General features: G+C 36.8%; 3 protein-coding genes and 1 pseudogene across 5 annotated transcripts; 2 read left to right on the plus strand and 2 right to left on the minus strand.

The window, feature by feature from the left end:
* Nucleotides 1-3,739: 3,739 nt before the first annotated feature.
* On the plus strand, nt 3,740-44,120 carry LOC145772429 (unconventional myosin-X-like). The gene is made up of 48 exons (XM_082584307.1): nt 3,740-3,766; nt 4,947-5,051; nt 6,526-6,684; nt 7,413-7,600; nt 9,451-9,537; nt 10,527-10,702; nt 11,000-11,013; nt 12,430-12,514; nt 12,940-13,043; nt 14,400-14,529; nt 15,382-15,414; nt 16,843-16,961; nt 17,506-17,652; nt 20,188-20,288; nt 20,593-20,752; nt 21,268-21,336; nt 21,820-21,902; nt 22,065-22,167; nt 23,848-23,928; nt 24,450-24,574; nt 25,495-25,603; nt 26,424-26,585; nt 26,802-26,999; nt 27,517-27,594; nt 27,884-27,976; nt 28,370-28,480; nt 29,096-29,305; nt 29,953-30,051; nt 30,152-30,241; nt 30,508-30,586; nt 31,384-31,493; nt 32,837-33,006; nt 34,137-34,340; nt 34,520-34,653; nt 34,961-35,091; nt 35,552-35,755; nt 36,174-36,341; nt 36,763-36,870; nt 37,338-37,457; nt 37,799-38,025; nt 38,353-38,566; nt 38,912-39,048; nt 40,016-40,154; nt 40,782-40,894; nt 41,212-41,356; nt 41,702-41,872; nt 42,255-42,430; nt 42,678-44,120. The coding sequence occupies exons 1-48, from the start codon at nt 3,740-3,742 to the stop codon at nt 42,832-42,834; spliced, it is 6,153 nt and encodes a 2,050-aa protein (XP_082440433.1). The 3' UTR covers nt 42,835-44,120.
* Nucleotides 44,121-44,892: 772 nt separating this feature from the next.
* On the plus strand, nt 44,893-68,079 carry LOC145772301 (uncharacterized). Of its 2 annotated transcripts, none has more exons than XM_082584167.1 (16): nt 44,893-45,023; nt 45,277-45,512; nt 46,525-46,685; nt 47,524-47,638; nt 52,518-52,641; nt 54,152-54,317; nt 54,842-54,998; nt 55,271-55,366; nt 56,018-56,208; nt 57,298-57,827; nt 58,716-58,791; nt 59,918-60,028; nt 60,314-60,440; nt 64,307-64,430; nt 64,556-64,603; nt 66,897-68,079. In XM_082584167.1, exons 2-16 carry the CDS (start codon nt 45,355-45,357, stop codon nt 67,101-67,103), a joined length of 2,391 nt encoding a protein of 796 aa, XP_082440293.1. In that variant the 5' UTR covers nt 44,893-45,023; nt 45,277-45,354; the 3' UTR covers nt 67,104-68,079. The 2 variants fall into 2 exon arrangements, with proteins under 2 accessions (XP_082440293.1, XP_082440294.1); XM_082584168.1 differs by lacking the exon at nt 57,298-57,827 and adding an exon at nt 57,906-58,420.
* A 2-nt stretch (nt 68,080-68,081) lies between these two features.
* LOC145772302 (prostaglandin E synthase 3-like) lies at nt 68,082-73,550 on the minus strand. Its single transcript, XM_082584170.1, has 7 exons — nt 73,499-73,550; nt 72,004-72,089; nt 71,311-71,497; nt 70,822-70,917; nt 70,271-70,372; nt 69,330-69,432; nt 68,082-68,755 (listed from the first exon to the last, which is right to left on the minus strand). The coding sequence occupies exons 2-7, from the start codon at nt 72,039-72,041 to the stop codon at nt 68,694-68,696; spliced, it is 588 nt and encodes a 195-aa protein (XP_082440296.1). The 5' UTR covers nt 72,042-72,089; nt 73,499-73,550; the 3' UTR covers nt 68,082-68,693.
* A 30,919-nt stretch (nt 73,551-104,469) lies between these two features.
* LOC145772324 (methionine-R-sulfoxide reductase B1-A-like) lies at nt 104,470-121,973 on the minus strand (annotated as a pseudogene). The gene is made up of 4 exons (XR_014289291.1): nt 121,870-121,973; nt 111,427-111,569; nt 110,653-110,770; nt 104,470-109,837 (listed from the first exon to the last, which is right to left on the minus strand). The product of XR_014289291.1 is annotated as a methionine-R-sulfoxide reductase B1-A-like (transcript).
* Nucleotides 121,974-124,126: the final 2,153 nt, after the last annotated feature.

The raw sequence follows: 124,126 nt of genomic DNA on the forward strand, positions 1-124,126 counted from the left end.
ATTTTTTAGTTAAACTTGTCAAAAAATATTGATAATATTCTTTTTTGGACTGATGCTTTTTTCTTTAAAATTGCTGGACTTGGGCACTTTTAGACACAAATGATGGACGTAAGCACTTTGGTGTAGAATTTGAGGCTGAATTTGAAGTAGGTCTGTGACTGGGTCCAGCTAATTCATCCGTGGGTAGGCCTAGTTGTTCTATAGGCCTAACAGAATTTGCCATCTCTTACTCCAGATAGCCTACTACTGTAAAGTAAGCTATTTAAATATATTTCGTCAAACCTCGTACTAATATGACATTGGAATAATCTGCAAAGCATTATTTTGGGTGAAATATCTTGAAAAAATTAGGCTGGTAACACATAATAACTGTTACTGGTAATTAATGGGGTAAAAAAAAAACAGGTAAAGTACAGAGACTTCCCCACCTTCATTGGCAATGTACAGTAGAATAATAATTGGGTTAGACCTACTAGACTACATAATAATAATTGGGTACACTCTCAAAACCTTCTTCCCTTCATTAGTAGTGTAGTATAGAAGTAAAGAAGACTGGTAGATAGGCTAGGACCTTTACAGAATAAGTTATAAAAATAATAGTCCAATCTAATAGGCTACTTAATCTTAGGTTAAGTGTAGCCTACTTCATTTCGTTATCTGCTGGCACCAACACTCCATCGAATAGCCTAATTATGTCCCATGAATATTGAAGTCTGCACTGCTAAACTTCTTGCAAACTGGACCTGTGGACTGCTGAATTTGATTCGAAAGCAGTAGGCCTATAAATACTACCGGTATTTGATCACTTATTTGCAAAATATCTACAATTAAAAGCTGATAAAAACACTACCGTTTTTAACACTAGGCCTACCAATGATCCTAATCCTTCACCTACCCTACCTAAACCAGAGGCAGTGTCCCAGTTTGAATAACCGGTAACCAGCTAATGACTTTATATCCTCTAAAATGGAACCCGATCAAAAAGCAAAATAAAAATCATGTCACGTGGTTAAATGACTCGACGCTATTGGTCAGAACGGACTTAGCTACTTTTAGAAGAAAAAATTACCTTTTCGCTCAAAACCTGTATTCGAAAATGATGACTTAGCAACCTTCATACCAAAATATTTTTGTGTCTGGTGACAAAGGATAATGAAAGCAATACGTTTTTGTACTTAACTCAATTAGAGTGAAAATGTGACTTAGTCACTTTTCGTTCTAAACGCTTCAATTGCAACAATAATAAATATTTTTCCGGTACGGTAACAATAATAATTAAATCACTGAATATATTTTCATTGTAACGCATTTGTCCTTTGAGATATGGAGCCCCGTAATCGTTAACATAGGCTGTAGCAAAGGTACCAGACACAGGATAGTTTCCTAGTAGCCTAACTGCTGTTAGTCAGTGTGTCAGGGTTTCATCTTACTCGATCCGAACGTATGGAGAGAGGGATTGAACTTGAGCGACAAGCATTTAAATGCAGAAAGGATTATTGCACTTAAAGGATCTAGTAGAAAACAAATTCCTCGTCATTCTACAGTTAACCTACGGTAGCCTATGTGTTTGGATGCATGAACGCTATTGTGCAGGTTATGGTCAAGCTTAGTAGTTGCAGCAAGTGCTGACAACATACCGTTTGGCAAATTTTTTAGACTGAATAATATTGGACTTCAAAGCTTTTATGAACTCAATGAATTAGCGACGGAAACATGAAGAGGCGTTACGCCAACTCAGAAACACAACCTGAAGACCAGGTGTTGATGAAACATGGATTATAAAAATGCCTTTTATGATAATTTAACAAAGCACAAAACGTAATTATTATCCATTGCGGAAAGTTACCGAGGCGATATAGGCCTATGCCATCAAAATGGTGATGTAACTTCATTGGCAGTTATCGCGTAGAACCGAGTACCGTAGGTTCCAGCTATGTTTATCATAGGACGGTGTCACTGTTATTTGAATCTACGATTTCCTGTCTTCTGTTAACCTGAATATGATGACACAGACACATACACAAACCGCTATAGTCTGCTTCGAAAGAAAACTTGTATACTAACATGTAGCCTACAACAGGATTTTAGTAGGCTGAAAGTCTGAGTTAAGCCTTGTATAGACGCTTATCTGGTTTTGTGCAAACAACTCAAAGCCTAACGAAACCACACAAATAAAACTCACACTACCTTTCGCACTACGTCATAAGCTAGATTTTCATTTAACTCTTTCTTGAATAATTAACATGTAGCCTACTGTAGGTCCACAAGGCTATAGGTAGACTACAGGCAGGGGCGCCGGAAGCGGGGGGGGGGGGCAGATGCCCCCCTGCCCTCAATTTTTCTGTGGATGGGGGGCAGAAGGGAAAATGGTGCCTTATTACGGTCATGTAAGCTACTACACATTTTGCAATATAAAAATTTCTGCTATTCTCATTTAGCCTAATTGTAGGCCTAGTCTTTCATTATTGCCTCAAAATAATATTCAAGACGCAAAAGTCTGTATCACAGTATGTTACATCATTATAACATAGCATGATGCCCTTTCGTGCCATTGTTCTTTGTATACCGGACACTTATTATATCATTACTCGATAAGGAGCTGATAGATGAGCATTATTGCATTATTGCTTTATCTTAAAACTTAAAAAAAAGGCCTTTCAGCAACAAAAGTGCCCTTTATTGATAATCCTGCACCCCCCCGTCAAAAATCGTTCCTGCGCCCCTGGCTACAGGCAATTCCAACCTAATAAAAAAAAAATTAAACAGTTTAACAGTTCAATAATTGCCTTTTCTTCATCCACATATTTTTTCCTCTTAGTGCGTATTTGGTAAATTGTTGCTTACCATACTAAGCAAGTAGCACAACGTTGTTTTATGATCTGTATTGTTTTTATTCTGTGACGTCATACATAAGTGATCTTTTTGCATCTGCATAAAAAAATTCACCTTGACAACGCAAAAACAAAGGTGAAAAAAGAAGTTGTCTTCCACATAAGATAGAACACAGGATGTACTGAAATCTACATAAAAACATTAAGCAGACCATACCAAAGAAGGGAATGTAGATGTAGTGTAGTTTCGTCAGCTTGCACAGCAGAGTAAACCAGCTTAATAAATCGAAGAGCAAATAGTAGGAAAATAACTTTTAAGGTCTATAGTTGCACCTTAGCTGGACTATTTAATTTAAACTTAAAAGAAAAATTAAAGTACCGTACAAGAGCTATAGGCTTAATGAACTTTTTTACTGCGACTTATATCGTTTTGTCATAAAAGATATGGGCTAGCGTGGTTGCCCCATTAGAAGAACCTGAAGAAAGGATGTGAAGTTATAGCCTACACATTAAAAAACTTTTGTTGCTAAATGAAAAATACAACCTAATCAACGCTTATATAACACATTTTCATTAGCCTACTTATATAGAGTTTTAAGTGAATCAAAACATGACATATTTTGGACACAGGCCTTCTGATATTTGTGAGAAGTGTAGGCTACGTTATCTTCTATTTTAGATTCATTGATTTTATTTTATATTTGACTCTTTCTTATACTAATACAAAAAACGTTTTTCTTGATAAATTTTAGGCCACAAAACGTGGCAAGTTGAACAAATGCGTTGCCCAATATTATATTGAATGACTGAAAGTGAAGTGGATTTTCATCGGGCTATAACGCATCGAACCTGGGAAAAGATTCAGCAAGTTTTCTTCTGGGAAATTGAAGAAATTTCCTAAAATCAGAATGGCTGAATCAAGCTTGACAACTGAGGTGAGGCAAACAGTTTGATAAGAAAGACGAAAACGGGCCAAGAGGAGTTTCATTTGCTCATCTCCTAAGATTTCATTTCCTTTTCAACAAATATGCAGCGAAAATCGTGGCTGTATATTTGGAAGCAATACATCATTGTATTTTCATGATTTGAAAATTACACAAATATTTTATAACCTAACGTTACGCCGTGAGGCTTCTTGAAAAACAAATTGTTCTTGATAATTATGGTAGGCCTATTTAATATCGATACGCAATGAGCAGACGGCCCGCTTTGACAAGAAAGAAATGCACTTTTGTAACTTATTTAGTTGTTATTGACAAGTTGCTTTTATTTTGTATTGCTTGCTATTTACGGTGAGTTTGATTAAACAAAAAACTGGTCAAGACAGTCGTTTGCGTTAGTTTCATCCTGAAATCTTATTTCACTAATTTAGATACAAAAGTTCTGTTTTAGCATGGTAGACTGTGAGTTCGCTGTGGTTGTAACGGTTTGCACTAGCTTTCAGAACACTAATTTACCATAGCACATGATCAGTAGCGTTGACATGGGGGTCTAGGACTCTAAGGGATAGGCTACTTTTGGACCCGGGCCCGAAATAACTTTAGGGGCCCGGAACCTTTCCAAGGGGTCAGGAAATTTTAAAAAAACACCTCGTATCCTTTGGATGTATTGCATTTTTCTTAAAAGTGCCTTGATTTGGGACCTGAGCATCTCAGTGGTACCTGGCCCAAACTAGCACATAACTAGGAAACTGTGTTCCGGAAGCTAGTGCGAACCGCTACTACCATAGATAACTGACAGCAAAAGGCTAACACAGGTCGTTTGTAGGAGTAGCCTATCTACATTTGTGAAGTAAGCAACGGTCATGCTGCTAAAAGTAATTCTTGTATCATATCTTATATCAAGCTACAGTAAAAAAGAGCCAGCTTTGCAAAAAGGTAACTTACATATCAACTAAGGTACAATACGACTATAACTAACTCACAGCAACGTCAACCTGCGTTGAATGATGAGACCTGAAAAAGTATAGGTCTCTTTGCAATGCAATGCAAGAAATATGTTTGTGTCAGTGGTCAGTGTGTGTTCTAACGTTCAACATAGGTGGGGTTCGGTGGATTGTTTTCAATTGCAGCAAGTTTACATTTGTGCATTATTTTTTATACTTCCTAATCACAGGGTGCGCGAGTGTGGCTGACAGACGGAAAGCCTGATGACTGGCAACCTGCTGTGGTTACGCAATGCGACGGAGTCGAGGTTGTGTTCAAGACGGATTACGGGGAGGTGAGGATTTGCTATTGTTTCTGTAAAATTTAAACAAAACTTTCGAGTTTTTGCGTATTAAGTTAATAGAAACACTTCTTAATGGTGTTCGACAACAATTGTACTTTTTCTCTTATCTCCTGCATCTCGTCATTACTCATTATAACCTTGAAGATAGGTCAACAGTAATAGCCTGGTAGCCTACAATTGTTATCCTACTATCATTTAATTTATGAATCTTTTGAATAGATAATCACTCGTCTTGTGTATTGAAGGAGCGATCTCTATCTGGCATCAGCATAGGAATGAGTAATTGAGCATTCACTACAAACATGGTTTAGCAAATATTGCGTTTCGCAAACCAAGCCAATGTAGCCTCACTCTTAGTCATTAAAACTATCCAATCAGTAAAATGCTTATTGGTAGCCGATTATAGCAAGAATTGACAGAGACAGACTTGTGTTTCGCCCATGAGGCTGGGCTTATCGGTGCCGCAACAAACATATCGGCAGCAGTGGCCGAGTGGTTAGCGCGTTGGGCTCGCAGTCGAGAACCTGCATGTTCGACTCCAGCCACCCGCACTTGCTGTTGTTTCTCTGGGCAAGAAACTTTACGATAATTGCCTCTACCCAGTGATCGATTTCGAGTAATGGGTAGTACCAAATTTAAGTCATAAGTAGAGTAGACAACCGGAAACAGACATTGCAGTCGGCTGCAGCGTGGGTCAGGTGTACGTCGGAAGGAGTACACCGATGCATAGCGCTCAAGTCCGCTTTCCCGCAATGCAGGATAAAGATAATAAAACAAACAAACAAAAACAAATCCACTCTTGCACAAATTACATGTTAAAAAATATACCACTCCCACGTAGATACGTTGAAATTTGCAAACTGACTTAAATTGTGGATGTGAACTAGAATGTTTGCTATAAGGATTCTCACATAATTATGTTCAAGCTAATATATTTACATTATAGTCTTTTTGCTCGCTTCTGAGTTAGTGGCGATCAAAAGTCTACAAGAAAAATCTAAGTGGTTTCGTCTTGTGTAAGTTAAGAGATGAGCCAAACAAAAAGTCATAAAATCCAATCCGACGAAAATTCACCATTGTGGTTTACGTGAGAAAGGCGCTGCACTGGACAAAAAAGAAATGAACAAAAAAGAACAAATACTGTAATTGTTATCAGTAACTTATTTTCTCGTAATAATGTATAGGCTACTCGGCTGCGCTTCTACTTGCGCTCTGCGCACATTATCCGCATTGTAGTGCTAATCTTTGCGATGGATAGGCTACAGCGCTACATAAAAACACATAGTATTATTACAGTAGCCTATTATGCTGTATCTGGTTGTCCATTATTGCTCACAACTGAATTTTACAAAATCGTTTTCAAATTATTTCTAATTATTTTTTATTTTTTTCTTGTCATCAAAGGTAACTTTAGATTTTTGCGTGATATTCTTTTCAAGTTTTTCATTCTTTTGTTTTGCTTCAGGAGCGGAGGATGTGGGTTTCGGAATTGGATGGGAGCAAGGTAAGGTTGATGAATGGGATCCTCCTGGAAGGAATAGAGGATATGGCGAAGATGTCAGAATTAAATCAAGCTTCGATTCTTTGCAACTTGCATACAAGATATCAGAGTAACGATATATACGTGAGTTAAATACGGAATGGCCCGTTTCGGTGAGTCCGATTCGTTGAGTCCGATTCGGTGAGTCCGATCTCTATTTAGTGATTTTTTTATTTGTTTTTTAAATTATCGGGTACCGTAGCCTAATTATCATTGCCGTTTTAGGGTTAGGGGTTAGGGTTAGAGGTTAGGAACTCACCGAATCGGACTCACTGAATCGGACTCACCGAATAGTAGCAGACCCAGTTAAATAATCCATTTTGTGTATCTTTATGACTCACAGTATTAGCCTACTCTGAAGTCTATAAACAAAAAAGAGATATGTTAATTCTTTTAGCGACTTTATTTTGAAATTGATTCTCTTCAAAAATTACAATTGTAACCTACTATACAGTAGTATAATGTAGTCAGGTAAGAAATGCTTAAAGTAGCGGTCAACCATTACCAAATTTTCCTGTAAAGATTTGACGTAAAGACAGAAATAAATTAAGGTAACGGAAAGGTATGGAAAATAGTAATCTTCGTCTCTCTATTCAAACATATCAATCAATGTTTTATCAAGGCACAGTAGCTGTTTGCTCACAGAGCGTTGAAACTGACATCATTTGGACCGTTAGTTGCAGTGTTTTACTGTTCACTGAAGCATCCAATGGTTGCAGATAACCTACTACTTCAGCTACCTTGGTTTACAGTATTTTGTGGCGCTTACATTGTAAAGTGTTATAAATTATTTATATTTGTGTGTACTTCAGACCTATATCGGTTCAATTCTCATCTCAGTGAATCCTTATAAGCGAATCCAGGACCTGTATTCCGATGACACACTTCAGAGCTACACAGGAAAAGATCTAGGCGAAAGACCTCCTCATGTTTTTGCGATTGCAAACGAGTGTTTCACATGCATGTGGAAGAGGGAAGAAAGTCAGTGTGTTCTTATAAGGTAAATGGTCACAAGCAGAGTTAGGTGAAGCTAAATTTTTTGTATTCAAACCCTACCACGACACTTATTTCTCGGTTGATGTAAGGACCATTTCCGACTTTGGTCTCGCTCAATTTGTTTCTATTCTAACTCAACAATCCTCATTGTATGATAGCGTAGTAGTCTTGGGTTTTTACGCTTTCTTGTTGCTGTAGACTCTACAGTAAATACTTTTTTATACTTACACAGTACCGGTACATTTAACGTTCTATTACTTTTGCGACGTTTATACTATAAAACTATTATAAGTAGGTAGGCTATTACTCAGGGATGATATTACTATTTTGTCAAACCTTTAATACGAGATAACTGTTAACCAAATTTAAGCGCAATTGAAACAGTGAAATGACATTATTGTCTTTGAATCCGAGGATGTCATGCTTCACTACGAATGTAGATACGGCTTTCTTCTGGGCGTTATCCCTGTAGACGTACGTTAAATTTACGTATTAAACATGCTTAGTTATGTAATTATAATTTTTAAGTCACTTTCTGGACTCATTTTATTAAAGTCATTCTGACTAAGCAGGGGCGCAACTAGGGGGGTGTTTAGTCGGCATGACAGCCTCCTTTAAGATTTGCATCTTCAACAAGAGGGACTACTAACTAGACTGAGACTTACGTACTACTTAACGTGTGTCAGTTCAAGCTACGTTCTATGCATACCAAACTTGTTTCACGCTCAAGTCGCATAAACCGCAACACCAAACATTAACAGACCGTCATTTATTCACGCAAACTTGTGTCAATGGTCGAGTAAAAACAAATGTAAATACATTGTACCTCTGTAAGGTTGGGATCAACGTAACGAAACCACAGGAATATAAAGAAGCTCACACAGTGGCCCAAAAAGAGAAGGAGTTGGGCCCACCTTCTTTGGGGCACTGTGTGAGCTTCTTTCAAATCATGTTTTAAATATGAAGACCGTGGATCTAACATCAATTAGGCCTATGTTATAAATATTATAATGCAACATAGGCCTAATTGACGTGCGATGAACGGTCTTCATATAAACATTATTTTCTTCTTGAATTTGTATCGATCGCTTTAAAATGGATGATTTCGTCCGGGTACAGATAAGGCAATCAAGGCCAGGTTAGAATAGCTAATCCTTTGTCTCGATTGGGATTACAAGAATGAGGGTGGAAAAACTAAAAGAATTTCTTTTCCTTTCTTTGAATTTGGTTTCTAAAATTTGGTAAATCGGCTAACTTAGGATGCAACCTTATTAACCCACAAAACGAAACTGCAGCTGGCTTTAGGCTAGTCTGATTTGCAATCTTCGAATGGTCGCAACTTCACACAATCTTAAAACAATTTTATAATTTTGGTATCAAAAAGACGGCAATTAAATATTCTTTGCAATCTTGTAAACTTGACGTGTATTCAGGCCCTAAGCTTGTGTAAACTACTTTTTAAAATGTGGGCCTGGAGAGCAAACAATTTGCTGCCTACTTTTAAAAGCGCGGAAAACTTTTTTTGAGACAGAGCGAAAAAGGTTGTTTCTTGGATCATTGCGCTGTCAATTTACACTATAGGCTAATATTCTAACAATCTAGCTGTGATATATCCGCTTCTACAAATAATTGTTAGTTTTTTCTCTTGTTGCCGACCCCCTTTGATTTTTTCTAGTTGCGCTGCTGTAGCTAAGCCTTATTCGTGCAGTTTTATTTTTACTTTTTTTGCATTTTATCTTTAAAAAAAAAAGGCAAACACTTCATCCAAACGCAGTAGTTTGATTGTTGCTAGAGACGATGTGATTATTATGATAATTCATATGATTTTGTCACTAAAATCGTGATGTTTTGTAGTGGAGAAAGTGGAGCAGGAAAAACGGAAGCTACAAAATTCATGCTTGGGTTTCTTTCAAAGGCCAGTCAGCAATCCAGTGGCGGAGAGTAAGTTTTTTTTAAACGTTTTTTTTTTTTGTTGCAAATATGGAATTTTTGTTTGGTTCGAAATTGGGGTGGAATTAGGCCCAGGGAAGACACCGGTGCCCCGATATGGATAGCTTACAACAAAAGGTGGTGTCAATAAGATATAACAAAAACACGGTGCCTATTTAAAGTGGTTAAATAAAAATGTTTAGCTGCATGACATAAATTAAGCTAAAAGTGGAGCACAAAATAAACGTGAGGTAGATGCTTACTGTAGATAGTCGTTAGTTGTGTAATCAGAAAAGTATCATAATCAGGAAAGTACCAATGAAATGTCAAAGCAAACAAATTATAAGGGTCATGTTTGTTATAAAAAATTTAAAGGAATAGCGTTCAAAAACTAATGATAAAATTCAATGAAATAGTGTTCAAAAACGTCACTTTAATTGCATATGAATAAGTTTATTGTGGCAGTAGCCCAGAATGAGAGTTTACCACACTGCTTGTGGTAAGCCTGGCTTTTACTCTAACATAAACAATACGCCATGCTAAACATAACATTATCTAAATACTGTATAAGATTGGGTCCTTTATTTTATGTCCTCAGCGTTTAAGATTATTTGAGAAATACTGGCTAAAGTCATTTTATATAACTGCACACGGCTACACAACGTATGCCAAGCATAGACAATAGCTTATATGACTTGCAATGATCGTGAAATACAAAAAGTTTATGTACCATAATACATTCATTTTATTTGTGGTCTTCAGCTATGGTATATTCATCTATCGATTTCCTGTTCTTGAATATAAGTCAGTTAGAAACGTTTAAATTAAGAATCGAGCATTCTTTTTGAAGACCTGATATCATCATTTGCTTTGTTGCAGTAAGTTTTCTTACTACCGGGATTTTGTGTTAGTTATTTATACGCTAAACTAAGGTGAGTGTTTCAAACTAACCCAGATTTTAAAAAATAATTTAGAAATTTGATATTTTTCATAAATCTTAGAACTGTGCAAGTTGACGGTCGGTCAATTGACCAATCCATATTAGAGAGTGGTCCCCTTCTGGAAGCCTTGGGGAACGCCAAAACCGTCTACAATAACAACTCAAGTAGATTTGGAAAATTCATCCAGCTACTTTTTTGTAAAACTGGTCAAATAAAGGGAGGAAGGATCACGGACTGTATCCTTATGTTGACAGCTTGAAGCAGAGGAGTAAAACTATATTCATCACCAAGGCCCTGTTACATACCACTCATCTAGCGTTATCGTATTTTTCATGAAACATTTCGCTTAAGAGATAAGTTTTTGAATAAATACCGTAAGATAGTTTTTTGTGTATAAAAAGATGATTGCAATTATAGTTTACAAAATTAAAAAAATTGTATTGTTGTAGCCTACGATTTTTCTTTTACTTTTTTTTCATTGAAGTGCTGAAATGTTTCCTTATCTTGAAGCTATATCTCATCCCATATACCAGATTTACTTGAAAAGGTAAGACTTAATTTAATATTTATTTACATTTGATGTTGATCAAACGCAACTTAACGAAATCTTGCTCATTACTTAAAACATATTTCCTTGATATCTGCCGCAGTGTTGTTGTTCCAATAGGATGATAGAACGTCTCAGGATGTTACTTATTCTGTTAGGAAGGAAACAGATGAGGTAGACAAACATCACGTGATTGGCTAGTTACTTCACTGCACCACACTAATATAATGGGAAATAAATGGATGTTACAAGAAGCAAGCTCTCAAACAGCTAAAACTAGTTCATAAGGGGTTCAATGTCGCCCCGTTCTCTCCCTAAAAAAGCCACTATAGCTTGTAATGACATCGTTCGTCGAACAGTTGTCTGTCTACCTCAGTAGAAGACGCTGATAGTGATTTTGCAGTGCTAAGTTTTAATCTCCACTTAATCAAATATTCTTAGATCTTCATCATCTTGTATACTATGAAGTGTTTAAATTTGAACTAGATTCTATCAGTGACTAGTAAGGAAAGGTCCACAGCGGTCGTTTTCAAAGATGTTCGTTAAACTAAAATTATCATGTCTTCTGGGTTTCATGACTCATTTCATTGCAGATTTTGTCCATATAATCTGTACCTGAATCAAATATAGTTATTACTTTCTAAACCCTTTGACAGCCTGTTTCAACCTAAAAGGAAGATTATCAGAAGGTCCTTATTCAAATATAATTCTATTTTGTTAGAATAATGACCTATTAATGATCCTCCTTTTAGGGTGAAACAGGCTGTCAAGGGTTTATACTTTATAGAGTAATAACTATATTTGATTTAAATCGCTCTGCTTAGCTTTTTGCTTGGCACTGAGCACTTCTTGTAATATTAATAGTATTTATTATTTAATTTATACTTGACGTGTTCTATTTTAAGTACTGAAACATAGAAATAAACAATATTACTGTGAGACTGAATCTTAAGTAAGATTCTTCCTAATCGTGACCACGTCATTAGCAAATGAGTCAGAAAATGTGGGAACGTAAATCATTTCCTCGATTGAAGACACTTATCGCTTGAATGGTCACAAGCATATTTTTGTAATAACTGCGTGGTTATATTCTAGTATCAGAATGAATAAAGACAACAGTTTGCTTGTAAATGTTTTACAATTACAACGTTTACGTACTTTCATGTGCTAATGATAAATACAGCAATTTCAAAACCGCTACATTTTGACTACGGTATTTTAAAGAACTCTCTTGCATGTAAATTATTATAATAGTAATACAGTACGCAATATACAGAATAAACTCTTTCCAATGTATTTTCAAAGAAGCTTTGAAGTCGAATAATCTTTGAAAATTTTTTTTTGCATGCTTACAACCATTAGCCTGTCTAAATTTTAAAACGCTTCCTCAAAGTTAACACCTCTCATTTCTTGTAGCATCGAGTTGTTAGACAGAACCCAGGTGAACGAAATTATCATATTTTCTATCAACTTATGGAAGGATTGTCAGCAATGGATAAAGGTTTGCTCTCTAATAACTCTTACATTAATAAAACGCACCATTTGTGTTTTTGTGGCATGTCTGTTTTGATGTCAACAGAATAGATTAATGCACTGTGAAGACTTGTTGGCTTTGTTGATGTCATAACAATTTGTTTTATGGGTTTGTTTATGTGAGAACGTCATTCGAGTTTTGAAGTGACAGGGAATTATTGTATTGCTTGTGAAAATTTACTTTATACAAGATACCTAACATTTCGTCAGACTACTCACGTTTACCTGTTGTGGCCTCGTTGAAGTGTTCGACTTTTCCAGCTTCCTTGTCTTCTCGTTCACTTGATCAAAACATTTAATTAATGGCGAGGCATGCATAAGAAACTTAAATAAAATAAGAAAACTCAAAGATAAATTAACCGAACATGAATGAGATATTTTGTTTCCTCACAGATAAACTATTCCTCACTGAAGCAAAAGATTTTCATTACTTGAACCAGTCGGGCTGCACTTTTGATCCAACCTTACATGACGCTGAAGACTGGGATGCCTTGGAGGTATATAAATCTTGCTCACTGATTCACCAGTCAGCTAATAGTTAGAGGCTTGAGTTTTTGCAGCCAGCAGTAAAGATCAACGTTAGCTTTGGTGTTCCATTGAGTCTGAGTAATTTGTATACAGCCTACTGTAGATGCGTTTCGTAGTTCGGTAGTCTGCTGAAGGCTGAAAATCTACAGAACACGGCATAGCATCAGCTGTGATATGAAGCAGCCATGTCTATTGTCTAGCCAACTGCTGCTTAAACAGAAGAGTGCAGTTCGATTCTCGGGCATGCTTTAGCTTTTTTAGAGTAGGTTTTAGTCGATGTCTTTATGCATTCATCATAAACGCGTTGTTTACATTAAATTGCTGCTGCACCTCAACTAAACTCACTGCAAACTCTTGAAATTTAAACTTAAAGATAACTATAAAGTTGAAATAATTTCAGTAATTAATTAGAGTAAATAATTAATCTTCTTTTGTTCAAATCTTAAAATATTTCTGAGTAAAAACAGAGAGAGACTGTTCACCAGGCATTTGGTAATAAAATTAGTTTGCGTTCTTCTGGTGAATATATGCTAGGTTTGTAGGTTACCTCGTGATGTTAAAGATGATAACTAGCTTTTGTATTTCCGACGTTTCGTCAGTCAGCACGACTGACTTTATCAAGGTGGCTACTTTACTCATTTTATCAGTATGTTTTTGTGTTGTGCCATCGTTGCTGAACAGGTTGTGTTAACCTGTTTTAGCCACTTTGATAAAGTCAGTCGTGCTGACTGACGAAACGTCGGAAATACAAAAGCTAGTTATCATCTTTAACATCACGAGGTAACCTAGCATATATTCACCAGAAGAACGCAAACTAATTTTATTATATTTCTGAGTTTTATTTGTTCAAACAAAACGTAATCTGCGTAGTTCTACAACGATTATGGTTCAATAGCATTGAAAACTATTAATATGAATTTAATTTAATATTTATTTTAATATTCGAAAACGCGTTCTGCAACACTGTTTTTTGCACTCTGCAATGCTTGATGCAGATTTATCTGTAGATTTCCATCACGCATTGAAGCGGTGATCTGATAATGAAATTTTCTACGGTTTGAGAAAAAGTTTTCTCTGCCTATAAAACGTTGAATGGTAGTTTAATTAATTATTTCTGAAAGTTCCTTGGTTTCATATTATATTAATAAACTACTGTAGAAAAACATCTCATAGGCCTACTTACATCTGTTACACCTTTAATCGCATGAAATTTGTGGATGAAAAAACTCGTCTTGTGCGAGTTATCTGGATAGCTTCTGTTATACAGTAAGTGGCATATAACGACCAATATCAGTATAAAACGTTTTTTAACATCATTTTTGTAGAAATCTCTTGCGACTATTGGCTTCAAAGAAGGTCAGCAAACGGACATGCGCAGTGTCTTGGCGGGCATTCTACAACTTGGAAATGTACAATTCGTAAACGCAGGAGGCGCCCAAGTGGTTGACACAGGAAGTAAGCTCCTTTTCATTATATACATCAAAATAAAAATTATTATAAACAAACATCATTGTTCAATCTTAAATCCAGCGAAAGGAGGAAAACAATCTTTACAGTATTTGTACAAAATCGCTTTGCAAAGAAAATATTTTATTTCTTTGTTGGTCTAAGTGAAGTCACGTCAATTTAGTTGTTTCCGCAACGCCATATATTGTGATGGAGTAGATAAAACTATCAAAACAATAGCTTGCATGTCGTAATAAAATGTTAAATCGTACTGTTGGCCTGTAGAAAGACAATCCACTAAACATTTTGTAAAGGCCTAATTTGAAAAAAATTCAGTTCGGGTCAACCAGCTCATGGATAGTGCAGTATTAGCAACGGCATTAGCCACAACTATCGCATCAAAGTACGCAACTGCACATACGTAGATATTAGGCTACGTCATATGCAACAACCTGCCTCCAATCGCTTATGGAGATGCCAACTGTAGGTAACTGCATGAACGTTTATGTATGTCCAGTAACCGATACTAAACCTTAAGGTTCGGAGTAGTTAAAAAAATGTTAGTCGATTGGTGAAAGCAAATGCATCTGGCATGGTTCGAGTTTACAGCAATAGGACCAGAACAGTTGTTTTTCCATCTATGTGACGTTCCACGTAAAAAAATAGACAGCAATTGTCGATAGAGGAGCTTCTGTGAGAGATATGATAATCCCTACTTCTTTAGTTACCCACCCCTGCATCTAATCATGCCCATTTCGTTTTTACCTTAAATAGGGGTCGAACTTAAACTGTGCAAAATGTTAATGCCTTGAAAAAGAAATATTGATAGTGTAACATGTTTTTTTTTTCTATAAATATTAGACCGACTCCTCATACCACCACGTTGTTTATCAGGTTTGTTTTGCTTGAAAAAGCACTTTGGTTGTAAGATTTGTAAAAAGTAAAACGTTTCTATGGCATTGATACAAAAGATTCAGCTAAAATCTAGTTGATCTTGGCTTAGTATCAATCATGAAAAGAAACGTTATTTTCACGACAACTATTTTATTGTTTTTATTTCGGTAATACTTTTGACATCAGAGGTGTGTACTAACTCAAAATACTAATCAACAATGACAAATGTTACCAATTTATTAACATTTTCATGCAAAACTTTAAATGAAACAATCTATAAACAATTGGTATAAAAAGTTTGCTGGTTTAACAAACACATCGAGTTTTTTCAATTGGTTGATTGAGTATTACCACCATTTCTTCACTTTCCCTGTGACATGTAAATACTAACTATCGATGTTTCGACCCAACTGGCGAAACAGCCGATGTCCATAGCTTAACTTTTTTCACATTCGACTTTAGATATGCATAGCATATCTACGATTTGTTGGTTTTAGCTTCTTGAGTTGTAAAGCTATAGGACTAGGGTACACTATTAACTATCTATTTCACCGATTTTCTTTTACTTTTAGTGTAGCTTTCTTGCATTAGCTACACCATAGGATTATGGGGCTTTTATAGCCTACATGTGAGAGGCGGTACTCACCATTTTTGTAGGCCCGTGTTAACATGAGATTTTCTACTTTTCTTTAGAATGTTTTGTGAATAGGGTCACAAAAAGTCACTTGTTACCTATCTACAGTATTTGCTGTCCGGTGTGTTACCACTACTCTGTCTAAGATCGTGACGCGACAATTTATGGAAAAACAATTTATCGAACGACAGTTAATCGAACGACAGTTTATTTTTATTTAACGACAATTCATCGAAACGACAGCTCATCGAACCGACTGTTTATCGAAACGACAGTTTATCGAACGACAAATCTCCCGAAACAAATTTTATCTAAAATTTTAATGCACATATGCAATGGAATACTCAAGGGTTAGGTTTAGGGATAGGTTTAGGGTTAGGTCTTTGATTAACTGTCGTTCGATTAATTGTCGTTCGGTGAACAGTTGTTTCGATAAACAGTCGTTTCGATTAATTGTTGTTCAATAAACTGTCGTTTCGATTGACTGTCGTTCCATAAACTGTCGTTCGATAAACTGTCGTAGTACCGTCTAAGATGATATAAAGCAGAACGCAGAGTTCAACAAACAAAACACATAGATATGCTTCAAACACTTATTAAATTGTTGGGATATGTCACCCGAATAGCGTAATATTTAGTTTTTAATTGCCTAATAACCTATAAATGCGTGGTTATGTTCTATTATGATAAATACTTTGTGAATATAATTTGTGTTTTTAAGCCAATAACATTAATATTTGTCAAGAATAATACTATTCAACACTGTGTAAGCCACTCTGATTCTTGACCTTTAGTTGTGGAACGAAGCTCACGACTTCTTGGACTTGATTGTGAAAGACTGGAAGCGGTGATGAAAGAAAAAACGATGAAATTGAGGGGGGAGTACATCACATCCCCTCAAAGCATTGAACAAGTAAGATTGGAAATTGCAGGGTTGCTATCTGGCTAAATCAACAAGTATTTTTATACAGTTTTAAGAAAGGGTTGGGTTTTGTACTATTGCGATAATTTGCATTTACAAAAAAGTAGACGAACTAACGTAGCTTGGTCAAGATAAGGCTGTGTACATCGTCCTTATTTTCAAACTACCTTTCTTACAACAGAATAGCTGCGGTATCTACAGTAGAACGCTTTTTCTGACTGTGTCTTGTACAAAGTCACTAATTGTTCGATGCTGTGACTAATTTGTTTTCAACACAATTCTTTAAATGTTAAACAGCTTTGCGTCGAACTGGCATTTTCTGATTACACTACTAAGTCTTGGCATTGGCAATGTGTTGTTTTTTCATTCTCCCGTGTGTTTCTTCTAAGCAAAACATTCTATCATCGTGATGAAGCCATGATATGACCAAACAAATATGCGGATATTTGATTGAACCATCTTTTTGTGGTGATAACAGAAAATGCCATTGATTTATGACACAATTATCTTGAAAATTTATTCTTATTTATTTCAGGCATGTGGATCCCGGGATTCAATTTCAATGGCTCTATATTCCCAGCTGTTCCGTTGGATCATCGCGAAAATAAATCAAAGGATCAAGGGTCCTGATAACTTTCATTTCATTGGAATTCTGGATATATTTGGTTTTGAAAATTTTGAGGTAAATGTTGTAAAATTTAAGCAAGTGTATGAAACTTTGTTTTTTGACACAAAGGAAAGGATTGCGTACTTTTGCAGTGCGCATTCCGGTTGAGTTCATTTCCACATCACTCAAGACGAAAATCGTAAATTTTTAAAAACAATAAATATTCATATTCAGTAGAGAGTTTGTCTTGTTGAAACATAGGCATACGAAGCCGAGCAACGTTATCAAGTTTAACATATTAAAGATTATTGTATATTTACAAAAAACACAAAACTACGCAACAATCAAATATCGAACGTTTTCGACATCACACGATGTCCTCTTCAGGAATAACATATATACAATTTTTACTACATCTGAATAAAATACAACGGTTATTATAACTATAAAAAGGAAAAAATAAAAACTGCATAGTACTTCTGACTAGCTCAAACTCAACGATATAGGCTCTGCGAGAATCAAAGGTAACTGCATCAAAAGGTGTTGAACAGATCACATGATGTGGTAGAAAGGCAAGGTGCGAAAAAATAATTTTAAAATACAGAAAGCAAGAAAGATGAGTGTCACAATCAATGTGCGAGGTCTCGCGACGGGCTGCTTTGTATCTTAATCGAGCGTGCTGTTTTGATTGTAAAATTTTTATGCTATAGGTTATCATCGGTTATTGTCTTCTAGTAACCTTTGATTGCGAGATCTCTATTATGTAATGTATTTCCAGAACATTCAGAACAAATCTGGAATGTTCTGTTGTTTTTGACAATTGCCGAGTGAAGTTTGTCATGACGTCATAAGGATGTTTATCAGTAGATCTGTGATTGCGAAATCTTTATTATGTAACGTGTTTTCTAGAACCTTCTACTCCTACGTGACAATCTAGAAACTTCTTAAACTTGCTTGTTTAAGTTTGGTGCAACGTGACAGGACAATGAGTCTTTATGATATAATATTACTTAATCTTTTCGAGGTTGCTGGACCGGCAACCTTCTATAAATAGTAGTGTGAATTGCCGGATTATTGTTATGAGTTGATTATGATTTGATTATGAGAGTTGTGTTATGAGTTGTGGGTTGGTAATAGGTGCAGAGACTATTGGTGATTGAGATTTGACGTAATTAAATACAAGTAAATGAGAATTGGTGCTGATATAAATTGTGTTCGAAATTAGAGTTATTTGAGAAGCCGTTCGTTAAAGTCCTTCAAGAATTTTCACTATCATTTCACCAGTAGAAATATTCGACATTTAATTGACTGCCTTTCGGTAATATCCCATTAAACTACGTCATTGAACCTTTCCAAGTCTCTTTCCTGGTAAGAGATAGAAAGAAACTGTGACAATGAGCCGCAAGCATACAATTGTCTGTTCAAAGGTGGATTGTTGCGTTTTATGTACAAGGCTTCTAAGATTTTAGTTTGGTACTCAGACCTGCCTCTGGACATGATCTCAAATTTTTTTATAGAAACGTTGTTTTTGCATACTGTACACGAGAAAATGTGATCTTTAATGGCACTTTTTTGTATGGAATTCAAATTCAAGTGTTCCCCAGCTCTAGTCGATAAATGTCTTGTTGACATACCGATGTATGTCAGGCTTGCATCACGCAAACAACTGAATTTATACACAACATTAGAACATAGAGCAAAGGGCGAAGGTGACTTAAGTTGGAAATATCTGCCTACTTTGAACGTTCTATGTACAGGGTAAATGTCACAATCGAATTTCTTTGTAACAATTTTAGCTAGATTTTTTCAAAATTTTACCGAATGTTTTCCCAAGAATGGTATATCAAAAAAGTTGCTAAAATCGTCTTCTTCGGGTATATCTTTCGGTTTTTTATCCAACAAAGTTTTCAATACTTTATCGAAAAAATATGACGGTATCCATTTAAATGTAGCATATTTTTCAACTTATTAGTTTCATTGTGGAACAATAAATCTGTCGAACAAACCAAACGGGCACGAGATAAAAGACATAGAAGTAATCCAGATTTCCATCTATTTGGGCAAAAAGCGTTGTAATTTAAAAGTAGCGTAGTAATTTAAAAAGCCGCAGAACGACCAACATGGCGCAGTCTTGTTTATAAAGGTGCAGAATCAGCTGAGAAACACCGTACGCTATCTGCTGTCAGAAAACGAGAACATCGCAAGGCCCGAGCCTTAAACAACCCAAACAACCCTGGCCCTAGCCAACCATCCTTCCAATGTCCATCCTGCAGCAGAAGTTTCACCGCATAGATAGGCCTCATCAGCCATCTCCGCACTCATGTAGCCTACACTGACCAAAGTCAACACTAAAAAAAAGAAAAAAGAAGCTTGATCTCAGTCTCATTGGCCTTCTTCGGAAACGAAGGGCGAACATCATCAGTAATTTAAAAGTAATAAATATTCAAATTCGTAGAGTTGAATTCTTTTCTATACTGTAGTTAATTACAAATTCATTATAAAATCTATTATAAAACCATTTCGATTCTCAGTTGGGCAAATTAATACAAAAATGGAAATTTCTAACGGAATCAATCCGATTCGATGATTCTCTCATGCTTTTGGTTTCAGGTGAACAGATTTGAACAATTTTGCATTAATTTCGCCAACGAAAAATTACAAGAATTCTTCAACCGGCATATTTTCAGCTTGGAACAGATTGAATATGACAGGTTAGTGAACATGTATTTCAATTGCATTATATAATCATCCATGGCGTAAGATCTGTTTGCAACACACCATGCATGTTGCACCACTGGTCTTCTTATATATTTAAAAAAAAACAATTATGTTTTTAAAGAAAATGAATTTGTTTATATTTGGGCTAGGCCTATGTGGAGGGAGAAAAAAATCATGGCTTATTGTTCCCAAAATACTCTGTTTTAATATGCACCACTATAGGCTATTGATGCAAATATTACAACAACAAAAAATCTCGTGCAATAGGTTGTTTTATTTTATCTTGATGCATTGTAGGGAGGGTATAGATTGGTGCGAAGTCGAATGGTCTGACAATAGCGAATGTTTGGATCTTGTCGAAAAGAACTTGGGCCTAATATCTTTGATAAACGAGGAAAGCAGATTTCCCAAAGGAACAGACAATTCGTTGCTGCAGAAGCTTCACAATCAGCACGCGGCAAGAAAATGAAGATTATTTTAAGACCAATATATTATTAGAATACAATTGACTTATATTGCAATCTCATAGATATTTTAATCGATGCAAAGGATTTCCGCTTTATCTATACGTGTTTTTCTATACGTGTATCTATACGTTTTATCTATACGTGTTTACGAATTTCCGCTTTATACTAATTTCCGTTTTATCTATAACGTTTTTATTAAACATTAGAGTTGATCAACTACTTAAAACTGGAGAGAGTTATTTTACGAAAGCAAGGTAACAAATCACCAGTGTGTACCTCACTAACTATGTTCTTACAGTCGCAATGTTGTTTTTATTTGAGAAAGAAATTACATCTTTCGTACATATTTTGGATTCAGAAAAGGTTTTCTTGCAGCCAACTTATTTTGCACAATAATTTGATTTGTCCTTATTTATTCGTTTTATTTTTTCACATAAATTCATTCATTGCTTCTACTTCTTAATGATGTGTGACGTGTGTTTTAACCAAAAGAACTTTTATCCAGAAAAATCCATTTTATGTGAAACCTCGTGTCACTGGCTCACAGTTTGGCATTAAGCACTACGCGGGTGAGGTGAGTATATGATAAAAGAATGGCAATATATCGAGGAATGAATATGGAAAAATGACTAAAAGATTTTGTTCACAACTTTTTATTATTTAAATTTCTATACCTTTACTTCACGTTAAAAACAATCAGAAAGCGTTTGTTCGACATCAATCCAGACCTGAATCTTATATTTTATAAACCGAGTGGTATTCTAGCGGACAAGAATTGCTTTCAAAACTAACTGTCAACAAGTTATTATTCCTCACGCAAGCTTTGCGTTTTGTGCTGGAGTAAGATGGTTGTTTCTTGTCAAAGGAGTTGTGTAGCCTATTGCAATGATAACTAGTTCTTGAAGCGCTCGCATTCCCCGAACAAACCATTGAAATCATCAAAATGATTGACACATCAGAGCTAAAAATAGTTGTCCATCTAGGCAACATTCATCACACCTCACCTGGGTTGTTTAGCACAGACTGTTTTCATAAAACTGTTTTACCATTTCTTTAGGTACTTTACAACATCAACGGTTTTCTGGAGAAGAATCGCGACACATTTGGAGATGATTTGCTTGGTTTATTGAAGGATTCAAGGTAAGTTGTTAAATTATGCGGAGTTTGTTACAATTGTAGACTGTGTAATTTTTGTAATCCTATGAACATAGGTACAATAACTTTGAGATAACTGATTCAAAGATCTTTCTTGAATTAAACTCTCTGCATTGTTTATTTATTTTATCGTCTCAAACTTTGCAGCTGTGATCTCATATATGACATGTTCGAAAAAATTCGCGGAAATTCGGAAGCTTCCGGAAAAGGTCGGAGCAAACAAGCACCGACTGCTAGTGGGCAGTTCAAGGTACTTTGAAAACATACAGTTGGCAAAACTTAATAAATTTACATACAAACATTACCCTTAGTATAGTTACTTTTCTACAGTAAGTGCTCGGATGGTTATGGTTTCTTTTTGTCTTATGCCAACAGGCTCAATCTTGCCGTGAAAATCAAACCATTGATTCGTGTTTCTTTGTATTTTGTCTAAATTAAATAGTCAGGAAATACCAACATGTTTGCTGGCTGCACAACAAACCTAATTGCGAAGAAAACAGAAGCATAAATAACATCAAATAATGAGTATTACACCTGCCTGTAAAGTGAAAACTATCTCATTCTATAGACCAGCGGTTCTTAAACTGGGGGGCGCGCCCCCCTTGGGGGGCGCGAAAGGTTCACAAGGGGGGCGCGAGAGATGTCAAACTATGTGACTAAACGCATGTGACTAAGTGGATTTATTGCCAGGATAAAGCAAAAAAGTCCCAATGCCATTGGATCTTACTGCGTGATTCACCGTGAGGCTCTGGCCTCTAGGACTCTACCAGCTGCAATGAAAGATAAGCTTACGGTAATCATACGAGCCGTCAACTTCGTCAAAACCAGTGCCGTCAGTACGAGACTGTTTACCAAGCTGTGCAAGGATATGGATTCGAACCATAAGACTCTCCTCTTTCATACATCTGTTCGTTGGTTATCGAAAGGTAATCAGTTAGCCCTCGTGTATGAAATGAGAGATGAACTGATGCTATTTTTGGAAGCTCATGGGAAGCAAGATCTCCTTCTGCCCATTTTCATCAGAGAAGTTTCAGTTGGAGTTGGCATACCTCGTGGACATTTTCGAGGCCCTCAATAACTTAAATCCGCTCTTGCAGGGCAGAAATACTAACCAGATTAATAGCTATGATTCCATTCGAGCATTTGTGGCAAAGCTGGGGTTGTGGCACCGCCGAATACAAATAGGAAATGCAGCTTCATTTACCAACCTAGATACTGCACTTGACAAAAAGCAACTTGAACTGGAAGGTGAGCTTAAGGCTGAAGTGGAGGCTCACCTTCAGCTTTTGAAACAAGAATTCGAACGCTATTTTTCAGACTTGGGTGGCACCGACCTTCCAGAATGGAAGATGACAAGAAATCCCTTTCGTGCTAACGAGGACATTCTTCCCGACGGTTTGCAAGAGGAATTCTTGGAAATAAAGTGTAACTCCACTGCAAAAGACGATTATGAAGCAATGCCACTAACTGATTTTTGGGTTAAATATTTGCACATATACAAGGGAGTGGGTAGCGTGGCGATACGCACACTTCTTTCGTTTTCGTCCTTCCGTTTTCGTCCTTATCTGTGCGAAAGTGGCTTTTCTACAATTTTAAACATAAAAACAAAACATCGAAACAAACTTATTGATTGTGAAGCCGATCTGAAGTGTGCATTATCAGCTACAAAGCCTCGAATTAAACTTTCGGTTTCCGAAAAACAATTACAGATCCCTCACATTGATGAAAGCTAAATATAAATTCCTGTAGTCATTACACTTTAATGTTTGCTAATTTTGTAGTTTGGTGGGGCGCAAGTTTGTATGGCACGTGAAAGGGGGCGCGGCTGAAAAAGTTTAAGAACCCCTGCTATAGACTAAGTTGTATTGATTTGCTATATTGCCGCAATTGTTTGATGTAATTGCAGTTTATAAAACTATATTTTTTGCAGAAATCTCTGCACTCTCTCATGGAGAGGCTATCTTCAGCGAATCCATTTTTTGTCCGATGCATTAAACCAAATATGAAAAAGGTGAGTAGCAAAGTAAACTGTTGGCGAATTCATTCAACCTAAGTGTCCTCTTGGTTGTAGAGAAATCAAGAGAATAATTTCCACCTTCACGCAATGTCTTGACAAGACGAAGCCTCATCCTCTCGATGGTTTTACTCTTATCATCTGGCCAGCACACAGTATAGGCGTTTCTATTTTGCTTTGAAATGGCTTATTTCTGTATAAATTTTCATTGCATCATTTATGCCAAAAAGACTGAATTAAACCTTCGGTTTGAAAAGATAAATATTTCAGATGGCAGGAAATTATAAAGTTGAAAATATGTGCAGTCCGTTGTATCTACACAAGAGGTCAAAAGTAATATTACTCACTTCCTAAATTTTGGTCATTCAGTACAGATTCTACTTTTTTGCAGGTCTTGCAGGTCTATTGATCAATTGGTCATTTTTGTTCTTCAGATCTTGTTAATACTTGTTTCGATATGTTTCGTTTCTTTGCCTACATTTTAAGAGTTATCATAATTAACTTAGCAACTTGCTTAGGTACCAGAAGATTTCAATGCCGGAGTCGTTCTTAACCAGCTTCGATACTCCGGAATGCTGGAGACAGTGAGAGTCAGAAAAGCTGGTTTCCCTGTTCGCAGAATCTATTCAGACTTCGTCAGCAGGTTTATAAAAAAAAAAGCTTTTGCTGTTCCAACTTTCCGTTTCGATTGGTTGTTATTTGTGGTTCATATGCGTTAGTTTTGTTGGTTGATCAGTCATTTTTTGGCTGCAGCTGGACGATCATCTTGACAAGAAAATAACTGCTCTTTTTGAGAGTAATTTGTAAGCAAGCCAATAATAACGACACAAGTAATACAGTGTTTTGTATACTTTTTTAGACGCTTGCTAACTAGGTTATGTAGCCTTCCAGAAACAAGTTTTTCTTATATTGTTTTTTTAAATTGCGCTGATCATCATCATCATTTTGTTCCTTCCTCGTATGGAGGGTTGGATACAATGCGCCATTGTTCTCGACCATGAGCTGTGCGTACTGCACATTCATAACTTAATTTTGTCCATTTTGTGATGTTTGTTGTCCAAATCATTCTTGGTCTGCCTTTACTTCTTTTACCGTTTATCTTCCCTTCTATTAATGATCTTTGTAATGAATTTTGCCTTATTGTGTGTCCGAAATACTTCAATTTTCTTCTTTTGACTGTTTGTAAGAGCATTTTGCTTGAATTGAATTTGGAGAGTACTTCATCGTTAGTGATCTTTTGTTTCCATGAAATTTTTAACATTTGCCTGTATGTCCAGATCTGTATGCTGATCTGATCACTTACACCTAAAGCAGATAACCTGAATGCAAATACCAACTTTTGTTTTTACTTTACATGATTGCGTATTGCTTGATTCCAAAAACTAGTTATGCTTGATCGTATTTTGTGGTTTTACAGCATTTGTCCATATGTCACAACTCAGCTTTTTCATATCAGTGTTAAGCAAAATGGTTCTATAAACAACATTCATACTTACAGTACAAGAAAGCCAAACAAAATATGAGGGAACCATTTGAATCATAACAACTCAGTTGTTTTCCCAGGTATCGTGTAATTGCGCTCACATCGAACCAAGACCCTGTAGAAGTGTCGCGTGCGATTCTGAGCAAAATAAACGCCGATGGCGTCCTCTGGAAGCTGGGAAAGACGAAGGTAGAGCCTGAAAGTGGGAACAGTTGCGCTTTATGTAATATGTGAGATCTTTATGTAATATGTGAGATCAAGCTGGTGAGTCGACAGGAGGCCGTATAAACACGTGACGAAATCGATCTAATGTAGCCTACTTCCTGATTGGAAAACTTGTAGAATTTTTATACACTGCGCTACTTAAATATTTTTGAATATTTAACAATTAGATCTCAGTCTTGTTTTGGTTAGCTTCAATGGTCATCATTTAAGGTCAGATGCGCAATAGCAAATGTTATATCTAGTTTTATGAAACTGATCGCGTTTACATATGCAACAACTTAGGATCAAACCTCGACAGATCGCCTGGTTTACAATAGTCTCCTTGTGGTATGGCAACATGTATTTCATGGGTTCATGGTTGTTCATGTCATTAGCAAGAATCTTGGAAAAGTTTTTGCAATATGGTGCCTACCAAGAGATACCCCTAAAACATGTTCTGCTACGAATCATCGTCGTTAGGTGTGAATATCCATCAAGCAGCTTGCATCCAAGTCAATAACTTGTCTGCAATGATTATACTCATGCCATTTATTACTGTAATTTGTGATATTGCAATCAGAAGAGGATATTTAATTTGTTTTTGATTTATTTATTTTATTACATTATTTATTTTGTTTGAAAAGGATATTTAATTTGTTTTTAAAAACACAATGCGCCGAAATAAACTCATTCATAAAAAAACAGTGACAAAATATTACTTAAATATTCCTAGCATTGTTGAAAGCCATTTGCAAAAGCAACTGAAAGTGAATGCTCTCACTTTCAACACCAGTATACTTTTCAGGCATTCCTGAAAGAGATGTTAGAACAAAAACTTGAGAAACTGAGAGTTGAAAAAGTAACTGAAGCAGCTGTCATCGTACAATCAGTTGTCAAAGCGTGCTGGAAACGAAAGTACTTCCTCAGGATCAAGTCTATTTCAATACACGCTCAGCGGTTTATTAGAGTAAGTAGAATACATGAAAGTGATCTAGTGGAAAATAATATAGGTTAGCAGTTTTTTACGATAAGTGTGTGGTATGTGTGTACTTTTTGTATATATAAAATTGTTTTCTTTGTCTTTTAACCCACAACGAATCTTAGGAATGAGTTAGGCTCTCATTAAAAATGATCTTCAAATAATTTTTTATTGATATGTTTTAATTCTTTCATTGTGGTCCAGGGATTTCTTGCTAGGACTCGATACCGACGGATTCGGAAAGCCATCATCACGTTTCAGCGGTTTGAGCGGGGAAGAAGAGCAAGAGCTATTTTTAACGATCTTTTGGGAGAAAAGCGTCGAAAAGAAAGGAAGAGGCGAGAAGCGATCATCACCATTCAGAAATACATTCGAGGATTTCTTGCTAGAAAAATGTTCAAGGTAAATTCTAAAGAAGAAAAAAATGTTGTATCAGACTTGGTATAGAAAATCGCAACATGTCGCGAATTTTGAAGATGGAACTACGCTTCATTCCTTCTTCCTTGTTACATCAAAAATAATTAAAATATTTTGTATTCCGAGATTTGATATTGCAACTGTTATCATCATAATATTTTGTTCTGAACTCAAACAATAAGGCTTAGCATTTCAAATTGCGCTTTATAATAATTTCTTGTATATTATTTCTAGGCGAGCATTTGCAAGTAGGCTAAATCTCCTTTTTAAAAGGTTTTATTTCATTTGATGCATCAATAAAGTAGCCTACTTTATCCGCAAAAATTTATATCTGCTGCATGTGAGGCATAATTGGCTGAGTAATAAATTTGTTAGTTTATTGCAAATGCTGTGCACCATAAGCTACTTACAAAACCACAATAAATGATTTTTGTTGATTTCCGTATCCTTTTTATAATTGAAAGTATCTTGAGGTATGTTTTGTTTCCCAACTTTCTTGAAGGTTTTACTGGAGAAACATCGTCAGTTGAAGGCTCTGAAAGAACAAATGGAAAGGGAAAGGAAGCAGAGAGAAGAGCAGGTAGAGTAGACATCTCATGATAAAGATAGCCTACTTATCATGATAGAAGCTTTTTCGTATATTTTTATGTAAAATACGACAAACATCCTCATGTAGACTTAACACTATGCAAACACAAGCTAAACTAGTTATAGCGCAATGACTTGAATCAGCAAATTACTGTCGGTCCACGTGGAAATAGTTAAAGCGCTCGTTAATGTGGCTAATTGGTCGATTTTTTTATCGGACAATAATTTGGAGGTGAATCCAACGCTAACTGTCATGAAAGGTTATTGGTGGTTGTTGGCAGGCCCGACTTGAACGTGAGCGCAAAGCTCGAGAAAAAAAAGAACTGGAAAAGGCGAGACAGGAAGCGGAAATAGAAAGAAAAGAAAGGGAAAGGGTGAGACTTGTTAACCTACTTCAGTTTTTCAGGAATGCAATGTTACTCCTGATGGGTCTCTTCTAAACAAGGCAATCATCTACAGACATGAACACTAGCTCAGTGTAGAAGAAGTTTCTTGCTCTGTTAAGGTTCTTAAGCACAAACATATTGCTGTTTCGTTGTTATCACTCCCGTGTAGTGTGAGTCGCAATATACGCAACCATTTGCTTATAACCACCAGCCACAGGGTGGCGCACAAAAAGCCATTTCTGATGTCCGCTATCATGAATGACGTCAAAGGAATGTTCAAAATATTTTGTTAGTTGTATATCCATGTACGAGTATTCCAGGCCAATCAGTTAGTGATCTTATAGTGTTGACCTTGCCTCTCACTTTGGCATGTTTTTACAGCTGGCTCGTGAGGTTGCTCAATCTGAACCAATTACTTCTCTTCATCAAAGCACCCCAGAAGAATTTCCTTCCAAAATCCGCGAATCGACATCCTCCTCAATAGCATCTCAGGTTAGTCTTTTCTCTTAGAAATTTAAACTCCAAACATATACTGTATACTATACTGTAGCTTGATATGACAAACGTTGCATTCTAGCCTGGTTTCTAAGAATTACATTTCTTATACGCAGGACCTTATAATAAATTTCTTACCCAAACTTACATTAGGAAAGTAAGCATCTTCATGTGGTTGTTCTCACAAGCATCAGTTTTGAACAGTAAGTTAGCTGCAGCTGTCGCTACAAAATAGCACAAAAAAGGACAAATGGTTTCTATATCATGTTATGACAGGCTTCCTTGCGTTTTTAAACCAAGTAAATTGAACTACAAATATTAAATAGTTTGTAAGAAACGGTGATAAGCGAGGAGAATACAAAAAACAGCATTGCTTATCTGTGCAGTTGTGCCTTTTGTGTCGCTGTACTGCTGCACTTCCATACTCCGCTGTACTTTCTGCTTCGTGAAAAACTGAGAGCAATACATATCTTCAATCAATACAAAGCTTAGCAAGCAGTTTTTGTTTAATCTATCAAAGTTTGAGGCATGGACAGAAACCATCTATCCGTTAGTTCAAAGAGGGTTAAGTAAGAACGTGCACTGTTATAATTATCATGCTGCTTTTATTAGTCTTCCGCGCTTGCTCACTTGGATGCAGCCATAGATCAAGCAGAGATAGATGACTCGTATGCCGTGGTCAGAAAAAATCACTCTCTTACAAACAACGAGCAAGCTGGTGACCTAGATCAAGAAGAGATGGAAAAGATCATGCGGCTAGAGCATGAGATTGCAAATTTGCGTAGGAGGAGTGAAGCTCTAGCTAGCGTCGCGTCGGAGACGGTGAGTTTGGATGCAAGTAATGAATTAAAATTTGACAAACATTTTTCAGTGACTTCACATTTTTGTAACTCTGATATGTTTATTTACTTTTGTTGCCATTCAGTCAAAACATTTTGCAAAATGCTAAGCACTTGATTGAAAGTACGATTCAAAACTTTGTGCCACGTTACCAAAGCTAAAAGTAAAGGTTCATAGCATAGGATAGATGAAAAACGTTGTTCGAAATACAAAAGAGAACAAATGTGCACCATGCAAAATCAGTTTTGTTACATTCAAGCTCGACTTGATAAAATGTTAAAGTTAAATAAAAGACTTCAGTCAAAAAAGCCTTTTTCAATCTCATCTATCATGATATGGTGACATTAAAGAGAGGGAGGATAGGCAACAAATATACATGGATCAATTGCCAATTTCTGGATAAAGCCAAAGAGACATAATTCTTCATTTGTTAAGTGAACGTAGGCCTAATAGCTTCTTCTTCTTACATTTGAGTCCGCCGCAGGTCACGTTGTTAGATCCAGGCACAGTAGCCAATGGTGTGTTCATTGGACACTGATAATAATGTGGTGTAGAGTCTGAAACTCTGAGTCACATGTACAGGATGGTGAGTCGGCGAGGCTCAGTAATAGCTTACTTTGCATCTTCAGAGACAAAGTCTGTTCATCGAAGAACTTGGATTCCAAGAAGAACCAGTTTTTGAAGATTATGGAAAGGCTGAGCAAAACAAGAACACAGAAATTTTGCAGGTAATCTAAATCTAAACGTACAAAGTTAAGCCTTCAAACAACATTTGATAACACTAGAATAACATTTAAATGCCATACATTTGCAAATAATGTTTTTTAGGATCTAGGTTTCAACGATTCAGAAGGGCAAATGGACACAATGGTTGAGAATCCGTACCAACAATCTCCTGACCATGCTACAACAATGGATGTGAGAATATATTATTGTACTTAATATGTGATAACTTTGAGAAATTTTAATGTTGCTTGCCGAAAAGTTATAGGTTCTACGTCCAAATAGTTCTGATTTTTTAGCTCAACTCAAAACTAGTCGAAATGGCTTATCTAATCCTCATCCAACAGATTTTAAATACTGCAAGGATATAAAATAGCTTGAGTGAACTAAAAAGGCAATACAGCATATTTCTAACGCTGGTCAGAATATTACGTATAGGCCTAATGACTTTTAACTTCCAGAATTATGGGGAGAACGATGATCAGTTGCTGGAAGTGCAAGATGCTGGTGCAGCTCTGTCTCTGTCTGACATGGAAGATGGTGAGAAAGGATTGAATTCTTCATTACTTTATTTAGTAATTGATTAAATCTTTATCCTCGAAGTAGGAAAGCTTCTTTCAGAACTGAATCCTGGCGGTTTCGCATACTTGTAGAGGCTTACCACCGATGCAAGCCCGATCACCGAGATTGATAAGTGAAATTTTTTATTGTTGACGTGTGATAGTCTGTGAGCTATTCCACCCACTAGTTGCTGCTGAATCGAGAGCAGTTTTTAAAATGCCTTGCTCAAGCGCACACCCCGAGAGTCGAACCACCGCGCTTGATCTTGAAGCTTCTTCGTTTACAAAGTCACGCGCTAATCAACTGAGCTATCGGGGCGGCCATCAGATAATATAAATCATGTTTGATTTTGCCCATATCGCGACAACATACAGCATGCTCCACCGCGAATTACTAAAGCAATGCAACACGCAGGTGGCTTTAAGCAGTGAAAGGGCATGTAGTTATCGAGTCAGCTGCTTCTATTATTCCGGCATGTCATTGTGTGCTTTCCCGAGACTCAGTTAAATGCCCAGGAGCGGTGTCGAACCGTTTTTTGTGCGTCACGCAAACGTTCTACACTCAATCGGCCTTGTAGTCAAAAAATTTACTCAATTCAAAGTTTTGTGCAAAGAGAATGACGATTTTAATATCCAGTTCTAAAGCATGCTATTCATAACACATTGAGCTAAATATTATGTGAGATATCAACAGCCACACCAGCATTTCAAGATTTTTATGTTTTCACTTTTAATTGTGATTGGACAATTATTCCGCTTCATTTTCTGTCTCATCAGAATCTTACTTCACTGACTCTACGTTTGATGACGATGACATGAGTGACACGTTGGATCCTGGGGAGAGATGGAATCCAGACGTCTATTTTCATTCGTATCTAGACATGAAAGTAAAGTGCTGATAAAACTAAATACAGTTTGTTGGATCGTTTCTGGTCAGTAGAACAAAAGAGAATTCCCGTTTGGCTCACCGTAATTTTGAGGTGATCGGATTGATTTTATTCGTTGATAGAACAGAAGACGGTGGTCAAACATTTATAATTTGAAAAAGTCTCTAATCATTATTTCTTGATTTATGCCTCACGTGGAAAGTTACATCCTCTTGTGCAAGGTTAGCTATAATCTTGTAGGTTACCTGTAGTCATCAAATAATAATAAAAAAAATGTACTGTCAATAATCCCTTACCGTCTACTATGGAAACACAGTATCTCTTTGAAATCGCTGCGGTTTCAATGGTCGCAACAAGCAAGATATATGACAACGATGCAAATGATATAATCCTCTTATATACCAATGTGATTAAGCTTTATACGTTTGTCAATTGCGAGTAGAATGTTGCTCATTGCTCCAACCTGCAGGTTTTTGTATGACTCTCATCAGGAGCTATTGTCAGAATAAATTAAACTTAAATGTGGTGACGTATTTAATATAGTAGAAGAAAAACGAAATGTAAATGTTTTATTTAAAATGTGAATGTATCTATGTAACTAATTTATTGTAAATGTGGTACTGCTATTTTGCATTTGTCAAATGCTGGCATTTGCACAACAATCTAACCTCTTAGTGTAATTTATTAAGAATCTATTTAGCTATAGTAAGAGCATCTTCAGCTAACACATGTAAAGAAGAAAATTTGAAAAATACGTAAAACAAACAAATAAAGCAAACTCCGATATTATCAGCACGCATAAAAATTCTATTTTAAATTGATGCTTACATAAATGTTTTGTTTACATTTTGTTTTTCTTTTACTATAAGTACTTCACCTCATTTAGATCTATTTAAGTGGTTTGGTCTTTATACTCGCTTCTTTGATAGCTTAATCCTGGCAGTCTTGCGTAGGCTACTTGTGAAGGTTTTAAACCACTGACGCAGGGCCGGTCACCGAGACTGACAAAGTGAAATTTCCGCAAGTTGTTGAATTGTTGTTGTCTGGCAATTATTCCATCCACTTGGTGCCGCTGAATGGGGAGCAGTCCTGAAATGCGTTGCGTAAGGGCACACTCTCAAAGCCGAACCAACGTCGCTTGATCTTGAGTCGGGCGCGTGATCACTAACGGGGCGGAAGATATTTCAGCGATCGCTCCTGAAGAGAGTCAGACGAAAACTTGCAGCTTCGAGCTATGAGCGACATTCTACTCGCAATTTTAAAGTTTTGTACCACTAATCAACTCTTTATGTTTGTCAATTGTACAAAAAAAACACATTTTCAATCTTTATTTCTCTATTTAGAGTGGCCTGATGCAACAGTGGAAGAAGAGATGGTGCGTGCTCAGCAATAGCACGTTTATGTTCTTTCGAAGCAAGCAAGACTCTCTGAAGAGCGGATGGCTCTTTAAAAAAGCTGACAGCGGCAAGGGCACGTTGAGAGGCACGATCGGACGGAAGCTCTGGCAGAAAAAGTTTGTGGTTGACTGGAATAACAGATCGTAACCTTATTCATAATTATTAGCCAGGGAAATCAAGAACGTATCGGGACGCGATTTTGGTTCTCAGAGTAGGGTGTGTAAAAAGTGTCACCAAATTTTCTGCATATTTGCATACAAAAAGCTGTCAAGTAACTTAAAAATTAGCTAATGATTTTTAGGCAAGCTGGTACTAAAATTTGAAACAAGCGCACGAATTATCGAAATTTCTAAAGTGATCTATTGTCAACTTATCAATCAGGTGTAGGCAAAATCAGGATACTAAAAACAATAGCTGATCAAAACTATTCGTTGTTGATAAATTTAAACCAATTATCCCTGCAGAAATAATAACTCAAAAAGAAATCACAAATTTTATAAATATTACACTCATTTCTTGACTCATCCAGTAATGTTATCTTTAGATATTTTCATGTTGCACTGCAATAGTTTATACAGGAATTTCATAATTCTTCAGGTTGCAGTCTAATTACTCTGAAAATCAACAAAACACTACTGCAACGATGATTTGATAAATTAAAGTTGTATGATAATCTTTTTTTTTTGAAATCTTGTGTTTGCGATTTTTGAAATTGATTTAACAAACAAGTTTAGGAGAAGAGCAGAAAGGTGGGCTTAACAAGAGAAGACGCGTTAGACGGATCGATGTGGAGGCAAGGTGTGAAGGCGATTGCGGCACTTGGGGTGAATCCGGCCACTCTACGTAACGGGGACATCACTGGATTAAAACTGAACTACTACTACTACGTACTTCTCAAATATTTGAGAATTAGCGGCCCATAGCCTATACCCGTCATACTATTTTTGTTTAAGATTAGCTAAAATATATGGAACAATCATGTGGAGCATTTGACTAGTCGAAGGCCATTGAGTGATTTGATTATTGTAATTAAGGTCAATCAGGCTATCATTGAGTGATTTATGAGCTGTGTATAAGTAGTCTCAATAAATGATTCTTTGGTTATTGAGTAAAAAATTCACTATTTCTGGCACCATGAATGCAACACTGAAGTAGCCTTCTGTCAGAGCCGCGTTTATCACTGCAATGTCAGTATTTTTGCTTCAAAGAAGCAATTCCTTTTCTTAAACTTCAAGCATTGCCATAGGTGGTTCAGTCTAAGGAGTCAAGACTTGAAGTTCTACGAAAGCGATGATGAAAATGCGAAGCACAAAGGAACCATTGAGCTGTGCTGCATCAGCGACGTCACCGATGTGACAGAGAAAGAAAACGGCATTGACATCATAATGACGTCAACAAAAGTGCACCAACTTGCAGCGGAAAGTGCTGAAGAAGCGAACGAGTGGTACAGGTACACAAACGTTTGTCTATTTTTCCAAAAGCACAACTTTTCCACACGGTTGATTTTGTGTGATGTTTGCAAAATTGTTCTTAATTTGTTCAAAAGCTAAAATAAGAAATTGCTTTTAAAACACTCGTGCTTTTACAATGTTGATCGTGCAAGTCTCTAATTTAAGTCTTTTTTGGAAGCATCCTGATGAAAATGCTATCTAGCACCGAAAAAGAAAGAGCATGTATGGAAAGCGAGTTTGCCAACCCCAACAATGCATTGGGCACATTTGAGGGACAGTCTATAATTGAAGTCAATGCAACTACTCTATCAGGTATTATTAAAACATCAAACAAGCTTCAGTGTTTCTAAAGACTACAGAATCAGGCTTTTCATTTGGGCCTTAAAAATACATGTTTTTTGAGACCTCCTCTTAGTGTTTATCTATTTGGATTGTTTGCTGCAGCTAACTTAAGCGATGTTGCATTTACACAAACATTACATGAAATTGTGGCGAGAATCGAAAAACTTACCTGCAGAAAATACTGTATACACAAACTGTAACAATTTGCAAACAAACGGTCTATTACAACGTCAGAAAATCATAAATAAGCGAAACAAAAATCCAACCTTTGCATTAGGAAGATCAAATACATTCTCCATCTCCACATCCCAAAGGGTTTACTCCATGGCAAGTGATACTCAAGAGGAAATGCATCATTGGATTACTCTCCTGAAGGAGAGCAAAGAAGGGACCAGCTCTTCATCTGAAGTAACGGTTTTTATTTTCTTCATTAACTTTTATGACTATGAGCTGCGTCTGAAGATTATATTGACGATAATTTTGTCTCATTTTTGGTACTAATCGAACTATAGTTGGTAGGCTATACCATCTGCTTCTATTTCAATTCCGTGATATATTGCTCACATATAGTTGCTGTTTTAGAGAACTGGGTTGTTTTGAAACGTTATGAACTTTTCAATATTGCAACTGATATCTCATACTTTCATTCCAAAAAGAATTGCACGATCAACTATCATGTTCGTGACGCCTGATCGTATTTTTGTGAATGTAATTTGTTCGTTGCTTGAGCAAAATTGTCCAACGCTGTGGACAATTAAAAGTGCTATAAACCTCTGAAATTTCTGTTTACAATGTTTTTGATCTTCTCTTCATTAAATACCAAAGTTTAAGCTTTGAATAATACGAATTTTATACAACATTTTCGCAGCAAGTCCGCACGACTTCCATACAACAAGGTTGGCTGATGAAAACGATTTATGAACGGCAGAAAGCGAGTCACCAGAGGCGATGGTTTGTCTTGAAACAGAACGCAATAGAATATTACAAGAACAACGATCGTTCGGCACAGAAGCTAGGCACGATGGGTCTTAACAGTTTGTGCCTTGTGTCGTCACCAGACGATGCTATCTACGTGAGTAAGCCTAGACTAACGTTGGCATGTAGTAGTGTAGTAGAGGACTACTTTAACCTACTACAGAAGTTTTCAAAACAAAATTTTTCAAACATCTTCTAAATAACTTTGTGCAAAATATGTAAATTTTTCTTCATTGAAAATAGTCCAAGTGAACCGATTAGAGTGTAAATGTAAAAAAATGTTACTTAAAAGAAGCTCAAAAGAAGAAGTAAAATAAGCAATTCTCAGGAGAACCAGTGATAGAACATTATCTTTGTGTTAATAATTATTGTCAAAAGAATTCAAAGATTTTTATTTTAATATTTTCATCCAGCATAAATTCATTATTTTTAAAATGTCCAACCAATAGAATCCTAAGTTTAAATTAAATTAATTAACTAAGTGGTTTGAGTTAGTTTCTTCTGTTACGACACAGAGGCAAACAGGATTGTGGCAGATCGTGGTCTGTGGAAGAAAACACTCGCTCATCCTCAGCACAGAAGTGGAAGAGGAAGCTAATCTTTGGAGCAGCGAGATCCAGGCGATGATCGATTCTCAGCAACCGATTATGACGAAGACAAAAACGCTGTTGGAAAAACTTAAGGTTGCCTCATAATTATTTATCTTGCCAAAAAAGCTTTTCTTTTTGTGTTGCTTTAACGTTGCCAGATGTTTACAACAGATGTTAGCATAGACAACAAAATAACGTTTTGCTTTGTTGTTGCTTTCTTGAAAGGTTTAAGTCAGTGTTAAAAATTACATTATTTATTCCTGCTAACTTTGGGCAATTCTATGTAACAATTGGACCTACTGTAGGTCCTAGATGGTTGCGTGGTATAAACCCCTTCCATAGCCTGCCTAAAGGCTTTTGTAGTGCTAATGTTGGTAAACGCGTGTTATTTGTCCAACATACAGTCGCATATTGGTAGCCTATTTGTTGTTTAAATTAACTGCATTTGTGTTAATTCGCTTGTAAAGCAACATCACTGTGCATTACTTCACCTTGTGTTAACTCTATATCCTAGAACGCTGAATCTGAAAAGGAAATCGATTTAATCTACAAGAAGAACCCCATACTTAGACAAACTAACGAACCACTGAGGTCTCCGCTGCTACCTCTGCCTTACCAACAAGTGAGTGGGAATTAGAACATTGATAACTTTTTAACACATGCGTTAGTAAGTGAAAGTGTAGTTTTGAGGACAAGTGCATATTGTTCAAAAGCAGAGCACCAAACTTACATTTTTGCTCAAGTAAGCTTCATAAATACCTTGAATTTAAAGCGTTAAAGTCTTTAATTGTTATCAACACCATTTCACACTGTTTAGTCTGTAGACTTGCAACTTAAACTATAAAATGTATCGACTTAAAGTTGTGCTTGCTACAGTTACAGCAGCCAAAATATGCAACATCTTTCCATCTTTGCTACACGGCATGAGATTATAGTTTCTAATTTTATATGTTTGCCATTTCACCAAACTGAAAGATTAATTTCTGAAACTATCCACCAGGGCGCCAACCAGCTCATGACAAATCGCGCTCTCTTTGCGGTTGGGGCGAAATTATTTCCTTTGATTTTGTCATTGTTTTGTCATAACAGATTTCTTCTACGGGAGACCGAGTTACTCTCCGTGATGAAGCGGTGAGGATTTTTCAGATGCTGCTTTCAATGGAAGATGAAACGTTTGAGTCGGTGGAAGAAGAAGCAAAGGTTCTTCAGGTTGGTCGTAGAAGACCGCATGAGATCACTTGACGTCGATATTACGTTTTCTGTTCTTCTGTGATTTTCGTTCCTGTTCTTTTGTGTTTTATTATTTTAATAAAAAGTAAAACCAGGGATCTGTAGATCTTGCAAGTGAAAGAACAAAATTGAAACAATTCCAAGGCCACAATCTATCGAATCCAAATCACTTACTTCACCCATAGAATTTATTATGACGTCTTTTTTATTTTTTCAAACTTAAACCACCAAATCTCATGGTATGTTTCTTATCATTATTGTTATTTTGCTGTAGTGCAAGGCTGGCAGACTATAAAGCTTTGTAAATTATGTTGTTTCAGGATTTTCTGAAAGTGTGTCATGAATCCAGCTTGTTTCAAGACGAACTTTACCTTCAGCTTATCAAACAAACAGCAGTTTATACCATTCAGCTGACTACAGATGCTCAAATGAGTCAACAGCAGCATACCACTGCGTGTCCTCATTATTGGCACTTGCTTTCCTGTATGTGTTCCGCGTACCATCCATCAAGGCCGGTGCTTATTTACCTGAAAACCCATTTGAAAAGGTAGGTTAACTAGAGGGACCTAATCCTAAAAAATGATTTCCAACATTTTGCAAACGTAAACAAATTCAATCGTATCAGTCGTAAAATGTGTCATACAGGCTTCAGCTACAACTGCATTAAAACAACAGTCATGTTACTGTACAGTGTACATACAACAGTGGTTTGAATTTTAATTTTTTGTGGTCTGGCTTAATTTTTGAACACTTTTACTTGCTTTAACACTACCAAGCCGAAACTTTCAGGAAGGGTAATTGTGTACGTACAAAATGCTGAACAGCCATTGAAAGTTTTCATTCGGTTTGAAAGGATTTTTTAAACCATTTCTAGAGTGCAAGAGAAGTTTCCAAAAACATTCGGCGCTGCCTACGCTCAATTTGCTGAGTCAGCACTGAATCAGCAATGTTCTCGACGAAGAGAAAACGTTCCCTCTATTACCGAGATCTGCTCTGTGCTGGAAATGCGAGACCTTGTCACAACAATATATTGCTACGGCGGAGCGACGTGCGACATCAACGTCAACTCAGCAACCACTGCTGCCAAGGTAGGAATCGTTAAGCTAGATTGACTTTGTTGATACTATGCTCTTTGGAAAGCTAGTATTAAGCTTATAATAATTAATTATGTTTACTAAGTTTTCTTAACCTTGTAGTATATTGTGTGGGATGAAACTAGACATTGACATTTGAACGAATGATCAGTGAATTAATTGACTGATAAAGAATGTAAGCCTACGATTGGCAATCTTGACTATGTAAATTCGCAATTCCTCTTTGCTGTTTTTTATGATAATTTTAAATCACACAATGCTTACAACAATAAACAAACTTAAACATTTAGCTTGGAGGTTTAAAATTTATTATTAAAATATATTTTTGGTCCATATCAGGTGGTTGAGAAGCTTGAACAGGGCATGCAACTACAGGGAAACAGAAACACTTTCGCTTTCTTTGAACGCAAGGAGTCAACAGAAAGAGCTTTAGAACCCAATGCATACATCGCTGATGTCGTAGCAAAGTTTGAAATGTCAGTTTGTTTAGAGTTAAAAACACGTAATTAATGTCATTAAAATTAGGCTACCATTCGTTGCGTACTAGGCTACTACTCTTTTTATAAGCATGCACGCTATTTTGTTGTAAGAACAAGCTAAGCATCATAAGTTGCAAGTGATAATCCACATTTGCTCTAACGTTTCTTCAACGGGGCGCGATTGATTTCTTCAGTAAACTAGATGAGATAACTTGCAACACTTTGTGTTTGTTCGGCTTATTTTACATCAAAAGAACGTGCCTTGTTCTGCGGGTAAACAGTATCATTTGTTTTAATTCTTGGCATTTACTCTTTTACGCTCAACAGCATTTTAAAATGATTAGCGGTTAAATGCAAAACGCTCGACAATCGACATCGTTTTAAAATCATGCTTGCTAATTCGTGGCACAAAGCTTTGTTTTGTAACAAGCATGTATAAATTTAATTTATTGATTTATTGCTTTCAAAATGCGTGTCACTGGATGGGAAATATCAAAGTGGTTGGGGACCATAAATTGGAGAAACCTTCAGATTTTAAAAAGTTGTGTCAGAAATCGAATACGGCAAGACCGCTTGACACAACCACATAGGTTTTTTTAATCAAACTGCAAAGCGCAAAAGAATTTGGTGAGGCCATCCAGTTAATCAAACCAATTTTTTAGAAATGTCAGAGCTTCTATGCATGTAGGATTAATAAAATATGGCGCAGCATGCTCATAGCATTTCTAATTAATTAGATATTAGTTTTAAAAGGACAGAAGATGCTGTAATGAACACCTGATAATTTACTTGCAGAAACATGACACGCCGAATTCATTGCGATGTTACTCTTTTTTACATTGTACTCTCTAGCCTGCATGTTATTATCCTTGCATTTTTTCTAACCTGTTGTCATATAAACTTGGCATGTAACGTGTTAAGTAATAACTTCTATTCAAGCGAACTTTGTACAAATATTTTGCAGACTAAACGAAGAAATACGATCCCATCCCGATTACGGTGGGACAGCCACAGAATGGGGATTGTACTTTAAGCTCTATTGCATTTTCGATCCTCTCACTGTGTCTGAGGATTCAATAGAATATCACTTTGTGTTTGAAGATGTACGTACCTTGCAGCAGAATTTCACTCCAATGTATGAATGTTGTTAATTACCCTGTCCGCCCCGATAGCTCGGTTGGTTAGCGCGTGACTTCGTGAACGAAGAAGCTTCGAGATCAAACAGCGCTGGTTCGACTCTCGGGGTGTGCGCTTGAGCAACGCATTCTAAGGACTGCTCTCCATTCAGCGGCACCTATTGAATGGAATAATTCCCCTCCAACAAGACTTCCCACAATCGGAAATTTCACTCTGTCAATCTCGGTAACCGGCCCTGCGTGAAGAGCCTCTACAAGTATGTGAAACTACCAGGAACAACCTATCAAGGCTTTGTCCGTCCGAGGATGAAAATTCGAAACCAACCAACGTTACAAGTGAAAACTCACACTTCTTTGCCGATGAAACAATTTGCAAGAACAATGCACATTACAGTACAAGTTTTTAACAAGCGGCATTTCTGTCGCTTTTGGAAGTTTTGTTTAATCGGCTTATTCTCCACAGCAGCGCTCTTGAGTATTTTCAATTTTGGTGATACCGCAAGATCTTACCGAAAATATCCGTAAACACTCGGTCAAAAGCACATACTATCTGGTTTTCTAATTAAAATCAGTATAACCTATCATCTTTTCTAGGTCCATGAACAAGTCATTCAAGGACTTTATCCTGCATCTGAAGATCTTTTACGACAACTTTCTGCTCTCCGTCTTCAGTTTGTGAAGGGGAACTATTCACCACTATCTTGGAGGTAAGCTTCAGTGAGGTACATCTCATGCTTTCAGTGTTGATATTCTTCACGTATTTTTAAAAGTTGTGGAACTTAAACGACATGCAAAACGATAAAAAAGCTAACCGTAAGGTTTACCGATCAAATGTTTAGCATTTAAACAAAGAATGTTAATTTTTTTTTACATCAAATGCAATGTTGTTTAATTATTAAGATTGGAGTTTCCACTGCAACTGATACATTTCGTTAATCGTTGCATAGGTGGGGACAACACAATTTTAAAAAGCAATGTCTTACTGGCTTTTACTTTTATGTATGACTTCGTTATTCAAATTCAGCTCAGAGATTGAGAAGTTTTATCCAATCAACAAAGTAAAGAGTGCCTACGAGCTGAGCAACGGAGCGGAAGGAGGAATGGAGAAACGCTCAGGATCAATTTCTGTGACTATTCCTGAGAGCAACACAATTTCGAAAAAGAGACAGGTAGATAAAATGGAAAGAATCGTTTTAAAATATCGAAACGTAGAATGAAAAAAAAGGCAATCTGCACTTATGGTTTAATGCAATAGAAATTATGAAGCGCATAGTATTAATATTTTGTTACAAAGTGAATCAATAATATTATAACATCTTGAAGCTTATAGCTAAACGGTATGCTACGTAACTGCCACGGCTTCATTAAAAACATGGTATCCAAACATATTAAGATAGTCCTATTGAAAAATTATACGTAAAACACATTTGTTCAAAGTTTTGTATGAAGTTCTACGTGTCATATTAGGCTATATAGTTGCTTTTGGTTGAGCTGAAGTTTTGATATTTTTGCAGGGATCCAGTTTGTTCAATACATTTCGAAAGAGAGGACTGAAGAAAGTGAAAGAAGATGATGGAGATGAAGATATGAAGAGGACTCTTTACATACAAGAGTTGCAGGAAGTCATTTCTAATGTATCCGAGAGGTGGAGGAAGTTGAAAGGGATGCACGAACAAGACGCAGTCGTGAGTTTTGGTGGAAGTGTTTTCAGAAATATAAAAAAAAGTGGTGTTTTGATCGTTTTCCGCAATAGGTTCATATATGGTCATATCACTGATAAGGCGCTCGTTGGTGAATGAACTTCATATTACATTAGCCCACTCAGAATTTCTCAATAGCACTTGTTTGTATAATCTACTTCTGCAGACAATAAATCAATGCACATGTAGATAACTACTTAAACATGTTAATTCTCGTTAAGATCCCAAATTACAGCAATGACATCTCCAATTAATCAGAAGTTATGTTGTCCGTGACGTCACTTCATGAACAAAATGACACGTTTTGAAAACTAAACTGCTTTCATTTTCAGTGTTATCAAACGATTACACTTTTCCTATTTTACAGTTCGAATACGTCAGACTGGCTCGAACCTGGCAGGGATACGGGTCTCATCTCTTCAAAGTAGAAAACCATGAAGCACAATTTGGAGATCCTCTGCTTACTCTGGCAGTGTCTGCAGATGGAGCCACCGTTTACAAAAGAGGCCATGTAGCAGAATTCGAACACTTCTCTTTTCAAAGGTGAATGCTCCAGTATTACAAAGTTGACAAAATTTGTAATGGTTTGATTGTTGGAATCTTTATCCTCGCACCGAGAAAGCTTCTTTGAAAGCTTAATCCTGGCGGTTTCGCATACTAGTAGAGGCTTACACCTACGTTAATAGGTTGCAAGGTTTTCATGTGCAATTACAAAGACGTTCATTAGATGTTTCAAGAAACATGCAGTAGCTAAACTGTTTAACTATTTTAATAATTTGATTTTTTGCAGCATCCTCTCGTTTGGAGCAACATCCGCTACTGTCTTCCGTCTTCAAACAGACTCTAGAGGTGACATCTCTTTTCATTCAGAGCAAGTCAATGAAATCGTCAAACTTATGCGAGCTTATGTGCAATCATTTTATAAGAGCAGGCCATTGATATCATGATGACATACAAACAGCGTCCCAGCTAATCCATTCCTGCTCTCATTGTTTCAACTGACCCAGACAGCAAACCAACCGTTTTACGTTGATTTAACGTCTGCAGACTGTCCTGTAATGTAAAAATGGTTGATTTGCTATCTGGGCGATGTATTGTTGTGCATTTTCAAATTGTTTTTTCATAGATATCATGCGACGTATCCATAACGTACTTGTTCAAGCTCTTGGTCAAAGCACTTATCTTAGGTTACTGTGATTATGAAATGCGTGATTTGTTGATATGCAGTATATTTTTAGCGAATTCTTCAGTGTTTTTATTATATTCGCTTTGCTGCAACAAAGTGTAGCGTATTATTTATTTGAGATGAATATTAACTTAAGACTTTGATTTAATTAACACCTTGTACAATGTACAATGCATCAACTAACGTTTGATAGGGGTTTGTTTTACCCAATAACTAAGCTTGGCTGAAAAGTAACGAACGACAATTTATGCTGCAAAAGAGACAAAGGTGTTTTGTAACAATCAGAAACTCAACTTTCACTTACCCTAGCATTCACATAAACATTCGGCAGCATCAAGAAAAATGTTGGCCCAAATGAATTTATTATGCATGAGCAAAGGTTAGAAAGGGTGCGAAACGATCACTGATATCAAATCGAGTAAAATTGCAGTATCTTTTTCCATTGAATTCTCCTTGTAAAGGTTCAAAAAGGTCGCAAAAATTGCATGCTTGAGGAAGACCATTTGTTTCTGTGGACAGCCGACAAACCGACAGGAAAATGCAATAGTCATTATTTTGAGTAGATTCACTCGACGAGCAGTGAAAAGGTGTTGTTCTCACCTGCTCAGACTAATTAGAATTTCAACTCCAACAGCATAATTACATTAAGCTCGAAAACCACATTCAATAGCCTGCATTATTATTTTCTTTGAGTAAAAATAGTTGATAAATAATGAATTATCTTTTCATCTCGTTTCGATGTTAGAACTTTTATTATCAATTTTTGTTTGTGAGTATAACTGGATTACAACGGTTGTAATTATGTTTGCTAAATGGTAGGAAATATTAATTAAAGTGTGTTGCGTGCTGTTGATGAAGTAATGTTGACTTTTTTATTAATATCTGGCGAGGTAGTAAAGAATGAATTGCAGTATAAGCTTAACTATCAGAGATAAAGAGCTGATACGTGAGCATGATTATAAATATGCGTGTATTGTAGCGTTTTTATTGAGTTGAAAAATTATCTTGAATAACTTGGAAAAGCTCGTAATAAAGACACAAGTTTATGAATAAGTGATTCATCTGTTTACATAAGTAAAATTTGGAAAGGTTTTTGACCAATATACCTCTAGTATCAAAATAGTCATGGCCAATGACTCTCAGTTGGCCTACCAATGCAGGTTATGTGCAGCAAGATATTGGCAACGTTGTCAAACGCAGGGCGACAGCTGTCAAATTTTAATCTACTAGAGTTTTATGTCTGCTGACATCAGCAATGGGTCTAGTTTGCTCAAACGTAGATCTACATCACAAAGTATAGCCTAAGGCAACTTCAGCATCATGTAGTCACCATTCCGGTTTGTACAAACAGTCGGTACATCGTTGAGGTGAACAGAACAAGATCAATTTTAGGTCATTGAAACTAGAAGGAATTATGTACAAACGCAAAAACTTTTAGTTTTATGACAGGTTGTGTTGAAGTGTCAAGCTCAAAAAAATAAATTATTTTATTTTAAGAGATCAACGGCAGTAACTACTCGTCTCTGTGTTTGAAAAGTTAATAACTTAATGCTCTTGCAGTACTGTATTTAATTTTCTTACTTGCAAAAAGTTATCCAGCTGCAGCAGTTCATCTTGTCTGATTAACTTTGATAATAAGTTAATAGGTTTGCCTGAACAATTTGCATGTTTTACAAAATGAACATAATCTTTGTTCTCATTAAATTGTAAGCAACTCATTTTTTATTAAAGCAAAAAGTTTATTTGGGTAAAGTGTTGTATACAAACTTTTAGCAGATTTTTCGAAAATATTTTAAGAAGCTTGACAATTTGCAGGAGATTGGGAGAGTCGAAAAATAACTTACTGTATTCGACAAGTGAAAAGCAGCTTAGAAGTTACTTCTTCCTAACTTAGACAAGCCATGCAAACAACAATATGAGAGTTTGAATGACAAAACATTTATTGACCGGGTTAGTGTTTTAATTTGCATAATTGTGATTTGACTTCTTTCTTAGATACGATGAATGAACCGCAGTAGAACTTTGCTGTCAATAAATTGATGAACAAATGATCGCATCTTTGTCTGCATTGCTCGTAAGAATAGTTGTTGCAGTTTCAGCAATCAAAAGCTGTAACAATTGCTTTAAGTTCGTATCAATCGGAAAATTGCTTAGCCAAAAACTAGTTGTTCTTTGTTACATCAATAAACCATGTTTGGTTTAGGTCAGGAATTGGAAAATCCAGCCTTTGTTTTCCGAAAGATATCTTTTGCATTGCATTTCCACCTTCAAATGACACAAAATGCCTATAGTACAAATGGTAAAGAGACAATGTTTGAAATGGGCGTTTTGTCCAAAAAGATTCTGCAGAACTTTCGGTAAAAGAGGAAACATCAAAAGCGCTGCAGTAGTCACTCTAATTATATTTGCTTTCATTGCAGCAGTACATAGACAGAAAAGGTATGAAAAGCTCACGAGGAGCCTACTAGCATATAAATTCTATTATAAAATTTTAAACGAACGCTTATAAATAACTTCCAAGCTGCCCATATTTCACTGACAGGACTTTCTTTGCTGTGGCACGTGGTGGCGATAAATAATAATAGTGATTAATTAGCTACATGTTTTTCATTGTATTTGCCTTTTTGATATGCGTTAAACGGAATTTCATCAAGGAACATTACTTTATAAAAAGAAAGAGCATTTTAGGCTTTTCTTTCAACCTAGCTTCATCGCATAAAGATTGCGTACAAATTGAAAGCACGTTGGCAAATAGGAAGATTGATATCATGAATGTATGTAGCATACCCAAACATAGTTGTAAGCTGTAAAAGAAAAAATACAAAATAATTTGAATCTTTGACCAGCCAAAACTATAGTAAGCCTTCACGTTGGAACTGTTTTCAATTGAATAGAAACACAATTAAATTGATTTACCAGAGTATTTTAAAATTTAGTTTTGTAATGTAGGATACTTTTTGCCTGTTTGTTGGATGTGCTATGTAGTAGGTGTGCAATGTTTACGCTTTTTCCCACAACATCACTCTACAATGTATTCCTTCTGGTATTCAATACAGCACTAGCAAGCGATAATTCACATAAAAACTGTTTTACCTACTTACCAAAAATTCAGTTTCTTTTATATATGATAACATGAAACCAAGGAACTTTCAGAAATCATTAGTTAAACTACCATTCAACGTTTTATAAGCAGAGAAAACTTTTTTTCTCGAACCGTAGAAAATTTCATTGTCAGATCACCGCTTCAATGCGTGATGGAACTAGGTGATATTTTACAATTCTAAACGGAAATGTCGTTAAATCAAGTTAGTAACAATTTTTTTGTTAAATAATATCTCAATATTAGCTCATCTGTCATTTTACATTAATTCAACGTCTGCCGACGATGAATCCATGTAAAAATGAGGAAATTTTTCTGTCTGAGAACAATACTCGTAAATATGATTTGCAGAAATATTGTTAAACGTGATGTGCCACAAGGGCGCAATGAAGCAGAAGATAATGTGCCGTCACCTGTACGCAATATTCAAGAATATGTTATCAACAATGAAGTTAAAGAACAGAAAACGAGTAAAAACATCACAAAGTGTCAACGACATCCTCCAGCTCTGGGTAATCAATAAACGAGTTTGTCACTAAACTACCGGTAGTAAGATTTATAATAAGGTCCGCAAACAGGATTTTATTCTAAAACTCTTGAACCTTATTGAAGATTTAGTTTTGTTGTGTTTGTGATATTGCAGTCATGGTAACCGTGACAAAAAGTTTTGTCTTTTTCCTTATATAAATTTGTCTCTTTTAGCCTAAGAGTAAATGGAATCTGTCTTTTGTCAAACTTGGCGAGGACTGGAGAGTAGTTATCAAGCAGCGGTGTTGTATAATTCATTGCTTAAACCTTTCGTGGATAAATTACTTTATCTAGCCCAGTATATTTTACCTAGGAATAATAATTCATTTCTTTTGACATTTGTTGATATGCTAATTAACTTATTTAACACAAGCTGATGTAACATACCATAGCACCTTACATCACATGAAGTTGGTTAGCAATAAATATGTTCACAGATCACAACAGTAATTACTCATTTTTATGTAGCACTGTAGCATATTACCTTCCTCTATAAAACATTTTACAAGGCAATAGTTTCAGCTGAGGGTTTTTAGACCGGCACCAGAGTCTAGATTATGACCATTAATCCATTCCTGTAGTGCTGAGTGATGAACTATGGAAAAAAATTTAAGGCCACTTTCACAGTATAAGATCTTTGGCATGACCGGACAAATGACCAATCCACATTAGGTCCTCCGGCTTGGAGGAGGACCCTCTTTCCATTAAGCTACCGGACCGATCTCGGTGGCTGAATGAATGCAGATGATGATCAGCTCATTTTATTCTACAGTCAACAAACTTCCACTACCAAGCTAATGAAGTTTTCTTATTTATTCCCAGTTGGATTGATGGAGGTCAATCAGAACATAACTCCAACCTTCAAGGAAGTTGAACATGTTTCTGGCCGGCACTTGATCAAAGGAGGCTGCTACAAACCGAGATCGTGTATACCGCGGTGAGTAACGATATGCTACTTGTCAAATATGTTTAAAGATTCAGGAAAATTTAACTGAAAATGACCTTGTTTAGCCCTGTTCAAATCTTGTGCAAGAGCAAAGGCCGTATGTTCATGAGTCACGACATATAACTTTGGTAGTAGCCTACTAATTTTTATCTTTAAACATCTACTAGAAATCTAGCTTGCTGGATCGCATGTGAAACGTTTAACTTTTTTTTGTACATCTGTTGTTATTTATTTTTATTTTAGTGGTACTGTAACTGAAGATCAGGGTGGTCCCGAAATGTATGAAAATTTTTTTTTTATTTGAAACATTTCGACCACCCTACAATTTTTTTACATAGGCTAAAACAAGGTAACAAGCTAAATTTCAGAAAAATTGGTTAATATTTAGAGATGCCACACGAGGTTGCAAATCAGGTTAAGGGTGCTTACTGCTTATTTCAATATTTCGATTTGATACGATTCCCTAATGTTTCGAAATCTTTTTTTTGGTACTGCCGATTCGAAATAAAAATTCCCCAGTGCAGAATTTTTCTCTTCAAGCAAATTCTTTTTACACCCAAATCAATGAGTATTGCGTAATTTCTTCGATGGCTAGAATTTGAAAGCGAAGCCAAGAACTTGCAAGATAGCAAGCATAGCGAACAAGCTGCAGTTCTAAATTGAATATGCTACTTTTATGAAAAAGAAGAGGCAGGAGGAGTTTATAGACTGACAGAAGGTTAACTTTCATGCACTAAGGAGTCCTTAAACGATGAGCACTGATCGTAGTGTACTGATGAAGTTGTGAACATTTTTCTTTCTATGTTTTTCAGATGGCTAGCAACAGTAATAATAGCCTAGTAGTATAGGCCTATCGGTGGTGCAAAGCCCAAAACCAGAAAGGACAATTATGTTTGGTTGATTGGTCCCACTTCCAAGGAACTGTCTGGGAGAAAGCTTCCTTCTGCTAGAGAAGTCCTTAGCGTGTTCTTCCATCTCCACAAGATTGAGAAGGTAACCATCAAAGAAAATTGCAAAGAAGTTATCAAATTGTGTATTTCATTCTGGGAGAGAGCCAGGATTATAACATGCACAGAAATACATGCAAGAGAAAGACTGCAAAAGTTATTTCTGCAATGGAAAGGACTCCAGAAGGCGGCTTTAAGGAGAACAGATACACAGATGAAGAAATAAGAAAAGTTCAGTGCCGATCTTGACAAACTGTTTGACATAGCACACGCGAAAACACTAGATCTGACTACTATTGAAGAAGACCATGCTTTTCTGATGACACAAAGAGATGGACGAAGAGGTTTCCTAGGTTCAGTTGATCAAGAACTTGCTGCAAAAGAAGCACGAACTGTCAAGCGGAAACAAGAGGAGCAAGCTCGAGCTGAAAAGGCAAAAGTATCATCTTCTTCAGTGCAAGCATGTTATCAAGAAGATATCTCAACATGATCATCAGAGTCTGAAAATACTGAACAGTGTGAACAGTCCAGTTCTTCAAAAATGCAGACACCAAAAAAACGCAAATGTACAACTACAGCTAGAGCAAAGAATGTGATCTCTCCAGGACTAGCACAAGCTCTGGACCGAACCAAAGTCAGTGACAGAGCAGCTGTTCATATCATTGCTGCAACAGCTCAAAATTTAGGCCACAATGTGGATGAAATTGGCCATTAATCGAAAAACTATCCGTCAGTCAAGAAGGTCACTAAGACAAGAAGCTGCTATTTTCAGTAAGGACAATTTCAGTCTTGACATTCTTGACCCGGGAGTTAAGGTTGTTGTGTATTGGGATGGAAAGCTAATCCCAGACACAGCAGGATGTCAGGACAAATACGATAGGTTACCAGTGATTGTATCGTATGATGGTACAGAAAAGTTGCTTGCTGTACCAAAGTTGACAATTGGATCTTGACAATCAATGGCTTTGGCAGTCAAAGAAGTCCTGAATGATTGGGTACTAGAAGACAATGTTGTAGCAATGAGTTTTGATACAACTTGCAGCAACACAGGAAAAAGGAATGGAGCATGTCATCTTCTTGAGGTCCAGCTAGAGAAGGAACTTCTATGGTTGCCGTGTCGGCACCATATACTTGAACTAGTGATAGGTGCAGTATCCAACAATGCAATGAGACCGTCATCAGGGCCTGACATCGAGATTTTCAAGCAGTTGCAAGCGCGCTGGCCACATCTCAAGCAAGATGATTATGAAACCGTAGCAAGTGAACCTTCAGTAGAGATTTATATCGCACCAGAACGTGATTCCTTGTTGATGTCTGCAAAGAAATATCTATGCAAACAACAACCAAGAGAAGATTACAGAGAATTTCTGGAACTGATCATCCTCTTCCTTGGTGAATTGCCAGATCTGGGTGTTTTGGTTATCAGAAAGCCCGGAGCTTTCCACAGAGCACGGTGGATTAGCAAGGTCCTTTATTATCTCAAGATTTGGATGTTCCGGGCACAAGTAAAGCTGACAGCAAAGCAAAAGAAAGGGCTTGCAGAAATTGTTCTGTTTGCAGTGTTGGTGTATTTCAGAGCCTGGTTTGATGCACCGGTAGCAGTTTCAGCACCAGCCAATGACCTGGCCTTCTTGAAGAATTTGAAAGCTTATGCCTCCATCAACAGCAGTGTCTCCAAAGTGACATGCAGAAAATTCCTCAACCATCTTTGGTACCTGAGTGAAGAAGTTGTGGCAGTTGCATTCTTTGATGATGGTGTTGCTGAAGAGAGGAAGCAAAGAATGGTTAAGAACCTTAAAAAGCCTGAAAAGAGTAGTCGTGCCGTGAAAGCCAGCTTGAAGATGGAAGAAATTGAAGCAAGTGAGATAGAAGACTTTGTTTCAGTAAAATCTATGCAGTTCTTCAAAGCTCTGAATTTGTCGACAGATTTCTTGTCATTGCCACCCTCACTTTGGCTGTCAAATGATGGTTACATTGCAGGAAAAAAGAAACAGCACAGTTTCGAGTGCTTAACGACACAGCTGAGAGAGGAGTGGCTCTAATTCAGGAGTATATCCATGTTCTGACAAAGGATGATAAGCAAAGGCAATGCCTCCTTCAAGTGGTGGCAGATCACCGCAAGAACTTTCCAGATGCAACAAAAAGAACTGTTGTTGCTGGGCTAAAAAACTTGGTTAAAGCTGGCCCAATGCCTATGGAATAAACATTTGTTAAGGTCGTGATGACATTACAGGAACAACATAGTACAGAAGGGTTTAGAAACAGTTAATAAGCCACACTATTTTATATTGTGTCTTGAGAGAAAAAATAAATGGCTTTGTGGCACCTCTAAACATTGTTCAATTTTAACCAAATTTAACCAATTTTAACCAATTTTAACCAAATTTAACCAAAAAAAAAAGGTAAGGTGGTTGTAACAAAATTCTAAAAAAAAAATTTCGGGACCACCCTACTGAAGATGTCTAAGACATGATATTTAAAGTTTTTTGCACCCTCTTTCACCACCACCGATTGTTAGGCTGTTTTTTAAAAAGTTATGATCAGGCGATTTCCTTGAACAGTATGTTGAAAACAAGATTAGTTTGCAAAATTCCAACTTTAATTCGAACACCAAGTTAAAAATATTTTTAAGAATGTGGTGGATTTTTTGTAGGCAAACAACGAATGGTAGCCTGCGTTAATTTATGGTTTGCAACGTAGCCTATGCTACATATAAATAAGTTAGTCGAGTGCAGTTATTGAATCACTAACCAATGGGCTAGTTCCTGTGTTGAAGAGCTGTTATTCATCGCGTCAAAGTTGTTCGCTATGTAAACAAATTCATTCATAATTTATGTCGTCATGTTATTTTCCCGATTATTATCGTTTTATCTTTCTCTGGTTTGTTGAACTGGAGGATAGTAAATATTTAATTAAGCTATTAGCTTTAAAGCTTTTTTCCAGATCGTGATCGACAAAATTTTGCAGAACAATCATTAATTGATCTTTTATAAAAAAATATTCTACGTCCTTTACCATTTTTCAATATTAAGGTCCTCAACCGGCAATCCGCGGATCTCCCAGAGGTCCGCAAAGCGTTTTCAGAAAGTCTATGAAATTTTCCCAGTTTACAGCAGAATTGACAAATTAAGACATTTAAAAATTGTACTTTATCTGTGTAGTACAATGATTTTCAACTGTGAGTCGTGAAGTCCTGGTGTGTTATTTGAAATTTCAAAGAGCGTCGTACCAAGGTTTGGCTTTTTAACTAAATATAAATTCATATAAAAGAGTTAAATCCTTTTATAAGGTTTTATATGTTCAACTGAATTATTTGAAACAGCAGGTTGTTGATTAAAGCTAAAATTAAAAATGCAAACGTAAGTCAGCAGTCTGCGGAGAAATTCTTTATAAAGGTAGCAAAAATTTTATTAATTTTTGATAAAACTATAGAAAAACATTAAACCAGAATATAGATTAGTGATTTTTGATTCTGTTCCCCAACATATAATTTATAACATAACTTAACAATTCATCAGACGTGATATACCAAAAGTTCAGATAAGAATATTTTAGGAGTCCGCGACCGCTTCGAAGGCACCAAAACGGATTCGGCAAGACAATAAGGTTGGGAACAACTGGTTAGAAAATCAGCTGCCGTCTTAACTCACAAACGTAGCGATAAAATGTATTGATTGTAATATCAACCAATGTTGTTTTTTAAAATAAGCTATGGTGAATAAAACATAGCCTACATGAAACTTTTATATAACCTCAAGTTTGCAAAAAAATGCAAGATCTTGCGCACATCTGACAACATCTGCTCGAATATAAACAATGCGCAACACAAGAAGGAAAAAGCTAAATATTTTTCAACGACTTGCTTATAGACTTATAACTTCTTTCAATTTGAATCTTACAGACTGATGTGATTTTTTATTCAGGCAGAAAGTGGCTATTCTTATTCCGTTCAAAGACAGAGAAGCTCATTTGAAAACTCTTTTGTTTTACTTGCATCCGATGCTTCAAAAGCAGAAAGCTCATTACTGCATCTACGTTGCCGAGCAGGTAACTTATTCCAGAATTAACAAAACTTTCTATAGAGCAGAGAAGCTAGAAAGAAAGTTTTAGGAGAACAAAAGCAACTGCTGGGGAGGCAAACGTCATTCAATATGAATTACAATTGTTTCATAGCGTTGTAATACCATTAAAATGCATTTTTAATAGGGCAATGTAAAGTCGCGTTTCATTTGTGATATTTTTATTTAAAAGAAATATTCTATCACACAATTATTTACTTCCTTAACTTAAATACATTCCACGTTTCATCAAGCTTGCGGATACTTGAACATTTTTCAAAATTACTGTTCAGCATGTAAGTGTCAATGTTTGAACTTTTTTTTTTAACATTAATGCATTTACGGAGCCCCTTAAACTTTAGATGGACCCATAAAAAACCATGAAGTAAACATGATGTAAACCAGAGGTGACGAACCTGCGGCCCGCGGGCCGCATGCGGCCCGTCAAAGAATTTTGTGCGGCCGCAAAACAATTTGACAATCGCTCATGCATTAAAGACAAAAGACATCTCAAAGCTGTTTTGATGAGGATGATGATGTTCTCTACCTTTGTTTCCGAAGATGGTCAATGAGACTGAGATCAAACTTTTTTAGTGTGGGCTTTGGTCAGTGAAGGCTACATGAGTGCGGAGATGGCTGATGAGGCCTATCTGTGCGGTGAAGCTTCTACTGCAGGATGGACATTGGAAGGATGGTTGGCTAGGACCAGGGTTGTTTGATTTATGCCTTTACTGGTACACCTTTCTTTTGCTACAGGTCGAGGCTGACAGATGAAAATTCTAGTGTGCACTTGAGAGTTGCCACATCGTCTGTTTGACTTAATATTGAACGTTCAGTCAAGCAAAAAAGTTTCCAAAAATCCCACTTAGCAAAAAAAATTAATGCTTCAATGTTATTTTCCAATATTTTATGCTTCAATGCTACATTAAATAGCTTTAGCTGTACGATTCGCATGGGCTTTTGTTTGTGGTTTAAAAAAGAAATTTCATTAACTGATTTGTTGTTTCGGAGCATAATGGTCGAAACATTTAGTCAACTTGAGCAAAAAGGATAGAGCCAAACAAAAAAGAAATCATACTCATATGAAAGCAAACGCTTAAACTTGAAAATTAAACTTAGAAAAACACACTATCTTCAGTGCAAATACTGTTGCTCTATCTTTTTTGCTCAAGTTAATTTGTTTTTATTTTTACTGTTGTATGTTTCGATTCTGCGTAAGATAATTTCAACTGTGTGGGTTTTATTACTTTCATTTGTCGTTTGCTACTTTTCATAAATAATATCTTGAGTCGCTTCTAAAACATTTCATAGTAGGTTATGATTAAACAGTTGTGTGGCCCGATAAGTCATGTGTAATTGACAAAGTGGCCCGCGACCGCAAAAAGGTTCGTCACCCCTGTAAACATACCTTTGTTAAAACATGTCATCAACAAGAAGATAAAGCAAAAACCTTTCAGTGACCAACTGTAGAAAAATAAACTCCTTTGTTTTACCGTTAGTTTGACAATGGAACGTTCAACAAAGCGATGATCATGAACGCGGCGTTCGAAGAAGCGATGAAGCTGGATGCTTACGACTGCATTGTCTTCCACGACGTTGACATGATCCCTGAGAATGATAAGAACTTTTACACTTGCGCAAAGCACCCTCGTCACTTGTCGCCATGTAAGTTCGAAAAATGTTGAGTATTTTAAAAATTTTATCATTTGCTTGCGCGCGTCAGACAAGAAAATTGGCTACCGGTTAAATCAATTGATATGACAACAATGGAAAGTAGGCTATGACAAAGTCTTGTTAGATTAAAACGGTCGACCAACGGAAATTTGTGTAGAATCTTGCATCTCAGAAACTACTGCGGCCACAAAACTTTCATTTTAAGGGTTCAAATTTAATATCAAAGAGTTTAAAAACACAGAGCAAAAACATAAGAACTTTAGAGTGTTTTGTAAAAAAGATATCGCTTCTACAAAGTGTATCCCAGCTTGCGAGCTGTCCAATTGTTGTTGTGTGATGAACAAACAAACTGATTATAAAAAATCTTCTTAATAATAACACGGTTGCAATTTAGAAAAGTGTGGTAATGATAGTGAGCTCTTTACACAGCCAGGCTGTCTTGTTATTTAGGCTACATTTAGGCTTTGAGTTGCATCGTATTATGATGACTAAATAATAACACTCGTATTGTTCAGCAATCGACAAATTCAAATACAAGCCCCATTACGGGACGGACTTTGGAGGTGTAACAGCCATCACGCCGGCTCAATATCGAAAAGCTAATGGACATTCTAATGAATTTTGGGGTTGGGGCGGCGAAGATAATGACATGGAATTTAGGATTCGTTTTAAGTAAAAAAATATGACTTTATAGGCTTTTCTAAATTTGGTATCTGATGATTGATGTCATCATAGTAGCTTAGTTTTCTAAACATATTAGCATGTAAACCTTATAAGCAAGGTTAAAGCTGACAACAGCAACAGTAAGTGACAGCCTACTGGATCGTTTATTTACAGCAACAACATACAATTCTATCAAAAATAGTAATTTTAAGATACAGTATAAAATAGACTACACAATTAAGTAAGATAATCTTGAGCTGATGCATGAGCTATTTCTGTAGTGGGATGAAAATTCTGGCCGCTCCTTTAGATCAAGGAAGATACAAGATGATTGTTCACAAGCATCCTTGGAAGTTTACCAAAGGTGTAAACGCTGCGTAAGTTTGCTTTTAATTTATTACAGTATAGGTTCTAAACTTACGCACATACAGTACCGTGCCTCTAAACTTATCAATGAATATAAGCTATTTTATCAATGACATGCTTATTAGGTACCAAAATATCAGCGATCTCTCAAGCACACTTGGCTCCACGCTCAATGAAAATTACAGGACTTGACAACTCTTTTTTATGATTTGAAAGAAAATACCTAAAAAGGCATTAGGCTAACTCCAGACAGAGGCCAACTCTGTCAATCTTAAGGATCTCTTCAGTGGAGTAAAAGAAAGTTGATTTGGATTGTTTTAATTTTTCATTCTTCGGATTGGATAGTTGTTTTGATGACGCAAGTGATTGAAAAGTGAAATGCGAAAGATTTTTAATTTTAATATTCAAACTTTAGCGAAACGTAATTTTTTCCGCTGTTTTGAAGATGGAATTTTTTTAGAAAAGTGATGATAAAAAATTATTGGAATTTGCTAAAAATAGAGAATTAAAGACAAGGCAAAAACTTATTACTAAGCTAGGACAAAACAATCAACTAAGATGGATTTACAATACTGAACAACAAAATTTGATGCAAGAGGCGCATTGTAGTGCTTGTATTGTATAGCGCATAATTTTAAAATGTCTTTGTTTTATGTTTGAAGATACAAGTTGAATAAAACAAGGGAAGGGCGCGCTAAAGTGGATGGATTATCAGATTTGATTTACCGCATGACAGGCATTGAGCGCTTTTCCACGTACACCAAGTTGATGATTGATATACGAAAGATAGAAGTAAAAGCCATAAATTTGTTCATTGACGGAAAACCAGCTATGTCAGTTGATATAACTCCAGGTAAGTAGCCTACAAACATTCATACTCATGAACAAATTCTGTGAAACACCATAGTTGGATAGGCTAGGCCTATTGGCATGAAAATTATTAGTATGGTAAGCTTAATGAATCAAATTGCCCAATGCTGAAAAGTTTTATTTTACTCTCGTCATCATTATATTTCTTCCTCGTGGTAAGAGTCAGATACAATGCATCATCGTTCACGATCATGAGCACTTTTTACTGCATTGCTACAATTTAGTTTTGGCCATTTTGCAGTATTTTATAAATTTGTCTAGCATACTAGAAAAAGTTAGTTTTTATAAAAATGGTAACAACATGTAACAGAGATTGCTCACACACTTCAAACTTTTGCCCAGCAAACTTATGTCGAGCCAAGCCCATTTCCTTGCCAATGCTAAGCTCAGGTGAAGAAACTGCGAGGTTTTCATAGAATTATTACCAGCTTATAGTTGTAACATTGTTCATTACTTCATGATTTCAAGTTATCAGATTAACAAATACACACATTAATGCAACATGTTAAGGTTTAGCAGCTTTCAGTAGGTCACATGGACAGCATACTGAGCTACCCAGTTCTGGGTGTGATCAATTGATCATGGTATGATATTTCTACCTTACCGTGTTCGGCTTCCCATTATGTTACAAAATCACAGTGAAATCTTTACGCCATTGCATTTGGCTAATAACTTGGATAAACTTATTTCCTTTAACGGTAATCTACATTCTACAGTATATTATTTTGGTTTCTATTTATTGACTCTGGTGCGTGCCAAGACTGTGCTTTCACACTAATATCTGAAGGTTTTCTATTTCTATGCTTATACACTAATATCTGAAGGCAATACTGTTACTGTAGATCTTCCTAATGTTATTTTTGGTCCAAAAATAATTCAAACAAAATCGATCAGCTGTGCCTACAGGAGTTGCTGAACCACGCGAGGTTCTTTCAGATAAGGCAATGTGCTGCATAGTTATTTTTTCCATTCAACTGACGTCTTTTTTGAAATCCAAATACTTTAATGGGGGTTGTCACACAGTTGTATTTTTCTACTTAATGTTGATTAATTTTTCCAATCTCTTTTTTAGAAAAATGCCGTTGGCAAGAATACCCTGGAAAATATTTGGATTTCAATATAGACCTATCGGAGCACCCCGAAGCGGCTCATTTAAAAGTGTTACGAGTAAATCAACCACCACCTCTACCCAAACTTCCAAAAATACCTGAGCACATACAAGCAGAAATGCCTGCGACCCCAACGCCGGCAAGGCATTTTTCGTTGGTTGACAGCAAGGAAGAAGCAATTAGACTGTGTGATATATTGGCTCCTGAATGTCAGGGGGTGCAGAGAGAAGGAAGTGATACCCGATACTCGCTCAGACAGGGAAATATTCCTCGAAATATTGTCATAACCGGATCATCAGACCCACATAAAAACAAAAAAATTGGAGAAACAAATATTAAAAGTTATTTTTTTCCCGATAAATCTGCTTTTCTCAAATACTGTCCTGGGGGATCAGGAGGTTCCATGCAAGGATACATGCATACCCTGGACGTTGATTTAAGTTTAAATCAAAGCACAATTCAGCACACGTACAGTTTTGAAGTTTATTTTCGTGTAAGTATCAAACGTTGTTTTTTGTTAACTACTTGTACCTTTTTAATTTCATTTGGTGTTTTTTAACGTTGAGAACAGGCGTTCCATGTCGGTGGATAGAGCTGCCTGGGTTAACGCTCACTGATCACATGCAAAAAAACTTCTACCAAAACAAGTACTCAACAATGGCGGAAGCAAAGAACGCTTGCGAAGAGCTAGAAGTGTACTGCGGAGGAGTGGTTAAAGAACGAAACAAAGAAGAGTATTCCATTCATCCAAGAGGAAGTCTTAGAAATGATGAAGGATTTCTAAGGAACATGATAATAGAAAGTGGAAATATACCCCCAGGTGGATTGGGCACAGATTTTGTTAGCAGCGGTTTAACAAAATCAGTTATTTTTGGAGATGGAAAAACACCATTAAAGCCAGAATTACCCAGTGAAAATGGAGCTCAGAGAACAACATACATCCGATATTGTCCTGCCCCAGGAGGATCCATTCAGATGGTTCCGGCTCCAATTAAAATTGACATTGACAAAGATGTCGCTTCATGGATTGGAGAAAACAATAAGAAAAATTACAGACATTTTTACAAGTTCGAAATCGACTACAAGGTTTGCATTGATTTTATTACGGTATTGGTTTTCAAATTGGCAAGAGTTTCTCTTGATGCAGCGTTTCTAACATTTCTAAAAGTGAGTCCATGGCTTAATCAATTAGAACAATTTTGAATTCAATTTGTAGCCGAGATGGTAATCGAGTTTTGATAAAAAGGATCAAATACTCAAAACTCTTAATATAAACCGGTCACAATAGCAGCAGCAAGACAAGTTGTTGGGCTACAATAGTTAAACCATAGGAGCAGAACAAACTGATCTTAGTGTGGGCTAACTGAAAGTTTCTTTTCAGATTATTCTGCAACCAACAAAGTATCTTTATTATGCTGACACAAAGATGTTTGAAGGAAAAATGAATAGAGGTCAAAGTGAGTACCGCTGGATGAATTATCTTCTCGAAATCTTTATGAGCAACGCATACTTTCAAATTGAGTACACCGCCCAACACACAATAGCGTTGACATGAGGGTCCAGGGATACGTTGAGACCCGAGTCTGGCATGATTTCAGGGGCCTGGAATCTTTTTAAGAGGGGCGGGAGTTTGAAGAAACCACCGCATATTCTTTGGATTTTCTGAATTTTTCTTAGAAGTATCTTGAGTTGAGGCCCAGGAATCTCATTGTTACTGGGTCCAAATTATCTTCTCAACGGCACTGGTAACACCCATGCTATTTAGACTAGCCAATGTTTTCAAATGTCAATTAAAAGTTGACAGGTTGTTCAGTATGACACATTTAAAAAACTTAAAAACTGTTATTTTAACGACAAATTACCAGGCTACTGGATCTTGAAACGTAAGATTATGGCTTATGTAGAGTTACCCAACCAGCAAGCCCGACTGGGGCCCAGTAACAATTCAAGTGGGCACACCATATGGGTTATTTATGGGTCACAAATGGATTAACACAAGTCCAGTTTTTCATTTTTGTTTAATTAATTGCCCTAAGCCGAGCCCTATCTCTTAATTTCAACTTCTTATTTTCTTTTAGTTTGAAAAAGAAAGTAGAAAGTATGATGAGTTGAACTTGGGCAGCCCAGTTGTAAAATCACCCAAACATGGGTAGTAAAGTGAGTTACCCAGCAATATTAAAAAGATGTTTTTACAAAACAAAAATGTTTTTATTCCCTGTATAAAATCAACTTCGTCAGTGTTGTTTCAAAACTGCTAATATTTATTGCAAAAGTTAATGTGAAATTTCATCTGAGTTCAGTTTGAGCAGCCCATTTGCACAACATTTTACAAAATTTAGTCAGAGTTAAATTTTCCGCATTAGTTCAGAATATTAGTAATTTAAATTATAAACTTTAAAAAGACTAGTTTCTAATAGACTCACATGCAACCATCCCCATAATTTATTGCGAAAGTTTGTGAGAGCCAACAATTCAATAACATAAACAACATTTTGACACTTTCGAAAAACATCTTATTTTTAGTAGGCCAACTACAGACTTCCCTTCAAAAAATTTATAAGCACTGTCTTTATTTGTCTTCAGACTTTTATACTTTTCGGTGGCCAGGATCCAAACCTCCCGATTTCCGTTTAGCGGATACGCCGAGAGAATATAAGTTCCGAACGGAAGACTTTGCCGTTCCAAACATTCCTGGTAAACAACAGTTATGCACGCTGTGTATAAAAATAAAATATTTCCGCATTAATTGTGTAGGCCTAGGTCACTATAATGCACCATCAAATAATATAAAGGTCAAAGAAAATTGTTTAAAACTGTGTTGGTATCTTGAAAGCTTGAAAGAAAGTAGTCACCAGTGAAAAATTAGGTCTATTTGATTTTTGCCCGACACTCCTATCATGAAGTAGGTGGTCAAAATTAACTGTAGCCTTATTGGTATCAGTGAGAATTTGTCATCTTTCTAACAACTTCATGTTTCAGGATGCTACACCATCAGAAGTAGAATCCTTGATAGACTTCAGCATCCATATTATGAGTGGAATTGGTGGTTCGAGGTTAAATCGGATGACAGAACAGCAGACGCGATGGCAAGAGAAGAATTCTGGAGGTGAGCAAAAAAAGAGAATAAGTGTTGCGCCTACAGTAAGTTTCGTCATGAATGCGTCTGTAGCAAGAAACGCAAAAGTTTGATGGAAATTTTGTTTGTGTGAATGCAGCAACGTGGTGATTGGGTTTTGGTAGGAGTTGTTATAAGTTTTGCTTGGACGCAAATACGTTACAGTTTCTCCTATAGCCAGGGCCGGATTTAGACCATGAGAGGCCCTAGGCTATTCCATTTGTGAGGCCCCTTCCTATTTTTGAGCTCAGAATTTCTCTCTAAACAACATCACATGTCATTGCTTAATGTTAAAAATATGAGTGCAATAAACTCTTCGTTCTTTTAATTTTCCACATTCATGAATGCAAATTTTTAATTAAAAGAATAAAAATTTAGTTAAGGCAGTTTTGCTTTTAATTTTAATTTCTTTGATCAAACAACCGTTTACAATAATTGTAAAGTTTATTTACCAGGACATAAGAAATAATTACAGCCATCAAACAGAGTAAGACTAGGCTACCAATTTTATTTACTAGCTTTCGTCAAAGCAAAATTATGCAAAAGTTAATTAAAGTTTATCTGTTTATGTTTGTCACTCTCAATGCACAGAATGCTCAGTGCGGACAACCTTTCTTGATACATTGTCAAATGTCGATCTCAATTTATTTTTGATGCTTTCGAGCCTTGAAAAAGATCTCTCCCCTGAGCAGTTAGTGACAATTAAGCTTAGAAACAGTCTTAATATTGCTTCCACATTAGGAAAGGCAGTGTTAATTTTTTCCTTGCACATAAATTTCATAAAGGTCTCCATGAGACAAGGAAATAGATTGCTCTTCTCTACTGTACCGGTAAGCCCTTGGTTTTGTGTTTTTCTCACGTACAAATGAAAATGTAGAAGTTTATTAGTAAGTTTCGGGTTAACATCTTCCGGATACGCTTCCTTTAAAAGTTTTAAACCTTGGTTGTCTATTTTCAGTTTTAGCCAAAACTCTGGTGTGGTGGGCTAAGGTCATCACTATCATGGAGAACATTGCATGCTTGAGGCAAAGCTCCCTATTCTTCTTGCAAATCATCTAAATCTTCTTCGTTAACAACAGAAGGAAGTTTGATGCTTCCACTCTCAAAATTAAAAAAAAAACACTAGATTCTCCAAGAAAACCACTAGATCTAGTGGAAAACCACTAGGAGTGGCAGCCCTGATGTCAACTACAGATACTGATTTTTGCAGAGAAGACTATGGTACTTTAACATAGAAGCTTCCAGCACAATGCGTATAATAATTGCCTTTATTATGATGCAAACGACGTAATAATGACTCTTTACAAGGTGGTTGAAACCAGTTGTGTATAGAATTTTCTACTCTGAAAAGCTTGATATACTCGTATATATACATTAGATAGGGTTTAAACTTGTCAAGTTTTTTAAAGAATTACAAACTTTGAAACCGAATTTTGAGGCCCCTGGACGTTGAGGCCCTAGGCTTCAGCCTGCCTAGCCTATTGGTAAATCCGGGCCTGCCTATAGCATATAGGTTTGGTTCAAACCTCCAAATGAAAACTTTCCAAATATTTAAAAGTTTATGGCTACCTGTAGATAGGGTTGCCAGAGGTTAATATAAAAAAGAGCCCAAGCTTATGCAAAAAGTAGCCCAAAAGGAGCCCAATTTTTTTGGGGTTCTAAAATGGAGCCCAAGCAAAGAGATAACAAAATTCTTCCAAAGCGCTAGATCATCAGTCCCAAATTGTAAGTGTTTTTCCTGTTCTTCACATCTTTCAGACAGATTGGCATTCACTCAACTGTTTGTTAAAATAACTACAAACAAGTACCGGCACGACACCAAGTAACACAAAAAGTGGTTTAATTGCTTTTCGTGATGAGCTTACGCATCAAGAGTGTTCCCCTCAAGACCATCAACAGTTTTGATAACCCACCAAGGCCGATCAACGTAGAAACTACCGTATCTTTTTGTCTTTTTTTTTTACTCATAACTTATACCGTAAATTGTTAAAAAAAATTCACTAGCCATTTTTTCTCATCTTTCTACATTTGTAAAAACTTTATTAATGTGTTGCGATCATGCCATAACTGATTGTCCTGCTCTGGCATTATGCACGTTATAGCGTCCGTGTTTTGTCGCTTCTACTTTTTTCTAGACCCCTGCTATGTTTGACATATATAGTTTTTCGTTGTGATGGTCAGAAATAAAAACAAACTGAACTGATGTCCACGCATTTTCATGAAAACCTGGATCACTTAAGTTGCCAGGATTGCCAGATATTAAAGCTTAAACATGCATATTTTTGAAAATCGGCATCTTTATACCAAATTGGTACGGTAACCCTGCCTGACCGAGGCCTCCAAAAACGCTGCTCCTCAATGAAATAACTACGAATTGGGTAAAAATCTTAAACATGATACAATTTTTACATAAAAGTTATATTATATTTAAAAAAAAAGTAGCCCAATTGGGCGCCAAACAAAAAAGCGCGCCCAACGCGAATTTCTGGCGCCTGGAGAAATCAAAAGTAGCCCAATTGGGCGTAAAAGCGCCCAATCTGGCAACCCTACCTGTAGAAGCTGGATGATTTGTTACAATTTCACATTATAGTTTTTTGCCAAATAAAATGTTGTTTTGTAACACAATAAATATCCTTGAAACTGAAAGCTTATTTCCTGACAGTTTGAAACAAAATTGTGTTTGAAGAATTTTACTATTAGCTCCCTAGACCTACTGCATTTCCTTGTTTGATTATGGTACGAGGGTTATCAATGAAGATGATAGCTGTAGCCTACTTCGATTAGTGCTGCCAATGAAGAAAATAGGCTAGGGGAAAGGTGTGTATTTTGAACCCCTTAAAGAAAAATAAGCACAACTCAGCCAACTTCCGGTCAGTGTGTATTATTTTTCACCCAGATACAGTCTAGGTACTTGCAAACCAGGGTAGAAAATATAAATCACATACAATAAAAAAATACAGAATAATTAAGCAATAAAAAATGTTCAAAAATGGTCCAAATTACGGTACACATATGGTGTGTATTTTGGACCATTGGGGTGTGTATTTTGGACCATTGGAGTATGTAATTTCAACTGAAGTTGCTTGAGGTCTTCGAAATGAAATTTCTGGATGACTGTTCAAGAATCCCTTAAGCCAATCTTTTTCAGCCAGACCCTTTTCACTGTTGAAGCGGGTATTGATATTATTGGCAGACGCAATGTCATATGCAAGCTTTCTTAAATCTATGGCCCCTAAACCATAAATTCTTCACTCCATTTCCAAAACATGTTTGACCAGTTGATCTTCAATATTTTCGGGAAGATCAAGTTGTCGACCAATGGTTTTTGACACTTAATTGTGTAGCATATTTATTGGTAGCCTGTTATGGACATGTTTTAACACTAGGCTACAGCTTTGGGAATTTTGAACTGACGCGATGCTGCATAGGTGAGATGACTGGTCCAAATTACACGCTGTCATGCACTGTTAAAAATTACCAACTATGACTTCCACACTTGGTTACAAGTTTTGTAATTGAGCACAACATCTCCTTATAGGTTAAAGATAATACCAACATCAAATCAGACTCAAACGTCATGCCAATAACGTCTCAGCGCTTAGCAATCAACTCCCCAGAATAACATCAGCATACCCAAAACCACAAATTCCAATCTCCCGTCCACGTTTCTAAACCAAATGCGCTGAGTTTTTCACATCCGAGCTATTATTATTTTTTCTTTCAAGCTGTTCAAAAATACTGACAAAACGATTTTTATTTTTTGAGTTAGGGGACTGGTCCACGTTACACCACTTTCCCCTACATGAGCTCATAAAAGGGTGGGCTATCGATTTTTTCATTATTTGCATCTATCGCAGGCGACAAATGCACGCCAACATCATTGAATCTAAAATGTCAAGTAAAGAAAAAGAAGCGGACGAAAAAAGAAAAGAACAAGAGAAGCGAGAGTATCTCTTCAAAAAAGAAATGGCTGGAATAAGAGTGAGTTATTTGTCTAAACAGCTCGAATTCAAACTTCTATGCTTAACTTCAACTATCAGTGCCAGTCCGGTTCCAAATCTACCCTGAATTTATTTGAAACTGTTTTTGTTTTTTTCTTGTTTCAGCATGAGTTGTTTGTACCAGACCCAGCAATGGAGGAAAAGTTGCGTGAGGTAAATCAATGTTGATGACTGATTAAGCTACATCGTGATGCGGAAGGTTAACTAGCAAATAGCTACTTCAAACACATATTCCACTGCATTTAATTTTACGCAATTGTTCACAAAGTGGAAAGTTACACGAGATGGAAAAAATTAGTGTTTTAATGAAAATAAAGTCATGCTATAAAAAGACTTTGGATGAATCGTTTATCGGTGATTCAAAAACATGTGCGACGTTTTAGTCTACTTGGACAGAACAATGTTTCCTGTCTATCAAACTTTGTGATCATAAGACTCTCAATTAAAATGCAGCTGTGGAATTGTAAACATAAACTTAAGAAAAGTGTTGTAATTAGAAAAAAGTATGCTTATCGATGTTCAACAAACTATGAACAAAAATAAATTTTATCTAGAAGCTACACTAAACAAGAAAAGATTAGAACGCTGGTGTAGGCTATATTCAGTGTTGGGCGCGATAACTCATTTTTCAGTTAAGCGATAACGATAATCGATAAACGAAAAATGCCTAAAGCGATAACGATAAACGATAAATCAAAAAAAAGTTAAGCGATAACGATAAACGATAAATTATCGCCGATAATGTCCGATAACGATAATTTTTTTTTCTCGATTGACGCTGCCCCATCCCATGCAGCACGAACTGTTTTCATCAACATGACGAAAAATCGAACATAATATACTGTAAAGGGACAAAACTTTTTGTAAGTTATGCATGAATAGAATCGCAACAGCGGCAGTAGGTAGGCTATATCTTCAACCTCTTGATACAGAATCAAACCACTGAGGTAACCGCCGTGCTTATAATTATACCTTCAGATACCAGTTGGATGCTTTTATCAATTGGGTTACACTGCCGCTTACGTGCAGTAGGCAAAATAATTAAATCAAATGAAACTACCATAAAAAATTTCAAACTTTGTATTTTGCTTTCTGCAGGGCTGTTTACAGCAAAGTCAGCAATAATTAAAAAAATTTCAAAAAACGCAAAATGCTTGAAAATTTATCAGTAATCTTAAGCGTTATTGGTAGTAAAAATATGCATAGGCTACTGTGAAATCCATCAAACTTGTCAAATTAGTCGTGTTTGTTCAAGAACAATAACATAATTATCGTAATTTACTGATAATTTCAGATAAATTTTTCTGTTTTCTTTGTGAACACCATCAAGCAATGGCAGAACGCTGAGTTGTTGAAATAAGAATTACAATATAGGCACTGTATTATTAGTGGGAATAAAAATATTTGATTGAGCGTTGGCTATGTCGCATAGGTAAATCATCGTCGTATTCAGGCTTACGCCCGGTGGTTGAAGATTTAGATTAAGTGGACGGGAAGGCAAGGAAGCCAATCTTCATGTCCACCTTCAGGCATGCCTTTAAGTGTCCTGCCCTTTCGATTGCCGTTCCAGCGCTCTCACCACTCGGCTATGCAGCATAAGTAAATGAGAAAGGTTATGCTGTATTTAGCATAATTTTACCACGCAATTCGATACGCAACTGTATGCTCATGAGCGGTGTCGAACCGGCGCCCTTTCGATTGCCGTTCCAGCGCTGTCACCACTCGTCTATGCAGCATAGGTAAACGAGAAAGGTTATACTGTATTTAGCATAATTTTACCACGCAACTCGAACTCGATGCGCCTATTGTCATGCAAAAACTACTACAAGATGCAAAAAGTGTGATGTCGGTTTGCATGTCAAATGCTTCAAGCAATATCATATTCTGCAATGACTTGTTTCAGTGATGGTGGCGCGAAAGACCATGTTTCCGATGTAAAAGCGGCCTCGTATTGCGACACTTTCATAAACCACTTGCCAATTTTTTTCGCTTCGCTTCAAAGGAATCTGTACCGCCTGTGCGCTTACATTGTAATTGTAAAATTCACTCGCGATTGCCGATTGCAGCAAAACAACAAGAGACTTGTTGCATGCATTTCAACTCTAAAAATTATTGTGTTGTCAGGGCCGTCGCTGCAGGGGCGTGCCCCTCCCATGACAACGACCTGTGCACACACACTTCACGTACTGAAGATGAACTGGTTTTAATTTTAGTTTCATGAACTAGATGGCTAGTAAAAATATTACTTTTCATGGTCTTTCCACTTGTGTGTTGATCCGAAATAAAATTTATCGGCGATTAATTATCGGCGATAATCAAATATTGCCTTTGGCGATAACGATAACTGAAAAAATAATTAAGCGATAACGATAAACGATAAAAATTTATCGCCGATAATGCCCATCACTGGCTATATTATTTTAATGCATTGCTTGACAACTTGCAGGAAAAATTGGAAAATGGTCCAGATGAAAAAGAACTTGATGCAAAATCAAAGAAAATTGAAGTGCACGACTCCAAGCAGGGTTACCCGAAAATCAAAAACGTAGCGCCAAAACCAACCGCCAAACCGGTTGTGGCACGAGATAAAGTCTTCCACGCTGCCCTTCCAAAACACTTGAAGCCAGAAAATGGCAAAACAAGCAAGAGGTAGCTACGCTACCATGGTTTGGTCAAGTCAATCAACACTGTGAAGCCAGAGGCCGCATGAGTGCTGGAGTCATGGGAATGAATAATGCCTACGCCCTACAAGTCCCGGACAGTATACTACAAATCCCAGTAAGTGCGCAAGAGAAAGTAAATAAAACAGTTTTGCTTGCTGGAATTTCTGTGAGGATCATCATACCAGAAAAGAAATTGATGAGTGTTTCTGAAAGAAAAACATTTGGAAGTTTAATCCTCCTAGTTGTCAGCTCCTATCTTGATCAAAACCTTGTTAAATTTGGCGGCTACGTCGTGTCATGGCATTTCTTCGTCCTTTAATGCTACAAAGTTATTGAATGAATCTGTATTAGTAGCCGACTTATTGAAAGTGACTAGTCTATTGATTTGACTTTGATATCAACTTAATCCAGATTTAACAAGAGTTAATAATCATATGCTAGCACTTTCTGTATTCTTCTTCTATCGAGTCTTCTAAAGTTTGTTGATACACCACAGATTGACACATTCTTCCGCAACGGAGTTGTACACTGACAGGTCCCACCTACTGCACCGGGTGGCAAGCCGAGGGCAAACAAGAAGGTGGTCCGCTGTTTGGGGCTCGGTGCCACAGATACATACAGCAGGGCCCGTGTCGTAGCCCCACTCCACCATTGCAGACTTAGTACGTCCAACACCGGTTCGGAGTCGATTTAATGTTTTCCACTTTGCCCAAGGAGCGTTTGCTCCTGGGGGGAGGGACTCTGATGGTGGGATCTTCATTTCAGTGTATGATGGGTCGTTTTCGAATTGTTGTATAAGCTTGAGGTGGCACACATCTATTGTCCCACTGTCTAAAAATTGCATGATAGCAGCCATACGAAGTGTGCGCTTCTACAAAAAGATGTGGTTTTCGATTTTCTTTACACACGACATATGACTAGAAGAGCACGCTAAGTTGCGTCTAATAAAACTAATCTGAGAGTTGGTTTGTATTTGTTTTATTAACAAAATCATGCACATTGCAAGTCGAGTGACCTGTTTGAAACTACCAAATTACAACATACGAGACAGGAAAGACTTGCATCAAAGTCGAATATAGGAGGAACAACTAATCTAGCAAGCCAATTTTTTTTTACATAGATTGAACGTCTGTAGACGTCAAGTCCATGATAAAGAGACGAGTTTTGGGAGCGTGCTGAGTTGAAGTGGATGGTCGAAATTTTTACAGAAAAAACAACGTTTGAAAACCTCCCAGACAGCAAAGTTTGTCATTTTTACATTGATTTAACGTTTGCAACCGTGGAATCAATGTAAAGATGACTGATTTTGTTGTCTGGGTTAGAACCAAACCCCGGCCAGCAAATCAACCATTATTTACATTGATTCAACGTCTGCAGACGTAAAAAACGATTGATTAGCTGTCAGGGAATGCACTGACATCGGGTGTGGACGAGATGGCTTGTTGTTAACAGAGATTGTTCGAGAAATTAACTTGCGCCGTCTGGGACAGGATTCGAATCGAATTTGGAAACAATAGAAAACCCACAGTTGGTTTCTGTAAAAACATCAATCTCAACGTTGCCTAGCAACCGCGTGGACGTCACGCTTTCTCGCCAGCATCGGCACCGTCATCATCAGGAGCATTTTCTAAATCCGGTAAGTCTGCAACAGACGTAATTACGAGCTCGTTAAACCGAAATGGAAATATTCTGGTGTACGTTTCGCATCCAATAGAGTGAATAAACATTGAACAGTAAACACCCATCCATGATCACGTGGCATAGAAATGCCAGACTAGGGTTGTCAGATAATCTCAGCGAGGAACTAGGACAGTATTAGTCTTAAATACGGACATTTTTGGACAAATAGTAAAAAAAATTATTTACGGTCCAGAACTTCACTGATATCACAGGAAATTAAACATTGGCTCAAAAAATGTCGGAATGATTTGCTAGCCGTCAAATACAGTACATAAAATTAGGTTAATCTATCGTTTTCTGTCCGAATTATAGGCCATCTGGCAACCCTGTGCCTGACCCCAACAAAGGCATCGACGTCGCGCAAGTCGCTTGAGAAACTCGAGATGACGTTACGGATGTCACAAAATCTCCTGCAGAGGTCTTCTTAACTGTTTGTTTTATAAATGAGCGTCACGCTGACAAGACTCAGTGCAATCGACTCCGATATGCGTCACACGTAACTCTTTCTCGTTAAATTGTCATAAATTCTATCTCACCTTCATCGTCACTATCTTCCTCTTCTTCTTCTCCCAACCCAGACATGTCCGGCATTCCTCCTGGCATTCCTCCTGCCATCCCACCTCCCATTTGGGCCATCATCTAGAGCAGCAACCGTTTGCCATTAATTACTATTGCTTATAACAAATGTTAGAATGGTGACGACTAGCATTTGAAGCGATAAGTGAGTTAGCGATGAAGGTAGGGTCGTGTTTGAGTGTGTACAAATTTATCAAAGCTTTAAACTTTGTAGGCAACAACGTAAAAAGAATCACTTCTCCTTCAGCTCAGCAAATGTTTCTTTTCTTATTAAAATAATAATAACAATTTGTCACAGCATACAGCTGTTGTCTCAAGTACAATGGGATATTGGAGTTATTGCAATCGCATGAACGTGTCGGTTACTGTCTAAAGTGTCTATTGTCATTAGGCAGAGGAACATTTCACAATGGTTTAGTACAGACATTTGTTTCATATCTGAACCGCACTTTGAACCGTAGAGTAGAGGTAGACCTAAAGTACAAAAGGAGTCTCTCTGGAACCGTATTGCAAAAAATATAAAAGGCTTGATACCTTTCTGTTTCTATGTGTTGATTATAAAGTCGAACAATAAATAAAACACCCAAAATGACGTCATACACAATATACATACAACAGTATAAAGTAAACACTTTACAATAAAATGTAATTTTAAATAGAACGATTTCGGTGAAAAGCTACAAAATGCAAGTTAAGCTCATTTAATTTAGCAGTAAATCTTATAAAAACAAGCTCTGATCACTTAGAAAGACCTTGAGGTGTGGAATTTAACTTTGAAATTGTCATTGAAAGAAAGCCTGAATTAACTTTCTGATTACAAGATGAAATTATGTTTAGAATAATCCCAGTTTGACCATGCAATTGCTAAACGAGGCATGTTATGATATTTGTAACTTCTTACCTGGGATAGGTCGTAGTCAGATTGGGGATCTTTTGTATCTTCAACCTCATCTTCCTCGTCCTCATCTACCCACTTGTTAAAATCCACTTTCAACCAATGAACCTGCGATTGAAACGAAAATGTTTTCCCGTGCTGCCTGAACCACTTGTCTAAACCAGTCGGTTGCAGACATTAAAACAATGTAAAAAGTAGGAATTTTGCTGCATGTTAAGTTCCAGCTTTATACCCGAATTTCTCACATTCTCGCAACCGGGAGCTTGTCGTGAATAGTCTTCGACAGTCATTCAAAGATTGAAAAACATTCGACATATACGGGATCACAAATTAATCATGACAGTTCGTTTGGAGTGCTTTCAATCCATTAATTAAAAATATTTTAATATTTGTTAATAAAAAAAGTTGCTGTTCCAAAACAAAAAACCAAAATGGATGCGAGTTTCGGAAGTCTAAAACCTCAAACGGCTCACTGCCACTCTTAGTGATGCCAAATACAGTATCATACATATTTACAAAATCTGCAAGTACCGCTGCATGGAAACCAGAGTGAATACCTTCATTTTGTCTTTTAATAATCGTGGCCAAAACCCATTTTCTTTCTTCTGAAGAGTGCATTCAACTCCAGGACCTTTTTTAGCCCACACGCATCCCTGGATAAAGAACAAACAACAATGGAAATGATGAAAGTGCATGGAATGCCGTTTGAGTGTATAAATGCAAACTACTCTTAGAATCACCTTTCCATAGTTCAGCAAAATCAAAGGCTCTACGGCCTACAACTTTGACAATTAATGAAAACTTTAGTGTCTCTTTATTAATTTTAAACTGATTTATTGTTCTTCGGTATCAACAATCAACATCAAGCACATTATAATGTTTAAATTTTGTCACTGCTACCTCTTTCTAGACCTCTGCTATATTTGGCATGATATATACATTGTTTTTCACTGTTATGGTCAAAAATAAAAAACAATCTGAACTGATTTTTACTTAGCACAAAATAAAATGTAGCTCGAAACTGCAAATGATAAAAAATAACTTGCCTCAGGTTTTATGTCATCATGGAGTACCAGCTCATTGCTGAAAACAGCATTTGTTGTATGGTCTTGACCAGAAAAAAGGACTTTGTTGCTTTCAAACATAACTTGAGGATTATTGCAATTTTCAAGTGTAAATGTGAGGAACACTACTTGACTTCTTTGTGCCCACAAGGTGGGTGCTGGACGTTTGCTGTAAAGAAGTCATTTAATAGTATACACAACAGATATTCACAGTGAGACCTTGCACAGACCATTTGATTATGTTGTTTTTATTTGAATGGTCAAGCAATGTTTGACCAAAACTTGTAAAAAAATTTCAGCTCATAAAAGCTTCTCATCATATGCCTTTTCAAAAAAAGTTATAGCTGTTCTCGTTTCAACCATAAATCATTACTTTGCCAAGTTTTACGGTATGGAAGAGTTAAAAGAAACTTCTACACAGATTCTGTTTCTTACCGAACAAGGCCGCACTTGCAAATGAAATAGGCTACCAAACGTGCAAATAATAAGTGTTAGTTCTCTGTCAACAATGACACTAAAAACAATGCAAAAAGAAACAGACAAATTGAACTTTACCATGATGAAACATGACAAATGGACAAGCAAGCCTAAGTATAAGAGGCTTAGGCCTTAAATGGCCAGCCATAAAAAGGCTACTATTAAAAAATTTGATAAAAAATGTATATTTCAACTTACATTTGGGCATCTCCTGTGGAGTTAGAATCTTGTGTCATGTTTGTGAAGTATTTCAAAATTTAAGTAAATAGAATAACTTTATATATCTGAAATAAAAAGTTTTCATACATATACTTAAAAAGGCATTCAATTACTGATACCAGCCTGGTAAATGAGTTCATTAGATGGCCTTATTTCAATGGGTTATACTTCTTGCCTGTGCAACCAAAGCGATTGGACAGAATAAAATATTGACAGTAAGAAAAAGACAGGATAGCAATACAAAAAGTTAAAAATGTACATTAGTGTCTTTAGAAATCAACAGCATCAATTTTTACAGCCAGCAAACACTATTCAGCATCAAGTTGTACAGCCAGCAAACAATGGCCTATTCATTTGTCCATTTTTTTTCTTTATTGACAAGTGTGTGTGTGTGTTAATGATATATGCACAAACTTAGGTTTTGCAACAATATGCAAACAACAAATATCTTGTGATGCATAATATCACGCTCCAGTAATCAAAGAGTACTACAGTTTACGTCAACCGTCAGCCACATCAGCATACTTGTAAATCTGGCCCTGGGTTTTTTTTTTTGCTGACATTTTTTGGTCATTTGTCCGAAATGACTTGAAAAGATTCGGTCATTTTTTATTTATTTTGGTCATTTTTTCTGATAAAAATATTTCCTTTCAAGTAGCTGATACAAACCAAAATTTGCACTTCTTGACTAGCTACAACATTATTTTTTTTCGGGCATTTTGATCGAATTGACTATACATTTTTTCGAACATTTTGACTGAATTGACTATATATTTTTTCGGACGTTTTGACCAAATTGACTATATTTTTTTCAGACATTTTGCTAAAAAATTGGTCAATGACCGATAAATGACCGAAAAAAAACCCCAGATCTGGTCTAAGTATGCAATAAATTACAGCAAATTACTTTTAAATCTTGACAAATTGACATGCAAAGCAAAGCACATCGAATTACCAAAAAGTGTTGAAATATTTGTTAGGGACTTTATTTGTGAGTTAGAACTTTGGTAATTAAAGAAGAAAAAGGAGTGGTGGCAGGGGTGGAAATCAAGCACGCGTCATCAAGGTGGCTGCCTTCCTGACCCTAACTCCGGACTGCTGGGCTACACTGATGACGGCTAAACAGTAAACACTGTACTCTTAATTCAAAGGTTCTTTTCAAAAATGTTACAAGATCGCTCACAATATTATGTGCATATAGCACTTCATCTGCTGTGGGGGCCTACAAATTGCAAACACGCCTACAGCCCTACATTTATGACTAAGCGGGACACAATTAACTGACTACTGGTATTACCTATGTGACTTAAATAATGAATAAACCTACAATGAATTGTTCATATTTCTATGCTATTTAACTAATACTATGCACGATACCATTTTGTTAGCCTTGCATGGCCTGGTGCATTGCATTCTGAAATAAATTTGCCCAATATCCACAGTAGGATTTCTTTCAAGGATTTTCTTTGCATACCTTGCTCTTCATGACGTCAAGAGTGTTCCCATCAAAACCATCAGCGTTCTTGATAATGCACCAAGGTTGATCAACATAGCAACTGTTTATTCTATCTTGTTATTTTTTTTACTCATAAATGTACTGTAAATTATAAAAAAAATATTTACCTGCTTTTGTTTAATTTTTAAAATTCTACTAAGGTGCTGCGACCATGCCATTTTTTAAAGTGATTGCTCTGCTTCGCCGAGTCCTATTAGGCTATTGATAAGGCAAGGTTGGTTACAAAATTAGATTATACGAGTAGTCTAAGTTTTGGTATTACAATACAGCAAGAAAGAAAAGGCCCAGGGAAAATTCTATAAGTGAGAATGAATACGATGAACCTACTTGCTCTTCATCCCTTTCGCTCACATGACACGCAAAAACAAACCTAAAGTAAAAAGTGAATAAAAAAATAACAGTTAACAAGTAAAGTAAAAAGCCTACTAAAATGTTTGACTTTTCAAGTGCAGGTTGTTGGTCTCATGAAAGCCTTTTAGAGTGACTTCACTGAAATTTCAAAAAGTCTTCTAAATCGTAGATATAGCTCAAGATAAAGTAATTAAGGATGACGATCAACGTTAAAACTGGTGTGTCCGCCGTGAGACTTAATTTGTCCGCCGAGATAGCTGCTCAGACCGGACACGTTTGTCCGCCGTCAACAAAATCGAATTTCGAGGCCTGCAACTTAATTCGTCCCCTGAAAAGATCAAGAGAAATTTTAAAATGTTTGTGGCAACTCCGATCAGCGACTTTGGTTCTGTTGTATTTTTTTCTTGGTCCTTTCAGGGTACAAAGTGTTTAGGGGATTAAATAGGTTGCATCTGGTTTTGTTGAGTTATTATTTACAACAGTACTTCTCAAACTTTTTCAAAAAATATGTGTATGTAATGGCACCCTTGCCCTCAATTTTTTCCATGACTGATGATCCACCACAAAATTACGCAAATTTGCACAAAAACGGTAAATAGCCTAAACATTCATTTGTTACGGTACATGCAATTAGAAATTCACTCATCGATGAGATGAGTGTACCTGCTTGAGTGTTACAGGTACCAGTTCTTCTACACTCTACAGTCTTTGAAATTAGCCTCGGCAATCGGCAATTGCCGACGTGGGTGCATGAATGGCGCATTAGCGTCGGCAATAAAAATGCCGAGGCCACACGATCACGCCAGTTGTAAGACAAGTAAATAGAATTAAACTTGCAACAATGCTAAAATGATCACTTAGTGTTGTTGAAGTCAGGGCGACGTCCTGCAATAGAATCGTTGTACCACGCAATACCTGCTTTATCGAGATTGTAATCCGGTATTGCAGGACCATCTAACGACACTAGCAGGCTAATTTGTTTCAACTGCTCCCTGCTCAGTTCATTGTTTCAACTGCATATCACTTTTCATAAAACCTGACCATTTATACTGTTATGATGCCACCATTGAGGGTGTGAAGTCACTAACCCACAGCGGGAACATTTCTCAACTATGAAGACACGTCTTTTCCCCTCGGATGTCAACTAACCTAGTTTTCCTTTTCAAAAACGATTCAATGTCCGACAACATTGAATCGACATAAAAACGACAATATTGCTAGCCGATGTACCGGTAAATTAGCACTTTGTTAAAATAAACGTCAGGAATTACAAAGAAGACATACAGTGCTGGTGATTACAGCTGGATATATTCCATACAACAGCGGTGATTATGACACGCTGATCTAATTCTGTGTCACTCTTTGATACTACATATTTTCAACAGTTAATCCACGATTATTCTATTGCGAAATTAAATAAATTGGTTAGAAGAAACCGGCGGCCAAACTTGGCCGACTGAGAAAGTACCGGTAGCATCGGCAGTCATTCAAGCACTAGGCTACTTAGAGGCCATGGCCGCCGGCTGCTTTAAGGCTTGTCTTAGGTTGCATTTTGCACAACACGACGTTCATATCATGCATCACACTCTACCTGATTCGAGATTTTGTTTTGATAGTTAACTAATGTTGAAAATACAGTCAGATTGAGATCGTAATGGCAAATTTCATTTCTATAAATAGAAGCGTGCGGTGGCTTGTCTGGGTGCAACTGATTTCGTCTCCTGAAAACGTTGAAAGAAAAAATAGAATAAATAGATTAAAATTTCCACAGACTTCTTCAAAGAATGTAAAAATTCCTCAAAATAAGTAACAAGAGAGTTACTATTACGCTGTTGAAAATTGAAAACTTGAAGTACAGTACAGACTACAGAGTGATTTCGAAAATATATCTCATGAAACAGTGTTGTCGGACGCTCAATCGCTCATAAGTTAATTTTTTCATAAGTATTCCAAAGCTTTGCTCAATTTCTTGCAAATTACTCTAACTTAAGTCGAACCAAAATCTCTCGTTGCACGAGACAGTATTTTTAGCTCAGAAAGGCCCATTAACTATGCAAGCTTCACCACATTTAACTTTAACTTCATCCAAAACAACCAGGTTTTCTCACTCCCAGAAATGCCGGTTTTCTCAATCCCAGCTTTGTTTTTTTTACGAGTTACGTTTTAACAAAAATTCGAATAAAGAATCTTCATCTGGCAACACCATTTATAAACACATTTTAAATGAGAGTTTCCACTTTTGATTGATTGAATCTTTATCCTCCGAGTGGAAAAGCTTTTCGAGCTTGATCCTGGTAGTTTCACATACTTGTAGAGGCTTTGAACCACTGACTCAAGCCCTATCATCGAGATTGACAGAGTGAAGTTTCCGATTGTTGAAGTGTTGTTGGCGGGAAATTATTCCATCCATTAGATGCCACTGAATGGAGATCAGTCCTAGCAGTGGCGTAGCCAGAAAATTTTTTGGGGGGGGAGCCAAATATTTGATGAATTGAAGAGAACGACAAAGTGTTTGATTAAAGACTTCGCCACCTGATGTGCAGTGGCGTATCCTGGTGGGTCGAGCAAGGGAAGCAATAAAAGTGGTGGGGGGTTAAAGCATGCCAAAGGCACGCGTATTCTAGGGGGTCCGGGGGCATGCTCCCCCGGACAATTTTTGCAAAATTACACTCAAATATTGGATTATAGCGTTCTGGAAACACTTTTAGGGTAGTATTTGTATGAAATATATTAGCAGATAAACAGCTATTAACTTATTAACACACAATCGGGGGAAAAACTGCGCCTAAAATTAGAGAACACCAAAAACTTAACTAGGCTACTCATAAACTACACAAAAACCCAACAGAGTAAGTGATTCTGAAATTGCTTCCATGGATTAGTTAAAAGAAGCGTAAATCGCGTAAACTTTGCGCGATTTACGACTTGCAAAATTTATTGGTGTCTTTCTGTGTGTCTAAAACAAGTCCTGGGGGGTGTTAATAGCCAGATGTCTTGGAAAACGATATAAATTTCTACAAATTTTATTATATTTTCAACAAAGGGCTCAACTTCGGAATCCAAACTTTTAAAATTTGGGGGGGGGCAATGGCCCCTTTCGCCCCTCCTCCTCTGGCTACGCCTATGAGTCCTATAGGCCTGCGTGTGTTGCTCAAGCGCACACCCCGAGAGACGAACTAGCACCGCTTGATCTTGAAGCTTCTTCGCTCATACGCGCTAATACCAACTGAGCTATCCGGGCGAACTTGGACATAGAACATGTCATTCAGCCAAAAAAAAAACGAAACAGAGATGAACACAAAAAGGGCGGGAGCAGAATTTTTGATACTTTATTGTTTGAAAAAGAAGTCTGATCAGGGATTGGGAAAACAACTATTCCCCGAGAACTGCATCTTGTTTCTACCCAAAAAAAAAGTTTCTGATTTTAAAAATTGATTGATGCTGTTCACCAGGCATTTAGTAAACTAACATGATATAGGCCTGCGTTATTCTGGTGCAAACTAATCTGAACTGTCACAAGGTGTAGGCTATAGCCTAAAGTCTAACCCTGTCATTGTTATTTTAGCCTACCCAGGGGTCACCAAACTTTTTTCTCTGAGGGCCGGATCGCTCTAACCAACTGAGCTGTCCGGGCGAACTTGGACATAGAACATGTCATTCAGTCAAAAAAAAAACGAAACAGAGATGAACACAAAAAGGGCGGGAGCAGAATTTTTGATACTTTTGTTTGAAAAAGAAGTCTGATCAGGGATTGGGAAAACAACTATTCCCCGAGAACTGCATCTTGTTTCTACCCAAAAAAAAAGTTTCTGACTTTAAAAATTGATTGATGCTGTTCACCAGGCATTTAGTAAACTAACATGATATAGGCCTGCGTTATTCTGGTGCAAACTAAGCTGAACTGTCACAAGGTGTAGGCTATAGCCTAAAGTCTAACCCTGTCATTGTTATTTTAGCCTACCCAGGGGTCACCAAACTTTTTTCTCTGAGGGCCGGATTGCTGCGAGATTAACAGCTGCGGGCCGGATGCAAATTGCGAAAAAATATACAACTATTTAGAATCTCCATTGACTTGAATTGAGCATAATAAGTAACAAAGTCAGCGGTGGAATATCAAAGTTGTGATGAAAATAGCAGGTTGCGTGTAGCTCAGCAGCAACATCAGTCCTTTACAAAAAGGTTGGTAACTTTTTTCCTTAACAGTTGTAGTGCAACTGTTATTTCCACAACACGTGGCGGCCGCAGAAGGTATTAGCGCACAAGCATAACCAAAAATACTTTTCTTGAGAAGTTAAAGAGCATGAAGGCAAAAAATACTTTCCGGGAAGCATTTTCGCTTTGCATAACTTACGATTCCACCAACCTGCCAATCAGATTATACAGTAGTTCTAGGTAGGAGTCGTTTAAAGTTATTCCAATGCAATGTCCAGCCACACTGTCCCAGTGGTTGATTAATTAAAACGTCTGTTTTCGAATTTCGAAAATGTTTGTGAGCAAAGAGTTGCTTATTTTAAGTTTGTAAATGTCCTGTAAACACTTAGTGTGGGTTTCATCGTTATTGGGTCTCACGAGCAGTGTTCCTTTGTGCAAGTTTTTGTTGGAAAAATAGGTCGATGTGCCAACTCAATTTATAATAAATTGGAAAAATATTATATATAAATTTGAAGACTTTTTCTGGTTGTAGCCTATTATGAAAATCACTTTTGACTTTGGCAGCAGTGGCCGAGTGGTTAGCGCGTTGGGCTCGCAGTCGAGAGCCTGCATGTTCGACTCCAGCCACCCGTACCTGCTGTTGTTTCTCTGGGCAAGAAACTTTACGATAATTGCCTCTACCCAGTGATCGATTTCGAGTAATGGGTAGTACCAAATTTCAGTCATAAATAGAGTAGACAACCGGAAACAGACATTGCCGTCGGCTGCAGCGTGGGTCAGGTGTATGTCGGATTGTCGGAAGGCGTACACCGATGCATAGCGCTCAAGTCCGCTTTCCCGCAATGCAAGATAAAGATAAACAAACAAACAAAAACAAACAAACAAACAAACAATATTTAGCTTAGTAGGCTACTGCAAAATGTTGTTAATCAACAATTCTTGCCATGCTGATAAGCACCGCAAGTGACATTTGACTAATAATCAAGGAAAGACGGTTTTATACACTCTCACAAAAAAAGAATGAAAAACCAACCCATTGCTTTTTTATAGGGAACACTGTTCATGAGTTACGATAGAAACGTTTTTTAGTGATTTCCACAAGCATTTGTTTCATGGTGCCTGATTTCTTTCTCCCTGTTATTGGAGCCTATTTTTCGCTGATATGTTTGCAGGTCACTATTGTTGCCTGTATTGCGATGTGTGAAACATTTCCTTGTTTACTGAAACTGTTAATGGCAAGATATTTTTTGTGAAGCGAAGTGACAACACCACTCTTTGCTTGGCGATGAATATTCTGATGAAACCGCTCGCCTCGCTTTACGTGCGCAAAACAAGTGGCCTCGTTTATTAGGCAATGTTAAAAAAGTCAAAAGTGTTGAGGAGCTTGGGCTGGCAGTAGCGTTGTTCGACTAATTTTGTTGCTGCGGTATTCTAAGATTTAGGAACGTGTAACGCTGGATACTGGGTACGAAATGCGTTCTTTTCTAGCATAAGAGTCAACCTACCTAAAATTTTATTAGTGCGGCCCGCCACAGCTCTCCTAAGTACCAAAGTGGCCCGCATACAAAAAAGGTTGGTGACCCCTGCTGTAGGCTATGATACTGTATTTGATCATTGATGCTTAGGCTACTCGAGTTTATTATCAAAGATCAGACACTCATATTCACTTCCAAGATTTTACAAAACGCCAAATTTTCTCCACTACAGATAGCTGCATCATCTCTTGTTTTTAACAATGTTGTTCAAGCAATGTCTGCTTTCCAAGAAAACAAGAGATTATAGCTTGATGACGAGTGCGTAGCAGTTTTTGTCCAAACAAGGTAGGCCTAAAACACAACTGCACGTGTTTTGTGCATAAATAAAATTATTTACCTTTTTTTATTACAAACAATAAACACTTCGATCTTCACATTTTAACAGAACTTAGCCTATATTGTGTTGAAAAATGCAATTGTTACTTGTTAGGTAGCCTAGGTTTGTGAAGAATGCTTGTGTTCTCGAAGAGCTTGCTGGTTAAGCAATAATACGCTGACATGAAATGTTACCGAAATCTGTCTGTAGCCCAGCATGAATGAATATTTCAGCCAAGCAGTCGTAATACACATTTACTATTCTAGCTCAAAGTCCATATCATTATTATTTTGTGCATATTCATCAGATTGTTCCAACCATCTTGTTACACGGTCAAACGATTCACCTTGGTACGTATTCCTAGGAGGGGCTTGTGGCTCCATCCAAACGTTTCCTGGATTCATATGACCGTCTCGAACATTGTTGACAGGATTGTTTGTCGCAGAACTCGTGTTAGTTGTGGGACGAAATTGTAAATTGTTTGGCAAGCTTTCAAACACGTTTATAGATGGTGTTAGGCCTACGCCTCCTGCTGGGTAATTGTGAGAAAAAGGAAAACATTTCGGCATTCTATTCATTAACATTGGCTCTCGATACAAAGGATTCGCATTACAATGTGAAAGAAAAGGTCGGTTTGGCAAAGCTGATGGATGCAGAGGAAGCAACCCAGTTTGTTCAATTTGTGATTGCCCCTGAGCAAGTATTTCGTTACTCTGCTGTCCAACTGAACTTACGTTTGTAACGTTTTTTTCAACTTGTGTAAAATCAGTCACCACAGAAGCTGGAGATTGAAAGACCCTGGAATGATTTATAGAAACAGCTACTTCAGGTGTCGTTCCATTAGCAGGCTTAGATGTGAGATCAATTGAGACTTGATTAACGTGTTGAGAATCAGAAGACAAACCAGACGCCGCATTAAGACTGTTAACTTGGTCGGGATTGTTCAATTTTGAAACTTCGTCGTTGGCGTCAGTTTTAGAATGCAAATGACTGTTTGAGTCTGAAAGCATAGCATTCGAAGCAGAGTCGAGTTTGGAAAACACAGACTTTCCCTGGTGTGCTTTTTTAGGCAAACGTGGGACATCATAAGGTCGTTTGAACGGTTGGACATTTTCACGATTAGTGTTTTGATGTAATGAAGGACGATGTAGGCCTACCAATCTTTCACCAAAGTTTGTATTTCTCTGGTGTGCGATTGGTCGAGGTACACTGATACCGTGAGGGGTCGAGACACGTTGAACTATTGCGCTATTAGAAGCTGCACCTCTAAATGTGCCTTGAGGAACTAAAGCCTGACGTTCATTTGAAAAATTGAAGTTCATGCTTCCGTACGAAGACGCACTGTTGGAAAACAAAACATTGTCGCCAACACCTACAGTTGAATGTTGAAACGAAGATCTAACGTCTGAAGAGACAATCGGAAACTGGTGAACTGCGTAAGTATTAGTGGTAGTTACAATTGGTTGCATGCGTCGGTGAGCTCTAGCTTTATTAAAAATCTGTCTTGGAGGAAGAACATTGGCAATGGGTTTTTGATGCGGGAAATTTTTGAACTCTGACTCTTCAATGGGAAGAAATTTAGTTGCACCTGGATCAACGTTTTCTCTCTTTGGTGTAGTTTTTAAGAGCTTTGCTTCCGCTTTAGCAGGGTATGGTATTTTAATGCGGAGCTTTTCCGAAGAAACTGATTGAATCTTTTCTTCTGTTTGCATGATTTCCTTTGAGGATTCAACAACAGTTGGATACTTCGGTACACTTTCGTCAGCCATCCAGTCATATTGTGGTGATGTTTCGGTTGATGCTGGAAAAGTAATAAGTTGCAAATGATTATTCATGTGGATTATGCCATACGTTCGAATTAAGCAATAAAACTATCTGCAGCTTTTCGTTGTTGCGTCGTCAGCTCTTTTTGGCTTAGTTGCATACCGGTCATTTTCACAGCGATTGCACTGCAGGCTGCATGTTTGCTTCCATGTAAACTTTACTCAAGAAAAATTACGTCACTGCATCGATGAATAAAGCAATTAAAAAGTAAAAAATTACCTTCTAAGCTATGCTGCAGCCTGCATGTGTCTTAATTTTTTAGGACCCAAATAAAAAAAATTTGGCACTTAACATACTTTTGTCTATTCGTTAAAGTTGTGCGATTTTTTAGTCAATGATATAGTAAAAACAAAAAAATTTTTGTCAAACATTAAAACAAAAACAAAATTAATAGGAAACTAACCAATTTGTTCACAACCACCGGATTCCCTTTGTTCAGTCTTTCTCGCTGTGCATATAGTAGTCAATTCAGTGAGAGAACTGCTGGCTTCCGGAAAATCCTTGACTTCACTGATATCCACTTGCGTTACTTTTCTGTAGAAATATGAGGCTAGCAACATCTGTCCATTTGCAATATATTTTATTAGTCTACATTTTGAACAAAAATGTGTGGTCGCAGTTTTGGTTAAAACAGAAGGATTTTGCTTTACACTTCTATTTTGAACAATTGCAACTTTTTTTAAGCTTAAGACAGGAATTCGTCATTATGCTATAAGACATAACAATTATCTGAGATGGAACCAAACTACAAAAAAAATTGGATACTAGCGGCACTAATATGTATTATAATTCAAAGAAAATGAAGGGGTGTACCAGTAAAAAGGTAAAGGTGAGTCCCATACTTGAATCCAAGCATCGGGGGATAAGATAAGGTTCTCATTACCGGTACACTAAGCCTTCGGCACTAACGAGAGTAGGGTGGCCAGTTCCTTCCTCTTGGCCGCCTTTCCTTCAGCAACTACGCTCACCCAATTTATTACACCCTGGGTAGAGGTGAGCGGTGTTTTTCAACAATCAGCTTAAGCCGGGAGTCGAACCAGGATTGCATGTTTGGAAAACGAGCGCCTTATCCGGTGTACCAGTATCTCATCCAAAACTTCAAGATAAATTCTTGTATTTTTCTCAAGTTTATCTTTTTAACAAATTCAAATCCTTTAAGATAAAACCCACGTTTGAGGATTGCCAACGATTCCAAAAAACTGCTCGGTCGATGGACGTTCGTAGTAACCAAAACGCAGCTCTTCTTGTGGAGGAAAGGTGGCAGAAAGGCGAGTAGGATGTTGGTTAGGACTGCGCCGGTATGGGACGAAGGCACTTGGGGTTAATCCCAAGCTATGACCCCTACAACAGTAAAAGATTGTACTGTACTAATGGTGTAAGCTTGTTCATCCGAAAATGACAAAACAAGGTTTCGGACGTTGAACTGCTGACTACCATAACCCAGTAGCAGTGCCGGTCTTAGGGTATTTCGGGCCCTGTGCAGAATATGCTTTGCGGGCCCCAATGACAATGATCCAATTCAGTAGCGTAGCTAGGTATTTTGAAAGGGGAAAGGTGGGTGGTTTGACGGTCGGCGGGTGAAGCTTGGCGGTGTGTTCGCCGAAGGCGACACCTAGCGGCGGAGGGTTTGGGGGGTCTCCCTCAGAAAATTTTGAAAAATTACTTTGAATTTGGGGTATTCTGAGAGCATGTTCAACAAAAATTTGGGTATGAATTACTGTAAAATGGTGCTGTCCGGTAGCATAGCAAAAGGATAAGATCTTTCTTTGGCATTTTTCGGAAATAAAGCTATATGTCTGTGTTGAGTCTGGATGCAACCTATTTTGTCCCTTGAACAATTCGCACCCCGATTTCGTACCCTAACCCTGGTACGAAATAGGTTGAATCCTTAAACATTTCTAACCCTGACGTGATTGCATAGCACGAACAATTGTTGAGAGAATATAATTTTCAGCACATTCTAGGGCGCATCTAGAAAATGTTAATACTGTATCCCTTAGCTTCCATTCAAGCAGAAAAGCTTTGGACTTTTAGGTTGCTTCAACGTTTGATGACATTGAATCAGCATTATAACGGCGAATTCTTTGCTAAGAATGGATGGAAGTAGCCTAACTATCCTACCTACTTCTATACACTAATCAGCGCAATTTAGTTCAAGTGTTATATCCCAATGTCTGGCTTTGATCTCCGAGTGATATTGAGAAGGCAAGGTTGGTTACAAAATTAAATTATACGAGTAGGCTAAGTTTTGGTATTACAGTAAGAAAGAAAAGGCCCAAGAAAAATTCTATAAGTGAGAATGAATACGATGAACCTGTAGTACTTGCTCTCTATCACTTTCGCTCACATGACACGCAAAAATAAACCTAAGGATAAAAACCTAGTGAAACTTTGCACAGCAGAAAACAGTAACGTTAGTGCAGAAGTTTTCCGACCCCTGCCCAGAGCATTGTGACGCAAGAAGCCACACAACCTTGTTCGGTGGAAGTTAATCAGTTATGTTGTGTATTGGGCAGCTACAGGGCGCTTTGACTCTTCAATGGTCTGGTCTGATGAAGGCCTTTCAAAGTTAAGAATTATATCAAGAGAAAGTGATTAAGCATGACGATCGAAGTTAAATCTGGTGTGTCCGCCGTGAAACTTAATTTGTCAGCCAAGATAGCTGCTCAGACCGGACACGTTTGTCCGCTGTTAACAAAATCGAATTTTGACCTATTTCGTCCCCTGAAAAAATCGAGAGAAATTTTGAAATGTTTGCGGCAACTCCGATCAGCGACTTCGGCTAAAAGTTATTTTTTTTCTCGATCTTTTCAGGGTACGAAATGTTCAATGGACGAAGTAGGTTGTTTTTCTATGTTTTCTTGTTGCTAATACCTTCGTTGAATTCACTTGTTGAATTTTTCCATTGGAAATGACAAAAATTACTGCATTTTTTGAGTAAATTGCGGGCCCCCTAATTTGCGGGCCCTGTGCGATCGCACGGTTTGCACACCCCAAAGACCGGCACTGCCAGTAGGTTATCGGTTGTATTGCAGACAATTGAAAGCAAACTACGCTACATGAAGAGTTCTGAAAAAAGTTTATTTAATAAGTTTTTGTATAAATTTAGTTCATAAAAATCTATAGCCTATAGATAGAAATGTTTGCTAGCAACCTTAGTCTTTTAGAAATGGTGATGTTGTCGGAAGAGACGCATGAAAGATCTGTGGCAAACTGGAAGCTTTCTTTTTGATCAAGTTGTGGCGATTTGGGCTGATCGTTTTTATCTGAAATAGTTACAGAAGTTTAAAAAATTAAAATTATTTAGTCGGCAGTGCAACCTAAAAAAGCTGCTAGTGTAGTGAGAACACACCGTAGCCTATGGTTAATATTGTAGGCTGACTCCAGATGTTAACACTAAATAGTGCTAAGTGGACACCATCTTGGGCTCCTCTGAAATTCATTGGTGGGCACATTTTTTGCGATAGTGATAGTGCTTTAACATTTTAGTGCTAAGATAGTGCTTTAACATTTTGTTGCATTCCCAGCCAATAAGCCTGCTCAAATAACCAAAATAGACTAATTGGATGGGCCCTTAGATGGCGATGCCTTTACAGCGGGTGTGTGGGAGGTAGAGGAAGTGGCTTTGTGTGGTGTAAGTTATTAAATATGAACTTTTGTCGCACTATTTCTATATTTTTTCTTTTCAAATCGCTAAAAAGCGCAAGACGTACTAAAATGAGTGTGTCCCAAGGCGAAAGTTCCTCTGGCCTGGAAGTACTAGGAGGCGGTTAACACGCCTCGACTGTGAGAACACACTATCTACTGCAGATAAGTGTGGATTTCAGACCTGTATCCGGTAGTTGAAAACCCAGATTAATCGGACGAAAGGACAAAAAACTAGATTCTCTTTAGCATAGTAGCTCATCAGTTCAGTTGCTGTAGTCATGGCACCTGGTGAAAACTTAAGGTGCTAAAAGGATAGACTTCATCCAAAAAAACATGCATTTTGCGGTACCTCGCATGCATCATTATCAACCAATTTTTGATTATAGGCCGTGAATTAATCCTCGTGAGGGTGTAGCCTCTCTGATGAGAGGGCAATATTCCTCCCTACACCTCGCGGTCTGTTGGGTTGGAAAAATCCATGTTCAGGGCTAAAAGGTGACGCCAGATTCTTCCCAAGAAAGTTTTGTTCTACCTTGACCCCGCTGTGCTGCAATGTTGAAGCATCTGACCTGAGAGATTGAGCTATAGCTGTGCTCACTGTGTCCAAGTAATCTCATTCTGCCCAATCGGAGGACTTCACCAATGAATCTTATTTTAAGCCTTATAAAAGATTCTCAAACTAGATGTTGTCTTCAGGCTTGACCAGGTTGGTCCATCTTACCGTCGCTCCGGCGCTTAATGGTACTTGTTGATGTTGCAACTTCTGATGGAGAGAGCAAAATACTAAACTAAATTGAAGCGTCGAAACATGTTTGTGCAATAAAAATAATAGAAACCAGAATGTTTAAATGAGAAATTTAACTTGTATTGACGACTGGGGATAACCGTTTATGTCGATCAGTTGAATTTACGATAAGCTTTCTCACCATTGCGATTTGTAGACTTGTTTTTACTCCGAGGAAACACTTTTTTGTTCTTCTTGCTTTTTGCGCCAGAATGTGAACTCATTGCAACAATAAAAACAATATAATAAAATGCGACAATTAATTTTCAAAAGTTACATAACCTATCTCAACGGCGAAAATTTATTCAGACCAGCAATACAATCACTTAGGCTATTATAATACAGACTAATATTATTTAGGCCAAGCTACTATCAGGGCCGGATTAACCAGTAGGCAGAGTAGGCAGTTGCCTAGGGCGGCAAATTATTGGGGGCGGCAAAATATACGAATATATTACATTGATAATACTGTACGTGAATATAATAATTCACAACAGATATATTCAGATGTATAGCAATTAATAAATATGTTATCACATCACACACATTTATAAACAGTGCGGCAAGTCATGTATGGCAGTCATCGCCCCGAGAGTACTTCACGCTTGATTGGTTTTCAACAATATGTGCTGCTTAGCGCTTCTTTTAAGGTACTCTGCCCAAATAAGGCCCACCCTTTCATATCTGGAAAACCAAAGCAAGCAAGGAACAGCTGTTGTAATCTAATTGGCTGCGATAATCATGTGAATGAACAGAAAAGTAATTTGGATTCCTAAAAGAAACCACATGCCAGCAGAGTTAGTTGTAAATTTCTGAAAGCTATCTTGCAGGAATAAAATTTTGCTTAGTACTTAATCTATTGGCGTGTTTTCGTAACTGGTGTTTGTTTTCTACCTTTGTTAGAGGTTTAGAATATGCTAAAGGGTCTAAAGTTTCAACATGTATTGACATATTAACCTTTCTTGGATAGTGTATTTAGGTAGTTTACGTTAAACTCATTGTGAAAAGTTGCCCTAACAAGGCCCATCAAAATCATCCATGGGCCTTATTAGGGCAGGTACCCTTGGCATTTAATTGTGGGCTTCTAAGAACTGTCAGGAGAAAGACAGTACAGTTGATACTCCCTTACTGGCAGCTAACAAGCACAACCTCAGATCGAAATACCGCCACCATGTGGTTAGGGCACAAAATAACTTACCTGTGTCCAGTTTTGCAAAAATTGGGTTTCGCTTTTATTAGGATTTGCAATTTTTTCATTTGATAACAAGGCTACTGCTGACCATGTCTTTGCTCCAAATGATGTCACCAACATTGACCATATTACAGTCGGTGACCAATCTCAGCTGCCATCACCGAGTCATGACATGTTTTCACACCCACCAACAAGTTGTGGGATGTCTCCACAACCGTCAACAAGTCATGAGATGTCTCCACAAATATCAACAAGTTATGGGATGTCTCCAGAATCGTTAACAAGTCATGAGATGTCTCCACAAATATAAACAAGTCATGGGATCTCTCCACAACCATCATGAAGTCATGGGATCTCAACACAGCCCCCCATTTCAACACCTTGTAATAGCATTATGGCTACACCGTCAGCAAATACCCTAAGCAAGAAGCTGGGGAAAAGAAAAAGGAGCATTAATTATCGAGCAACAACTGTATCGAAGTCTCTGTTTGACACATACGGAAAAGGGAGAGAAAAGGAAAAACGAAAGGGGAAAACAGTAAATATGCAAAGAAGTTCAAGTGTAGAAGATTGGTGTTGCCCAGTATTTTAGAAAATACAGTCTCCGACATGACTCATGAGGCAACGTGAAAGTTGCACAATATGGTAGGCAACCATGAAGACTGTGTTGATTTAACAAAAGATGATGATGAATTTGTATGCCCTGATTGTGATGTGTAAATGTCATAAGTTATTGTTGAAAAAGAATTTCTTTGAAGAAATTTATTTGAACTTGTGATTGAGAAAAACCTTGTTTGCACGAACTTACGATTGATTGGGAAAGAACTTACTTGAACTCACTACGTGAAGTCTAACATTTCTTTTTGTAATAAACTATGGTAGGCTAACTATAAATTGTTTTTGGGATTTTTCACTGTTTTGATGTTGTGTATTGTTTTTTTCCTCAATTTATGGTTCAAACAATTGAGTTTAGAAAGTTGGCTTTATTAAGGCAATGGTGCCCTTTTAAGGCCCACTCAGAAGTAATTAGCAAATCAACTATAATTTTAAAACTGTGGTCAATATGTTATTACAATCGTTCTTAAGAAGTGCTTTAGGGATGCTAAAACACAATAAAACACACATTGGTACCCGCTTTTTTTACTTCATGACCAATTTGCGACAAAATCAAAAAGGCGGGCCTTATTAGGGAAGGATACCTTAGTTGTCTGTCTCGCTTAGTATGGAGGACTAGGCTTTGTCTGTGCAATTTTTATTAATCTTTGTTCGGTTTGTTGCACTGTTAGTAAATTTGAAGGAGCCAAGAAAAATTGTTTTTAGTCAATGTTAGGTTGATGGAAAAGTTGCAGGCTATTTTGTGTACTTGCCTTGATGCTTAAAGTATGTAAAGAAGCCAAAAAGTAAGACTAGTATACGAAAGAATTTTAATTTCATGAAGTTTTATAAAAATGGCGGCATTGAGGACAAATGAGAACAAGTGCCTGTGTTGTATCGAAAAATCGAAAATTATCATCGCAAATTTTTTTTTGGGGCGGCAATTTTCTTATCTGCCTGGGGCAGCACTTAGGCTGAATCCTTCCCTGGCTACTATGGAGCCCTGATAATTATAAAATCTGATGGTGATCTATGCACACATCTGATCGAAAGTTTTATTTAAATAATAAAAATGATGGAACAATTACAAGTAAACACAAAATAATATAATAGGCATTCCACTGGTTCTATATTCGAGTTCGACATATTGCAGAGTTAAATCAGGATAATGTACACAAACTATTCTCTAAAACAATTTTACAATAGCACTACATTGAAATAAAGGTACGGTAGCATCCATTTTTTGACCAATTGAAGAGACGTTTGAACTATTGGCACAGGCACGGTCATCACGGAGGCTTCGCTAAACTTTTATCTTGTGGTAAAGCTATTTTGTCTGTAGGCTAATTTATTTCATCCACTAGGTGCCGTTATAGAGGAAGCTGAGGTAAACTAGGTGCCGCAAAATGGAAAGTTAGCTTGAAATATGTTGCTCAAGCTCACACACCCCTAGAGTTAACTACCGTTGCTCAATCTTATCATTTCGTTGTTCATAAAGACAGTTAGGCCTATGTAATATTCAAATTCATATATCGGGAAGGATGACAAGAACGGATTTCAATTTCGATTATAAAAGTCAATTCGAAAAGCTAAACACTTGTCAAAGGACGTTGCTTATAGCCCACAAAAAAAATTGAGTTGCAAGCCAGACTGGGGAAAGGCTTTTAGATAAGTGTTGCAAGTCTTTAAAATATTTCTCGAAGTTAAAAACATGACAAAATATATTTCCTAATATGCCACATCGTTGATGTAGGATTCGTCGAAAATAAGAAACAAGTTTGACAAAATCAGGAATATCAAAAGAAGGGGATACGAAGGCTCGCAGCGATTGCCTTATTCTCGCGACACCACCAGGGCGCGGTAGTTTGTACCGCGTTAAACATGCGGTTCTTTTTAAAATTGCAGAAACTTTTGTTGTGCTGCTTGTGCAGCTGGTGCAATCAGCTACAGAAGACAGTTAGCAAATGTTACGTAGAGCATATTAAAAGAATACTTGTTTGGAAAGACAATTGAAATGTTCCCAGTAAGCTACTTTTCTTAACAAAGCCTTTGCAGCAGGCTAGATGTAAAGCAAGTATACGGGTAGTTGAATTAACAGGAAACCATGAGCATGCAATAAACATCCATGCTTGATGCTAACAGCGCAATGCAGGTTATCATAAGATTTAATAAACCACTATCGGTGCCAATTGTCATTTTACGATGAACAGAAGCCCTTCCGAACAACAGACGTACACAAGCTTTCACCCTTTCTTTAAATATCCCTAAACAAACTATTCTTCTAAATTTAATGAGTGTAATTTTAATTTCAACCTTAAAACAATCTAGTTTGGTATACTTGCAATTAATTTCATCATTTTTCTCCCATATCAAAAATTTGAACCTTTCTAACTGATTTATTGTTTTTGTCTGCCATGGTTTTGCTACAAGAGACGAAAGTTGCAAGTTACAAAGCTAAAAGATTATTTGTATCAAAAATCATTTCACTGTTTCTACACTCACTGCTATCTAAATTATTTCTGCAATGGCAAACGCTACAACTTTTTTTTCAGAAAAGCTTAGGCCTACTCCAGCGAAACCGGTAATTGCAGCCACTGTGTAGGAATTTTAATCATGATCTCGCCTTGATTCATTTATGGAGAAAAGCAAGAAATTTTTATTGCAACTTTTCTGCTCTAAGCAAGTCTACAGAAATCCTTTATTTAAAGGTAATAGCCTAGCCTACGGTACTGCAAATTAGCCGCTCAGGCAAACAGCCTGATAAAGTTGGTGAAAGCAGTTCTTGGTGCGTGATCTTGATTGTTTGCATTGCAATACAGTTCTGTTTTATTCAACAAAATGAAATGGTGAAAGGTTGCCTTTGATTACTACCGAGAATTTATTTAACTAATATTTTTTTGTTTTAATATTTTACAATATGTTTGCAATTAAATTAAAAAATTAATTATCTTTAAATGGCTAATGTCAACACTTTGTATGCATTTCACCATCATTAATTCACTGTGATTTTAGTAGTTTGGTATGTTTATGACTGTCAGGGTGGAGGTTGGGGGCTTCAACAGGGCTATCTAAATCCAGCTCTGCCTGTAGATCTAGGCCATTATACTCTAACTAATGTAAAATACTATACGTAGACTTCGCGGTACTTGCACCGTAACTAACCGTATATTAAGAGCCCTGCCCTAACCGTGAAAGTTTTCACTTGTTGAAATGCTGTGGTCTGTAAATTATTCCATCCACTTTGTGCCGCTAGATGGTGAGCACGTTTTAAAATACCTTGCTCAAGCGCACACCGCCAGAATCGAACCAGAGCTGCCTGTTCTTGCGTTTTTTTGTGCTCATAACCAGTGTTTTTTTAAGGTGTTTTGGGGGACCGAAACGGTCCCCCAAATTCCTCCAGCGGTTTCCCAAAGTTTGGACTTGCAACTACAGTAGAAAAGTAATGGTTGTTTCTCGCTATGTCTTGTCGATAATACGAATATAGCCTACGATCAATAGTTCACGTCCGGAAAAAAGAATAAGTGGAGGTACAGCTAACAGCTGAATCAAAGAGTTATTCACAAAAAAAGTGCACCTTCGATACTCGTCAATGTTTATTTCTGATTTATGGCGCATAATGATCAGTTTTTACGTGTGGAAACATAACAAGCAGAAGCCAACAAGCACACTTTGTTTGATTGTGCAGCAAACTTGTTTGGCGGCCGTGTTGGGCAGGCTGTTTGGTCGCTGTCACAATCATTTAAGCTGTCCCTTGTCGAATAATTCATTTAAGCTGTGCGTTTAATAATTCGTTTAAGCAAATATGGCTATTTTTTGGTATTTAAATGAAACACTTGCGGTCTCTTAAAATCAATCAATCAATCAATCAATCAATCAATCGTTTATTTATCAAAAAACAAAACACAAAAGTGACATAAAACAATAATAGGCTACATACAATGTTTAGGTTTTGTTATTGATAGGGAGACAACGAAACGACCATACGGTCAACTAGTCAGTTGCCACCCTGGAAAGAATAATTTGAGTTATGAAACTAATCAACAATTTAACCAAATTGGTTACAATCAAAAAAGAAAACACAAACAAGACTAATACTTCGACTAGTAGCTTACAATTAATTGTCAGCTTCATAAAATTGTGTGCGAGATTTTCCAACAAATAGTAATCATGAAAATCAGTGGACACTGGACACCATGACAATAGACATTGTTGAATGTAAGAGCTTAGGCCAAATGAAGACCCACTTATCAAGTATCATAACTTTGCAAAGCTGATGCTTTGCTATGTTTTTTGAAATCATAAAAAGATAACTTTTTGAGATTGCTTGGAACCTCTGACCACACCACTGGTCCAAATACTTGTATGGATTTTTTGCCAAATTCTGTATTAGTGCGTTTAACAAAATAATTATTGTTTGCTTGATATCTAGTGTTATGGTTGTGGATGAGTGAAGAACTTGTGAACAATGCACAGTAGGCAGAAGGGTACAAGTTCATGCAGACTCTGAACATGTGTTTTTTTACTTCCAGTGTACATATGTCTTCCAGCTTTAAGATATTCATTTTAAAAAATAATGGACTGGTATGGGCTCTATAATCGCTTTTTGTGATTATTCTTATTATTCTTTTTTGCATTTTTCTGAGAGGGTCTAGAACTTTGTTGCAAGCTTTACCCCAGCTAGTAATGCAATATTGAAGGTGGGAGTAAATTAAAGTATAATAAACGGTTGTCAATGTGTCTGAATTCACATAATCTCTCAGTTTTAATAGTGCCCAAGAACCCTTTGCGACTTTCCCACAGACTTGTTCTATGTGGTGTTTCCACGTTAACTTATTATCAATATAGACACCAAGGTACTTGATTTGATCTTTTTGCTGAATTGGTTTACTCCCAATCTTAATGTTAACATTTCTTATTTGTTTTTTGTTTGTAATAAGCATGTATTCTGTTTTTGTAAAATTTATTGATAACCTGTTAAGTTTCATCCAAGTGAGAACCTTTTCGAGTTCTGTGTTCACATTTTGTTGTAAGTCATTCTCACATTTGTCTGCCATCATTAGATTTGTGTCGTCAGCAAATAATTTAACAGTCATTTTTGTTGAGTTTGGCAGATCATTTACATACAACAAAAAGAGGAGAGGTCCTAATGTTGAACCCTGGGGAACTCCACAGGTAACTTTTCTAGAAGTGGACGGAACACCATTAACAACTGTGTATTGTTGACGGTTGCTGATGTAACTTTTTAACAACTGTTGGGAATGGCCTCGAAATCCATATTTTTCTATTTTTTTAATGAGAATAGTATGGTCGACTGTATCAAAAGCCTTAGCAAGATCAAGAAATACCGAACAGGTGGTTTTTTTGTTATCAAGATTTGCTAAAATGTCATCACAAATGTTTGAAACAGCAAGTGAAGTGGAATACTCTGGCCTAAAACCAAATTGGTGAGGTGTAATAAGGTCTTTTTTTGCTAGATATTTGTGCATTTGGTCAAACAGGCATTTTTCAAATACTTTTGTAAAAGGTGACAGGATTGATATTGGTCGGTAGTTGCTGCAGCTTTTTTTAGATCCATTTTTATGTATAGGAGTCACTTGAGCAATTTTTAGGATGTCAGGATATTCACCTTGATTAATACATTCATTGAATAGATTAGTGAGGATGGGTGCTATTACTAATGAGGATAACTTTATAAATTTCATAGGTATTCCATTGAAGCCGGTACTTTTAGAGCACGACAAATTGTTCAGATGTTTAAGCACTTCTTCTTCAGTGATGGGTGACAGAAAAAAGGAATATGGAACACTTCGAAAATTTAGTGGAGACCCAGTGGTTGACAAAGGAATCTTCGATGCCATTGAAGGACCAATTTCAGTGAAATAATCATTGAAACAATTGCTCACTTGTGTTGGTTCAGATAAGATTTCATTATTAAGATTGATTATTTCTTTTGGTATTTTTGCATTTTTCTTTTTGTGTTTAATAATATCATTTATGGTTTCCCATGTCTTTCCAGTGTTGTGTTTGCTCTCTGAAATTAAAAAGTTGTAATGCATCATTTTTGCTCGTTCCCTAATATGAGTGAGCAAATTTCTATATTTTTTGTAGGCATCATGAGCAGATTTATCAGTTGGTGTTTTTATTTTTAGGGAATATAATTTGTTTTTGGTTTTGATAGAGTTTAAGATTGCTTTTGTTATCCATGGTTTAGCCTTGAGCTTTTTTTCTTTTCTTGTCAAGATTCGAGGTGGTGCATGTTTATTAAGTATGTCGTTATATGTATCTATAAAGTCATTAAATTGATTATGGATTGATTGATCTAATGTACAGTGATTTGTAAGAGAATTCTCAAGATCACATAAGAACGTTTCTGCCGAAAAATTTCTTGTATCTCTAATTGTATGAGTATGTTTCCCCTCTTTGGGTTTCATTGACTGTATTGCAATTGTAATTGGAAAATGATCAGAAATGTCATGTAGCAAAGTATGGCACATAATTTTATTTTTTAAGTCATTTGTGTAAAAATGATCAATTAAAGTTGAGCTTTTAGCGGTTACTCGGGTAGGAGTCTCCACTAGTTGCTGACAGCCACAACTGAGAAGTGTATCAGAGTAGGCCTTGACAGATGAGTTAACATCTTTTTTTGAAAGATCAATGTTAATGTCACCACATATATAGTAGTTCCTGTTTAGGTTATTTATTGTGTCAATACATTCACAGAGTTTCATTTGAAATTCATCAAGTTTATGTTGAGGATGTCTGTAAAGAACACCAAATAAACAGTGCCTATTATTTGTTGCTGGTATGTTTACCCACAATTCTTCACAACCTTTTATGTTTAAACCAAAATTGTCCAATTGATTATATGTTATTGAATGGTTTATGTACATTCCCACACCACCTGCTACTGATTTAGTGTCTGCATGTGTACTGTGAGAACAAATAAAATTGTATCCCTGCAACTGGACAAACTGAGTACGATTATCATTAAGCCAGGTTTCTGATACGGCAATTATATCTGGTAGCCTTGGCATTTCAGTGAGCAATGATTCTAGTTTTGCAAGATTAGCAACTAAGCTTCTCATATTCACATGGAGTAATAACAGTTGATTCTTTTCATAGACATTTATCTTTGAAGATAGATCCTTGATTTCACAATAACTTTGGCTTTGATCACGCAAAAGCTCATTTACCTTGTAAGGTTTATCATTATTAAGTGTAGTTAGGTCTAGATTTGATATGTTATTAAAAGGAATAATGCATGACATGCATTTGTTACAGTAGTATGGCTCATCAGAGGCTCCAAGTTTTTTAAATTGTGGCAAAGTTAAAGATATGCACTTCAAGTGTGCCCACTGATCACATATGTCACAGCAAATTGAATTCTGGTTTCTTTTACAAGATTTCTGACATACATGGCATAAGTGAGGTGTCATTTAAGTAAAAACCTTGTTTTGTTTTGCGGTATAAAGAATAGTTTAGAAACACTTAACAGTATCAGAGAGTACTAACTGATTTTTCATCAGTAATATGTAAATAATGTATCATGTCTATCATAAAAAGAAATTTAAAGCTCACGATTTTCAATGTTGAAGGGCATAAAAATTTTCTTACTGCTGTCTTTTGCTTTGGTGTAAAATATTTTCCCATCTGTTGTCCAGTACGAATGGATTTCTTTTTCCTGCCTTTTTGTTTCTAATATTCTGATGCATTTCAGTCTTTGAGTTGTGAGCGACTCAGTGATCAGAAGTTTGGTTCCTTTTAATTTTCGTTTCTGAGAATACACCATATATTTTATGTGATAGTTTGTAAATTTGACAATTAAAGGTCTGCAATGGTTTGGCTTTGCTTTTAGCCTATGGCTTCTGTCAATATCTTTTTGTGTGATGGTGATGTCCAATTTTTCTTTTAAAAATTTTTCTACAATCTTGTCAGTATTTTCCTTTGTTTCTTCTGGCATTCCATGTATCAAGATACAATTTCTTCTTGAGTATTGTTCTAATTCTTCTTGTTTTCTTTCAACTTTTTTAAATTTGTTGTCCAGTTGAGCACTTTTTTCTTTGACAGAAGCATTTATTTGATTTTCCATCTGTTGTTGAAATACTTTATTTCCAAGAAGATGTTTTACCAGTTTTTGAGCTATCTCATCCATGAGAGCTTCGTCTTGCTTGATGCATGTTTCAATGGGTAATGTCTTTCTCTCTGATATTACTTCATCTAATATGTTTGTAGTGGCCAGAATCCTTTTGATTTCTTCTTTAACTGTGTTTTGGGCCATTGCCAATTTTAAATTTAGATACAGTTAAGTAATTAAAAAATAAATTAAATCAGCTAGAACTGCAAAAACTCCCAGTGATCCATAAACCTTGATTACAATTAAAACTACTTAGCGGTCACCCAAACCAAACCTTAAAAAAAACGCTGCTCATAACTAATTGAGATATCGCGGTGGTTAGCTAAGTTGCGTTATGCGGCGCTTTTAAAATAAGTTAGAATTATTATCTTTGGCTCATTTAGATTGGACTTAGCTAGTTTAATAGCCCAATGTATATTTTATGTTCGTTTCTTTCCGCGTACAGTTTCGGATCATGGCATCACATTTGATAGCCTCATATTGTTGCCGAACTGTTGAGTAAAGACAGTTGAGTAATGTCGTAAGCTTTATGCATTTTTTTTAACACCGCCAGGAAAATTTTTGTATGCGTCAAAGATTAAACAATTTTTCCCCAAGGTTTACGGGTAGGCAGCAGACATACTCCTGCTGGCAAATTGAATGCTTGGTCGGCGACTTCATCTTTGTGACTACCGTACTGTGTATATAGGCTACGGTACAGCAGAAACTGTAGACTATGCTAATTTTAATTAAGTATACTTTTTTAAAGCCCGTTTGCCAAATTCCTGAAAATCACAAATTCCTGGCCAAATTGCGCATGTGTCTTCATTTTTGTCTGTCATGATTTTTTTTCGTGTTGTACATATCGTACGTGAGTTTGCAAATAGGCCAAATTACAAAGGTTAAAATGTCCAGGTTTTATTACAAATAATGTATTTATTGAATAATAAGTAAATAATGGTTAAAATTTTGTATTTTATGCACTAAAAATGGGCTGCAAAGCTAAATTTTCACGCCAAGTTAAACATTTGTGCCTTTGGAGTTCCCCCCCCCCCCCCCCCAATCAAATGAGTTATGCAGCTGATTACTTGCGGCAATGAGTAGACAGATAAGCAAAACCAGAAAGAAAACTTGACTGCAAAGGCGTTCTGAGATTTATTAGCCTATATGCTATAACGTCATGTGAAAAAAACATCTTTTCCATTAATGAATGTTAGTTTCGAATATTGTTCAGTTTACTGTAATTTTTTCTTTAAATGTTTTAATAAGATGAGGAACGCTTGTTTTGCTAGTGAAGCTCAGAAGGCGTGTTTTAAAAAATTTGAATAATTTTGCAATGAAAGCTAGGCTAATTTATTAGTTTTCTTAAAGGTCATGATTTTATGGAAAATGATCGCTATTAAATAAACAAAGCTGAGATATAAATTGATTTGTTGTATTGAAACATCGGCCTTTGCTATCGCTGGTCACGAGTTGTTGCTTCTAATCATTACCCAGCCAGAAAATCCGTCGTTTTTTACATTTGATTCAACGTCTCCAGACATTCTTGTACACGCAATTTGTAATGTCACAATGTTTGCTTTCGCCTCGATCTTGTGATAAGTTGTAAAAGATTGTGCTCGCAGTTATCGACATTTGCAACTCCATTGAAAACCAGAGAGAATTGTGAAACGCAGCCTAGCCTACTCCTTTACATGTGAGGTGACTTGATAGTTAGATCCATATTATTGATGGGCCTATTATTACAGTATTTAGGCTATTAGTGATACAATATTAAACCAAGTAGCCTCTTGTTGGTCCAGCCCATAATCTTTTAGAGATGTAGGCTTACTTTCCAAACTGGGTTTAAAAGATTTGAATAAGTCCACGAGTGCAGCGAAAATTGGATTGAAATAAAGAAAAAAGAAAAAAAAACTACATTGAATTGTATCTGCAGTAGTAAGAAAACTCTTCTTTTCAATTACAATCAGTTTCTTCTTAAAAGGGAAACAGGTTTGCTAGAATTTAATCTTTAGAAGGGTTTGTCCTGTTGTTGATAAAAGATAAAAATGGAATACGTTCAAGATAAAAAAGAGAAAACGTCAATGCATCCGCCTTCCAGCGTAATAATTGAATTCCTTTGGAACGAAGCAATGTTCGAGCTCCGAATAAACGGCGATTGTCTTCATCTGGAATGCATAAAATCTGGAAAGCTTGTTCCACTGTCGTCGCGCAATGCGTCGATTGAGTTGCATCGCATCATGGCGACGACGTGCAAAAAAGGGCATTGGATGGTTGACGAGCAGGAGAGGCCAATATTAAACAAGAGCTTTTTCAACTTTTTAAAATTTAAGCTGATTGAATGCTTTATCCTAACCATTCATTTCTGGGATAAGCTGCCAGATGGGAGACGCAAGTATCGCACCATCGACCTGTGTACTAGCGATGAAGAGCATTGTCAGGATTGGCAAAAGAAAATAGAACTTTCTGTTTGCGAAGCGTGGAAAAAAAACGGAAAAATGCGCCCACAAAACTTATTGGTGTTTGTCAATCCCTTTGGAGGAAAGAAAATCGGAGAGAAATTTCACCGGGAAATAGTATCTCCACTCTTTAAAGTTGCTGACATAAAGGAGACGGTCATTTTTACAAAATCAGCTGGACAAGCAAAAGAATATCTGATGTCCAACGACTTATCTCCATATGATGGTATTATAGCAATGGGTGGGGATGGGACGTTTAATGAGATCGCAAATGGAGTTTTGCAATCTACGCAGAAGAAGCATAACGTAGGTTTGGATAGAGAAAATGGAGAATCCTTTCAGAAAGAAATCCGTTTTGAAAAACCAACCGTCAGGCTAGGAGTTATTCCAGTTGGCACAGCCAATATGTTGAGCTGTACGGCCATGGGGGTGACAGACCCTGAAACAGCAACGATTCAAATAATTGCGGGTGAATCTCATCCGCTAGACGTTTGCTCAATGCATAATGAGCAGGGAAAGTTTGTCACATTCTTTTTCCTCGGAAGCAGTTGCGGTGTGATAGAGAAAATCTTAACAATGAGCGAAAGGTATCGATTTTTTGGTCTATTTCGCTACGAGTTGTCTGCTTTGAATGCCATTTTGCAATTGTCTTCTTTCTTTTGTGAGATCACTTACCTCCCAGCAGGATCAAACAAGACCAATGAAGATTTTCGAGCATACAAAACAACATGCAAGAATCAATGCCCCGTTTGCCTAAAAACAACTAAAATAGAACAAGATGAAAAGCAGCCCTTGCGATCGACAGCCGAAAAAAATTCCCTTGTAAAGCTAAACCGAAACGGAGAGAGCAATTTTAATTCCGAAACAAACGCAGAAATTTGTAGTAAAAAAGCAAAGTCTCCTTGCAAACTTCCAACTGGAGAAGATAAAAAGTGCAGTAGGCCTACAGGTGATGCGATCTCAAAAGAAAACAATTGGAAGGTAGATTTGTAGGCTATATACACTTATTTTAAAATAAAAAATTTAATCATGGTATCATTTGGTTTCGATATGCTCAGCAGTAAACCAGCTTACTGTCAAAAGTGAAAGCTATAAGCCTTTCAAACGTTTGTATAGTCATAAAATATGTAAAGAAAATTTGAAATTTTAGAACTTTAAAATTGAGTAGGCTACCAGTTATGTAAGCGTTGCAAAAAATATCTATAAATAATTAATCAAATACCAATTAATAATATGATACAATAGCAATTAACACCAAATAAAGAAATTAATAAGCTTACCAATTAATAATTAGGCAATACCAAGTAAAGATTTACAAATAATATAATCAGTTTGATTCAGTAATCAGTTTGATCTCGTAACTTAGTTTGTTTTAGTCTACTAATTAATCTTTCTGGTATTTTCAGGTCATTCAAACTCCTTACGTTGTCGCCACCGCTTTAAACATAGCCTGTAAATACAAGGATAACCCAAGTGGTTTCTCTCCTTCAGCACATCTTGCCGATGGGACGTGCGACTTGAAAATGATCAAATCTAATTCTAGAATGGAGTTCATTCGATCTTACAGAGCAGGAAGGACAGCGCAGGGCAACTGCGATTTTCCTGGCGTAGAACATCATCGTGTAAGAGCTTTCCATTTTCAAAGATTAAAACAGATAAGCAACGCGTGGGATACATCGAAGGCTGCATCGCAAAGTAAGGACGACGAAGCCGATGACTCAAAAAGTGAAGATATTGTACTTTGGACTATTGATGGAGAAATTATGAAAAACGCAGCTGGCAACATTACAGTTTGGTCTCATCACGGTCTGATTGACATGTTTTGCACAAGGGATTGAGACTTCAGATTAACTTTGCAATACTACAACTGGACAAGCAAAAACTGTTCAAACCTTGTTGGAAAATTATGGTATTATGTAATCTTGTTTGACCAGTTATGGTAGGCTCACCACTTGTAAAATAACAACGTACAGAGTGTTTCAAAGAATTTGACATCATTTGAGACTTAAATATCTCAAAAAGTGTGTACTTCAAGCCAATGAAACTTGACAGCTACAAGGGTAAACATAGTAAATTCCATGTCAAATTATCAAATTAAATTGTCATTTGCACGCTATCAGTGGCACAACACGTGTGTTATCCGTTTTCAATAATGTTCACAAATTTTCAATGAGTAGCAACACATAGCAACATAGTAGCAACATCAAGTAGCAACACGACACCCGTCAAGGCGGTAATCGAGTTCGTCCCAAACTCGTTGTAGCATGTCGTCTGTAACAGTCTCCAACGCAGTAGTGATTCTTTGCTTCGGTTCTATTAGGTTTGAGGGCAGAGGGGGTACGTAGGGGAAAGTAGGGCAAAATGAGGTGGTAGGGACGAGGTTCTCGTTTTTTAAAAAAAACTACTTAGGCCACATAGCTGAATTTTTGATAGGAAGTAGCCAGCTTGGAATTGAATCAGTTTTTAGTTCAATTCTGTAATTTTAGTGTACAGAGGTGTTTTGTGCAGCAGAATTAAAAAAGCAGGTAATTTGTTAAAAAAGACGGCCAAATATCCCCGTGATTTTTTTATACTAAATAATTATTTGTTGCAGTTGTTGCTTTTTCTCATAATACTTTAGGAAGTAGTGATAGCATAAGAAGGAAAATATTTGAATTTCCTTTCACTGCAATTGTTTTACAGCCAGTTTTTCTTCTGTGTAGTGCAATGGGGCATAATGGGATAGTTACACTATTGCATGAAACTACATGTGAAATGGGTTTCTATGTTTTTGTTAGCCTACTTTTGGACGCTATATGCTACAGGACATAGCAGAATTAAACTATTTGTTTATTAATAGATCTTAAATTATAGCTTATCATTCAAGAATATTCTAGCTAATATTTTTGGTACAAAAGTAAAATGGTATGAACTTATATTCGAAAAACAACGCGGCAAAATTGGATGAAAGCCGCTATAGAGTGCATTGTGAATAAAGAATGTGGATACAAGAAAGCTGCACAGCTATTCGACATCCGATGAAGGGTGGATTTATTGTTGTTCTTGTGAGCAATGGGCACATTGTTCTTTATGCAGGAGTTCAGGATGACAATAGTCTTATTGTTTACACTTGTAATTTACGCAATTTACTTGCATTTACGCATTGAATAAGAATGGAAATGACAATATCGAAAACGAACAAAACTGATCATAATTGTGGTTTAAATGTTATTTCTGCTATTTTGCATGTTTATTGCTTAATCATCAACGATAAACTTGTTTCTAGATTGTCAATCCATTGTTGCTGTGCAAATTTCTGATTCACATGGGAAAAAAGGCACCTCTGGAATTTATTTGATACCTAAATGAGCATTATTATTTTTGATATTTTTTTGTTTGATTTGTGTAGCATGATGCCTGACCTTTCTGCTAAAACAAAAATTGTTCGTTTTTCTTAAGTCTCTAGAATTTTATGACTGTTTAGGCTTAAGTATCCCATTTTGCCTTACTTTTCTCTACACTAAACCTTTCACATAGCCCCAAAGAAAGAAATCAAAGGGAGTCAGGTCAGGTGAGCGCGGGGCCATTTTAGCAGCACACTGTCATCATTACTGGTACGTCCAATCCATCTTCCCGGTAGATTATCATTCAAGTAAGCTCATACCGAAAGCTTCCAGTGCGGTGGAGCACCGTCCTGCTAGAAAATGAAGTCCTCAGCTTCATTTCAGTGAGTTCATCCATAACCCAGGTAGGCTGGTGTCGGTCTTAGAGGTGTGCAAACCGTGCGATCGCACAGGGCCCGAAAATTAGGGGGTCCTGTCGGAGCAGAAATATCCAGATGTTTACAAATTTTATGAAAAGTATATATCCCAATCCAATGTGCTCCAATATTGAAAGTAATGCTTTAAACGTAAAAGTTACAATATCAACATGCTCAGCTCACATCGTAGCCTGCAAGTTTAGTTCACAAGATTTGAAATAACTTTTCAACATCTGAAAATATCCAGATGCTTGCAAATTTTATGAAAAATATATCCTAATCGAGATGTGCCAATAATATAATGACTTTGAAAGTGGTGCTTTAAACACATAACTTACAATATCAAAATGCTCAGCTGTGATAAAATTTTAAAAATAACTTTTCAGTATACTGTACTTGTTAAAATTTTAGATTGTTACGATAATTTGTATATTGAAGTACATGAACCCCTATTATTCTCTTATTGATGTGAAATGTGTTTTTTTCGTATTGAGTTATGGTGCAGTCGTATTATTTGGGCAATGCTAGTAGTTGACGAATTACATTTACAGTAGGAATACCAGAGTATTGGTAGCAGTGTAGAATTTTTAATTAGGCGATCTATGCTTTGTCGAAAAAATATTTAGACGCATTTAATTTTATTTGGGCAAGAGTTTCTTCGCACCCCCAAAATCTAACTTTCCCCTACACCTATGTCCTGAAAGTCAGTTGTGGCTTTAGGGTGAGTCGGCTATAAAGTCCAATTTTGTTTTTAGCACCGCCATTCTAAACTTTTTAAACATCTAAAATTGGATCAAAGAAAGCAACATTTGTTTAGAAATCAGAAAACAATATTATGAACAAAATTGAATGATTTTTTTATCATACGTCAACATAAATTATATAGGGGATAGCTGTTTGTAACATTTCAGTGTTGTTTGTATTTTTCGTTTAGCGTTAGTTAGATGAAGTGCAGATGAGAAGGTGGAAGTTATTTTTGTAGCCAGTTAGCTAAGTGTTAAGAAATCAGTAATGACGGCCAAGTTCAAACTCAGTGTAAAATAGCGTTTACTCTTATTTTCTGTGAAATCTTGGTGGGGTTGGTTGAATCACGTGATTCAGCCAACCCCGTTATATTTTCACCTGATAAAATCATTAATCAGCGATGAGTCAAATAATCTGCCAAATGAATCCACTACCCAATGTGATCATGTTCAAACGTCTGTGATGTGACAGAGCATTGGCGTTGCTGATGAGCCACCAGCCTCGAACGAAAGCTCAATTTCTGAGGTGCAAGGTCTGTTGGCCGCCACAAGCGATGAAGAACCGGTCAATACACCTTCAACCTCTCGTTCATGTAGGAAAAGACTCGCATTGACAAGTCCCGGAGTTAATTCAATGCCATTCAGCCCTGAAATGGTGCGTGCGTTCCCCAAGACCCCTGTCAAAACAGGTAAAAGAAATGGAGGAAGCAAACGCCTCAAGTGTGCGATACTGACGGACACACCAGAAAAAAAGCAATTGAGCATAGGACTGCTAAGAAGCCTCAAAAGAAGAGCAAGATTCAATCACAAGAAAAAGGAAAAAGAGGTTCAGCAGCTACTGCAGATGGAAGAGCATGGCTATGCAACCAATGTGGAGAAAATTACAATAACAGTGTTCAGAGAAGCTTGGGTGAAATGTGTCGCAATGAGCTCTGTACAGATGGGTTGTTTACTTGCACAAAATGTGTTAAACTGTTTTGCTTGTTTTTGTGGAATGCTATAAATATTTTGCCATGAAGTTAGTTTGTAGTTATTCGAAATAATGTGTTATGTTATACAACACAGCAAGGAATTCTTTAAAATGATTTTATGAATGATTCAACTTACACCACCATGTGATTCAACCAACCCCGTTGTCTAAAAAAATAGTATTTTTTTTGAAATTTGCATCAATTTTAACTGCTTTGTAGTATCTATATGAAACCATTTTCATCTAGTAGAGTGTATGTCCAAGTATCAGCAGACCAATTTTCACCATGATCTGTAGTCTGTGGCGCCCACAAGCGGAATAAAACCTTGAAATGATTCAACCAACCCCACTCTCCCCTAGGCTACGAAGTTGACTAATTTATTTTTATTTACTTATTTGTATCGGCCAAAAATGTCCATATTCAAATCACAAATATGGGCATTTTTGTTATTAGGCTATGACTAACATAGAATTTTTTGTGTTTTTGATGTATTTTCATTCATGCTTTCTATCATATTCATGCAACCAAGTAAAAGTAAATCGATTTTAGTAAAACAAATTGGACAGTTACAAAGCAATCCATCTGACGCGAAGAGTAATTTTCAGGGTGGGGGGGGTTTGAACAAAAATTTTCTAGAGGCCTTAGAATTGCCTGTTGTATCCTAAAATCAGGACTAAAGTTGAAATTAAAATTAACCTCCCTCCTACTTTCACATGCAATCGTAATCAATGTCGTTTAAAAAACACACATAAAGTCGTAAGCAAATGAATTGATAGAGTAATTGTAGTCGAATGCAAATTGCTGAAGAAATCGTAAGTGTAGCGGACGACGAATAGTCTGGAGAATCCGCTCATGTTAGCTGTAACTGCTATAGCAACATCCCGAGTACAAGCACGGTAATGGAGATGATCTGAGAATGATATCTTGATTTCTACAAGTATGAGTTTATTGCAAAGAAAAAACAAACCTAATAAACGATACAAATTCTCATAGCAAAACCGCAGGGACCAAAAAAGGCCTCCAGGTTTCGCAACAGCAATAAAACACAAGAAAACGTAAGAAAAGCCACGGGCGCTACATAAGCATTTTTTATTTCACAATAAAAGGACGAATAGCAATAGACTAGGTATGTAGTTTACTTTTTTCATAACACAGGCCTATACAAAATCCAAAATGAGCTTAGAAGCTGTCCATAAAAAACATTCTAATAAAATGGCAAAAAACGGCCCCACTTTCCCCATGTCCGCACTGTGTCAATGAAAAGATTTGCAGCCCTCTTTCCCCCTTTGTCTGTTCATCTTTTATGGACAGTCCCTTACCCTATATGCCACGATATATTTATTTTTGTCTGAAACAAAAACTGATGATTCAAAACTCCACCCTCTGGTGAAGCAAAACAAACTTTTTTTAAAGTTTTTGAAATCAAGCGTGATGATGCTATAGTATTGATTTAAACTTTAGTTACAGCTAACGTGTTTGGATCACGCATGTCCGTTCTTAGACTTAAGATTGGAAACTTATCATTGTAATGCTTTTTGTCGAATCCAGGTTGACACCCGGGGGTTAAAGATTGGAACCTAACCACATCGAACACAAGGAGGTAAAGCACCCAACCACAATAATGCTTGCAAATAAAAGTCAAATTACAAGTTCCTTCTTTTGTGGCGGTAAATGTTACAAAGCGTGCTTACTTTATTATCACATTATTGGCAAAAATAAACGGCCTTTCCAACATATAGCTTCGTAAAGTGTATGATAAAAAGCTCATCCCTTCGTCCTGTTGCTATCTATCTTACTGAGATTTTTTTTTATCATACCTTGAACTAGACGCCACGCAACAGGACCTAACGCAAAAAGTTCGCTCGATTATTCCAAGTTATTCAGGCATATCAACAAACGATTTCACGTCGAATTTTTGCAAAGTTTTAACGATTTGATCTCTGTCGTTAATACAACGCAATCTATCGAAAAAAGCAACTAAAGATCGTGCAAGCGGAACAACGCAAGTCTAAAGTAATTCACCAGGAAATGACGACAAGCTGTAAATTGAGACGTCATAATAGAGAATAAACAGCTGGTGTTCATCACGTGTGGAAGAATGAACATTGCGCACCATGATACACTGAACTTAATCAGCACTATTACTTATCAAACTCAAAGCATAGGACAAACACAATCAATTACAAATTTACAATTTACATGCTTTGTTAATGTGAATAAATTTTCTAAGTTTGCTTAAAAAGTGCAATATTTGAACTAACACAACAAGTAGAAAATAACACTGTACAGTAGATTGAACAATCCAAAATTAAACTCAATTGTGCGAAACGTCGATGCAAGGAAAATGAGCAAATATCATCCGATCACAAACTACCACGTTATGTAATTTTTGTTTGATTTCTTCATTGTTTTGCTCGGGTTACGGTACACAAACAATCTGCACAATTGAAAAACACCCCCACTTTGCAAAAAGAACGATAATGATGTAATCGAAAAAAAGAAACGGAAATTGGAAGCCCAAGACCTAGGAATGAAAAGTGCCAAGGCTGAATCACTAAAACAATCATTCGTGAAATGGGTTAGAAATTGATTAATGCAATAAAGGACAGTTTTAAACATATGATATGATTGTATTTATCGCATGATCATGAAATAACCTTTTCATTAGGGTGTACCAAAAAAAATAAAGTTGTTTGGATTTTTTAGCCTATTTGCTAAAACTTGCATTTGGGGTCACAATCAACTTTACAACAAAAATTTTTCAATTTCAAAGACGTCTTACGCCGGTATTCTGCGTTTCCGTGACAACGCGGCTAAAAATTCATGTTTTGGTCATATATTCAGATCCGTACGTGCTAGAGACTTTATTCTTGGTGCTATGGATGCAAAATGTCCACTTTCCTATCACCATTCAATACATTTATACAGCCTAAAGTCTTTACTTTTTGAGATTTTTGCTAAAAACTGATTTTTGCCATGTTGTCATAGGAATTTATTCAAAAATAATCTTAAAAGACATGAAATTCAACAAATAATTCATGGAAATATGAATATTTATACTGGTACCGGTATGTATGATAGTTTAAATCCAGCTGCTTTACTAACTGCTTTTCATTTGTTTTTTGAGACAATGCAATTTAAGTGGTATAATTAGCACAGTACAAACCGGCATAAGCCAGTTATATTATAAAGCAACATTACAAAGCAAGAAGCACAAACTGTTAAACAAGAATGTTTGTCTTGTTGCAGACAAATATCAAATTAGCCATAGCTAGGCCAATAACACAACTTGTATTTGCAATAGGTTCAGACTTAAACAATAAAGAACCAGAAAATTGTACATGTACATTGTACATATAATTAGAACTGAAAAGGGTAGCCAAATTAAGAGAAACAGCGAAAAACTCTCAAAAATGCTCAACATTTGCGATACAATCTACTGTACAATGGGATGGATCGCCAACTTTTGCATCCTACAACACAGCACACTCAAACAAAAACGCAACACATGGCTATTGTTTTGCAATGCCTCATTGACGATGAAGAGATCCTCTTGTCTCTAAGTGATGTTAAAAATAGTGAATCTGAATGTACTGCGATAATTCAACAGTTGCAAAAATATTGTTTGATATATCCCAAATAGTTGGTTTAGTGTTTGATACCACTTCTGTGAACACTGGTTGTAACAAAGGTATTGTGGTTCGTCTTGAAGAATATTTTAGACGAAACCTCCTTCTATTTGCTTGCCGGCACCACATCATTGAGTTAGCATATGGTGCTGCATGCAAAACTGTTTACGGAGTGGAGAGACATCCTCTCCAGAAGACAGCACATTTAATGCTTTGAAGGAACTCTGGTCATCACTGAACCTTAATTATTACGATATTTGTGACAACAGTGCTTGGCGACGATGGACTAAGACCAGATGTAAAGATGTGCTGACTGCTGATGTTTTGTTACCTGGCTCTAAGGATTCAAACAAATTCCGTAAGGATTATAGAGAACTTCTTGTGCTTTCTGTTGTGTTTCTCGGAGGAGCATTACCAAAAAAGCAGAACTTTGCATTTAAAGCTCCAGGAGTCCAGGTGCCCCCAGTTATGCTAGATGGATGGCAAAGCTTCTCTACACTTTTAAAATTGCTTTATTTCGATCGCGGTTGAAAGCAAAAAGTGTTTTCAATGAAGAAGTCCTGAATAAGGTGTATTCTTTGGCAACTTTTCTTTCTCTATATTATGTAAAAAGCTGGTTAGAGTGCACTAGTGAGGAAAATTTGAAGAAGCTAGACTGCCATCTCTGGTATCTAACTGAACGCTTGGTGGTGATGAGCTTGTTTGGCGAAAAAGTAACTACAACGGAAAACTCTACTTTGAGAAAATCCTTTAATGCAAAAAAACAACAACAACCACACATCAGCATAAACCAGATAACTGAACAGCAAATGCCCAAAAACATCAGCAAGGACACGCAGCTCTGCGAGATTTATTTGGCTCAGAATCATGGATTCTTCTGGACACAATGGGAATAGATTCTTCTTTTCTAAACAGCCATCCAAGGAAATGGGCAGAAGACAGCAATTTCTTGAAAGATGAAGAAATGGTTCACAATATTTGTGTTGTTAATGATTCATGTGAAAGAGCATTAGGTTTGTTGACAAAATTCCACAGCAACCTCATCAAGCAAGAGAAACAGTTTTTATACAAAATGGTCCAAAATAGACAGTTTTCGAAAGAACAAGCTATTACACTCAGCATCATCCGAAACATTCACCAAACGCAATATGATCAAATACTTTGCTTAGCTTCTAACACAAAGAGCCTTTTGAAGACTGTTGTAATGCTATACAAGTATAGTAGTTTTATATATAGACTGTGTTATTCAGATTAGACTCCTGGGTTAAGTTGTAGATTATTCTGCATTGTTGCTGTTAGTTTTAACTATTTTTTAGGCAAGTTAATTGCTTCCAATTTTCTTTTCAAAACATTTTGGTTGGTATGTAAAACTAATGTCTCATATGGTATTATCCTATACACTGAATAGTCCATTATTTTGTGTACAGTATTGTGATGTTCTGCCACAAGCTTGAACTGCTAGCATGTAACTAGCTTACTGCATCATATCAGTGCTTAAACAACATAATTATACATCACATGCTAGAGTAATGAGTATGAAATAATGTAGTTTGGTATATGCGACATTGATTCGTAAATGTAATTGTAATGGTATCACTTACTCAGTAAATAACTGATTGGGTGATGTATGTTCATTGGCCAATTCTTTTCTTTGATTTATAGTAATCACTGCCTGTCAGCTGAATACCAGAAACAGGTGTAAAATTACATATCAGCATAAATATTCATATTTCCATGAATTTTTTGTTGAATTTCATGTTTTTTAAGATTTTTTATGGATTAATTCCTACGACAACATGGCAAAAATCAGTTTTTAGCAAAAATCTCAAAAAGTAAAGACTTTAGGGTATATAAATGTATTGAATGGTGATAGGAAAGTGGACATTCTGCATCCATAGCACCAAGAATGAAGTCTCTAGCACTTACGGATCTGAATATATGACCAAAATATGAAATTTTGACCGCGTCGTCACGGAAACACAGAATACCGGCGTCAGACATCTTTGAAATTGAAAAATTTTTGTTGTAAAGTTAATTGTGACCCTAAATGCAAGTTTTAGCAAATAGGCTAAAAAATCCAAAGAACTTTATTTTTTTTGGTACACCCTACTTTTCATGGCATATGAAAGATGAGCGCTCTGGCGATAAAACTCTTTCTCACTGCCACGCAGATGCGGACAACAGTGGTGATGTAGCTCAGCAAGGGGTGTTCTACTATTCACGCATGGAAATGTGAATCTTAAACTTCTGCAAAAAATAAAACTGTGGATTAGAGGGCAATATGATTTTGAAGCAACACAAATAACAATCAGTCAGGTGTCTCGATCTACTTAAGTCGTGTCTTTTCATTTCATCTAATTTAGTAGCTCTCAAACTTATCAATTGAATTTGCTTAAATCTGTATGGTTGGTTAATTTGGAATCTTTATGCTCGGACTGGCAAAGCCTTGATAGGTTATTGTAATAGTTTCGTATAGTTGTAGAAGCTTTTGACGCAGGACTGATTACAGAGATTGACAGAGTGATGTTTCCGATTGTTGAAATATTGTAGCAGGATAATTATTCCATCCACTAACTGCGGCTGAATGGAAAGCAGCCCTGAAATGGTTTGCTCAAGCGGACACCCCGAGAGTCAAACCAGCACCGCGTGATCTCGAGTGGAGCGCGTAGCCACTGAGATAACGTGGCGGACACTGTATGCCCTTAGTAGGATACTAGCATCACCAAATTTCGTTGTCTACAAATATGACTGGTTATCATGTTTTTTGTGAAGCATTAAATGTAGTAGTTAATAGCAATCTACGACAATACACATAATTATGAGAAGCAACACATTAACTCGTTCACATAAACTTTATACAGAGTTTTCAACATATAAGCGTTGCATTCTCAATGAAGTTCATTCAGATCAAGCAATTTTATTGAATTGCATCGTATGCAAATGCAATAAAATAATAACTAAATTATACTGTCAAAAAATAAATAAATTTTTCAAGCTTTTAGCTAACTTAGCAAGCCAGGTGTGGTTATATCACTTAAGCAATAAGCGATAAGCATACTTACAAGATTTTGAAACAAATTTCAGTGATGATGAAAATATTCAAAACCTTGATTGTCCTTTTTGAGGCCCATCTCCGAGAAATTCATGACCCAAGCCATTATTACATTTGCCACAACGAACCTAGATATGCATAATGGAAATTACCTGTTGGAACTCTCAATTAGCCAAAACTTCAGAGAATTTAGAAAAACAGCAAGCAGGAAACCACAATTTTCACTGACTGAAAGTGAAAATTTTAAAATAAATTAATTATATTACGTATATACTATATATTATAAATAATCAAATATACACAAAAAACTGACAAACTTTTGCAAGCAATAACTATTAAACCTATATAAAGATAAAAATGTTCTACTGTAGAAACCAATATTTTAAACCAATTCTAGTAATTTTTTCTTTCTTCATCGTGTGTCACACGGCCTAGCCCAGAGCATCATCAATTCATGTTGAATCTATTTTTGAATGCACTAAGAAAAGAAAACTGGGGAGATAACATTAGGATGTCTTATAAAAGGATTGCAAGAGAAAGTAATGATTGATGAAGTGGATGGTGACCATAAAAATGATGTTAAATTGCTGAAATTCTATATTGAAAAAAATATTATATACTATTATATAAAAAAGGACTAGCAAAGACTGTCTGATCAAAGAGACAAATTTAGCCGAATCTTGTGTCAATGGGAAAAATGTCACAACACAAGTGAGTATTTAGATAATCTTAACAATGTGGACATTGGACAACAACTAACGGACAAGAGCTGTAAGGTAAAAACCTTTAATGCATTAGCGGACTCCCTGTGCTTGGTCAAACTATCATCATGCACTGTTTCAGTAAAAGCTGGCCATGGTGACGAATGCTTGTACTTCGATGCACTTGAAAACAACTCGTAGTCACACTTTGAACAAACGTATACACCTGCATAAACAAGCACGAAGTGACATATACAATCACAAAAACATTCCTGCATGAAGCCATCATTATTTATATTCTTGAAGTCAATAAGAGTTCAAATCACTAAAAGAACAATACTGTCTACCGCCTGTCCCAATAACTCAGTCAGCTAAGTGCTCATTTTATGAATAAAGAGATGGCAAGTTCAGAAAATGATGGTCCTACTGCTACTCTAGGTGTGTGCGCTTGAGCAAATTACTTTAAGAACAACTGTCCATTTAGTGGCATCTAGTAAATGGTGTAAGTTAAAAGTAAAAACATTTCAAGTCTGAGCAAAAACTTCACTCTATCAATTAATCCTCAAGTATCCGAAACTGCAAGCACAAAGCTTTCAAAGAAGCTTTCTCAGTCTAAGGATAAACATTCCAACAATCACAGCAAGGAAAATTCATTAAACTGATAAGACTAAATCAAATAGTATCTACAAATTCCCGCAATAATATATCACTTTAACTAATTATTATCACATTTCAATTAAAACTATTATTATTTTTCAACAAGTGTGACTTTGCATTGACTCCATTTGAAAGTTGTCCACAACACTAATTTAAAGAAGGAGGGTCTTGCTTTCTAAAATTTAGTATAAACAATTAAACATATTATTAGTTAATTTTTTTAGAATGCACTCTACGGAAAAAACAAACAAGCTCTGACAACTATTTTATTAACTCGTGCACAGAGCAGCAAAATAATCTTCTACATTGATCTTTTTAGTTATTGCCATTTGCCAATGATCTATTTGGAAAAATATGGTGTGGTATTCTAGATAAAAAGAATGGTCAACTATAGTATACACCAGGGCTTCCCAAAGTGGGGGTTGCGACCCCTTGAGGGGTCGCGTAATGAACTTCGGGGGTCGCAGAATGTATACAAATTGTACACAAAGCACTGTATATTAACATTTGCAAGATGCTGCGAAAGTTATTAACTTTATTAAGAGTCATGTACTCAATAGGCTGCCCGTATTTTGTAAGTTTATACAGTATATTGAAATATGGAATAGGAGTTTAAAACCTTCATCGCTGCATTGTAAACCTGGATTTCAAAACTAAAGCCAATGCTTTAAAAAGTTATTAGTGTTACAAAATTAAGTCGTGATTTTTCCAGCTTAAAAAGTTTAGACTTTGTCCTTCGTTTTTGTAAAGACGTTTTTGGAAAGGCTTTTCAAATTATGCTATTTGTCAGGTTTGCTTGAAAAAGGGGTACGAATTTAATTTGTCCTTCCAAGGAGAAAACATTTACGTTTTTACATTGAAATCGAAAGTTGGAGCATTCATAAAAAAATTAAACATCTAGAAACAAAAGATTGAAAATAATTCATTTGAAATATTCTCATTTACTGAAAAGTTTTTGGCTAACAATGGCGTGGAATCAAGCGTTATTAAGCCTTTGGCTATCGACACTTGTCAAGACTGTTGAAAGAGTTTAAGAAGTAGTTTCTTCTAGAATTGGACACTACCAATTTAGATTGGATCCGAAACCCACTTGCAATGCAAAAACAAAGTACCGAGCACCTCTCTTTCAAATCTCAGAAAAAATTTGCAGATCTATCTTTTGACTCTAAGTTATGGCTTGAATTTTCAGGAAAAAGTTTCACAATTTTTGGCTTAGCCGAAAGTTAGAGCGGAATATTCACCATTATAGTGGCCGAGTGGTTAGCGCGTTAGGCTTGCAGTCGAGAGCCTGCGTATTCGACTCCAGCCACCCGCACTTGCTGTTGTTTCTCTGGGCAAGAAACTTTACGATAATTGCCTCTACCCAGTGATCGATTTCGAGTAATGGGCAGTACCAAATTTAAGTCATAAGTAGAGTAGGCCTAGACCAGTGCTACTCAAACTTTTTTATGCCGTGTACCGGCTGAGCACCTTCCATCATTTGGCGTCCCGGTCAATTTGCGAAAAAAAGACAAGAGCAAAGTCATTATTACTTTTGTAACAAATACACCAGAAAAAAACAAATAAAAACCACTTTTATTAATGGTCTTTCGAATTTTGATGCGAAGTGTGCGCTTGCTTATTTGCAACCAGCTTATCCAATTGCGGTTCAATGAAAGACAATGCTACTCGAAGAGGAGCATGGATATCCAACGCGTTTCTGTGTTTTTCCTTTAAACAGCTTATGATAGAAAATCCCGCTTCATATAAATATGTAGAAGGGAATGGAAGCAGTGTTTTAATAGCCATGGTACACAGTCTCGGATATTCTGCTTTTATTTTGACCCAGAAGCTTGCAATGGAGTTTGATTCAAAAGATTTTCGCAAACCTTCATCAGCAGATAGATCCAATAATTTATCTTTTAAATCGACACTTATATTTAACTCTTCTACGTTTACAGTTGGTGCAAATCGGTTTTGAATCCATTCATTTCCTCTTCGTGGATCTTATTGTTCCGGAAAATAATGTTGAATACGCTCCACCAAATTTGACAAATGTTCTGTGACAGTATCTTGAACACATTTTACGTCCAAAGTGTCTCCAGCATCGTCAATAACAGTAGCTAACTTAGGAAACATGTCGTAACAATTGTTCGAGACTCGAATATTCCATGCTTTCAGCTTTCGTTGCATGCCGCCAATTTTATCTGCTGTTGCAAAAAGTGAAGCATTTTTTCCTTGCATTGAAGTGTTAAGGCCATTCATAATAACAAAAATGTCAGTTATGTAAGCTAGCAAAGCAAGCCATTGTTCATTTAGAAATAGCTTCGCCCAATCTGGCTTTCTGTCACGCAAAAATACTGCCAGTTTGTTTCGGAGCTCATATACGCGTGATAAAACTTTTCCCCTCGACAGCCAACGCACACTAGAATGAAATAATAGTTGCCTGTGATCTGCTTACATATCGTCGCATAAAAGGGCAAATAGTCTTGAATTAACTGCACTTCCTGACCGTGTATCAGCAGCCAAGTGCTCGTGTACCGGCACCGGTACGCGTACCGGCGTTTGAGTAGCACTGGCCTAGACAACCGAAAACAGGCATTTCCTTCTGCTGCAGCGTGGGTCAGGTGTACGTCGGAAGTCTAGTCGGAAGGCGTACACTGATGCATAGCGCTCAAGTCCGCTTTCCCGCAATGCAGGATAAAGATATAAAAAACAAACAAACAATTATATGGCTTAGCAGTAACCGCACTCCCGCCGTAAATCTCCACGTATATGTGCGGAATGGCCCAATTTGGTGAGTCCGATCCCTATTCAGTGATTTAAAAAAATTTTTTTTTTAATTATCGGGTACCGTGGTTAATAATCATTGCCGTTTTAGGGTTAGGGGTTAGAGCAGTGGTTCTCAACCTTTTTGACCCACGGACTATTCTCAAGCTCGCCTATATATCCGCGGACTCAAGCCATATATTAACGAAAAATAGGTTTTTTAATTTCTATCCAAGAGAGTTTAATACGGTATCAACGAAAATAGCAAGCACTGTTTTTCACTCAACACACACTCAATGAGAGCCTTGTCCTTGAACTTGCTTGACAAGTTTATCGAATTCCGAAATTATGGTTGTCAGTGCACATCTGATGTCATCTTCCGGTTGAAGTCTATTGCGATACTTCGTTTTGATCATCGTCAGAGTTGAAAAGCCAGATTCACACAGGTATGTGGTTGGAAATGGCAAAAGAGCTGTTGCAGCTTGCTTGCAAAGATCTGAAAGACTAAGCTCCATCGACTGCACATTTGCCCAAAATTGAGTCAAAGAAGCCTTTTTAAACTTGTCTTTCCACATCTGTCGGCTTTGCAATTCAAGCAACTGTTCAGCAATGCAGCCCATATCTGAATGAAGTTCTAGCGCTGACACCTGAAAAGGATTCCGAACCCAATTAAAGATCCTGCAATAATCGTTGGAAGGAATATAACGATTCAATTCAGAAAGAAATGTGTTAAGGTGCTCAAGAAAGATGGGAAGAATGACGCCCAAATTGATATCTTTCTCTTCCACAAATAAGTTCAATCCTGGAAAAGCAGCTAACCTCCCACTTTTCATTCGATGCATCCACAGCTTTATTTTACGTTTGAATGCATCAATACTTTCCAAAACATAAAAAAATAGTTTCTCTTTTCCTTGCATAGAACTATTCAGTTGGTTTACATGGCTGAAAACATCGGCCAAAAATAGCAACTTCGCAATCCATTCATCATCACGAAAGCGATCAGCAAGTTCATGATTTTGCTCTTTTAAAAAAGCATGGGTTTCCTCTTTAAGAGTAGCCACTCTCTCAAGCACCTTTCCTCGTGACAACTAACGAACAGTTGAATGGAACAGAAGCCCACTGAGTTTCGCTCCCATTTCGTCACACAAAGCACGAAATAAGCGAGTGTTCAAAGGACGAGATTTAATATAATTTACCACAGATACAATCTCTTTGAAAACTATGGCAAGATTTTCTTGTATTTCTTTTATTGCCAAATTTTCTCTGTGGAGAAGACAATGAACAACCGAAATGTTATTGTTTTTCTTTTTCACAAAACTCATGAAGCCTTTCTTACTTCCCATCATGGCTGGAGCACCATCAGCACAAACAGACACGCAATTAGACCACTCAAGCTGATGTTCTTCAAAGAAGTAATCCACTTTCTTGAATATTTCTTCTCCTGTGGTATTTTTAGCAAGTGGACGGCAAAACAGAAACTGCTCAACGAAATCATTTGTGTCAAAATATCGCACAAACACCATGAGCTGTGCATCACTTCCGATATCGGTTGTCTCATCCAGTTGCAAACTAAATCTTTCACAGCATCTTATAGCAGCGATTGTTTGTTGCAGAACATTTCTTGAGAGTTCTTCGATATGCCGCTTCATGGTGTCCTTTGACAAAGGAACCATTTCCAGTTCGTTAGCAACAGCATCACCACACATTATCCTGGCCATTTTAACAGATGCTGGTTTAATCAAATTTTCTCCAGCTGTGTGAGGTGCTTTTGCACAAGCGATTTTCCATGCAACCGCAAAAGAAGCACGCACTGCATGACTGTGAGAATATACTATTCCTCCCCAAGCAGTTGGGCGATCAATGCGACTTCGCTTCACCTGATGCTCTTTTTCTTTAAATACTTCAAGAGATTTGTTAACAAAATTTCCATGGTTTGATTCTAGGTGCCAACGAAGTTTCGTGTCCTTTGAAGAGCTGTGAGCTAAGACTGTTAAGCACAACACACACTGCGGCCTCACTTTGCCATTCACTTCAATCGAAGTAAATCCAAGCTTCAAGTATTCATCATTATATGCAAAAACTTGTTTTCTTTTAGCCATTTTAAGTAATTCTGTCTGAGACTGTTCACCAGGCATCTAATCTAAAACTGACTGTGTTCTCACGGAATGGCCCGTTTCGGCGAGTCCGATTCGACGAGTCCGATTCGACTAGTCCGATTCGGCGAGTTCCCTATTCGGCGAGAGCCTTTTTCGGCGAGTGCCCTATTCGGCGAGTTTTTGAAATTTTTAAAAGGAAATTATCGGGTACCCTAGCCTCATAGGCGCCGACTTTTCATAAAACCTTAGGGCGAGAAAGGTGATGACGTCATAACCGTAACGCTATTTTACTCAATTAAAATAGTCTTTGATTAAGCTTAGTGTCTTGTTTATATTGACAAATAGGTCGCAAACCGAGTTTATTAGAACCGCTGCTTGAAAGGATTAGTTTTACGTATAGTCGTAAAAATGTTGATATTGTTAGCTCATAATTGGAACTGTTGGAAAACAAGCCGATTCATTTCCTTTTCGTGCGAGTGAACAACAACGATCAAGACAGTGAAGTTATCGAAATAAAACGCAAAAAATCATGATCTCAAGCAGAGTGGAAACCCGCTATCAGTTTTATTAACTTCGTTTCGCTAATTACTTACTTTCAAAGTGTTAACAACGGCGAAGTGTTTTCTCTTCTGTTTTTTATCAAAAGTCTTTGTAGTCTTTTATTGAATACAGTAGGGCAGTAGGATATATATTCGAGTAAAAGTCTAGATGTTCGCAAGTGATTTTCACCTCAAAAAGGCAAGTTCAACTAACACAGGACATGCTGTTGTCTCCAGCTCGGCAGTTTTCAAAATGAACGCACTAAAAATCATTGTCGACGTAGATTACGGATTGTGAAATCGCGTCGGCTTAAGTGAAAGTTTTGAATACGTTTATTTGCAGTGATTCAAACTTAATTTTCAAATTCAATGATTTTTTGTCAATTCTAAACTTTATGCACTTGTTGAGCTATATGCAAAGCTCACGAAACAAAACAGAAAGAGCTGTTTTAAGAAATCATTTTTTTATTTTTGCGTGTAGGATATAATCGTTCTTATTATTACGTAACATTCCATGATCGTTAAAGTCGATGTCAAACCTTAGCGGCCGCATAAAACAATGTCAGGTTGGCTAGGTGATAATAGCGGTAAGAGACGTCGTTAATGCAGGCAATATCTGCGACCAAGACCATTAAACACCTTTTCTTTTTATCGGTTTTCGATTTAATTCTCACACATTGCGAAGAAAACAATGCGTTCTGTTGAATCATAATTGTCTCACAGCGGAAAGACCTCGTTGAAAATAGCGCGTCTAATTTAGCTGGTTTACTGAATATTGCCGTGAATAGTTACGTGACTATTCCAGCAGCGTAAGTTACTCTACCATCTGCTTTTAATTTCCATACCGTGTGAGAAAGCCATGCGATCAGCTGCTGTTTTGCGGGCAAGAGCAACGCAGGCTTTTCTTGCTTTCGGCATTCTTTAAGTCCGTTTAAATTATCTAAATCTCTTTCGCGAAGTGTTTTAACTTTAAAACACCACTTGTAATCACCATTTTTGTTGCCCCTCAACCATAAATTTACGGGGGGCGCCGGCCCCCCGGCCCCCCCGGAAGTCGGCGCGTATGCCTAGCCTAATTACAACTGCCGTTTTTACATAGTTTTAACGTCGCTAAACGTTGAAATCGTGCAGAAAGGAATAAAAATAAAATGTTTGAACTATTAAATTAAAATTCGTCATGTCAGTTCAGTTGTTTTTATTTTTGACCATCATATCAAAAACAATACACGTCGACATAGCAAAGGTGTAGAAAAAGGTAGAAGCGACAAAACGCGAACGTTAAAACGTGCTTGTGACCGAAGTATCATAATTATTGAGTTGAAAGAAATTTGGCACGGTCGCAACACCTTCAGAAAAATTTAAGATATGAAGGGAAAATAAAACAAAGAAAATGTTACAAAAAAAATCATGCTTATGTGTATAAGTTAGTACTTTTGAATAGTTAAAATGATTAGTTTGGATCAACAAATGAGAACCCATTGTAGTAACAGAATGAAAAGGCTAACCAAATGTGTGGCCTATCGTTTTAACGTCGCTAAACGTTGAAATCCTGTAGAAAAGAGAACTTTGCTGACTAGGATACGTTGAAACTGAAAAACATTCACAGAAGCCCTACGATACGTTGCATTTTTAAGATAATGTATTCAGACGTTGAATCAATGTACAAATAAAATGTTATGCTAAATGGGTTCTTGGAACAATTCGAAGGGCTTCTGTGAATGTTTCTCAGCTTCAACGTATCCTAGTCAGCAAAGTTCTCTTTTCTACACGATTTCAACAGTTAGCGACGTTAAAACGATGTAAAAACGGAAATTTTTGCTGGTTGGGATAACTGGGCTACGGTACCCGATAATTTCTTTTAAATCCAAGCTGTAGGCCACACATTTGTTGATCCAAACTAATCATTTTAACTATTCAAAAGTGCTAACTTACAGACATAAACATGATTTATTTATTTATTTTTTTGTAACATTTTCTTTGTTTTATTTTCCCTTCATATCTTAAATTTTTCTGAAGGTGTTGCGACCGTGCCAAATTTCTTTCCATAGGCGCCGACTTTTCAAAAAACCTTGGGGGGCGAGAAAGGTGATAACGTCATAACCATAGCGCTATTTACTCGGTTAAAATAGTCTTTGATTAAGCTTAGTGTCGTGTTTATATTAACAAATAGGTCGCAAACCGAATTTATTAGAACCGCTGCTTGAAAGGATTAGTTTTACGCACGCAGTACGCCTAGTCATAAAAATTTTGATATTGTTAGCTCATAATTGGAACTGTTGGAAAACAAGCCGATTCATGTCCTTTTCGTGCGAGTGAACAACAACGATCAAGACAGTGAAGTTATCGAAATAAAACGCAAAAAATCATGATCTCAAGCAGAGTGAAAACCCGGTATCAGTTTTATTAACCTCGTTTCGCTAATTACTTACTTTCAAAGCGTTGACAACGGCGAAGTGTTTTCTCTTCTGTTTTTTATCGAAAGTCTTTATAGTCTTTTATTGAATACAGTAGGCTATACTCGAGTAAAGATCGAGATGTTCGCAAGTGATTTTCACCTCAAAAAGACAAGTTCAACTAACACGGGACAAGCTGTTGTCTCCAGCTCAGCAATTTTCAAAATGAACGCACTAAAAATCATTGTCGACGTAGATTACGGATTGTGAAATCGCGTCGGCTTAAGTGAAAGTTTTGAATACGTTTATTTGCAGTGATTCAAACTTAATTTTCAAATTCAATGATTTCTTGTCAATTCTAAACTTTGTGCACTTGTTGAGCAATATGCAAAGCTCACGAGACAAAACAGAAAGAGATCATTTTTTTATTTTTGCGTGTAGGATATAATCGTTCTTATTATTACGTAACATTCCATGATCGTTAAAGTCGATGTCAAACCTTAGCGGCCGCATAAAACAATGATGTCAGGTTAGCTAGGTGATAATAGCGGTAAGAGACGTCGTTAATGCAGGCAATATCTGCGACCAAGACCATTAAACACCTTTTCTTTTATCGGTTTTCGATTTAATTCTCACACATTGCAAAAACAATGCGTTCTGTTGAATCATAATTGATCTCACAGAGGGAAGATCTCGTTGAAAATAGCGCGTCAAGCCGTCTAATTTAGCTGGTTTACTTAATATTGCAGTGAATAGTTACGTGACTATTCCAGCAGTACTCTACCATCTACTTTGAAATTTCCATACCGTATGAGATAGCCATGCGAGCTGCTGTTTTGCGGGCAAGAGCAACGTAGGCTTTTCTTGCTTTCCGCATTTTTTAAGTCCGTTTAAATTATCTAAATCTCCTTCGCGAAGTGTTTTATCTTTGAAACACCACTTGTCATCACCATTTTTGTTGCCCCTCAACCATAAATTTACGGGGGGCGCCGGCCCCCCCTGAAGTCGGCGCGTATGTTTCTTTCAACTCAATAACTTACTCCGGTCACAAGCACGTTTTAACGTTCGCGTTTTGTCGCTTCTACCTTTTTTACACCTTTGCTATGTTGACGTGTATTGTTTTTCATATGATGGTCAGAAATAAAAACAACTGAACTGACATGACGAATTTTAATTTAATAGTTCAAACATTTTATTTTTATTCCTTTCTGCACAATTTCAACGTTTAGCGACGTTAAAACTATGTAAAAACGGCAATTATAATTAGGCTACGGTACCCGATAATTTCCTTTCAAAAATTTCAAAAACTCGCCGAATAGGGCACTCGCCGAAAAAGGCTCTCGCCGAATAGGGAACTCGCCGAATCGGACTAGTCGAATCGGACTCGCCGAATCGGACTCGCCGAATAGTAGCAGACCCGTGTTCTCACCGGTAGAACACAGTCAGTTTTAGAATTTTAGCCAATTTATTATGACATCACAAAGATAAAGTTGGTGAAATAGGAGCATTTTACGTTTTATTTGTAATACAATATGAACTGACTACTAGCAAAAGCAACTGTGCTCGCGGACTCATCCAGGCCCTTCCGCGGACTCATTTGAGTCCGCGGACTCGAGGTTGAGAAACACTGGGTTAGAGGTTAGGAACTCACCGAATAGTAGCAGAAAACCGCCTATTGACAAACATCGAGCGACGGCTACACCTGCTTTGTGGCAGAGATCAGTCGCACCCATCACACTGAATAAATATGTTTACTTTCTGGTTTTGTTTCCAGCACGCTACAAGTAGTAAAGTAGTAGTCTTCGAGTACGGATAGCTTGTTTCTAGTTCTCGTTTAAATTAAACCTTTCAATAAATATCACAAACGTATACTTCGCATTATTTATCCTTTTAACCATAAAGGGTCGCGGAAAATTTTAGGAGATTAAAAGGGGTCGCGAGCAAAAAAGTTTGGGAAGCCCTGGTATACACTACAGCCCTGACACTACAGTAATCACAGCACACATAGTCAATCAGATAATGTTATTCACATATTTGATTATAAGATAAGCAAAATATATTACACATCCGCAATAAAATATACCGTATAGCACCTGTTTTAAAATGGTCTTTATATTTTTCACCTCCGAAGAATGAACAGAAAGACATGATACAAGACACAAGTAATAAAACTACTCTAGCAACACTTTAATTTCGTACAACCTATTTTGTTCAACCTGTATATAAATACTTACCGTATCATTTTAAAGTCAGTAGATAAAAGTAGATAACTGCCTGAAAAAACTTTTGGAAGACCTGATAATCATTTCACTAACTCCTGTACACTGTACAGAGCTGAGGGATATAAAGTACATATGCATTAATCATCCTAGTATATATTTACCAAGTTACTGTGAAACGACAAGACTAAGAATACACTTGTGAAAATACACATTGTAGAAGACTGTTAAGACAAACACTTTACCAAAAAAATAGATTTTAGTATTCTGCAGACTTAAAATGAAAAAAGTGTTATTGTGCAATGCATACACAATGTCATATGTAAATCTTTGCAACATTTCTTTGGTGGCATCAAAGTCCTTGCAACATACTTTTGAAAATATCATTTATGTATATATAATTTTTTTAATTGATTCGCATACTTGCCTGCACTTTGCTGTACGGTTAGTTTTAAAACAGGGTTAATCGGTTTAAACCGCCCGGTTAAAACCTGGTTTAAACCGGGCAGTTTTGACCTCCTATTACTGGTCAAAACCCTTTTTGTGTATGAATCAAGTTGATTTTCAATTGAATTAAAAATATTACCCTCCATGTTTAGTAATGATGTTCAACTATATTTTGTTTTGATCAACAATAACCTAAATGCTGGATTTGGAACAAAAAATACTCAATTTCTCTGTTTATTTTTGATATTTCAATCAGTTGGTTACCGTATTTTACGGACCATAAAGCGCATCCGATTATAAGGCGCACTGTCAATAAATTGCTTTGATTAGTTTTTTGTTCAGACGTACCGGTAAGACGCACAGGGCTATAGAACGCAACGTATTTTAAGGAGTATGGGTTACCGTATAAAGCTCAGTAAACAAAAATGCGTAATAAATGTAAGCAAGTCACAATAGTACAATGAGCCAAAGAAAAAATGGGCCTAGTGAATATCACAGTTTCTAGTTGCTTTTACGTAGTTTATTGTGTAAGACGGTGGTTTATTTATATATATAATAATAGTATCGTACTGGTTTTAAGTGTAGGCAATAAAGCAATACTTGATTAGGGTTGCCAGAGGTTAATATAAAAAAGAGCCCAAGCTTATGCAAAATGTAGCCCAAAAGTAGCCCAATTTTTTTGGGGGTTCTAAAATGGAGCCCAAATTGGAGCCCAAGCATAGAGATAAGCTATTATACAACATTCCTCCAGAGCGCTTGATCATCAGTCCCAAATTACAAGTGTTTTTGCAGTTCTTCACATCTTTCAGACAGATTGGCATTCACTCAACTGTTTGTTAAAATAACTACAAACAAGTACCGGTACGACACCAAGTAACACAAAAAATGGTTTAATTGCTTTTCGTGATGAGCTAACGCATCAAGAGTGTTCCCCTCTAGACCATCAACAGTTTTGATAACCCACCAAGGTTGATCAACATAGAAACTATCTTTTTTGTCTTTTTGTTTACTCATATAAATTTAAAAAAATTCACTAGCCTTTTCTTTCTCATCTTTTTACACTTGTAAAAACTTTATTAAGGTGTTGCGAGTTGCGACCATGCCATAACTGATTGTTCTGCTTTGGCATCATGCACGTTATAGCGTCCCGTCAACCAGGGCTACTTTGAACAGTGAGCTAACTTTGAACACTAATTTAAAAATCCGACTACCCCTTGTATTAAGGCCTGTAAAAGGAACACTTTAAATTGCATTTCGCGGAAAACTTCATCAAATGATCGTTATTAATTGTCCTTTCCGAAAATGGCAAAATAATGATATTGTTGATAATAAAAACTGCTTTGAGAGTATTTTCTGGAAATTTTAATTTTTTGCCCCCAGATAACAGTTTTAAGTAGGCTGGAAACTTTTATGCCGATCTTGGAAAGTAAAAGAGCTTTTGATCCAGTTTTTTTAGAAAAAGGTTTCAATTTCATTAGCATGTCGAGGATAATTGAAAACTGGATTTGTGTTGAGCATATCGCTTGTAATTACGAAAGTTCTGGATCGCATCACTGTTTTAGTTTAGGTTGCCTAACTTTGAACAGTGTTCAAAGTAGCCCGAACATTTTCTTTGGACTACACCACTGTGATTTAGCGACGTTCAAAGTAGCCCTAACATGGGGTACCTCTAAATACCCATTGT

The sequence above is a fragment of the Aplidium turbinatum genome, chromosome 6 (genome assembly GCF_918807975.1).
Source record: "Aplidium turbinatum chromosome 6, kaAplTurb1.1, whole genome shotgun sequence".
Classification (NCBI taxonomy): Eukaryota; Metazoa; Chordata; class Ascidiacea; order Aplousobranchia; family Polyclinidae; genus Aplidium; species Aplidium turbinatum.

Coding starts and splice junctions, on each gene's coding strand:
- LOC145772429 (XM_082584307.1), top strand. CDS start 3,740: ATGGCTGAATCAAGCTTGACAACTGAG. Junction 7,601..9,450: donor AGTCAGTGTGTTCTTATAAG/GTAAATGGTCAC, acceptor GATGTTTTGTAG/TGGAGAAAGTGGAGCAGGAA. Junction 27,000..27,516: donor TTGCTAGAAAAATGTTCAAG/GTAAATTCTAAA, acceptor ACTTTCTTGAAG/GTTTTACTGGAGAAACATCG.
- LOC145772301 (XM_082584167.1), top strand. CDS start 45,355: ATGCCTATAGTACAAATGGTAAAGAGACAATGTTTGAAATGGGCGTTT. Junction 45,513..46,524: donor GCAGTACATAGACAGAAAAG/GTATGAAAAGCT, acceptor TATGATTTGCAG/AAATATTGTTAAACGTGATG. Junction 58,792..59,917: donor AAAAATGAATAGAGGTCAAA/GTGAGTACCGCT, acceptor ATTTGTCTTCAG/ACTTTTATACTTTTCGGTGG.
- LOC145772302 (XM_082584170.1), bottom strand. CDS start 72,041: ATGACACAAGATTCTAACTCCACAGGAGATGCCCAAAT. Junction 70,918..71,310: donor ATGATGACATAAAACCTGAG/GCAAGTTATTTT, acceptor TTCTTTATCCAG/GGATGCGTGTGGGCTAAAAA. Junction 70,373..70,821: donor TATTAAAAGACAAAATGAAG/GTATTCACTCTG, acceptor TTTCAATCGCAG/GTTCATTGGTTGAAAGTGGA.